Source organism: Phoenix dactylifera, unplaced genomic scaffold (assembly GCF_009389715.1).
Source record: "Phoenix dactylifera cultivar Barhee BC4 unplaced genomic scaffold, palm_55x_up_171113_PBpolish2nd_filt_p 000139F, whole genome shotgun sequence".
Classification (NCBI taxonomy): Eukaryota; Viridiplantae; Streptophyta; class Magnoliopsida; order Arecales; family Arecaceae; genus Phoenix; species Phoenix dactylifera.
The window spans coordinates 1,078,689-1,222,867 of record NW_024067695.1 but is presented as its reverse complement, the minus strand read 5'-3'; the positions used below and the strand labels follow the sequence as shown (position 1 = coordinate 1,222,867).

The 144,179-nt window shown below is 41.4% G+C and overlaps 5 protein-coding genes and 1 pseudogene across 6 annotated transcripts; 4 read left to right on the top strand and 2 right to left on the bottom strand.

Moving 5' to 3' along the window:
* The first annotated feature begins 9,391 nt into the window (after positions 1–9,391).
* On the top strand, positions 9,392–45,946 carry LOC120104011 (annotated as a pseudogene).
* A 7,300-nt stretch (positions 45,947–53,246) lies between these two features.
* LOC103723147 (protein trichome birefringence-like 38) lies at positions 53,247–59,174 on the top strand. The gene is made up of 5 exons (XM_039116801.1): positions 53,247–53,684; positions 53,779–53,950; positions 56,017–56,192; positions 56,307–56,465; positions 58,668–59,174. The coding sequence occupies exons 1-5, from the start codon at positions 53,356–53,358 to the stop codon at positions 58,966–58,968; spliced, it is 1,137 nt and encodes a 378-aa protein (XP_038972729.1). The 5' UTR covers positions 53,247–53,355; the 3' UTR covers positions 58,969–59,174.
* A 2,595-nt stretch (positions 59,175–61,769) lies between these two features.
* Positions 61,770–64,111, bottom strand: LOC103723143. The gene is made up of 4 exons (XM_008813964.4): positions 63,802–64,111; positions 63,628–63,704; positions 63,392–63,503; positions 61,770–62,066 (listed from the first exon to the last, which is right to left on the bottom strand). Exons 1-4 carry the CDS (start codon positions 64,092–64,094, stop codon positions 61,937–61,939), a joined length of 612 nt encoding a protein of 203 aa, XP_008812186.1. The 5' UTR covers positions 64,095–64,111; the 3' UTR covers positions 61,770–61,936.
* A 1,125-nt stretch (positions 64,112–65,236) lies between these two features.
* LOC103723142 (protein CHUP1, chloroplastic) lies at positions 65,237–75,188 on the bottom strand. Of its 2 annotated transcripts, XM_039116800.1 has the most exons (7): positions 74,313–75,188; positions 73,860–74,204; positions 73,426–73,557; positions 73,123–73,304; positions 72,880–72,991; positions 65,606–65,740; positions 65,237–65,474 (listed from the first exon to the last, which is right to left on the bottom strand). In XM_039116800.1, exons 1-7 carry the CDS (start codon positions 75,045–75,047, stop codon positions 65,337–65,339), a joined length of 1,779 nt encoding a protein of 592 aa, XP_038972728.1. In that variant the 5' UTR covers positions 75,048–75,188; the 3' UTR covers positions 65,237–65,336. The 2 variants fall into 2 exon arrangements, with proteins under 2 accessions (XP_038972728.1, XP_008812185.2); XM_008813963.3 differs by having other exon boundaries at positions 73,860–75,188.
* A 19,368-nt stretch (positions 75,189–94,556) lies between these two features.
* Positions 94,557–97,197, top strand: LOC103723141 (phospholipase A1-II 1). Its single transcript, XM_008813962.3, has 2 exons — positions 94,557–95,206; positions 96,325–97,197. Exons 1-2 carry the CDS (start codon positions 94,616–94,618, stop codon positions 96,937–96,939), a joined length of 1,206 nt encoding a protein of 401 aa, XP_008812184.1. The 5' UTR covers positions 94,557–94,615; the 3' UTR covers positions 96,940–97,197.
* Positions 97,198–99,898: 2,701 nt separating this feature from the next.
* LOC103723146 (adenylate-forming reductase 06235) lies at positions 99,899–101,569 on the top strand. The gene is made up of 3 exons (XM_026799985.2): positions 99,899–100,718; positions 100,803–101,293; positions 101,348–101,569. The coding sequence occupies exons 1-3, from the start codon at positions 99,899–99,901 to the stop codon at positions 101,567–101,569; spliced, it is 1,533 nt and encodes a 510-aa protein (XP_026655786.2).
* Positions 101,570–144,179: the final 42,610 nt, after the last annotated feature.

The window sequence follows — 144,179 nt, the reverse complement described above, 5'->3', positions numbered from 1 at the left end:
CTGTCTTTTGGCTCGTGCTGTCTCAGAGTCGACTCGAACTGTCTCGGAGTCGACTCGGCCCTCAGTATCCAAAAAACAGTCTTCTGTCTTTTGGGGTCGCGCTGCCTTGGAGTCGACTCGAACTGTCTTGGAGTCGACTCGCCTCTCAAAGACGAAAATGCCGTCTTCTGTCTTTGGGGTTGCGCTGCCTCGGAGTCGACTCGGATTTTGCGGGAGTCGACTCGGCTCTCAATGTCTGAAATTGGCTCTCTGACTTTTTGCCTTGTATTTCTCTGGGAGTCAACTCTTGCTTCCTTAGGAGTCGACCTGCCAACCATTGGAGTCGACTCGAGTTCCTCAGGAGTCGACTCGGCTCTCAGGGTCTGAAATTGCTTCTCTGTGTTTCTGCCTTGTTACTCCCTGGAGTCGACTCGTACTATCCAGGAGTCGACTCGAGGACTATTCTTTTGGATTTTTCTTTGAATTTGCTCTTCCAACTTGAGTCCTTTGAACTTGAAACTTGGGCCAATGAAGTGTAATTTTCTTCCAACTTTTCTTGAGAGCTTTGGAGGCCTTCTTGTGTTCTTCCAGCTTGCTATGTTCCTTGCAAAATGAATATTTTTCTCCTTGCAACACAAACATTAGTATTTATACTTCAAGGTTTTTGTGATCATCAAAATCAATCTTTAAATCAATCTTTGGGTCATCAGATCTCTCCTTATCTATCAAGGTCGATAGATTCCTTATAGGTGCATACCCTACTTCTACAGTGAACCTACTGCAGCCAATCTACACTGCATGGACCCATATGGCTAGAGACTATGTATATGTGCAGTCAAACTACAATAACCTCACTGTGAGTAGCCGAAGCATCGCAGGTCAAAAGACCAGTCACACTACTGCAACATCAAGCAAGTCACTGACGAGTGGATAGACATCCAAGTGACTTCTTATCTTGGTCACGCTCAGTACCCTTGTTCTTAACAAGCACCTGCACTATTACTTCAGTGTCGCCACACTGTGGACTTGAGTCTCGTCCATCCATAAGGAAAGCAATATGTGCACTGATCGGATCGATCACCATCCTTGTGATGATCCATTGATCAGGAGCATTCAGAAATTAATCACCAATGATGCATGGCTCAAATTTTTAACTCTTAAGAATACGCATCATCATCTTATTAATTCTTGGACGATTCATAGACACATAAACAATATGAATAAAAATATGTCTTTTATTTATTCAATAATAAATAGTCAAGTACAAAATTATGTTCCTAGAATTAACAATGTGTCAGCTAGATTGGCTTCTAGGGCATACATCTAACAGTTTCTACTATGGTTGCCATGATCTACTCTAAGACAGTTAAGCCTATAAATAGAGCTCTTGCTCCGATACCAATTGTTGGCCCAACTAGGCAACCCAGGAGGGGGGGATGAATTGGATTTATAAAATTTTGCGGAAATAAAATCAAATCCCCTCAAATGAAATAAACTAGATATAACAAGTATAGCAAGTAATAATCACAAATATACAACTAAGTATGAAAAAGCAAAGAGTAAAGGAAAGAAAAGTGTTACGTGACGATTTATAGTGGTTCGGTCTCCTTGTGAGCCTACATCCACTCTCCGAAACTCCTTCTCGAGATTTAATCCACTATGTTTATCCAAAGCTTTACAAAATGCTTGTCTTCCGAGTGCAAGCAACTTTTATACTTGGTGATATCCGAACTAATCCTTGGTTGATCTACTCCCTTAAACACTTTTTTGTTTATCTAGAGTACGATCCTACCAAGCAATCCTCTCTATCACTCAAGCTAACAAGAGCCCAACAACTCTCTTACAATATTTAATCAAAATAACAAAAATGAAAGCACTACACTCAATTTCTCAACAAGAAAGGCTTTTTACTTGTAAGCACAATACTCTCTTGATTTCTCTTCAAACTCTATAGAACTCTCTTGATGCAATATGAGGTATGAATCTTCTTTTATAAGCTTCAGAAGCCATTTTTCCGTTTGAAACAATTTGAAGCTTTAGAAACTCTTTTTCAACACATTTAATGTAAGCAGATTCGAGTCAGATTTGATTTTCTACTTTGCAGCACCTTTTTGATAAATAAAAAGGCTGAATTTGACTTAGTTGGTTGAAAAGTTATAGCTAAAAGAGTAAACATATGTCAAGCTAAATTACAGCTATAGATAAATAGATTTCAGACCCTATTACTTATGGCTAATATTCCAATTTGAAAATATATTGAATATAAAAGTTGTAGCCCTTTAAGTTATCTTTCCAACCTGATAGGAATTGTCTCAAAAGGACATTTGGTTGAAAAATTACAGCTAAACTAGTAAACATATGTTAGCCTGAATTACAGCTATGGATAGATAGATTGCAGACCCTATTACTCATAACTAACATTCAAATTTAAAAATATATTGAATATAAAAGTTGTATATAAATACGTCTTCGTTCTAGATCATTAAGAATTGAATTAATATTATATTTCAATAAAAAGTTATGCCAAAAATACTAACACATGTTCAAAATTCCAGCATCTGCCTTCAAAAGAAATCTCAATTTCTAATTTTTATTCATTTGCTATAATCATAATAATGAATTAAATTCATTTGTTTGTTATCACCAAAATCAAATAGTAAACCATTGAAATCATGGGGTTAACATTCATATTATAATTTATCTTACGTATCCTCATATTTCTTTTTCTCTCTTGCCACCTGAAATACTTAGACATGTTATCGGTTTCGATTCTCGTATTTGTGTCCATGGAGCACTGCTCATTAGATTCATTTAGAGCCAAATCCTGCCCTGTCACTTTGCCTCGCCAAAGTTGATTTCATGTGACAAGTTTATTAGCATGATTTTTTGTGGTACAAAATTGTATAAAATTTTGATTGAATTTATTGCTCAATACAAGTATTCATTAAACTCAACAGGCCTAAAGCATAGATTTATGACTGTGTAAGTTTTCTATGTTTTAGTATGTGGGATGAGAAATATTGTACTTCTATACTTCTCATGTATGCATCACGAGTGAAGTCATGAAGACTTTGTTCACCCTATCATGAGTGTTGGTCCTAAACATACCTTAAGTGGAATTTGGCTTTTTTATTTAGCTCTAGTTAGTATTTTGAAGATTGAGTTGCCTCGTTTAAACCCATTTGTTCTTAAATCCATTTATTTCGAAAGATTTTTGGACTCTATAAAGTTGATTCCGCTTCAGTTAGCTATTTATTTGCTGGTGCTCCCTGGAAAATCCTAATGTCTATGGAATTCTCTAATATAATTACATGTTCAGATTGTTAAAGCATCATTATGCTACTTGCAGGCAATTAAGTTTACGTCTCCAACAAATTTCTAAGTACAAAATTGAGAACGCAATCCAATGGTTGCTTGAATTGGTTCTTGTGTTTCTTACCAGAGTACATTTGTCGTGGAAAAAAATTGCATCCATTTTGCATGGAATCATGGTTTAGATCATAATGGAACAGAGTTTTTGCATGTGCTTTCTCATTTTTTATATTGGCCAGCTCTACTATATGATTGCTGCAGGTATAATTTAATATTTTTGCATGTGATGCTTTAACTTACTCTTTGATATCATTGCACGTCACTAAAAACTTTATACATGTTCCTAAGGTGGGCACCATATTTGACCCCTAATCTTTAATTAGAGCTCTGACTGATTTGATATATGAGCATAGGGATTCCTTCATGGTGCACTCTAAAGCTATGGCATAGAATCCGTAACAAAGTTTAAAGCTTCTGCTGAAAGTTGTATATTTATCCTACATTTACTCCATATTGTAGAATTAGCTCTGTAAAGTAATTCACCTCATCTCCCCATATAATGTATTATTTTTTTATTATCTTGTTTGATGCATGCTGTTTGTTCTTGCCTGATGTTGTTTTATTTTTGTCCTGCTGCATTGACAGTTCCATATGTACCTTTGTACCTCTGTTTGTCTTCAAATATTATATACATTTATTTACAAAAAGAAAATTACATGCAAATCATGCTTACAACAAATTTGAGATGGATTCCACTTTTTCATTTTTTTTGGTACATTGAGTGATGAAAGATTCTTCAACCAACATTCCTTCTGGATGGATTCATCATATTTTTGTCTTATATCATTGTTCGTTATCTCTTGTTTTAGTAGTATGTCAGTATCTACATTCTATAGTGCTCAAGCTAGTATTCCACATTCTTCCCTTGCGCTTGAGTGAGATCATCACGGCTTGGCAGATCATTTGTGATTCTTTGAAAAATGTAGGAATGCCAACTATTGAATTTCTCAACGAGATAGTCTACAACCACCGAACGACCTTGATCAGAAAAAATTGGAAGCATCACAATTATTGTCGCAAATAGGGGAAGGGCTTCAGCCACTATTGGAATGTAGGTGCGAATCTAGGAGACAAAGCAGATTCTATGTGATTTTGATCTTTATCCACGAAGACATTCCCATTCCAAGAAACAAAGTGTGCATGATATTTTGCATTCATATAAAATTTTAAATTAGTGTAAATGATTGGATCTAATCTTGAACTTCTTTGGGGTCATGGAGTTCTGCACAATTTTATTTCATTTCATTTATATTTTGAGAAAATAGGGGAGTGGAATGGGAAACCTCCCGTACTTTAATTATATCAAGTTCAATTTTTTGAGGATGCATCCCTTAAAAATGGGATCCAAAATCTTTTTTGGTTGATTTGTATGCACTTTATATCATGTGTTAAACTCCTAATAGAGTTCTTGAGCTCTACATTTTCTTAAAAATAAGCAAAAAATTGAAAATTCTAACAACTCTAGCCAAGATGCTCCACAATACACACATAAAAAGTCAAATTGGTTGTTGTCTAGACGGTTAATATTTATGGGTCATAAAGTATTTGGTGGTTTACTGTCACGACCCCCGCCCCGTTCCGGCGGGCGGCCGTGACGGTCCTAGGGTGCGGGTAGGCAAAAGGCCACCAGCCACCACGTAGAGCCCTACTACCTATCAATCATCAATAAATTCTGAAAAAAAATTGGCATGATACATGCACAAAATGATCACCTTTCCTATGGTGACCTGTCAGGATTATCTCAATACATACAATAACACTACCTGTCAGAGCAGCAATCATATAATCTGTCACATAATGAACCTGGACAATATATATCAATACATCATCACAGGCATATAACTCATCTGTATAAAAATCTGGTTCCCATTCCATCCATAGTCAAACCCATATCCACAACAGGATCCATGACTGTAACTATACACTATATACAACAGAAGGTTTATAATACACCAAAAGGTATTAACCTCTATCTACATTATACTATGGAGCGGCACAATTAGCAGGCAATCTCTAACCCTGCTCCTCTCTATACAACACCTGCCCTGCAATCAAAAACACCAAACTGGGGAGTGAGTATATGAATACTCAGTGAGTGGAGTAGAGAGTACTATGCACATGAGACAAGATATAATCATGGCTCGAGGTGAAATCTCAAGAGCATATGAGCAGTCATCAAGAACAGGATACACATAACTCAACATAAGAAATATGGAGTAAATCATCACAATCTCAATCAACTCATCTGGAACATATATAGTATAATCAAATAAACATGAATGATACATCATAAATATGCTCAATAGATCATAACACTGAAATGTATAAATCAGGGTGTCAATATGCGAAGTCATCACTAGACAGTTGTCAGAAGGTGGGTCTTACGCCCCAAGCGAACCACAACAACTTCCTACTGTCACATGCATATGCAGGATAAGACACCATACCGATAATGTAAATGCTGGCCAGTATCCAGAACAGAAATCCATAAAAACATCTCACATCTGTATACTAAACAGCACCTCGCGAAAATTCTACATCCGCGGAAAGCCATACTGCACCTCGCGGGGTCTTACTATACCGATAATATGCATCACTATCGGCGGCCGATTGACCCCTTAAATAATTCACCAAAATTGGGACTTCGACACAGATTTTCCGCAGTGCCGGAAAACTTGTCGAAATCCAATTCTTCCTCTTTTAACTACCTCTACAACCCCTATCCGACCCCTCTAGACTACATCCACCCTTTGTATAGCCTAATTTCATCAAAAGACTAGGTAGGGATGGGTATTTACCTTTTTCTCTTCGGAAAATCGAGGTCTTTGCGTAGAGGGGAAGGAGATCTACGCTTTTTCCTTCAGTTGGCAGCGCAACCGGGGCTCCCTTCCCTTCTTCTTTCTTCTTCTTCTTTCTCTTATTTTCTTCCTTTCTTTTCTTCTTCTTCTTTTCCTTCTCTCTGTCACACCTGTGACTCCCCCCTCTCCTCTCTATTTCATTCCACATCTGAGCCACTAAACCCATTAATTAAGTCACATCAAATGCTAAATTTTTCATTTTGCCCCTAACACTTCAACATATTTACTGTTATGCCATTAACTTTTGATTCCTTCTAATTTTACCCTTACTACTTCAACGCATCTACAACTATGCCATTATCTTTTGATTCCTTCCAATTTTACCCCTTATATTAATTTTAAAGGACTATTATATCTTTTTTATATATAAAAAATTTTTGGGGTTATTACATTTACTCAATAACTAGTTATGTTTTTTTTTTTTGAGAATTCTCTTTTTTTTAGAATAGTAGGAAGACTGATATTTTTTTCATGTTAAAGTGTAGAGGCCTGAGTATCATAATGTGCCATGCATAGCAATGAAGATTGTTCAAGCGCGAGATAGCTGATATAGGAGATTTTTTTTTTAATGATTCTTTGCTTGCACTAATTCAAGGGATGAAATGTCAAATATGATTGTTAAGATATTGGTAAAAATGTGATGATTTATCAACAACCAAAGCAAATGCTCATTAGCCAAGCTATGTCTAGTTAGATAGAGGTTTATCACTGTTGTATATTTTTGTTTAGGCAATGTTTAACAAATGTCAACCAAACCTAGTAAACGATGAGTAGTGATACATCAGCTAAGATTTCTTTAAATTAGATTGATTAATTTATTTCTTCAATTAACCATCTAATTTTTTTTTGGACAAGCAAGAATTTCTCAAGGTGGGAATTATTTGCATCCATAACTCAAAATGTTCTTGCTAGAAATAATTGTAGATTTGATGATTAAAAGCAACAATAAAGATTCATTAGGAACTGCGTCAATTTTTAGAATAACTACAATAATACTTATACTAAATGGGTTCTCTTAGCCTTTTATCATGTAATTAGATTTCTTCTCTACAATGAAGGTTTGACCAACTCTAATGATCATTTTGCCTTCTTTAATCATTGTATTTTAATATTTTCAATTATGTCCAACATACATCAAGAATCTATGAATCAAATTGCATGGAGGTTGATTTAGTTCCATTCTTTCTATCTAATTCATGTCTTTGGTACTTCTTTTACTCTTTTTTGCCTCCTATGTCGCCCACAAATTAGTCCTTTTATCATAGGTAAAAATATAGAAACCCTCTATAATCAATCTCTTGATTGAGATAAAATGTGTAAATTGCATCCACCAACATTTGAATTATTGGCTAATTAACCAAATTATACACAACCATGCATTTTATAACAATTCTAAGCAAATTGTTTTTCAATTCATTCTAATTTGGGGTGGTGTTTAGTGTCTATGTTTTGACCATATATCGAGATCATATATAAGTTTCTAGTATAGGACTCACACTTGGGTCAATATCAGTTATTACATTACATGTGTACCACACTAAAGACTTGATAATATAGTATGGTTCTGGTAGTCTCTTTTATTTTTTTTCCCCCTAAAACCACCTACTTGAGATGCTGCATCACCTTCCATCTTCCTTGCATGCACGCTGTGGACTCCTTTCCTTTAAGGCTTGTTCTTTGGGGGCTAAAACACTTACTCAGATATCTATATTTTCCTAAGTAAGTATTTTTCAGGCAATATTTAGATGAAAAAATAACTTACGCATATTCTTTTATGCATTGGAATGTGGCTCCTTAATATGTTACCTATGTTCTTTTGCATTACTACTTTCTCAACTAAGTTGCCAAGATCTTTCCATATTTTCTACAATACCTTTTATTGTATAAATACTATTATGTATAATATAATATATCATACTGTATTATACATATTATATTATATTATTATTATTATTATTCTACTATCGTAGGGTTATCGATATTTTAAGAACAAAATAAAAAGATTATTTTACCAACTTGTGGGAAAATAATTTAGTTATCTCCCTATTGGGTTAAGTCTTTCTGTCCAATTTATAGGTAAATGGTGTCCACAAAAAAATATCTTAACAACTTAGAGAAACGAAGAGCATAGATATGTTGGTCAATGAAAAAGTTGGTCAACTTTCTAATAATATTGTTTTACCAAAGATCGGGCCCATGATTATGATTTTAGGTGTGAGTATCCATTCGTAGAAGCCTCTAAAATATTACACTATGACCCAACGCACGTCTTCTTGGATGACCGGAGTTTTGCAGAAGGTCTTAATCAATTGCAAGCCCGATAAATCCAAAAATAAAGCTGAAATAGATAAAAGAAAGAAAACCAAGCTTTTTATTTGACAAGAATTGTGTAAGATCATTAACATCGTCATCTTCTTCTTCTTTTTCCTTTTGTTTTAGCCAATCATCACTAGCTAGCCTAAGGTATTTTTATCAGGAAAAAGAGCGAAGACGAGAAAGAAAACCCAAATTATTGATCATGGTGGCCAGACGCATGAAGAGTCGTTCGCATGCAACAAGATGCGTTGTACAGAAACAAATTAAGATGCGACTGATAGCAACCCAGGCCGAAATTGGGTGCGCAATGCTAGTTTGGGTCCGTTATATTGTGGCCCACCAGGCGAGCCGTCTCTTCCGAAGCGCACGACACGTTTTCTAGAGAGCATCACGCGCTTCACACAACAATAGCCGTCAATGCTCGAACAAATCAGCTACCGCTCATCACGCTCTGCAAGACGTGTGATGCGAGTTAAGAGCACACGTAAAGTTTCAGGATTCTTCTGCTAAGCCAAACCTCCGTGTAAACCCGAGCTCACCGCCCGCACCCTCCCCAGTGCTAAATGGGCACTTAGTTGCACCATTCCCGAAGTCTTTCCACATGTCGTTTTGCGGCATTGAAGCGTGATGAACGGCCCAAACTGCAGAATCCAGCAAACAATTAAACAAGAGTCCGTCCAAACAGGCCGCTCATCACTCTTTGGAAAACGTGCGATACCCGTCGCGATGCCGTCCGTCAGGATCCAAACCTCCTTCCAAGCCAACAACCTCTATATAATCCCGGCTCGACACCTATTGTTTGCATCAAGCAAACACCATAATATACCACAAGACCATGGCTTCTACCACCACCAATGCCTATGGCTTATACTTGCCTTGTTCTTCATGGGCTTTTCCCCAAGAGATGCGTCCCGCACCATCGGCGACAGTCTGATGGCCGCGAGGCACGAGCGATGGATGGTGCAGTATGGGCGCGTGTACAAAGATGCAGCAGAGAAGGAGCACCGCTTCCAGATCTTCAAAGCCAACGTCGATTACATTGAATCCACGAACCAAGCTGGGCATCGCAAATACAAGCTCAACATCAACCAATTTGCCGATCTCACCACCGAGGAGTTCAGGGCTTCTTACACTGGATTTAAGCCCAAGCCGATGCGTGCACCGGACAGAACTTCAGATATGCAACGTGACCGACGTGCCTCCTAGCGTGGACTGGAGGAGTTAAAGGAGCAGTAACTCCCATCAAGGATCAAGGCCAATGTGGGTAAGATACATGCACGTACGATTGTAGTTCTTTCGAAGAATGAATTGATGTACGTACGTACTTAAGTGCTTGACTAACAAATCATACTAATCAATAAAATAAATAGGATGTTGCTGGGCATTTTCTGCCGTCGCGGCTACTGAAGGATCGCTCAGATCAGCACTGGCAAATTGACCTCCTTATCAGAGCAACAACTTGTGGATGCGACAAGGTGAATGGAGGATGCGGTGGGGCATAATGGATGATGCATTTAAGTACATCATCAGCAACAAAGGGATAACGACCGGAAGCTAATTATCCTTACGTGGCGAAGGAAGGAACCTGCGACACCAATAAAAGTTCATCCGTTGCAGCCACTATCAGCGGCTACGAAGACGTGCTAGGAACAGCGAGTCATCGCTCTTACAAGCAGTCGCAAAACAGCCCGTTTCCGTTGCCATCGAGGGCAGTGGGAAAGACTTCCAGTTTTACTCCGGCGAACGTCTTCATGGGTAATTGCGGAACTGATCTGGACCATGCTGTCACTGTCGTGGCTATGGACAGCAACTGATGGAACCAAATATTGGTGCTCAAGAATTCATGGGTACCACTTGGGGCGAAAAAGGATATATGAGTTGCTCCGGGGCATCGACGACGCAGAACACTACAACAATTAAGGGCTGTCGCGACTCTATATTGCCGACGCTAAATGAAAGCGTCGGCATTTTTTTTTTTTTCCCGACGGTAACCCCCGACGCTTGTAAAGAGGGTCGGGGAAAAAAAAACCATTACCGACGCTTATAAGCGTCGCATAGAAAAATACGATGACGCTTATAAGCGTCGTCGGACTTCACTCCTCCCACCACAAGACCTAATCGATCCCCTCCCCCCACAGGCCACAGCCCTAAATCCTCAGCCCTTCCGTCCCCTTCCGGCGACCGACCCCTTCCGTCCTCAGCCCTTTTCACCGATCTCCCGCCGCATCTCCTTCCCCTCCTCCCCTCTTCGTTGGCCTCCTCTTTGTGGACGACTTCCTCCTCCTCCGCCGCAGAGCACTCACACGGCGTTTGAAGTTTGGAGCCGGCAAGGATTATCTTCTTCTCTTGCTTCGATCATAGGATCATAGGATTATCTTCTTCTTTTTCAGAAGGAGAGAGCTCTGCCTGGAGATATTTATATATCTTTCTCTTTCTGTCTCCTTATTTTAGGAATGTTCATTCATTACTGTATTAGGTACTTGAGATCTACTGCTCTTCAGATCTAGATCTACTGCTCTTCAGATCTCTTCGTTGGCTTAGAAATTTGGGAAAGTTATCAAAGGAAGACTTGCTCTCTTATCAGGTACTTGAGAACTCGTTTCCCTCTTTCCCTTTTTTAATCTCCGGTTTATGCTTTAGAATTCTCTGTAAATGTACAGATTCTGGCATTTCCTTTGCTTTGTTAGCTTATTTTCTAAGTTTTGAGGTGGTAGTCTTGGAAATATATGGTTTCGTTTGCTCTCTTACTCACTGAGTTTGTCCGATTAGATTATGCATTTGTTTTGCTATTTTGTAACTATTTATTAACTTTTATTAGGCACTATTTTATGCATACTGCTTGTTAATTTTGCTCTCTCATCTTGATAGCTATTTATTAAAAAGAACATAGCAAGAAGATACAACTAGCAACAATCATTAAAAAGAATCATGAGATGGAATGTTTCTCTCTCGCACTTCATGTTAAGGCTTGATAAATATTAGTTACAGTCTTGTAGTTAGCTAATATGCTATTCGAATATTTCTCTGTCTATTGAACAATTCAATGCATATTGGTTCAAAGAAAGCAGAAATGAGTTTGTTCATGTATGGATACAGTGTCATATGACTGTAAATGTGATACACAATGTAATAGTCGTCACTTTATTTTGTGATAAACAAAGAAAAATGTGCATTGAATTGATTGTATTGGAACTGTATTTGTTTAGGCTAACAGATATGAGTCTGTTCATCCATGGAACTGAATTTGTTTAGTGAAAGCAGAAATAAAAGCATATTGGTTCTATTAGTAGATGTGTAAAGTGATTCTTATATGCAGCCATTAGCTGGATTGATTTTCATGTATGGAACTGAGTAATGGTAGCTAGATTGAACAGCAAGCTATTTACAATCAGCAAACTGTAATGCCTTGAACTAATTAGTAGGTCTTGAAAGCTGTTTTTAATCAGCTGTGGCTTGTAATGATAGATATTCAGTTAACAGATTGCCTTTTAAGCATCAATCCAACAATGAAAGGGTGTTTATATGCCCTTTTAGCCTCAACATGGATTGTTGTCCTTTGTAACAGATTGTCTCAACATGGATTTATATGCTTTGTGTTAACAGATTGTCCTTTGTAACAGACTGGCTTTGCAATAAATTGGCTTTGTAACAGACTGGCTTTGTAATAAATTGGCATTGTAACAAGCTGACTTTATAAATAGACATCAGTCTAATTACAATATAGGAAGAACATGATTACAATTTAAACACCAGCAACAAATCCATTGTCATTAACAGGTTTCACAATAAGTCAATACATTCTCATGGTAAGTAAGGTTGAGAAACAGATGCATTAGGCTTATATGGTAAGAAAATCACAATAATAGTGATCATCCAAGATAAGGCTACAAATCCAAGATAAGGATTATAAGTAAGGTTGGAGCGTACCGTACCATACCGATTCAATACCGGTATCTAATACGGATCACATATTGTAATACATATATATAGCTCTTAAATGTAGGCTATGCAACCATTGAATTAATTGATTAAGTGCTATTTGTTTAACTTAATTTTGCTTGAGTTAGTGTACGCATGCATATTTTTGACTGTATCATTTACCTTGTTTTTTCTTAGAATGGACGAAAGTTGGATGAATAAGCCGAGATACAGTGACGAATATTTGAATGGAGTTCAGAATTTCATTAAATTTGCTTTTCAGAAATCTAATATGAATGGGAAGATTTTATGTCCATGTCGAAAATGTGTAAATGCTTCTTCTCTTGCTCCAAAAACTGTTGAAGAACATTTAGTGTGGAATGGTTTTACAAGAGATTATACTGAATGGGTATTTCATGGAGAGTTGATATTGTCATCTCCATGTAACCAACCCTCGTATATAGAAGACACCTCTAGTTTTGCATCCAGTAATACAGAAAAAAAACCTGTAGGAGAAGATGATATAAGGGGCTTACTCAGAGATGCTCTTGGACATAGTATTAGAAATTTAACAGATATTAGTGGAGGACAAGAAGCAACTGAAATAGGTGATGAGCGTTACAACAACTGATTTTATGCATGTTGAAGAACATATACCTCTGATGATGACACAGCTCGGTATCATAACTTGCTGAAATCTTGTGATGAAGAACTATATCCGAGTTGTAAGAATTTTATAAGATTTCTTTTCTTGTGATTTATTCCATTTGAGTATTTGAATGGGTGGTCTAGCAGTCTTTTACTATGCTTCTCCAATTATTAAATGATGCATTTCCGGAAGGCGTTACTTTGCCATCATCTTCTTATGAAGCCAAATTAGTAAAAGAATTGGATCTTGGATACGAGAAGATACACAGTTGTCCGAATGACTGTATTTTATTCCGTGGTGGAAATATTACGAAGAGTCGTGCCAATATGTGGATCTTCACGATGGGAGAATCTAAAGATGAGCATGATTTTTTGAATGAAGTGGATGCTGCACAGACTAAGAAAGACCGGCTAAAGTGTTGAGATATTTTTCTCTCATACCTAGATTGAAAAGAATGTTCATCATCAAAGACGGCTTCCTCTATTGAGATGGCATGCGAAGGCCGTACAAAAGATGGAATGTTACGACACCCAGCAGATAGTTTAGCATGGAAAGCATTTGATGATAGGCATCACGAATTTGCTTCTGATGCTCGCAGTGTCAGACTGGGTTTGGTACTAATGGGTTTAATCCTTTCGAACTATGGTTCTACATACAGCACTGGCCGGTTATTTTTGGTTCCATATAATTTACCACCATGGATGTGTATGAACAGTCTTCCTATTTTGTCAATGGTTTATTCAGGTGATAAGGCCCAGGTATGTATTGATGTTTTTTTGCAGCCTTTAATAGAGGAATTGAACAGTTATGGGAGGTATTGATGATTTGATGCTTTTACTGGTCAATATTCAAATTGCGTGCAGCTCTTATATGGACTATTAATGATTTTCCTGCATATGCTAATTTATCCGGTTGGAGCACTAAGGGGTGTATTGCATGTCCTTCTTGTGGAGATTCAACCCATTCATATTGGTTAAAAAATGGAGGAAAGTTCTGTTATATGGGCCATCGTCGATGGTTAGAACCAAACCATCCATTTCAATTTCAGAATGATCTGTTTGATAGTACCAGAGTTGCGTTCTGCCACTATTCCACCAACTGGTACTGAAGTTCTTAGACAATGCATGGCACAAATTACATACCTGGTAAGGTCTCCAAATGTTTAAAGAAGAGGGGAAGGAGGATGTTGGTAGCTCATTAAATGAAGGGTTAATATCAGAGATTTTAGAGGATGCTAATTTTTTGAGAATGATGACAATGCATATGGACAGGAAATGATGATGAACATTGGTTGCTTCTACACAGAACAGTTATGGAAAAAGGAGTTTTTTTTTGATTTACCTTATTGGGAGTATAATTTTCTTCGACATAATCTTGATGTCATGCACATAGAAAGAATGTTTGATAACTTGATTGGAACATTGTTAAATCTTGATGGAAAGACCAAGACAACTTGAAAGCGCGTCTTGATTTGAAAGATATGGGCATTACGACAGAGCTTCATCCGAAAGAGTCTTTCTAATAATAAATTTTTATACCTCCTGCATGTTACACAATGTCTACTCAAAATAAGGATCTTTTTCTAATGGTTCTGAAAATATGAAGGTTCCTGATGGGTATGCATCGAATATTTCACGGTGCGTAAATCTTAAAGAGCGAAGACTTTCAAATCTTAAAAGTCACGATTGTCATATTTTGATGCAAGATATACTTCCATTGGCTTTAAGATCATCAACGGCGAATCAAGTTCTTGTAATTGTTTCTCAGTTGTCATCATTTTTTAAAGCATTGTGTTCAAAAGTTCTTGATCCTAGGGTGCTTGATCAATTGGAGTCTAATGTTGCCCTTACATTATGCCATAGGAAAAGATCTTTCCTCGGATTTTTTACTATTATGGTTCATCTACTCATTCACTTAGCGGCGGAAGCTAAACTTGGTGGACCGGTTCAATACGATGGATGTATCCTATTGAGAGGTGATTTTGCTAAACTCTAATATCTATATTTATAAATCATATCGTGTTGATATTGATTTAAAAATTTTCGTTGAAGGTTTCTGATGCGCTTAAAGGATTATGTACGCAATCGAGCCTATCCCGAGGGCTCGATTGCTGAAGGATATATTTCTGAGGAGTGTTTGAATTTTGCTCAAGATATCTCGAAGGTGTTGAAATGCTCTCAATCGACCTCCAAGGAATTTGATATTGTAGAGAATGCAGAATTTACAAGTTTCATCTGCGGAAGAGTTTTGGGAAGTTAAAAGTGTTGTTCTTGACCAAAAATTATTAGCACAAGCACATCGCTATGTGTTACTTCACAGTGATAATATCCGAGTATCGCAGGTTAGTATGATTGTATCTTCTTATCTGTCATATCAGATATAAATGCTTAGCTAAAGAGTTTTTGATCGTGCAGAGATTTTTAGTAACTCAGCGAGCATCAACATACATTCGTCCTACCCCAAGGATTGAGCAAGATGGTTGTTGAGTTATTTCCTGAATGGCTATTCAAACAGGTTAGACATTTAATACATTAGGTATTTTCACAATTTTTTAATACATTGTCATTGAATAATTAATCATTGCTTCTATAATTTTTTAGGTGCCACGATGATGGAGGAAAATTGTTCCGATGAATTAATAGTCATTGCTCGAGGTCCGAATAATATTATCAACAGATATGATGGGTTAATTATAAATGGTTTCAAATTTCATACTAAGAACGTGAGAAATTTAGAAAACCCAAAACAGTGGGGTTATGGTTGATGCGGAGGGAAAAACTTATTACGGTGCACTGAAGGATATTTATGAGCTGGATTATTATGGAAACTTTAGTAGTACTATTTCGATGTGATTGGGTGGATATAACTCATCTAGAGTTTGAGACAAGACATAAATCGTTTCACACTTGTAAATTTTTCAAAGTTGATACATACCGGTGTGCTATTGAAAGATGACCCATTATTTTTCATCTCAAGCTCGACAAGTGTTTTGTACAAGACTCAAAAGATAAAGATTGGTCTGTTGTCATAAAGACTAAACCTAGGGACTTGTATGATTAGAAAAAAGTTTGGAAGAGGAGGATAATGAGACTTATACTCAGTGTATGCCTTTAATATTATGCCGACTGGATGGACAATGAAAGAGTATAGTTTCGTAATGGTAAGAAAAATTTTCTAGTCTGTTTCTATATTACCGATACTGACTTTTCTACTAGTAGCGTATGAATTTGTTTATTGCTTACTTTTGGTACTGGCAAATTGTTTAACCATAAGTAAAATATTTGGAATATACTTCAGTGCTATCAGGGGGCTTAGGAATAGTCTATTAAGCAAATCTCATGCATCTCGTGGAGCAAGAAGAACTATTGTAATCATCATTCCCTTAGCTTTGCAGTATGTTATTTTGGATTCTCTCCTTTCATAATTACAAGATATTATGTTGTCATGTGTAATGAATGATCCAGTGTTATTTTCACATGCAATAGGTTGCTAGACAGAACTTTATTTAAAGCTCGCTAAAAAAAGTGAGTCAAACCTTGATTCAGAATTTCTCTTTGCATATTGTACCAGTTTGCTTTATTTCTAAGTCATTCTTTCCGATGCTCTGCATGCGTACGAGGGTGAGGTAATTGTTGTATGACTCTTCCTTTTTAGTAGAAAACTTACTAGATATTCCATTCACTGTGCAAGAAGATTACCACATCCTTGTTAATAGTTGGTACCATAATTTCCTTCATGACACTTTGTTCTCACAATCTGTTTCTTTATTAGAAACCAGCCAGACTCAGCAAAACAATTTTTGGTCCATGTTTGAAACCATGCTTAATTTTTCAAGTAATGCTACTTGGAAATTCTAATGCTCAGATCATTTTAGAATATGATCATTTAATTGTAGTAACACTGGTGCATGGTCCCTGCTGCACTATGGCTCTGCTGATGTCATGATGTGCTTCAAAATACTAATCATCGGCTTCTTCAAAATTTGTATGAATGTAGTATGTTTGTATGCATTTATGTAGGACTGGACGATGTCAATCTTTCTCTCAAAGGTATGTATATGTCTATTTGTTTGTATTTACATGTATATGGTGGTTTTTGTGAGTGGTGGACGCTAAATACATAATTAAGATATGCTCAATTTATTTAAAACATATTAGAAACTTGATGTTTGTGGATTATAAAGAACAACAAAGTATAATCTGCTGTTTGGCATATATTATATCAATAATTGGTCTGTCTAATAAAAATGACACGGGTATACTTTGTTTCGCCAAATGTATGCATGCATTTATGTTCATAACTCACATGGATGTCTCAGTAAGCATATAGAGGTGCCATGCGTTAAAACAATTTTTTTTTATCTATACCAGTAAAGTGGCATTATATACTTTGTTACGCCATAATGTATGCATGCATTTATGTTCATAAACTCACATGGATGCTCTCAATAAGCATATAGAGGTACCATGCACTAAAACAACTTTCTTTTATCTATAGTAAAGTGGCATAGGCTTTGCATGCGAGCATTTTGGGGCAAACAGAAACCATTAAGCATTAGGCAGCTGGACCTGGAGTATGATCATACCATAACTGACATGCCTTGTCCAATTGTTTGGGGTTATAAGTTGTTGTTATCATTTGGCTTTTATTATGTACTGTGTTCTTGTTATCATTTGCCTTTTATTACGTACTGTGTTCTTGTTATCGTTTGCCTTTTATTATGTACTGTTAGTTCCCAAGCAATGGTGCAGTGCTAGACAGGTACTTGCTCCTCTATTTTCCAATTTTTGCGGCACAAGGAGATAATTGATCAGTACTTGTTGGTGTTTGTAAACAATATGGAGTTTAGTGGTGGATTTGGATGGTTGAATATTTTGAACCAATCCCATCATTTTGCAGGTTCTTGAACGGCTACATACAATTTAAATTAACATGGATCTGGAAATTCACCACGTATATTGAAAGGTTATGCTTAACTGTTCATGTTGATATGATTTTGTCTTCTACAACTCTATTCAGATGAAAATTTGAGATTGCTCAAAAATTCAGCCGGTGTCCATCTAATTGTATATAATCATTCCTTTGTTCTCCCAAAGTTTATTCTGCTTATTAGGTTTATCACAAGTTTACAAGCACATATAAATGTATCTAATATTATCTATCATGGAAGAAGCGAATGGTATATAATTACGTTTGGGATGAATTTACTTGGTGTTAATTGTCTCCATCTGTATTAGTTCCTTTTGGCAAGCCCATCCTTCCCATCAGGAAACAAGATGGAAATCTTGAAACTCTTGATTGAATCTTGGGTGAAAATATTTTGTATTTTAATCTCGTTTATAATTTAGATAGTCCTGCTAATTATTTAGTTGTAGATTCCTGTTGAAATAGAAGCTCCTGCTGACTTGTTATTCTTCTGCTCAGATTGGTAGATGAGCTTGTTCTTTGTACAAAGAATCTGCAGTAAGAAAGAGCCGTGAAGTTATCCGCATCACATTTCACAATTACTGTTGTTGATTCAGAAGTAGAAAAAAATGCCCTATTTATTAATTGCATTTTTTAACTTCTTGCATTTTAAACAGATTTCAATTGCTTAAGTATTGCTTAGCTAACAAAATGCACCGAGGAAAATGATTCAGAGATGTGGAGTTCCAGCAGTCTCGGGTGGGATCTTCTTCTGCTTCAGTCCATGCGATCCCAGCAGCCCCAGCAGCACGAGTTCGAGTCTCAGCATGAGTTCCAGTCTCAGCAACATCCAGGCCAGGAGGTTATGGATGACTTGCATATCCAAGGTAATTTGATTTAAAGTGCATATATTAAGTTCATTTACAATCTAATTATTTTAATTAATTTGCCTCCAATGTTTTAATTATTATTTTTTATAGATGAACAAGGGAGAGTGAGGTTGACACGGGGTTCCTCTCGAGCACGGGATGTGTGGCAGCTTCGTGAGGCATGAGAAGATGGTCGTCGAATGCAACGAACTAGGGCAGCCCATCAAGAGGGCTGGAAGCCTTTTATCAAGTTTCTTAGGATCAGTTGCGCGTAGGGGTCAGTTGTGTCCGCTCAACTATCATAAGTAGAATGATATGCTTCCTTCTTATAAAGTTGAGCTTCTTAAATTTGTACAGATAAAGAATTGAATTTAATATTGTTAATTTGATAGCTACTGTATGTTAATTTGCTTACTATTATAAATTTAATTTTTTCGATTTAATATTATTATAACATTCTTTATTTTGGTGTAGAAAAAGTTTGTGCTCCCTCCAGAGAGCCATGATTGGGTGCTAAAGTCCCTCAACCGCAAATGGAAAGAATATAAGTCAAAGTTGAAGGCCGACTGGAAGCGCGAGGGTATGACAGAGGAGGAGGTTGCTCGTGTTTGTCCTCCTGAAGTATACCATCATCAGTGGAGGGAGCTTGTTCACTATTGGTTTTCCGAGAGAGGACAGGTTGTGTATTCTCTCTCAATACCTTATATAATGTTTAATATATTTAATATATTACAATGTTTACTTTTTTCGTGGTAGACATATTCTGACATTGGTCGAGCCGCACGAGCATCTCAGACAATTCCTCACACTTCAGGCTCGAAGAGTTATGCGAGGCTCAGAGCTGAATTCGTAAGTTTTTTTGAAACTTTTTGAAACTCTTGTATCATATAGCATGTATCATGATATAGTTCTATAAGATGAAACTCTTCCAATATACTTTTTGTTGTAGATGGAAGACCATGGGAGGAAACCTGGTGAGGTGGAGTTCTATAAGATGACTCACATCCACCGAGATGGCTGCTTTGTCCGAGAGGAGTCGAGAGATATAGTTGTATGTACTTATTAATAATTTCTGCAATGATTTTTTATATATTTTAATTTTTCAAAAATTAATTTGATTGTTTTTGAGAGATATAGGACAGAGCTACATCCCTTATTTCAGAGCGTATCGGAGAGTCATCTTCAATCGGGCAACACCAGAGGTGTCGAAGCTTAGGTGTTTACCGAATTGATGGGCTCGGAGCATTATGGTCGAGTGAGGGGTTATGGCGTTGGAGTTACCCCCACTCAGTTGTCTGCAGTAGATAGATATACTCAAGATGTTAGACAGAGTAGTAGCACTGCAGAGGTTAATGATCTGAAGGCAGAGATAAAAGAGTCGAAGCAGAGCCACCAGACAGAGATGCAATCTTTGAGGGCTCAGATTAATCAGATTACATCTTTGTTGCATCAGTTTGTCCCTGTTGGGAACCCGCCCATGCCGTTGATATTTCAAAAATAAATCAGATGGCAGCGGAAAGGGGGCATGTGCGGGATCGACGTTCATCGCATGAACGTTGTTTCGAGACCTTTCGTAATTAGGTAAGAATTAAAACTTTTAAAACTAATAGGAAGATCAAATCTTCACCTTGCGCGGGTAGATAATCACCGCAAATCTGAATTCGTGGTTTTGGAAGAGGGTTCGCTTGAAGCCGTTCAAACGTCCGGCCTCTACGGGTATCCACACGAAGCAGGATCCGATCCAAGCTCTCTATCTCACCGGGGTGCTAGCTCCCTTGCAGAGATAGCTTTGATGGCTGATGTCCTCTCTTTCAATCAACTCTTGATTGCACTTGAGAGGAGGAAGAAGAAGGATGAAGAAGAGGAAGAAGATCAAATCCCTTCGCAGCCTTCTTCTCTTCGTACGCGCTGAAGCCAAGGATGAAGACCAAGAGGAGGGAGACGCCTCCTCTTCTTTTCCCTTTGCTGATGGCGGCTGAACCAAGGGAGGAGTGGGAGAGGGTGGCCACGGCTTGGAGGAAGAGGAGAGAGCTTCTTACTTGGGGCCGGCCCTAGTCCTCTTTTTATAAGGAGTGGAGCTCCTAACAATTAGGAGCTCCAAGACAATTTTCCAAAGAGGGAAGGGGGGCGCCGGCCCCTCTCTTCATGCCACACACAAGGAGAGGAGGAGGGGCGTGATCCCTCCTCCTTGTGTTGCCCTAATCCTCTTCCAAAGAGGATTGGGTGCCTCTCTTATGGTTAAGTCCTAATCTAATTAGGATTGACCATATTGGGTTCAATCTACGCTAGTCCTAATCCAATTAGGACTTGAATGAACCATGACTCAATTGAACTCTTCAATCCTAATCCAATTAGGAGTCATGTTGATTCATTAGATTATTAATTAATTTAGACTTAAGGAATCCTAATCCAATTAGGATTTGTTTAATTTTAGTCCTAATCCAATTAGGACTCCATTTGAATCCGAAGTCCTAATCCAATTAGGATTTCTAGGAATCCTACTCCAAGTAGGAATCCAATTCAAAATTCCTAATCTCATTAGGATTGTAGGAATCCTATTCCAAATAAGAATCCCAGTCCTACTCCAACTAGGATTCCTAGTCCTAATCCAATTAGGACTCTAGGAATCCTACCCGAAGTAGGATTTGTGTTTAAGTCCAATTAATTAATTCCCTTTGTTCCTTCTTCAACTTCTTATCAATCAAATTGATTTCTTGTGATTCCTAATCACGATTTCAACCATCGGATCGGTCAATACTTCTAGTGTGTGTGACCCCATAGGTTCTATTCTGATTGGTAGTGAGATATATTGTGATCTCTATCTCAATATCATTGAAAACTCCTTTCAATGGGTTGGAACGATTCCAACTCAACTCATTAGGGTTTATCGATCATCAAGATAATCCCTATGAGTCCCACCATCCACCAGTGACACCTAGCAGTATGTAGTGGCTACCCAGCAGAATGGAATGATGAACCTCTAGGTGCAGTTAACGTGTGATACAGTCCTACTATCGTGGATCCCTACAGGACGGAGGTCATGGACAACTCGTCAAACCCCATCGTCTGTCATATGTCAAGATTTATTCGACTTGAGTTCGATAGTGGAAAGCTCTTTTTCCACTTTATATTACTGCCCTGGCCAAGGTCTTAGAACTCAGTCTAACAAATCACATAGGATCACTCCTCTTCTATCAAGGTCGATAGATTCCTTATAGGTGCATACCCTACTCCTACAGTGAACCTACTGCAGCCAATCTACACTGCATGGACCCATATGGCTAGAGACCATGTATGTGTGCAGTCAAACTACAATAACCTCACTGTGAGTAGCCGAAGCACCGCAGGTCAAAGGACCAGTCACACTACTGCAACATCAAGCAAGTCACTGACGAGTGGATAGACATCCAAGTGACTTCTTGTCTTGGTCACGCTCAGTACCCTTGTTCTCTAACAAGCACCTGCACTATCACTTCAGTGTCCCTACACTGTGGACTCAAGTCTCGTCCATCCAGAAGGAAAGTGATCTGTGCACTGATCGGATCGATCACCGTCCTCGCGATGATCCTTTGATCAGGAGCATTTAGAAATTAATCACCAATGATACATGGCTCAAATTCTCAAATCTTGAGAATATGTATCATCATCTTATTAATTCCTTGGACGATTCATAGACACATAAATAATATGAATGAAAAGATGCCTTTTATTTATTCAATAATAAACAGTCAAGTACAAAATTATGTCCCTAGAATCAACAATGTGTCAGCCAAATTGGCTTCTAGGGCATACATCTAACAATCTCCCACTTGCACTAAAGCCAATTGGTCATATATCTTAGGCCCATCTTCTCAAGGTGGGCTTCAGTCTTTTGCTGACTCAGCTGCTTAGTGAACGGGTCTGCCACGTTATCCGCGGAGTCTACTCTCTGCACCTCTACATAATAGTCGCGTATGAAATGGAAGCGCCGCTCTATGTGCTTGGACTTCTGATGAGACCATGGCTCCATAGCTTGTGCTATGGTGCCAATGTTATCGCAGTAAAGTGTTATGGCATCTAATGACATTACACCTATCTCTGCAATTAACTTTTAATCAGAAGGTTTCCACTGCACCCTTAGATACGGCTTAACATTCAACTTCTAAGGTAGAATCTATAATGATCGGTTGTTTGGAACTCTTCCAATTTACTGAACCACAATTGCACATATTCTGATGTAGACTTTCTATCATCAATATGTGTGCATCCTTCTACCTTCAACTCTGATCTTCTCCCAAAGACCAAGAACATGTCCTTAGTTCTTCTCAAGTACTTAAGACTGTTCTTTCACAGCTATCCAGTGCTTTTTGCCTGGATTCGACTGATATCTGCTTGTGACACTCACAGCAAGAGCTATATCAGGTTGTGTACACAGCATGGCATACATGAGGCTTCCCATTGTCGATGCATAGGGAATCTTGCTCATGTGTTGAATCTCTTCAGCACCTCCTCTATGTACATCTTCTGTGAAAGGCCAAGCATTCTTTTAGATCTATCTCTATAGACCTTTATTTCCAAAATATAGGATGCTTCCCCAAAGTCTTTCATGGAGAATTCTTTTTGACAACCAGACCTTGACCGAGGTTAGGATGGGAATATCATTTCCAATCAGGAGAATGTCATCTACGTACAGTACGAGAAAAACTACAGCACTCCCACTAACCTTTTTGTAAACACATGGTTCCTCTTCGTTTTTGATGAAATCAAACGTTTTGATTGCGTCATCGAAACGAGTGTTCCAACTCCGAGATGCTTGCTTTAGTCCATAGATGGACCTTTGCAGCTTGCAGACCTTGTGATCTCCATCACTGGAAGTGAAACCCAAAGGCTGTTCCATATAGATATCTTCATCAAGATATCCATTCAGGAAAGCAGTTTTCACATCCATCTGCCAGATTTCATAATCATGAAATGCTGCAATGGCAAGCAATGTTCGGATGGATTTTAGCATGGCTACAGGTGAAAAGGTCTCCTGATAGTCAATGCCTTCGCGCTGACTATACCCTTTCGCCACAAGCCTTGCCTTATAGGTCTCTACCTCTCCATCCGAACCTATCTTCCTTTTGTAGATCCATTTGCATCCAATAGGTACAATACCTTCTGGTGGGTCTACTAAGGTCCAGACTTGGTTGGAACGCATGGAGTCTAACTCTGACTTCATTGCTTCCAGCCATTTCTCGGAATCGATATCAGATATCGCCTCGTTGTAGGTTTTGGGATCCTGTATGTGATCCCTATCTCCCACTAGGAACATTTCCTCGGTATCCTCTTCTAGTATACCTAAGTATCTATCGGGAGGATGGGAGACCCTACTAGATCTACGAGGTGGTCGAGGGACATTGTGTACTGGCTCTGTATGAATGGGTTCAATAGGATCCATGACTCGTTGCTTTTCAGAGACTTTCTCTTCAAGCTCAATTTTTCTCCCACTGCCTCTATCAAGGATAAACTGATTTTCCAAGAAGATGGCATGACGACTCACAAACACATTGTGATCCTCTGAGCTGTAGAAATTGTATCCTAATGACTCTTTAGGATATCCTATAAAACGAGCACTTATGGTCCTAGCCTCTAACTTGTCCGCCTGTAGTCTCTTGACATGGGCCGGACATCCCCAAATCTTGAGATGACCCAGACTTGGTTTCTTACCATGCCATATCTCATACGGTGTGGTAGGAACGGATTTAGAGGGAACTCTATTCAATAAATAAATCGCTGTGAGTAAGGCATCTCCCCAAAGGAACATAGGTAAATCAGTGAAGCTCATCATGGACCTGACCATATCCAATAGGGTCCGATTTCTCCTCTCTGACACCCCGTTGAGTTGAGGTGTACCCGGAGGTGTCCATTGTGAGACTATGCCGTTTTCTTTGAGATAGTCCCGGAATTCCCCACTAAGGTATTCTCCTCCTCGATCTGATCGAAGAGCCTTAAGAGGTTTTCCAGTTTGTTTTTCTACTTCATTCTTGAACTCTTTGAACTTTTCAAAAGATTCAGACTTGTGTCTCATAAGATACACATACCCATACCGTGAATAATCATCGGTGAAGGTAATGAAGTAAGAATAACGTCCCCTGGCTAGCACATCGAATGGGCCACATACATCTGTATGTACTAGGGTAAGTATTTCAGTGGTCCTCTCCCCATGTCCTACAAAGGGCAGTCTTGCCATTTTTCCTTGAAGACAGGACTCGCAAACTGGATATGACTCGGAAGTCAATGAGCCTAAAAGCCCATCTTTATCCATTTTGTCCATTCTGTCCTCTCCAATATGGCCAAGCCTGAGGTGCCACAAATACCTTTGGTTTATCTCATCTCTGGATCTTTTGGATCCTTTGGCATTCACTTCTTGCTCGGTAACATTCACAGATACATCCATATGTAAATAATAGAGACTGTCAATCATAAAACCACGTGCGACTATTTTATTTCTTAAATAAATAGAACAACAGTCTTTGTCAAATGTAAAAACATGACCTTCCTGTGCTAGACATGAAACAGAAATCAAATTTCTGCTAGCAACAGGTACATAATAGCAGTCTCTAAGTATTAAACTAAATCCAGACGGTAGTCGCAGATGGTAGGTGCAACAGCCACAGCAGCAACTTTTGCCCCGTTGCCAACCCGAAGGGTTACTGCACCTTCCGCCAGCCTTCTACTTTTCTTTAGACCCTGCATGGTAGTGCACAAATGAGCACTAGAACCAGAATCTATAACCCAACTAGAAGTAGAAGAAATCGTTAGATTAGTTTCAATTATGAGCAAGTCTATACCTTCTGAAGGTGTGTCACCTTTCTTGTTCTTTAGGCTCTCGAGGTATGAAGGACAGTTTCTCTTCCAGTGGCCTTCGACATTGCAGTGGAAACATTTTCCTTTGTCGTTAGCCTTTTTCTTTGGAACTTCCTTCTTTGGCTTCTTGTCTTTCTTCTGCTTCTTTGCAGGCTTCTTTTTCTTCCAAGTAGACTTTCTCTTGGAACCAGAAGTCAACTCAGCAGCAAGGACATTGCCCCTTGAACCTTTCAAGGCTCCCTCAGCAGTTACCAACATGTTGATTAGTTCAGTCTTAGTGCATTCAATCTTATTCATGTGGTAGTTTACTATAAACTGACCAAATGAATCAGGAAGTGACTGTAGGATCAAATCCACTTGTAATTCCTTGTGCATGTCCATACCGAGCTTCTCAAGCTCCTCTAGGTCCTTGATCATGGTCAGACCGTGATCATGGACAGACTGCCCTTCGCGCATCTTCGCTTTGAAAAGCCTCTTGGACACTTCAAAACGAGCTGTGCGACTCTGCTCACCATACAACTCTTGCAGGTGTGCCAGTATTTCCCTAGCAGTCTTCACACTTTCATGCTGGCATTGGAGTTCATTAGACATGGATGCCATCATATAGCATTTTACTCTAATGTCATCATCCAACCACTTTTTATGCAACTCACGCTGAACATCAGTGGGACGTGCTGGTAGTGTGGGGATATCTGAATCGAGTATGTAGCCTATCTTCTCACAGTCCAAAACTATTTTGAGATTTCTAAGCCAGTCTTTATAATTGGTTCCGGTCAGTCGGTTGGTCTCAAGAATACGGGTCAGAGGGTTTGAAGCCGACATTGTATCTGCAGAGAGTAGGGATTCTAGTTAGACTTTTGTACTTGATCCTAATCTGTTCTAAGGTCTTTTAGAACAAATGTAACTCCCACTATTTTCTCGAATCCCTCACACTCCCCTGGTAGGAAAACGGAAATCCCACACGACTAGGGTTTCTAGTGGGTACTGTGGTCCCACCAATTTACATGCCACCTCACCTAACAGTTATTGGTGACACATAGATGGATGAGTGTACAACTCTTGTACAATGCTTCTCAAGCATGTTGCAGTGTAACTTGGTCTCTAAGCCATGAAGACCTCACCTAACAGTTATTGGCCCCATCGCTTAGTTAAGTCAGACCCACCGTATAACCGTAGGAATAAAGTCGTCATTGGGTCCTCACCTAACAGTTATTGGTGCCCAACCCCACCTTTACCCTACAACATCTCATGTCTATAGAGAGGTCCAGCCCCCCGATGCAACTTGACCACTGTGTCCAGCCGAGACAAATCAACATCAGAAAGGCCTTAGCAGCTCTACTACAGTGGAAGACCTATTGACTTAATATTGGTTAATCAGGTCTTAGTGTTTGCAACTTGAGCCCTTCATAAGAGGTAATCGAACAATTGGCCAGGTAAGCAGGTGGGAGGCTCCCCTTACTCAGAGAGTAAGGTCCTAATTAAGTAACCACCTTTCATGCTTTTCTAGACACCAATTAAATCAATTAATCTAATATGACTTGCTCATGTCGGTTCACTCTCGACTTGATTGAGGAGGTTTTGATTTAGGTCTCAATTGGGTTTGCTACATCACATGTAAACCTATCTACCCGACTCGCATTCACATCACATGCAAACGGTACATCACAGGCAGTTATAATCGCAGCATCAAATTAATGCTAAACTTTAACTAGGTGATGATCATGGATTCTAATTAGGTCGTATTACAAGCACATGCACATCAATCGATCAAGTGGTCTTCAACTCTTGAATTGGTTCCAAGCCTCCTTGATTCGATCCTTGATCAACTCTTGATCCCATCGCCATCAACCGCTTAGATCACCTTTCATCTCATGCCTTTGCTTCAACTTGATCGTTGATGTACATCACATCACAGAAATACAACCAGATGTAAAATAAAAATAAAAATAATTTACATCTCCTTTTAGGAGGCACGCAGGCCTCTCAAAACATCAAACAAGATGCATGCAAGCATCTGAAAAATTACATGACATCGCAGATCACATCGCAGGTCATTACATTTGATACCAAAAGGGTTTGAATCCTATGATCATCACCGTATGCAACAATTATAATTTTCAGATCTGAAAACTAACTGATTGTATCATGACATAGGTCGCTGATCATGCTAATCATGATTCTAAACTTTGTAATCCCATTAACAATGCATTTAGAATCATCTTTTTATCACATAAAAATCAGCATGCAAAAAAAAAAAAAAAAATCAGCACCCCTGAAAAATCTGCATGCAGAATTTTTCAGCATGCATGATCATTCAATTTTCAGATCTAATATGCCTTTAGATATTTAATTCTTACCTTAATCTACGAAGCCTAGGCTCTGATAACACTGTTGGGAACCTGCCCATGCCGCTGATATTTCAAAAATTTTTCAGATGGCAGCGGAATCAGCATGCACGGGTTCGACGTTCATCGCATGAACGTTGTTTCGAGACCTTTCGTAATTAGGTAAGAATTAAAACTTTTTAAAACTAATAGGAAGATCAAATCTTCACCTTGCGCGGGTAGATGATCACCGCAAATCTGAATTCGTGGTTTTGGAAGAGGGTTCGCTTGAAGCCGTTCAAACGTCCGGCCTCTACGGGTATCCACACGAAGCAGGATCCGATCCAAGCTCTCTATCTCACCGGGGTGCTAGCTCCCTTGCAGAGATAGCTTTGATGGCTGATGTCCTCTCTTTCAATCAACTCTTGATTGCACTTGAGAGGAGGAAGAAGAAGGATGAAGAAGAGGAAGAAGATCAAATCCCTTCGCAGCCTTCTTCTCTTCGTACGCGCTGAAGCCAAGGATGAAGACCAAGAGGAGGGAGACGCCTCCTCTTCTTTTCCCTTTGCTGATGGCGGCTGAACCAAGGGAGGAGTGGGAGAGGGTGGCCACGGCTTGGAGGAAGAGGAGAGAGCTTCTTACTTGGGGCCGGCCCTAGTCCTCTTTTTATAAGGAGTGGAGCTCCTAACAATTAGGAGCTCCAAGACAATTTTCCAAAGAGGGAAGGGGGGCGCCGGCCCCTCTCTTCATGCCACACACAAGGAGAGGAGGAGGGGCGTGATCCCTCCTCCTTGTGTTGCCCTAATCCTCTTCCAAAGAGGATTGGGTGCCTCTCTTATGGTTAAGTCCTAATCTAATTAGGATTGACCATATTGGGTTCAATCTACGCTAGTCCTAATCCAATTAGGACTTGAATGAACCATGACTCAATTGAACTCTTCAATCCTAATCCAATTAGGAGTCATGTTGATTCATTAGATTATTAATTAATTTAGACTTAAGGAATCCTAATCCAATTAGGATTTGTTTAATTTTAGTCCTAATCCAATTAGGACTCCATTTGAATCCGAAGTCCTAATCCAATTAGGATTTCTAGGAATCCTACTCCAAGTAGGAATCCAAATCAAAATTCCTAATCTCATTAGGATTGTAGGAATCCTATTCCAAATAGGAATCCCAGTCCTACTCCAACTAGGATTCCTAGTCCTAATCCAATTAGGACTCTAGGAATCCTACCCGAAGTAGGATTTGTGTTTAAGTCCAATTAATTAATTCCCTTTGTTCCTTCTTCAACTTCTTATCAATCAAATTGATTTCTTGTGATTCCTAATCACGATTTCAACCATCGGATCGGTCAATACTTCTAGTGTGTGTGACCCCATAGGTTCTATTCTGACTGGTAGTGAGATATATTGTGATCTCTATCTCAATATCATTGAAAACTCCTTTCAATGGGTTGGAACGATTCCAACTCAACTCATTAGGGTTTATCGATCATCAAGATAATCCCTATGAGTCCCACCATCCACCAGTGACACCTAGCAGTATGTAGTGGCTACCCAGCAGAATGGAATGATGAACCTCTAGGTGCAGTTAACGTGTGATACAGTCCTACTATCGTGGATCCCTACAGGACGGAGGTCATGGACAACTCGTCAAACCCCATCGTCTGTCATATGTCAAGATTTATTCGACTTGAGTTCGATAGTGGAAAACTCTTTTTCCACTTTATATTACTGCCCTGGCCAAGGTCTTAGAACTCAGTCTAACAAATCACATAGGATCACTCCTCTTCTATCAAGGTCGATAGATTCCTTATAGGTGCATACCCTACTCCTACAGTGAACCTACTGCAGCCAATCTACACTGCATGGACCCATATGGCTAGAGACCATGTATGTGTGCAGTCAAACTACAATAACCTCACTGTGAGTAGCCGAAGCACCGCAGGTCAAAGGACCAGTCACACTACTGCAACATCAAGCAAGTCACTGACGAGTGGATAGACATCCAAGTGACTTCTTGTCTTGGTCACGCTCAGTACCCTTGTTCTCTAACAAGCACCTGCACTATCACTTCAGTGTCCCTACACTGTGGACTCAAGTCTCGTCCATCCAGAAGGAAAGTGATCTGTGCACTGATCGGATCAATCACCGTCCTCGCGATGATCCTTTGATCAGGAGCATTTAGAAATTAATCACCAATGATACATGGCTCAAATTCTCAACTCTTGAGAATATGTATCATCATCTTATTAATTCCTTGGACGATTCATAGACACATAAATAATATGAATGAAAAGATGCCTTTTATTTATTCAATAATAAACAGTCAAGTACAAAATTATGTCCCTAGAATCAACAATGTGTCAGCCAAATTGGCTTCTAGGGCATACATCTAACAGTCCCTCCTCAGGTAAATTACTACATCTACTTGAACATTTTGCATAAGTATCATATTTTTCTTAAAGAGCTTAATAATTTTCGTATTCTTAACTGCTTAAGTTTTTTACCTACAGGTTCCTGATACTTCATCTGCACGTAGAGATGGTGATGCTAGCGACCCCTGAAGCATTTATTTTGGAGTTTATATGTATTTTTTTTATGCTTTTTGAAGTACATTATAAACGTAAATTGATAGTATGAATGTAATTTGACAATATAAATGTTTAGATAAATATGTTTGATTTTGTGTATATCTTGCTTAGTGTGTGGCTTTGATATTGTAAACAGGGTTTAAAAATTTTTTAAATTTTTTTTAAAAAAATTAATATTCTAACGACGCTTTAAAGCGTCGTTAAAATTTCGACGAGAAATCAATTAGCGACGCTTTAAAGCGTCGGTAAGTTTGAATTAACGACGCTTTAAAGAGTCGGTAAATTGAACATTTACCGACGCTTTATAGCGTCATTAAATTGCAAATAGCGACGCTTTAAAGCGTCACTAAGTTTGCAATTACCGACGCTAAAAAGCGTCGGTAAAGCGTTGCTACGTTTCGACGCTTTTCGACGCGTCGGAAAATATTTTCTCCACTGTAGCATAGGCGACGCTTTGCCGACGCTTTGGAAAGCATCGGGATGTTTTTTAGCGACGCTTAAAAGCGTCGTTAAAGGCCAAAAAATGCGTCGCTAATGACCATTATTCTTGTAGTGGAAGGTCTCTGTGGCATTGCCATGCAACCTTCTTATCCAACCGCATGAATTGCGAAGGACGACATCTCATTAACGTACTACATGGTTGGTTATAATCTTGGCCTGCAATGATTTTTCTAGTTCTGTCTAAAATCGTAGCGCCAGCCTACTTTGCTTTGCATCAATGTCTGTCGTATTAGCCATCATATCTAGTGGCTGTTAATGTATTGAAAGTTCAAATACTATGCTTGGTTTTATTTTTTTGTTGTATCCGTATGCCATTTAGACATGGATGATATATCCTGGACAGGGCCACCCAAACCTTATGTCATGCTCCGAATCCAGTACCCGGGTTCGGTACACGACCGGCCGCATGAGTCCTAAAGCAGTGTCCTAAAGATCATGCAAGGTCTAAAATGAACAAAAATCTGATAATTCTATATTAATTAAGTAATTCAAATAGACAAATCCGACATATCTAATAATCAAATTGGTTCAATTACAAGAGCTTTCAATATTCGTCAGTATCAAAATAAACTAACTGATGACTCTGATACTCGCGCTCTGTGCCCAACCTATCTAATTCTATGTATCCTGCGACTCTGAAAAAGAGAAGAAATAGGGGGTGAGCTTTACAGCGCAGTAAGAATCCCCACACATCCATACCAGCACAATAATAATATGATTTTAAAAACCATAAAAAATTGATGCACATATCATGAAATCATAAAACCGGCTATCAATAATGTTCGAATAATCAATATATACATATGAACATCAAATATCAATAGAATCCATCAACTTAAGAGTGATATAGCATATGATATTTACATAAATCTTCATTAATGATTCTAATGCTTTTCTTTCCATTCTTTTTAACTTGATCCGAATCAATTATATTTTTGACTTTAGGTCAAATTTCGGTCACATTTCTTAGCCTGTAGGGGGACTACCAAGGTATCACATTTTCAGCATATGGCGGGGCTTGCACATTATAGTTCCACATTTCTAGCTTGGGATCGGGCTTGCCAAATTATGACATTTTCAGCCTGTGGCGGGGCCTGCACATTATAGTTTCACATTTCTAGCCTGTGATGGGGCCTGCCAAAGTACCACATTTTCAGCCTATAACGGGGCCTGCGATATTAACGAGATAAACCCAAAGACCATGTTTATTCAATGCAGTTCACATCCACATATCAATTTCTTTTTTTATTTATTTTCAGTTTTTAGACTAACCATAGTCACGTTTTCAGCCCGTGATAGGGCAATCGACAGAGTATGGTTAGTCTAGAGCACCACATTCATAAATCCAATTATGCAAGTGTAGGTTATACGCATGCATGCATCCATCATGATACCACCCACTAGCGAATACGATCAAAATACAATTTAATATAATACTATTCCTGCTTCTTACTTATCTGGATTATAGAACATCATACATAAATAGGTGCTAATATTTATATCATGCAGGATTAGCGTACAAGGATTCTTACCCTTTATTTAAAAACTCAGGCAAACTAATCACCCGCCCTCACGGTGATCTAGGAACTGAGATGCACAGAACTCCGCTCATCGTTCTCTCGTCTAACAGATTGTTCCCCTACAGAACTAAGTCATCATTAAAAATTATCCAAGATATATGACAATCTAGAACCCTCAAAACAATGATCTCCGCTGATCCAAGTTGAGAGAGAGAACCCCAACTAGAGAGAAAAGAGAGAAGGGCAAGAAAAGAGGAGAGAACCGAGTGGCTCTCCCTCCCTCTCTCTCCTTCTTTCTATCTTCTCCCCATGGGCATGCTCGGCGGCAGTAGCTGCCCATGGCCGACGACCCTAGCGGTCGACGGCCCCAACGTGGTGCCATCCACATGCCACACCCGGCTATGGTCGGCCCTGTGACGTCGACCAAACGGATGGAAGAAAGAAAAAAAAAACAAACCGAAATAGGGAAGTTCGGTTCACATCAATCCGGCGGAATAGTAGCCCACAGCCAAGAGAGAGGAAAGAGAGGGATCTCACCTCACCTCCGGCAAGCTCCTTCGGTAAGCCCGACGGTGAACAACCCAAGCTTCTCACGAATCCTTTTTTTTTTCTTGAGGAGCTCTCTCCGTTGGTGCCCTAGGAAGAGACGGAGGAGGTCATTTGTGGAAGAGGATTGGCCCAAATATAGTACGGTTTGATCACACTAAATCTCTCCTTCTGGTGGATTTGGAAGGGGGAAAAATTTTGAAACTGGGGAGGGAGATGACTCCAATCGGGAGTCTCCCTCCCCCTTTTTCATGTGTTGGGCCGGCGCCCTTGTTCAAAGGCCGGCGCAAGCCCAATATGTGGGCCTTTACATTCTCCCCCACTAAAAGAAAAATTTCATCCTCGAAATTGACATACCTGAGGTTTCAAATAGCTGCGGATACCTGACCTTCATCTCTTCTTCGAGCTTCCAAGTAGCCTCTCTTTCCGTATGATTATTTTATTGTACCTTCGCAATAGGAATGGTTCGATGTCGTAGTACTTGATCTTTTCTGTCCACAATTAGTATCGGAAACTCCTCGTAGGTCAAATCCTCATAAAGATATAATGGCTCATATGCTACCACATGACTCGGATCTGGAACGTATTTCTTCAACATTGACACATGAAATACATTGTGCACACTGGATAAAGCCGGCGGTAAATCCAGTCGGTATGCCACCTCTCCAACCTTGTCCAAAATCTCAAACATGGCAACTATAAAGAACAAGAAGGGTGACATGCCTTCTGAAGGTATGTCTAATATGCTCATTATTGAAACTAATCTAACGGTTTCTTCTATTTTCAGTCGGGTTATAGCCTCTGGTTCTAGTGTTCATTTGTGCACTGCTATGCAGGATCTAAAGAAAAGTAGAAGGCTTACGGAAGGTGCGGTAACCCTACGGGTTGGCAATGGAGCAAGAGTTGCTGTTGTTGCTATGGGCATATTCTCTTTGCGATTACCGTCAGGATTTAGTTTGATACTCAGAGATTGTTATTTTGTTCCTAGTGCTAGTAGAAATTTGATTTCTGTATCTTGTCTAGCACAGGAGCATTTTGAATTCAATTTCAATAAAGACTATGTTTTCATTTATTTGCGAAATAAACTGTTTGGATGTGGTTTTATGATTGACGGTCTCTATCACTTACATATGGATGTATCTGTGAACATATCTGAGCATATAGTGAGTACCATAGGATCAAAAATATCTAGAGATGAGATTAATCAAAAGTATTTATGGCACCTCAGGCTTGGCCATATAGGAGAAGAAAGAATTAACAAATTGAAGAAACATGAACTTTTGAGTTCATTGACTTCTGGGTCATATCCGACTTGTGAGTCCTGCCTTCAAGTAAAGATAGCCAAATTACCCTTTGTAGGACACGGGGAGAGGTCCACTAAGATACTTGCCCTAGTACACACTGATGTGTGTGGCCCATTCGATGTGCAGGTTAGGGATCAATTTTTCTAATTTATTACTTTTACTGATGATTATTTACGGTATGATTATGTCTATCTTATGAGATATAAATCTGAAGTATTTGAAAGGTTCAAAGAATTCAGATTTGAAGTAAAAAAACAGACAGAAAAACTCATTAAGATTCTTCGATCAGATCGAGGAGGTAAATATCTTAGTGGAAAGTTTCACGATTATCTCAAATAAAATGGTATAGTTTCACAATGGACACTTCCTGATACACCTCAACTTAACGGAGTATCCGAAAGAAGAAATCGGATCCTATTGGATATGGTCAGGCCCATGATGAGCTTCACTGACTTACCCTTATTCTTGTGGGGAGATACCCTATTTACAGCTATCTATATATTGAATAGAGTTCCCTCTAAGTCCATTCCTACCACACCATATGAGATATGGTATGGTAAAAAAACCAAGTTTTAGTTATCTCAAGATTTGGGGATGTCCGGCCCAAGTCAAGCGACAACAGGCAGACAAGTTAGAGGCTATGACAATTGGTGCTCGTTTCATTGTATATCGTAAAGAGTCGTTAGGATATAATTTTTACATCCCAGAGGATCACAAAGTGTTTGTGAGCTAACATGGCATCTTCTTAGAAAAACAGTTTATCCTTGATAGAGGCAGTGGGAGGAAAATTAAGCTTGAAGAGCAAGTCTCTGAAGAGCAACGAGCAATTGAGCCTAGTGAACCTATTCACATTGAGCCAATACATGAAGAATCTCGTTCACTTCATAGATCCAGTAGGATCTTCCATCCTCCTGAAAGATACTTAGGTATACTTACAGATGAAGTAGAGGAAGAGTTCCCCATGGGAGAAAGGGAACATACTGATGATCCCAAGACTTACAACGAAGCGATGCTAGACATCGACTCCGAGAAATGGATGGATGCAATGAAGTCAGAGATAGACTCCATACATTCCAACCAAGTATGGACCTTAGTAGATCCACCTGAAGGTATTGTACCTATTGGGTGTAAATGGATCTACAAAAGAAAATTAGGTTTGGATGGCAAGGTAGAGACCTATAAAGCAAGCTTAGTGGCAAAAGGTTATAGTCAGCGCGAAGACATTGACTATCAGGATACCTTTTCACCGGTAGCCATGCTAAAGTCCATTCGAACATTGCTTACTATTGCAGCTTATCATGATTATGAGATATAGCAGATAGATGTGAAAACTGCATTCCTTAATGGATTTCTTGAGGAACATATCTATATGGAGCAGCCTCTGGGTTTCACTTCTAGTGATAGTGATCACAAGATCTGCAAGCTATAAAGATCCATTTATGGACTGAAGCAAGTATCTCGAAGTTGGAATACTCGTTTCAACAATGTAATCAAATCGTTTGATTTCATCAAGAATGAAGAAGAACCATATGTGTACAAGAAGATCAGTGAAAGGGCTATAGTATTTCTCGTATTGTATACTCCTGATTGGGAATGATATTCCCATGCTCACATCGATCAAGTTATGGGTGTCTAAGAAGTTTTCCATGAAAGACCTAGGAGAAGCATCCTATATTTTGGAGATTAAGGTTTATAGAGATAGATCTAAAAGGATGCTAAGCCTTTCACAGAAATTGTACATAGAGGAAGTGCTGAAGAGGTTCAGCATGGAAAACTCTAAAAGGGGATTGTCATCACTAAGGCATGGGATAAATCTCTCCAAGAAGATGTGCTCCAAAACATCTGAAGAGATTCAGCACATGAGCAGGATTCCTTATGCTTCGGCAATAGGGAGCCTCATGTATGCCATGTTATGTACTCGACCTGATATAGCACATGCTGTGAGTGTCACGAGCAGATATCAGTCAAATCCAGAAAAGGAGCATTGGATAGCTGTGAAAAATATTCTTAAGTACTTGAGAAGGACTAAGAATATATTTTTCGTCTTTGGAGGAGGGTCTGAGTTAAAGGTAGAAGGATACACCGATTCAGACTTTATGACTGATTTTGATGATAGAAAGTCTATCTCAGGATATGTATTCTTATGCAATGGAGGATCAGTAAGTTGAAAGAGTTCCAAACAACCGATTATTGCAGATTCTACCATGGAAGCAGAGTACATTACCACATCGGATGCTGCAAAGGAAGCATTCTGGTACAAGAAGTTTGTCGAGGAGCTAGGTGTCATGTCATCAGATGCTATAATCCTTTTCTGCGACAATAACGGCACTATAGCACTGGCTAAGGAGCCAAGGTCTCACCAGAAGTCCAAGCACATAGAGCGGCGATTCCATCTAATTAGTGACTACCTCGAAAAGAAGTATGTAGAGGTGCAGAGAGTAGACTCCACTGACAACGTAGCGGACCCATTCACTAAACAGCTAAGTCAGCGAAAGTTAAAAGTTCATCTTGAGAAGATGAGACTAAGACACATGTTTGATTGGCTTTAATGCAAGTGGGAGATTGTTAGAAATATATCCTAAAAGCCAATGTGGTTGACGCATATTTGTAATATAGGGCATAAATTTGTAATTTGACTCTTATTAATAAATAAGATTGGACAATTTATTTTTCATTCATGTTTGTATGTGTCCATGAATTATCCAAGAAATTAATAGATGATGACACATATTCTCAAGGAGTTGAGAATTTGAGGCATGTGTCATTAGGGATTAATTTTTAAATGCTCCTGATCGATGGATCCATCACGAAGGATGGTGATCGACCTGTTGAGATTAGTGCACACATCACTTAGTCAGATGGACGAGTCTCGAGTCCACAGTGTAGAGACACTGGAGTGATTATGCAAGTGCTTGTTAGAGAATAAGGTACTGAGCGTGACCAAAGAAAGTAATCACATGAATGTCTATCCACTCATCAGTGACTACTTATACTGCAGTTGTATGACTGGTCCTTTGACCTGCGATGCTTCAGCTATTCACTGTGAGGTTACTGTAGTTTGACGAACATGTGAACTTGGGCCCTAGCCATTTAGATCCTTGTGGTGCGGATTGGCTGCAGTAGGTTCATTTTGGAATAGGATTGTATTTAGATGGGATCTATCAACCTTGATAGATTAGGAGTGATCCTATGTGATTTATGAGACTGAGTTCGACAAATTTCTGATCAGGTATTTTGAAAAATGAGTTTTTCATAACTCGAACTGGAAGTCGAATAAATTATATATATAACGGACGAAGGGGTTTGACGAATTATCCATAATCTCCGTCCTGTCCGGATCCATAATAGAGGACTATATCATACGCTAACTGCACCAAGAGATTCAGATATTCCATTCTGCTGGGTTGCCACTGCATACTGTTAGGTGTCACTAGTGGATTGTGAGACTCAAAAGCATTCACTTGGTGATCAGTGAACCCTAAGAGAAGAACTAAAATTATTTTAGTTTACTAAAAGGAGTTTCAGTGATATTGAGATGGAGATCTCAATATGTCTCACTACCAGTCAGAATAGAAACTGCGGGATCACACACAGAGAAGATTTAATTAGTCAGACTATTATAATTATGATTTGGAATCACAATAGAAATCAATCATCAATATGATTGGTGATTGAATTAACCCACTAAGTGTTAGTGAGTTAATGGAAGAAAAATTAAGTGGAATTGATTGCAATTGGATTGCAATTGGGCTGTTTAAATGAGCCAAATTAAATTGGGTTCGACCTAAATTGATTTGGATTCATGATTGGGTCAATTTGATTAAACCAGAATTTTTGCAGATTTTAAAGTTCACATGTCGTCATAGGATGAATATGACTTAAGTCGTGTTCATACTATGCGGACTTTAAAGTCCACATGGCGTCGTTGGATGCATGCTCCCAATTAATTCTCCTAATGTGATTAGGAGTTAGCCTGAATCCTAATGTGATTAGGAATTGGGAATTAATCAAGTTCTAATGTGATTAGAAATTGGAGATTAATCAAGTCCTAATGTGATTAGGAATTGGAAAACCCTAGAAACCTCATCTATAAATAGGAGGCGTGTGAGAGCCCTAAGTATGCAAGCAAGAATTGAAGCAATTCATCTCTTCTCCACGCCTCCTCTCTCCATCTCTTTCTTCCTTCTTCACGGTAGCAAGGGGAGCCATCCTCCTCTTGTCTCATGGCAGCAAGGAAGCCCTTCTTCCTCTTCTTCCAAGGCGTTGGAAATTGAAGAAGAAGATCTAAAGGAAGAGAGTCTACGCGGCAAGTGTTAGGGATTCAACCCTACGATTGCGGAATATAAGAAATAGTAGGAGAAAAAGGACACGGCAAGAAACAATAACAGACGCACAAGACACCCAAGTTTATGTGGTTCGGAGTCCCTTGCTCCTACGTCCACAGCCGCACAGATCAATACTTCACTATATAATCAAAGAAAGTTACAGAGATTCAAGAGAAGAGAACAAACTCTCTTTCTTACAGCAAAACAATCTCTCTCAAGACGAGCAACGCGTCGTCTTCCTGATGCACACAAAGGATCTCCTTTTGGAAACTTCTCGTTGATGAGTTCTAGGGTTTCTCAAGGTTGCCACACACCTCTCGTGTCCCACAAGAAGTCTATATATACCTCCCAATCTCTTACTTTGATTAGGGCTTCAAAAAACCTTGGCTTGAACCCGGTTCATAACTCAGCCTCGCGTGAAAATCGTGCTCGAGTCGACTCCCGCAATTCTGCGAGTCGACTCGGCCACAGTCCACAGAAAAAGCCTCTCTGTCTGCCTGTGGGAGTCGACTCCTGGAGTTCTCGAGTCGACTCCAACACTGAGGAGTCGACTCCTATGGATCTGGAGTCGACTCCAAGACTGTGCCAAGTCTGCCTGCGTGCCAGAGTCGACTCCAAGTCTGCTGGAGTCGACTCCGGACCTTGCTGAAATTTTTTTTCTTTGCTGATTCAACTCTGAATCTTTTCGAACTCTTTCCGGCTTGTCTTCCCTTGATCCTCCACCACCATAGTGCACATAGGGGTCTTGAAAAAGGGAATGGATCAGGCTCCACAACCCAACAACTCTCCCACTTGGAGACTGATACATCCAATTGTGCATCTATCTGAAAAATAAACAAACTTCTATATCTTGATCTGTATTCTCTGTGCGGCACCTCCATTCAACTAGCTTTGGAGGCCAATTGAGGCCATGCATAGCCTCAATTTCTCTGTAGTGACTGTCTTAGTCAACATATCCGCTGAATTCTTTGCTCCTTGAATCTTCTCAAGTAACAAACTGCCATCTTCTAGCAACTTCCTGATGAAGTGATATCTCAGCTGTATGTGCTTCGTTCTCGCATGAAACATTGGGTTCTTAGCTAAGTGAATAGCACTCTGACTGTCGCAGAATAGTACACTACAGTTCTGTTCTCTGCCCAGCTCTTTCAGAAGGTTTTGTAGCCAAATCATCTCCTTGCTGGCTTCTGTAATGGCAACATATTCTGCCTCAGTTGTCGAAAGAGCAACGATCTTTTGCAGTTGTGAGAACCAGCTCACTGCTGTCCCGCCTACGGTATAAACATACCCTGTGGTGCTTCTTCTAGTGTCAGTATCACCTCCTAGGTCTGCATCCACAAAACCTTGTAGTGTTTGACTGCCTTTTCTATAACACAAGCCTACATTTCTGGTACCTTTCAAATATCTTAGGATCCACTTGACAGCCTCCCAATGTTGTCTACCCGGATTGGCCATGTATCTGCTCACAGCTCCCACTGCATGTGCAATGTCGGGTCTCGTGCATATCATAGCATACATCAAGCTGCCTACAGCTGAAGCATATGGTACCCTTGACATCTTCTTCAACTCCTCATCATCCTTGGGTGATTGCTCTTTTGAAAGTTTGAAGTGGCTTCCCAAAGGTGTCTTCACAGGATCTGCATCTGTCATATTGAATCTATTCAGCACCTTATCAATGTAGTTAGCTTGAGAAAGCTTCAGTGTTCCAGCCACCTTATCCCTTTCAATCCTTAGCCCAAGCATCTGTTTTGCTGCACCCATGTCTTTCATTGCAAACTTCCTTGATAGCTCTTTCTTCCATCTTTCAATTTCTTGTAGGTTCGGTCCGGCTATCAACATGTTGTCAACATACAAAAGTAAGATGATAAAACTGCCATCAAGTACCTTAAGATAACAGCAATGATCTTCTTGACATCTTACAAAACCATTGTTGATCATGAATCCATCGAACTTTTTGTACCACAACCTCGGGGCCTGTTTCAAACCATACAAACTTCTCTTCAGCTTGCATACAAGGTTCTCCTTGCTAGGGACTGCAAAGCCGATAGGTTGCTGCATGTAGATGTCTTCATCAATCTCTCCATGGAGAAATGCAGTCGTAACATCCAACTGCTCCAAATATAGATTTTCTGCTGCCACAATACTCAGAATCACTCTGATTGTTGAATATTTGACTACCGGAGAGAAAATCTCAGTGTAGTCGATACCTTCCTTCTGTTGGAAGCCTTTCACAACCAACCTTGCTTTGTACCTTTTGCTGCCATCATGTTCCTCTTTAACTTTGTAGACCCACTTGTTCTGTAAAGCCTTCTTGCCTTCTGGTAGTGAACTGAGTTCCCAAGTTTGATTTCTATCCAAGGACTTCATCTCGTCCTTCATGGCTAACTCCCACTTCACCGAATCTTCACTTTCCATTGCTTCTTCATAACACTCGGGTTCACCTCCATCTGTCAATAGCAGATAATGTAAAGAGGATGAATATCTATCCGGTTGTCTCGAGATTCTTGTTGATCTTCTCAGCTGTGGTATACTTGGTTGAGGTTGTGCCACAACAGTTTCTGAATTTTCAGGATTTTTCTGAAAACTTTTGGCAACATCTTCTTCTGTAATCTCTTGCAGCTCAACTTGCTGTTTTTCCTTGCTTTGCTCCCCTGCACTCTCAAGATCTGAAGTATTCTTGTCCTTATAGAGAACTCGCTCATTGAATATCACATCCTTGCTTCTGATGACCTTCTGGTTCTGTGCATCCCAGAACTTGTAACCAAAATCATCTGTACCATATCCAATGAAGAAACACTTTCTGGACTTTGCATCTAGCTTGTCCCTTTTCTCTGCATTAATGTGCACAAAGGAGATACACCCAAAGACCCTCAAGTGTGACAAATTTACTATTTTTCCTGTCCACTCTTCTTCAGGCAATTTGCAATCTAGGGGAACCGACGGGCCTCTGTTTATTAGATACGCTGCGGTGTTGACTGCCTCAGCCCAAAACATCTTGGGCAAACCAGCATGGATCCTCATACTGTTGGCTCTCTCATTCAGGGTTCTGTTCATTCGCTCAGCCACCCCATTTTGCTGCGGTGTGCTCGGTATTGTCTTCTCCATTCGGATTCCATTCACTGCGCAGAATTCCTTGAACTCACTGCTGTCATACTCACCGCCATTGTCAGACCTTAGTCGTTTTATCTTTGCACCAGATTCATTCTCCACCAGACTTTTCCACCTTTTGAAGGTGACAAATACCTCTGATTTGTGCTTCATGAAATAAATCCAAACCTTTCTGGTAGAGTCGTCAATGAACGTGACATAATAGTGTGAGCCTCCAAGAGATGCAACCGGTGAAGGCCCCCACACATCTGTGTGTACAAGCTCTAGCTTTTCTGTCTTCGGTGTTCTTCCACCCTTTGAGAAACTAACCTTTTTCTGCTTCCCAAATATGCAGTCTTCACAGAGACCTACATCAACAGTTTTCAGATCTGCTAGCTTGTTCTTCTTCACCATCATCTTCATACCTTTCTCACTCATATGTCCAAGTCTGCGATGCCAAAGACAACTATCTGCACCTGTTTCTGTTAATGCCACCGTATCCTTGGTGTCATTGGTCATGTAGAGAGTCCCCAACTTGTTCCCACGTGCTATCACCATAGCTCCTTTGGTGATTTTCCATGAACCACCTACGAAGGTAGTAACATACCCTTCGCTGTCAAGCTGCCCAACAGAAATCAAGTTTCTCTTCAAGCCTGGGATATGCCTCACATTCTTCAGTTTCCACACTGACTGATTCATCATCCTGATATGAACTTCACCTGTCCCCACAATATCTAAAGGCTCATCATCAGCGAGATAAACCTTTCCGAAGTCTCCTGCAGTGTAGTTTAGCATACACTCCTTCCGTGAGGTAGAATGAAACGAAGCTCCAGAGTCTAGTATCCACGATTCCATAGGGCTGTCCACGCTGAGAATCAAAGCATCGTTGGCTTCATCTGTGGTTGCATTCACGGACACCTCGTTCTGCCCCCTGCTTGGATTCTTCTTTCTAAGCCAACAATTCTTCCTCGTGTGGCCCATCTTGCCACAATGCCAGCAGCCATCGCCTTTCGATCTAGACTTGCTCCTCCTCTTAGACTTCGATCTGCCACGGTTTTCACTGCGTTGCACAGTTCTTCCTCTGCCTTCAGATGTGTTCAGAATCGAACCAGATTTCACACCAGACTCCCTCCTTCTGATATCTTCACTGAGTATCAGATTTCGGACCTCCTCAAACTTCAGTTTGTTTGAGCCGCAGGAACTGCTTACAGCTGTCACCGTTGCACCCCAACTTTCTGGCAGGGAGGATAGAAGAATTAGGGCACGAACTTCATCTTCAAAACTGATTTCCACCGAACTCAACTGGCTCGTAATCAGATTGAACTCATTGATGTGATCAGTAACAGAGGAACCTTCACTCATCTTCAGATTGAATAAACGGCGCATCAGGTACACCTTGTTGGAGGCCGAGGGTTTTTCATACATATTCGACAATGCTCTCAGCAAACCTGCTGTTGTCTTCTCTTCCAAAACGTTGAACGCAACGTTTCGAGCCAACGTCAAGCGAACAACTCCCAAAGCCTGACGATCCATTAAATCCCAGTCGGCCTGTGACATATCTGTCGGTTTCATACCTTCAAGAGGTAGATGAAGTTTCTTCTGATATAAATAATCTTCGATCTGCATCTTCCAGAAACCAAAGTCTTTGCCGTCGAATCTGTCAATCTTGACCTTGCCTTCTTCAGCCGCCATTGCTCCCACTTATTTCCTTCGAACCAGATGGCTCTGATACCAGTTGTTAGGGATTCAACCCTACGATTGCGGAATATAAGAAATAGTAGGAGAAAAAGGACACGGCAAGAAACAATAACAGACGCACAAGACACCCAAGTTTATGTGGTTCGGAGTCCCTTGCTCCTACGTCCACAGCCGCACAGATCAATACTTCACTATATAATCAAAGAAAGTTACAGAGATTCAAGAGAAGAGAACAAACTCTCTTTCTTACAGCAAAACAATCTCTCTCAAGACGAGCAACGCGTCGTCTTCCTGATGCACACAAAGGATCTCCTTTTGGAAACTTCTCGTTGATGAGTTCTAGGGTTTCTCAAGGTTGCCACACACCTCTCGTGTCCCACAAGAAGTCTATATATACCTCCCAATCTCTTACTTTGATTAGGGCTTCAAAAAACCTTGGCTTGAACCCGGTTCATAACTCAGCCTCGCGTGAAAATCGTGCTCGAGTCGACTCCCGCAATTCTGCGAGTCGACTCGGCCACAGTCCACAGAAAAAGCCTCTCTGTCTGCCTGTGGGAGTCGACTCCTGGAGTTCTCGAGTCGACTCCAACACTGGGGAGTCGACTCCTATGGATCTGGAGTCGACTCCAAGACTGTGCCAAGTCTGCCTGCGTGCCAGAGTCGACTCCAAGTCTGCTGGAGTCGACTCCGGACCTTGCTGAAATTTTTTTTCTTTGCTGATTCAACTCTGAATCTTTTCGAACTCTTTCCGGCTTGTCTTCCCTTGATCCTCCACCACCATAGTGCACATAGGGGTCTTGAAAAAGGGAATGGATCAGGCTCCACAACCCAACAGCAAGGAAGGAGTTCTTCCTCATGCCTTGAGCCCCACTTCTTCCTCCTTATCCATGACAGCAAGAGGGGTCTTCATCCTCTTCCTCCATGGCAGCAAGGCAAGGAAGTTCCACGGTAAAAACATCATCCTTCTCTTCCTCCATCACGAGCAAGATTGAAGTAGAAAGGGTTCTTCTTCAAAGAGGTATGCTACAGATTTTTATCTTCCAATCTATTTGATAGTCATGGATGGCTTTTGCAAGGAGCTAGCACTCTGGTAAGACCCTATTCTTAGATGATTAGATCCTCGTGTGGATACCTGTAGAGACCGGATAATTGTGCGGCTCAAACAAGAACCTAGAATAGATCATCAAGTTGCGGTGTTCATAAAACTGCACAAGGTTTGAAGATGGAATCTTCAAATCGTTATCTCTGAATTTGTTTCTATTTACATGAATGTTAATCAACCTCCTTCAGATCCTAATCTCCCTCCCTCTTGAGTTCAAGGATCTTCTGGATTTGGATCCAGAAAAAATTTTGAACTCTACGATTCTTGGCACGTTCATACGATGAACGACGCCCCGTGTGGTATTCTGCTGCGATCGTCGCATCGCGCAGGGCGTATCTCAGCATGGGCCACACACATCAGTGTGTACTGGGTAAGTATTTTAGTGGACCTCTCTCCATGTCCTACAAAGGATAATTTGACCATCTTTTCTTGAAGGCAGGATTCACAAATCGGATATGACTCGGAAGCCCATATTTCTCCAATTTGTTTATTCTGCCTTTTATATAACCAAGCCTGAGGTGCCATAAATACTTTTGATTTATCTCATCTCTAGATCTTTTGGATCCTATGGTACTCACTGGTTGCTTAGATACATTCACAGATACATCCAAATGTAAGTGATAGAGACTGTCAATCATAAAACGACGTGCAACCATTTTATTTCTCAAATAAATAGAACAATAGTCTTTATTGAAATTGAATTCAAAATTTTCTATACTTGACAATATGCAGAAATCAAATTTCTGCTAGTAGCAGGTACAAAATAACAGTCCCTAAGTATATATATAATATATATATCGAAGATTCTAAAGGATAACCATCTTTGATAATAGAGGTTTAACAACTGAGAGTAACCATCTTTGCTAGGCACTAGATGGCACTTGCAACACCAACAAGGCATCCACTAGCGCAGCGACAATTAGTGGCTTTGAAGATATCCCTGCAAATAGCGAGTCAGCCCGCTTGAAGGCTGTGGCCAGCTGGCCAGTCTCAGTTGCTATCAATGCCGGCGACTTGGACTTTCAATTCTATAAAAGTCGTGTATTCAGTGGTGACTGTGGAAATGAATTGGACCATGGTGTTACTAATGTTAGCTACAAAAAGATTGCCGATGGGACTTAAGTATCGGCTGGTGAAGAACTTATGAGTTAAGTCATGGGGTGTGAGTGGATACATAAGGATGGAATGAGATGTTGATGCGTCTGAAGGGCTCTGTGGCATTGCGATGCTGGCTTCTTACCAAACTACCTGAATTCGAAAACTTTCTCCTATTTCTACATGATATTGGCTATTAGGATCGGCTTGTGTTTATGGATCAATCTTAATTTCAATCATGCTGGCATTTCTACTATGTAAATTTGAAGCATAAAATTGTGCTCATATTTAATTTAAGTAATTCATGATATGATCTTGTATATCTATACAAATCTAGAATTAAACTTTATAGCATAGTTATATCTGGTATTTTGGTTTGCTTATTGAGGTTTGGATTGATTATTCACATTATGATCTCTTAATGAAGTGGGTTTGCTTGGATAAAATACAAAAAGAAATTATTTTTTTTTTTTGCTTTTTGTGTATGAAATGTTAAATTCTGATTTGATCCGTTGACAATCTTATTATAAATTACATATCAGTTAAGAGCATAGATCTAACAAATTAGGTTTGCCATTTCCAAAGTGGCTCCTACATTGCTCGTCATTTTTTAAAAGAAATGCCACTAGGAATGTCCCTAGAAATGTGGCTCCACTACAACTAAAGTGAGTTTTCCCAACACTTTCCTGTCGACACTTGAAAGAAGCTTCAGTAATTTGGGCACCGTGCCAAAATTTGCCGACGCATTTTGATAGCGTCGGGAGAAATTCAGATTAAACGACATTTATAAGCGTCGTCACAATTCTACGATGCTTAAAAGCATCGTCGGAGGCCTAATTATCTCCCGAGTCTTCTTTTCCCAAAACTACGCTTTATAAAGCATCGTCGAAGGCCTAATGATCCGCTAATCTCCCCCAAAGACGACGCTTTAAAGCATCGTCGGAGGCCTAATAGACCAAACCTGCCTTTTTTCTCTCCGAACCCAACCCCCTCTCTTTCTTGGCGCGCGTGGAGAACAAGCCCTAACCCCTTCACCTAGCCGCCATCATCCCAGCGCCCTCTTCCCCTTCATGCCCTTCCTCCCTTGATGGGGATGACTCTGCGCCATCCAGAAGGGCGCTCCATTGATCCATGTCGTCTTCTTGGTTCCGATCTTCATCTTCTTTCTTTTGGTCTCGGTTTTAATGGCGGAGGAACCCATGAAGATCCCTGACCAGGCCTCCGGCGAGGTGCCGGAGGAGGAGGCTAAGGCCTTCCACATTCGGACTCTCGCCGCAGTCGTCAGCAGGTTTCGATCCGTGCCCTTCTCCCTCTTTCGATTTCTAGGGTTAGGGTTTTGGATTCGCAGTGTCGAGATCTTTTTTGTGTTTTTGTCGTGATCCTCAGTGAGAAGAAGGCGAAGGATGCGGTGATCTAGCACTACACACATGCTGCCAGCAGGTTCTCCGCCAAGCTCACTCCGAAGCAAGTCGAGGAATTGTCGAGTGAGTTATCTTCTTTCTTTCATCTCTACCTGCAGTTTCTTCTTTTTTTTCTATTTGGATTTCGATGTTTGTTAGATCTATTTCGTGTTCGATCGAATTGTTACCTGTTTGCATGGATCTAGCAAGTGATTTCAATTCCAGAGGCTTCCGATCTAGAATGACTCGAGAATTTGGGGGGTTTTTTTTCTTGGATCAGTGTAGAGAAGGTTGGTCGCCGGGTTTTTCTTCTTGCCCTTTTTGCTGGCAGCTGGGTTTTTAGATATTCGAAAAGGAAGAAGATGAAGATGAAGGCCTTTTCGCTGGCAGCTGGGTTTGCATTTCTACTGTAATTTGTAATTATGCTTTCTATTCCTATTGTAATAGATTTTCTATTGTAATTCGTAAAAAAAATCAATAAATTGAGCATTTGTTGTTGTTTCTATGTTGTTGTTCCTGTGTTGTTATTCCTGTGCTATTAGAAGAAGCAGAATCATGTTGTTGTAATGGAGAATGAATTTCTTGTTAATCACTATCTGCAGATTTTTTTCCCAAAAAAATTAATTAGGTTTTTTTTTTTAAAAAAAATAATTCTAACAACACTTTAAAGCGTCGGCAAAGCTTTCCATATTTGTCGATGCTTTTGAAAAGCGTCGGCAATTTAGTTCTCCACTTTAACTTAAGCGACGCTTTGGCGACGCTTTTAAAAGCGTCGGAAAGAAAAATATCGATGCTTATAAGCGTCGGTAAAGATCATATAAAGCGTCGCCAAAGCCCCTTTTTGCTGTAGACTGTAGTGCTCCTTCTGTCTTTAGATTAAGTACATTTTAAAAAAGATTGGTTAGATCTAATTTGCAGCCTACTTCTAACTTAATGAATTAAGTAATTATAGACTGGAGTAGTTGATACTGATAGGACGTGGGCAAGGTCCATTTTTTTCAGTTGAAAAGTATGCCTTTCATTTTACCTGAAAGGATAGGCTTAGTCCTAGTTCAATGCGTGGCATAGGCCAAGGCAAGGTTTGGGCCCAGGAAGGTCCACTTGATAAGACTGGCCAGCCCGCCCCTGCATAACATTGTGCAAACCCTAAATTTACTTCGTAACTAGTATGCAAATCCTAGCCCAGGCCCAATCGAGTCTTTAGCCTGGCCCTAGGTCCGGGCTAGGCCTAATTTGGATCACATGTTGAGACCCAGCATCAGCTTGGGCCCTGAGAAAAAAAAAAGAGTGGCTTGACCCATCAGCTATGATATCTTATAAATTTTTCGTAAGTTGTAAGCTAGTTATATATATTTATATATATTCTTTTTTTATCAATAAAGAGCTATTTCTTTCTAATCACTCAATAAACATGGCCATCGTAATGTTTCGCAAATAAAAGAGAACAAACCATGAAAAGGAAGTCACAAAAGTTGCTTCTTTGGTAAGCGAATATATTGCCAAGGGAATCTAGCAGCTTATTTGTTCTCCCTTGAAAAGGGACGGTATAGTTTTAATTTTGTTATCCGCTAATGCTATAGGAAGACACTCGGGTTTGTGAGGTAAAGCTTGTGATTCGGACTTCGAGAACAAGCAAAGCAGGTCACAACCAAATTGTTTAGTAACCGTAGGATGGCGACTCGTTCCCATCAGAAACAACAACATATGCATTTCCATGTTCCTCATCAGCATATCAAATTCACTTTTAATGATCACTTCCATGAACAGGAAATCTCACTTTAAAAACAAATCAAATCATGTTGCTTGGCATGTAAGCTTATATATGCAACTTCTGATAAAGGAATCAAAAGAAAACATTAATTCTCTGTTTTGATAAACAAGATGGTTGTATCTCAAATCAACGTAGAATAAAACCAAACAATCCTTTGGATTCTTCTAATAATCAAAAAAAAAAAAAAATCTTGTGATAATCGCAATGTTGCCATCAGCGTCGGTAGCCTCTCCCTTTCCCGTCAATTTCTATCGCAAGCAATCGAAGCGTGCGGCCAAGGGGATCTCAACGTCCGATAAAGCCTCGCTGCATGGCCCGGTTTGCCTCCAACTGCCGCTCGAGCAGAGAGTCCAGGGCTAACTAATTGCTTCTTTCCCCTTTTCCCTCGGCGGTGGCTGTCATCATGATCTGGACCCTCCAACTGAAATTAGCTATTAGTGGACGCAGCACCACTCGTGCCATGCGCGACAATACCACCAGTTGGTTCGCATTTGGCCACCACGTACGAGACCCATAAATGGGAAGGCAAGTGGCTATCAAACAGTACGAAGAAAATTCGGTGCTCCATCAGATCACTGCCCACTCATATGGAATTTTGCAGCATTATAGCTTGGATTGTAGCCGGAGTTCTGCGGTCCCGTGCCATGTGACCGTAAGGCATTGTCCCAATCAAGCTTGGTGAACCAAACGAAAATTTCTCCTTGAAATAAAAAAAGGATAGTAAGATAGAACTAAGGTGAATTTTTAAGGGGAAGCAGCTAGGGCTTTTGTTGTGGTGGTGTGCAAACAGCCAGATTGGTTAACCTTGGCATGATGCATCGAAAGCGGAAATTAACCTCATCTTTATATGCGTGAAGTAGTTGCAAATTGTAAAAACTCTTAGTTGGGCAATTGTCTTAGAGAGCTGAGTCTTATGTGGCATATTTAGCCAAAGGGGAAGAAAACACTAAAAGGCATTCTAAGAAAGCATCTTTTAAAAAAAAGAATTACAAAAAAGTATTCAATTAGCTAGATAATACAATAAAATTGATAAAAATGTTGTGAGTTGTTCAATTGTCTTAATGAGCAAGACCCATTAATCAGAGGTTCTAGAATTGGGTCTTGATGAGCTGTATATTTGCCCGACCCATAAAGAGCGAAGAAAACACTAAAACATTCTAGGGAAGCGTATTTAAAAATTATTATGAAAAGCATTGGATCAGGTAGATTGAACAAAATAAATTGGTAAATGATGTTACTTTATTCCATCTTCACTATAATCAGTGTTATCTGTAAAGATAGATTGCAATGTTTTTGATAATAGTAATTGTGATGCCACCATGCTTTCAGTTCAAAAAATCAATGTAAACATTTTTTGCCTTACATATTTGAAGAAACATCTCCTGAGATTCCATTGTAGAAAAAAAAAATTTGGTAAAAAACGGCATTCAAATTGCTCTTACATGAGTACAACCTGTCAAGTTAGAAGTAACCAAATGATACAAGAGAGGAGGAACTAAATTGTAGAACCCTTTTCAACCGCTGAACTACAACCTAGTTTGAAATAAATGGTTAGAGCAGAGAAGGAACAACAGACATTTAAGAAACGGACAGGTTTCCAGATATCCATTCTGTGTATCTAATTTTGAAAGTTTCTTCCAAATGTACTTTAGTGAACTTAGAGTCTTAGAAAAAGGAGTCAAAGGTTTTTTTTGTGTGTGTGTTTCTTAAAGGCTGAGCCAAAGGTTCCAATGCCATAAATGGCGGCTACGTGACACGATGTCTTACTTCCTCTTTCCAGAATTTTCCTAGCAAAAAGGAAGAAGCTTTAAATCCATCATTCCAAAGCTATTTCTTACTCAGCAGGATGCCTTCCCGTGGATAACTCCAATGATAGTAAGACATCCTCTTTGTGCATACTAGGTTCCTTTGAGTTACACCTATTTCCTCCACCTATATATATATATATTGTTTAGCAAGACAGGTAAATTATACCTAACGAGTGTAAATATATTCAAATGAATCAGGGTACAAAAATTTCGAGAGCAACTAGAGACAAGTTGAGATCCTACGAAGTAACTCCTGCGTGATTGGCATACATGATATACCCTAGAACATACGTCATATCTTCTTTGTCACATACGAAGCAGCATGCATCATATACTTAATGTCTTTTACGACAAAATCTCATATGTTAAAAGAAAATTCGCAGTTAAAATACGGATTTTCTATGACCGGTTAAAAACGATGCTAGGGCCCAGTCCAAAGGCATAGACCTGACCACACTGATTTCCCTGTAGAATGGAATGACAAGCCCAAATTCCAAAGATATCTACGGCCTGGTCTGACAGCGACGAAGATCAAGGATTCTTCCAGCTACACTATCAGTGGATTTTTTTGCCACCATTATATTTTCTCAGAAAGACAGGCCTTTCTGTCTTTTTCTGCTGCAGTTCTCGTTGTATTTTGTGTGCGCAGGGACAGCTAAACTTGGTTTCCACTCCAGCTCTTTCTATCCTAAATTCCTAATATTATGTGAATTATAATAGTTCGCAAACGCCGTTTTCCCTTGCTCATTCTCAATAAATTTAGGTGGTTTTGGCTGCCTTTCAATTAAAAAGAAACAAGAATTGCGTGCCATTACTCTTTCATGGCAATCAACAGCAGATGTTGACCATATAAAATCCGTTTCTTCTCCCCACAAATCTTGATTTGATCGTCTGCTGCAACCTCCCCCATCCGAAGCACAAAAGCAAGCGACAAATGAGTAGATACAAAGCATGTGAATGACGCCTTCAGAAATCCTGTTAAAAGACCAAAGCACGCGACAACCTTCACTGACTCCGTAGAAAAACATCTCTTGTTTGCTAAGAGATTCCGCAGTGATGGTTTCCATCATCGATAGATACATACTTTTAAATATCTTGGGTACCACCCGTCTATTTGCAGCATCTAATCATCATTAGGTAGGTGGCAAAACTAACGGAACAGGTTCGAAATGGGCCACCTAGGACAAGTTAAGCTTTAAATGGAGATTAGTGCAGGTTAAGTAGAAAGAAAGCAGACAAAATTAAAGAAGAAATTCTATTGTGGGCAGCTCACCAAGCACCAATAGGCTTTGCTTCGAGTGAGGATTTTGTTATTTTGGTGAAGGAAAGAAAGCAGCGGAAGTAATATAATAACACGAGCGAGCCTTATCGATCCCATGCTTCTCTTCTCACTCTAAAGAAGTCAAACCAACCCCACCTTGCGTTATCCCTCTCCCCTTGCCCCTGATTCCTCCCACGTAGTGCCGTCGCTGCGGATATAAAATTCCTGTAGATAAACGCCCGTGATGCGAGGTTGGTTCTTGGCCCCACTGTCACGGGAGGAGATGGTCTAATTTTTTTAGTAGCTAGTACTGTTAGGAGCACCACTTTCATTTCTCAAAAGAAAGAAGCACCACCATGAAAAAAAAAAGAAAACAAATAATGGAGCATGTATTATAGTTGGTAATGCTTTTAATATAACATTCAAAAAATTTAAACGTTAATTGTCATCACAATGATAATAAAGGTATGCAACAATAAGTGACTATATATTTGAAGGGAATAAACTCCAATAGATATGATCACTAATTTTTTACCCCCCAAAAAAAAAGTTCATTAATTAGTTTTACAATTTACAAATTATTTCTTTTTTTATGAAGAGAGAGGCAAAGCTATCCGATCTTCATTAGAAAAAGTGAAGTTTAGAAAAACTATTTCTTAAAGAATTTGCAAAACAAAATAATATTTTTTTTTATAATTTACAAATTATCACATTGAAATGTTTTCGCGATCAAATTCTTTCTAACTTGGTAAATAGAATATCAAATTAAAAAGAGAATCACTTTAGGACAACCAACAAGTCCAAAATATATATATATATATAAAAAAAAAAAACAAGTCCAAAATTGAACCACCAGCTCGCATCAACGTGTGGCCAACCGACAATACCACCCCAGCCTTGGTCACCACCGGAACAACTTCGACCGACTGGACCCGATAATATCAGTAAAAAAAAAAAGTAAACGGGCCCCCCTCGCATAGCTCTCAAGGACCCCACTCTCTTTGCTTTTAGCCACCACCAGAAAGGGAAAAGACCCCCCAAGCGTTAACCAAATCCATCCGAGAGTAGTTCCATTTAAATTACCAACCAGCTTGTATGGAATGAAAAAAACTGGACAAAAACAGTAACCTTCTCGTAGGCACTAAGCCCGCTAAATCTACCATAACGTAGTAAATTTACCGTATCATCCTGCAAATAGACCTTTATATATTAAATCCTTAGGCCTCCTCCCCAACACTGCGCAGCCCAGCCGCCCCCCCTTCTCTCTCTCTTCTCTTTTCTCTGTGCTTGTCATCCTCTTATCCCATCCCCTTCCTCCCTCTCACTATGGGGTCCAAAACCCATCTGAGTTTTGGGCTTCTTTGTGCTTGTTTGGCGCTTCTTGTTGCGTCCTTGCATGGGATTACAACAGAGAGGTTTCACCATGCGAATAAAAACAAGCAGCACAACAACGGGACGGCGGGCCGGAGGGATCAAAGCAAGAGGATTAGCTGTGACTTCTTCCAAGGGAGCTGGGTCTATGATGATACATATCCTCTCTATGACTCATCGAGCTGCCCGTTCGTCGAGCCCGAGTTCGACTGCCAGAAGCATGGCCGGCCCGACAAGCTCTACCTCAAGTACAGGTGGATGCCCAATGCCTGCGACCTCCCAAGGTTGCTAACTATCTATCCTTACAACCTATAAGCTTTTGTTTGCACAGAGAGAAGTGTATTTGTTTTGAAGAATCAATGGAATTTTTTTGTGAAGGTTTAATGGGAAGGATTTCTTGGAGCGATGGAGGGGAAAGAAGATTATGTTTGTGGGCGACTCCATAAGCCAGAATCAGTGGGAGTCGCTTGCTTGCATGCTCCATGCGTCGGTGCCCTACGCCCGGACCAGCTTCACCAGGTCTAAGACTCCCTGGACTCTCACATTTGAGGTGCCATTCCCACATCTCTCTCTCTCTCTCTCTCTCTCTCTCTCTCTCTCTCTCTCTCTCTCTATCTATCTATCTATCTATCTATCTATCTATCTATCTATCTATCTATCTTTATCTCTCTATTTTATTTTTGAAGTAATATATGATTGATTATTTGTGGCCACCCTGAACCGGGACCCTTCCAATGCAATGAAGAGCGGAGCACCAACCAACTTAGCTAATAGACAGATGCTCCCTCATCTTATCTCCTATTATATTTTCAACTAGAGATTAGTTCATTTACTTAATGAATTAGGTTTTTAGATAGTTAAATTTAACAGGCTTGTGGAGCCTAGCTATTGGAGAATCTCCAATGTCACCTCTACTACACATGGATGTGTGAATTTGTTTATGTAGGGCTGTATCATCAATCATGAGAGACAAAAGAGCCCTTTTTTTATAAAATTTGTATTTATATTCATTGTCATCATTACTTATTCTTTCCTCCTTGGTCGAGCCTAGGGCCTATCAAAATAGAACCAAAAGCCAAGCACTGTAAAGCAGCCTCTTATGATTTTAGTTTTCCTTTTTTTCAAATGATAAAATTGATCTTATACTTATAGTCCTGATTTTTGAAGAAAATAAGACTTTTGTTTCATTTGAGGCCCTGTCAATGATGTTGAGCATGTTCGTATGCAAGGGGAATACCTAGTTTAACACTTTTGGAGACGAGCACAAAAATAACACTCCGTATCTTTACAATCATAACATATGTTAGCCGAATTGCTTGGGAAAAGGTACCAAGGCGGACTGCTTAAATTTCCCTCTCTCTCTTATTTTCCAAGGTTCTAACTCTCCACATGTGACTTCGGCTACGTTTTCCAATATGGCATGCATCTGCGTGCCAGGAGGGCATCACAATACTGCGTTACGTGTCCGAACGAGCATTTTTCCAATTCAAATCAGTGTCTGCCCGATGATTGGGCGCCTCCAAAAATACCATCAGAGCGAGCACTTGGCACCTGGACAATTTACATCCACCTTCCAATCTCAATTCATCTCTCTCTCTCTCTCTCTTTCTGTGGAGTAAATATTAACATCGTATTGCCCTTGTTTGGGGTTTTAATCTGATGTTCCCCTTTGCCCTATTTCTTTCTCATATAATCGTCATATCCCATCCGATAGCTTGTTCTGGCCAGAAACCCCATAATACAAAAATAGACTCCAAACATTGGCATTGCAAAAGCCACATCAATAGCGAGCCCTACCAAAGTAGAGGGTGAAGTACACAATGAGTGGCTAACACTTCATCATATGATGATCTCCCCTATTTTATCCTGAAAGAAAGCTACCTTTTTTTGTTGTGAAAAGATTAGAAAGATTCCTTCAGCATGAAATTTAAGCAGATAAAGAATATAATAAATAAACCGCCAGCCATAGTCCTATCCTCGGAACAGTGCAGGGAAAGCTGGGAAAGCGGCTCTTCTTTCGTACTCAGACAAGGCTGCGCTCGAAAAGGCCCAATTTCTCTGGCCCGCTTCTGAACAAAGCCCAAAGCAAGAGAGAAACCCAAGCTCGGTAACTCTGTTTCCCTCGTCCCCCTCTCCTCTTTTTCTCTCTCCTTTCTCAAGTACCCTCACGTTTTCACTGTCATAAAAAGGCTCGTCCACCTTTAACCTTTGTCGGTCAATGTGCCTCTTTTTTTAAAAACAAAAAGAGAAGAAAACACAGTCACATAGGCAAGCTTCATGTAGTAGGCCAATCGAATGGCGGTCACGGAGTGATGGGAGGTATCACCATAGAGCCTTCTTGTGACCCCTAAAATGGAACCTAAAAATAAATGACTTCATGTGAGGTCTTATCCGTGCACAACCACAAGGAAGAAAGGGCCAAAGCTAGCTGCAAACTATCACGGGGAAGTTTCGTACTCCATAGCAGCGGTGGTCTCCCACAGCGTATGGCCTCCATGCCCTGCTCAATCAGTGGAGAGAGAGATCTGAGATCTGCACCCTGTCCTAAATCCAAACAAACACACGAATGCAAACAAAAAAATGGCCGTTTCCATCTAATGTGATTACTATTGGCAGGACTATGGAGTGTCGGTGTTGTTCTACCGCTCGACGTACCTGGTCGACATTATCAGCGGACCAAGGGGGCGTGTCCTCAAGCTCGACTCCATCGAGGGCGGCAAAGAGTGGCTCGGCTACGATGTCTTAATCTTCAACACATGGCATTGGTGGACTCACACAGGCAAAAGCCAACCGTGTGAGAGCTTTCCTTGCTCAAGTTTCCTAGTTTTATTAGAAAGATCAGTGTTCCATTTTTCTTTTTTTCAGCTTTCCTTCATCATCCAGCAGTATTGCTTTCCATGGTGCAGATGGGACTATGTTCAGGATGGAGGCCAGGTACTCAAGGACATGGATAGGTTGCAGGCCTTCTCCAAGGGGTTGACCACATGGGCCAAATGGATCAACTACAACATCAACCCAGCGGCGACCAAAGTCTTCTTTCAAGGAATCTCCCCAACCCATTACCGGTAAGAATTTTGCGACCATGACCTTCTAAATAAGAGCTGTGCTGTTTTGCCGGAAACAATAATAAGAGCAATAATTCTATCTTTTATTGGAGTAATTTTTTCTTTGCCAAATTGCCCTAATCTTCGCCAGGTATGATCCACCCGCCCTAGCAAAAAAAAAAAAATCCAACTATAGATGTTATGCCTGTATGTTATGCCTGTCGTACCTATACTTTTTTTCTCTTTTAGCCTTTGTGTGGCAAGCTGCTGTAAGTTTTCGACATGAGAGCAATATCACATGCTAGTCGTACAATGTATTCTCCTGCTTGCAGATATATCTAACAAGCATCCGCATGCCAATTGTCAGTTTTTTGGAGTCTACTTTGCTGGTTAAGCACCAATGGGGTGACAATGCATGCCTTTCAGATCCTCTGTCATTAGCCTAGATTCTGATGTCCTCTTATCCATGGTCCCACAGTTGGGTATATTATCTCAATTGATTTTCCTCTTGATCTTACCATTTTGTAACCCAAGCAATCACTACTGACCTATTTGATTTGTAATACGCTGTTTCACATTGATCCAACTCCTTTGCATTTCTTCCTATACCCAGAATGTAACTAGCGACTACCCAGACATTTTGAGCCTTGTAATATGCCAGAAATATGGTTTAGCATTCGCTTTAAGCTATTGTAGCCCATCTTTTATTGGCTAAAGATTCATTTTCATTTTGCCATAACTATGATATGTCATACCATATCACACCGTATTGGTTCGGTACCGGTACATAGTATAAAAGACGTACCGACATTCGATATATCGAACCAGCCTCCATACCGGACGTATCGATACAGTGATAAGATAGCACCGAAATGGAGCCTGGTACCGAAATGACGTGCCTTAGCCATAAAGAATTTTCAGGACATTTTCCTTAAAACAATCCCTCATACTACAACATTAGCATTAATTTCCACTGATCCATTAAAACTGCATCCACAGGTAACATACACTGAATGAAAACCATGGTATCATCTGGGACAAGTACATCAATGTCACACAAAGCTAATTGTCCCATGGAAACACTCAAAGCCAATTTTTTCTCACTATAATAACGAAATTGGCATTGGTCAATCAAACAAGTATATATATTCTTTTGGTTTCAGACAGTATTTAGGCCTCTCATCATCCAGAAAAAAAGGTTCATAGTTCAGTACTAACATTATTCTCCACTTACAAATAGAGTATATATGCATCAACAATCTGTCATCTCCACTTATAGGAACCCACTCCTAACTGGAACATTCTTGCTAGCATAACAAACAAATATTAGATAACATTTTTTTTAGGTCTATCCCATCAATTCCAAATTGCTTTCTGCAAGCTATTGAATTCCATCTCCATCCATGTTCCTTAGCTAGAAGTTCATCAATTGCATAAATAAAAATACAACTTTGAGTAATGAGCTATAAACAGCATTAAATTCCATATAGTGTTATTTTTACTTGTTTCCCGGCCTGTGTCATAAATAATATAATGTAGCCACCATCCTAACTTCCATCAAGTTTCAAAGGTGAGCTCCATAAGTCTAAATTGGTATAACGGCCCATATTTCTTAGAGAGTTGTATCATGTCTGAGTATTTCTTAGTGAGCATGGTAAACAACCATATACCTTTCCCATAATTTTACATAGATGATTATCTGAGCATAATACATTATTCCGCATTCTTTTTGACAATTTCTCTACTCCTGTACTACGGGATGTGAAAATTTATCATATGCGCTCTCATTCTTGTGGCCCTGTTGGTTAATGTCAGATCTATTTCAAATTACTTACCATGTGACCCAACATCGATCTTTAAGATCTCCCCTATTGAACATTATATTTCGCAAGGATGCCACATTATTCCCTTCAGGATTCTTAACAATGTTCAACATCCTCCAGTCTCATTTCTCTTTCTCTTGCTCCCATTATACACAGTCATAAAAACTGCTCATCCTGACATCAGTCAAAAATGAAGAACATTCTCATTTCTTTCCTTTTCTTCTTCTTTTTTTTTCCTTTTGATACAGCCAAGACAAAGACATTACTGGAAAAGGAAAAAAAATGATGCTATCATACACACTAAATTCTTTCTTTCCTGAAGCTGATGTAATATTCAGACATTTGTGGATTAAATTTCTCTAACACTATTCCATTTTCATGTAAATTTTGTGGAAACCAGAGGATCGGATTGGGGTGAGCCTACTGCAGGGGATTGTTCTAAACAGACACAGCCAGTCAGCGGATCAACATACTCAGGAGGTCCAGTTCCAGGACAAGGCATAGTTAAGAACGTCCTAAGTACCATATCAAAACCAGTCTATCTGCTAGACATAACCTTACTCTCGCAGCTCAGGAAAGATGCGCATCCATCTAAATACAGTGGAGATCATCCAGGCATGGACTGCAGCCACTGGTGCCTTGCTGGCCTTCCAGATACATGGAATCAGATCCTATACGCAGCACTCTTTAACAAAAAGTGAGATGAAACATGATTTATGCAAGAAAACAGAAAAGAACCCAATTCCCATTACTGATTAATGATTGAAAGCATTCTTTTCAATGTAGTTTGCTTGTTTATTTAGTTGTTAATAATGGACAGTGCTGTACAAGGCATCCATCAATCCTTTTTGATGCCTTGAAAGGTGAGAAATAAACTCTGTTTTTTGTGAAGAAATTTTAATTTTCACCAACAGCCCAAAGGGTGATTGGTCCATTCAGAGAAACTTGTGTAACAATAATTGGGTGTCAACAAATTTCCTGGCCCCTAATGACATCATTAAGTGGAAGATACCCATGTATTTGAAAAACTATTTGATATTGATGAAGAATTAAATACTCCAAGAGATAGACAACACTACAATTATGTAGAGTTGTTGCGAGTCATTCTTGAGTAGGGATGTGGATCATGGATGGTACCATTGATTATTCTTGAGCTTGTATAATTATTTTATTCAATTTTATAGCGAAGTATAGTAGATGAGACTCTGTAGTCATCCTCCTTTAATGTTCTCAGTTTAGCTTTATCCATATAGAATGCACAACCACTACCAATTTTTTCATCTTTGCAACACTCCTCTATATTCCCATTCTATTATATGATATAATCAAATTTAAATATCCGGGCTCGTTTAGTTTGCAGAAATATTTTTCATAGAAAACTGATGCCTAGGTATCATATACCTAGGCAAATGGTTTTCACATGTTTGATTGACCATAGAAAAGTGACATAGAAAACACTCTTTAGAATGACTTACTGAAAAAGCTGTGTAAAATACCTGTTATGCCTTTAATAAAGGGACTACAAGAAAAAACATCATATGCATCATTTTTAGAATCAGATGCTTGGAACCCCAAGGTCTAAAGGTTTTGAAGAATCAACACCAAAAAGAACAGAATATATTTTTAATAGCTATTTCTAAATATTTTTAACCATTAAAATTAACAATTAATAATATATTTGGATACTTGTCTAACTATTAAAATTACCACAATTCATAATAAATTTTTGATAGCTATATTTAAATATTTTGTAATCTAAAAATATCTTAAATTTTTTAAAAAAAATAAAAATAGCTATTAAAAAAATTTATTGGGTTGAGCTTTTAGTTAATAGTTAGACAATTTCTTTATATTGTAATAATTTAGATAGTTATTAATATATTATGGTATTAAAATTACCACAACTACTTTATATTGTGGTAATTTTTAATAGTTTAACATTAACCATTAAAAATAGCTATTAAGAACATCATGATGGTTTAAGGGCATTTTTGAAAAAAAATCTACAACATTTTTCATCTTATGAAAAAGTAGCTTTTCCATGTCCCACATAAGTTTTTCTTTTCCATAAAATTTGGAAAACTTATTTCCATGAAAAAGCTACTTTTCTATTTCTCTTCTTCGAAAACTCCAACCAAATATGAGGCATTTTTTTATCTTCTCGATTGACCACACTTTCCTACGAACCAAATGAAGTCCTAAGATAATTTATAGTGGATATTTCTTGGTTATTGCATCACTTTCCATTTGCATATGACATAAAAATCCCTTTAACTTCCGTGTTGGTACTCATTTGACCCTAATCCTCTAAAGTTTCCTTCCAAATGTAACCATTGTCCTTGTTCTAATTCATTGGCTTCAATTACATGCTACATAAATAACCACACAACACCATAGATTAGTTGTTTATCTTACAGTTGGTTGTCTGCAAAACATGATCACACTTTTTCTTTTGGGGGCTTAAGACAGACACTAGTAATGCTCCCAAGGTATTAATTTAGATTATACATTTCATTGGATCCATGGAATCACCAAGCATATCATTATTAACTGATTCCTCCAGCTTTGGTCCTCTTTTTAGTGAGATACATCCAGAAATAGATGTGATTGTAAGTTTATAGACATTTCCTTTGTTTCACAAAAAAATAAATAAATAAATAAATAAATAAATAAACTTTGCTTAATAACTTCTCCTGACCCTAGATGACTGCTACAGATGAAGAGAATTATTGATGAATTTATTGTGTATTTTCAGGTCATCAGGTGGTGCGACAGCACAAACTAAACCTTCGTGGTCACAGTTCTTTCTCATTATTCTACTCACAATTTCACAATAAGCACTAGCAGATCACTAATATGTTTAATTGTAGAGAAACCAAGTTCCCAGATAAAAATTCTTAAAAACTAGAGAAGGAAAAATCTCATGACTAGCAGAGCTAGCAGGTGGTGCATGGATATACCTAATTGTATAACTGCAAGGACAAAGAAAAGGTTGGTGTAGGATGTAACAATTTACCTCTACATAGGCAGAACATCCCAAAGTTTCCTTCTCCCTGCATTGAATAATTGACCTCAATTTTTTGTTGGAGGAAATATTGGTTGTTCATTTTGTCAATCCTCATTGTGGGGCTTCATTGAATTTTCTACCATGGAAAGAACAGCTTCTGGTAGTAACAGGCAGATCTTGCAAAAGAAATCTATAGAACAATCACATGCGCTTCACCATTTCAAACATCTCTCTGATTAAAAATCTGTTAGTTGTAGATTGCAAGATACACATCTTTGCTCATAGTTAAGTCATATTAAAGCATTTCTTCTAATAATGGGAATAATCAGATTGATAAAGGAACGACATTTTAATATGAACTACTCGGTTGTGTTTGTAAGCATTGTGAACTCAAAGAAGAGGAAAGGGTCCAAAAGAAAATGTATCATAAAGATTATACTAATGATTAATCACAGAATCATACATTTGATGAAAGTACAAATTTGCCACAGACACTGGAATAAAAAAGAAGATTAACATTATTGATAATCACTCTATTAGCTCTTAATAGTGTATCATAACATGAAAATGCAAAAGCTTCCAATGAGGAAAGGACGGTATTAAGAACAAAACAATAAATGTTTTCAGAAGAAAAGATATATCGAGATATCAATAACCTACATTCAATAACCTACATACACTGCAGCATTGACAACATAGCAGTCATCATTTTTATCTCCCATTGCTTCGAGACAGACACCACTTGAGCATATCATCCCTCCATCAACGACCTCAAAATTAATAATTTGACCACTACAGCAACAAAATAGTGGAACATAAAAATAGGCATTAGAAGTGCAGTGAGTGGTTGCACTTTTATCAATCACAATATGAATCAATATATTTTATGCTGCAAAAATGAACCCTAAAATGCATGAGTACCAGAGTTTCAGCCCTATCTACATTCAAACCCCAGCTGTCTAGCATAGCACTTAAAAGTTTTATTATAAGTTATCAATATATGAACCTGTAGCTCCTAAAAACAAAAAATCAGTGCTGAAAATTCACATTAAGATTTGTTAACATATGATCATAAGCAGCTTTGAAAAAGATCAAAATTGAACTTTGCCTGGTATTCACAACATGCAACCACCCACTTTTCTCTTTAATATTATATTGACACAATATGCTGCATAAAAGAAAGTCGGCATGGGTTTTTCTTCATTCTCATTGGCTCCTCATCAACCCCCATTGCAGTATTGTCAATTTTAAGAAGAATATAGTTTGCCAACATAGTTAGCATATACACTGGACGAAACCAAGGAGATGCGCACATTCATACATATGAGACAATGCTCCAATGAGATTACAGTAGGTGATGAGGTTTCATAGAGCCAACTCAGAACAGTGAAACAAGATTCTGATTTTTTTTTTTCATAGTTATTGTCATGTTTTTCCACCAATGAATAGAAAATTCACATATCAAGGTCAGAGAGAAAGAGAGCTTCCATGATCTTAAAACAAGTTGACATAGGTTATGATCTCTCAACCACTTCATCTAAATATGTGCACATGATCTTATGTGTCAGGATTTACTAAATCATTGTCCAAAAGGAAATTCAGGGTCAGTTCAAGAAGATGTCTTTGGATGATGTCATTAAAATGCCTATCGTGAAGGATGGGAAGATGCAACTGGTTAGATCTAGATGAGGCATTGTTTCAAAGTATATAGGCCGCAGGTACAAGAAAGACACAAGCGCGTTACATAGTTATACAACTAATTGCATTATTTACTTTAGACCTTACACTGATCTTTGTGCACTTCATGTGCCAGAGGAAATAGTGCGGTTGCTATCAGAAAAAACTCAACAGTAAGTTTCATCATAAATTTTGGAGTTCCAATGCTAATTTCAATAAATTATCAGATTCTATGTAAATATTAATAAATTAGCAGATTTCTCAGTCTGTCTCTTGATCTCATCCATTATCCATGCATAGAAAAGCAAATTCCAAGCAGATGGATACTTCTGAAGTTGTGAACAATTTATCTGGGAAATAATACCATATAACATACTCATAGAATTCTTCTAAATCAAATAAGAACTCCAAATGATAGACTACAGGGATGAGATGCTCACTAAGGAAAGACAGATTTCACTCGCTCTATATCAAGCAAATGCTGGGTGGATCGAGGCACCCCTAACTTGATCTGAAGCTTCATCTGATCAGAATTGACTCCCGGTATCGACCCTGCACCATCCCAGTTCCAAAAAAAAAAAAATATCCCAACAAAAGGCACAACACAAAGTGCAAAAAAAGATCAAGACACTAAACACTCCCAATCTTTAAGGTAAAAATCTTAATAAGAACAAACCTCGTCGAAAGGCTGGAATGGAGTTGGAGGAGATGGCGTCCCTGCAAGCCCGCATAGCCGCGGCGGTGACGTCTTGCCTGTTTGAAAATAGAAAGGTTAAAAAAGAGATTCGTTAAGAGGAGAGCGGGAATTACAAGGGGGCGATGGGTATGTGATGAGAGAAAGAGGGTATACCCGTGCTGATCGTAGCCGACTCCCATCTCGACGAAGAGGAGCTTCATGGCGGCGGCCGCTTCCTTCTCGCCCCTCTCTTTGCCGTCCATGGCCGTTGGTGATGCGGCGAAAGATCGGAAGGGACGGCCGAAGTGGGTAAGAGAGCAAGGGAGGGTTCTTCTGTTGAAGAGGCCGTTGCTCGAAGGCAGCCGGTGGTGGTGATTGGTGTTTCTTATACTCAGGAGATTAATGGAGTGAGGAGGGGAAGGGAGGGGAAGGATCGGAGAGCCAGAGCCAGGACAGCCAACAAGCATCCTGGTACCGCTCGGTCCGCTCCAAGGTTCGCCTCGCGTCCACTTGGGCTATACTTCCTGGGTGACGCGATGCACGTAGGCCTTTGGGATTCGGATAGAACAGTTCTACGAATCTCAGAATCTAGTGGTGGACATTGGGTCAGCCTCAACCCGACCTGAAATCAGCCAGGCTTGGACAAGGTTTGGATTGAAAATTTCGGCCCAGCCAAACCATAACTTGAACCTATATAAATATTACCATACACATATGGTACATGCGGATCCATTTTGCGAAGATACCGCTAGCGTTTATTTAACGATCAGAAAGTAGAACCAACAGTACACTCACATGTTACCATCCATGAATCATTTTATTCTCCTCTTGATTTGTATACATATAGGATGAAGGTATTTGCATAACTTGGTAATATTGATCCGATCAATTGAACCGGATCCAATCCAACCCAGTCCAACCTAAACCAACCGGATTTTGAACCTGAGTTGAAAGAATTAAGGTCAAGTTAGGTTTGGGCTGAGGAGCTCAGGTCAAAAACCGGGTAGGATCTGGACATACCCCAATAATATTTGCTCTCTACATATAATCCCAAATTTCATTTTGCCTTGCATTCTACCTGTTCTCGGTATCACTCCCACTACAAAACGTCATTTTTCCTGCAAAGGGTTCAGCCATCCAGTGGTAGAATAAGCAAAATGCATGTTGATCATGAGACATGGCAATACCATCGCTTGGCCCCCGTTCAAACATCATTTCAGAACATATGAATGTTAAAACAAAGAAAATTATGGTAATCAATATGATTCTGTTTTTAAGTTACAGGAACCAGATGACTTAAATGTTCCATCTTCTTAGTTGGGCATGGTTAGACCATTATTGGCACGCTGATGTCCATTTTTTACCTGAATTTAGGATATGTACGACCAGTTTTTGTGCGATCTAAAACCTAAACTCGGACAAAATACATCTAGGTTTGAAGCTAACCAAACCCAAGTATATCAAAACCAATTGATCCCACGAGCAACCTTCTCAGACTGGTTGCCAGCAAATTTTCAACCACAAAATGTGCAGCCCTGGACATTATTATCATGGCCTTTTGCAGGCCATCTTAACAAATACTTTAATTTGTGTGAATGGAGATGCATGGTAACCGTTCTCCATCGAGAGCAAACGTCCATTTGAAGAAAAAAATAATCGAGACTTCACAATGTCAAGGAAAATGTTTTACAAGATGATTACTTGTTAATCTAACATGACGTAGTCTTGCAAAAGAGCTTTTGCTGTTGCTGCTGGTTCTGGTTGTGGCTTTGGATATGGAACGAACAAGCTTTGTCCTTGAGCTCCTGAAATGCTCGCATTGTTTCAATGTCAAAACCTCCTGCAAACTGGATTAAATGAAGATACCGAAAAAATTAGAAGACTCTTTAAAACTAAACATAATGAACTGCATATTTTGTCCAAAATTTTTACTTTTTTTCACATGAATAGAGACATCATTTAAAGAATTATTAATTACCTGGTGCACTCTAAAGGCAAATCTAACACCCTGAAGTATAAGCTCTTCTTCTTCAAAGCTACCACCTATGGCCTCAAGCTCAGAAGAGACTCTTTTCATGTATTTCATTGCTAGCTTTACCGATGATAGTTTCATCTGCATGACATACATGGTTAGCTACAAGAATAGATACTTTGCCCTGGAATATAAAGCTGAAAATTCTCTCAAATCAAATTGTAGTTGTGATCTAAATTGCCATTCTGTCATTGCCATTGTAACCTGAAAAAATACTATTCATCACAATAGACTTGGAAACTAGGGAGGGAGCTGCTTCCTCGAAGGAAAATTGTTGAAAATCCGTGAGACAACTGGATTCAAATTAATTACAGATCCCATTACTTGTTTGATAACTTAAACCATAATGATTATCATCTTCAATGTACAAGTAATGTATAGATACATGACATATTGTGAAATTCATTACGTCTTTTATGTTATTAAAGAGTCTTATTATAAAAACGTAAAGTATTGGTCATTTAGTTTTTATGGATGTACACCTAGGAATACTGCTAACAACAATAATGATTTAATTGTTTTTCTTCTATCAGATGCCATGAACGCTACATCTGGACACGTATTCTCCCTGCCCCCTTGGTTAACCCAGTGAATGAAATGCTTCTGTCCAAAAGTTTATCAACAACAAAGAGATGGTCAGTTATGACACTGAGCCTATAGTGCTGGTTTTGATACTACATGTGAATAATTCTGCATTAAGCATAACCTCTTATTATGCTTTTCCTTTGATACATCATATGTGCCAGATGGATTTACTCTAACATGTAACACGAGTAATATGAATTATTCTGGCATTTTATGTAGCTGAAAATATCCAAAATCTCAACTATTAACAAGGTTTAATGCAACAACAGGTCATGTTTAATGATAAAGAACCATGAAGCTTGGTTAAGAATGAAAAACATTCATTAGTTGACAATTATAATTTCATCTTCACTTCAATTTTTTTCTCCAGGTAAATTGCACAAAGACACATTTCGTCTTTGCCTCTTCCTTCTTTGAAGCTAACCTCACGGAATCAGGGGGGAGAGATTCCCCGTAACAGGTGAGTAACATTACAAAAACAGCTCAAAAAAATGATCATGTGCTTTGTGCCTAAATCAATACATGCATTGAGAAATGTGTGCTTCAAACTATAGCCAAATGACCAGCAAATTGGCACAATTCACTAGAAAAGAGTAACATGGCTAATTTATAACAAACCATTCCCTTGATCTAACATAACAAGGTCATATTTTGATTATATTAGCCCATAATAGCATTTGGCTACATGAGGAGTAGTACGGATGTTGTTCCATAGATCGCCAGTGTGCTCGGTTGTTAGGAAAGACCTCTTTACCAGACAAACAACTTTTCTATCTTTGTGTGAGTAGAATGAAAATGCCATAACAATTAATCAATGCAAGAACTACCAAAAATCAAACCACAAGAAACCACAAGCAAGAGACAACAATTTTTAGGTGGAAAACTCTCCAATGTGAGAGAAAAATCACCGAACCTAAGTCTACCTCAAATCTTTACTATCTACAATAATGGGCTTACAAAGTATCTTCTCTAGGCTAAGCTAGAGGATCGCATACATCAAAGATCTCCTTCTTGTATCACAAATAAAGAGTTGACATGACAAAGAGTGTAGGCATCAATAATAAAATGAGAACAATCTCACCGAGTGTAGGTTTGCACAAGGTTCTTCTTCCTCTTGAGATGCTTTGAATAAGATCTTCACCTCCTCCTTGAGATGGATTCCACAAGCACTTCACCAAGAGAGCCCTTCTTTTTTTTCTCATCCTCTCTAATAGAATAAACCCTAACCCCTCTTTTTCCTCTTTTGTTTCTCTTTTTTTTTTCTTTTCTTTTCTTCCTTCTTTTCACATAAGGTGGGACTCAGCCAACAATTCTCTCCCCCTCACCTTATGTGAGAGGCTCCACCAAGCTTACCTTAAGCCTATAAATATCATGTTTCTTTTTAGGCAAAATTTTAGTCATCATATTTGACCTGTTCTCATCGGTATGGATTTTCTCTAGATGCAAAAGCTTTTCTTCCAACACATCCCAAATCCAATGATATGCTTCGACCTTGAATGAAAGCTAGGACTCTTGCTAAAATGAATTGTACTTTGATTATCACAAAAGAGAGTATACCTTCCTTGTTTCATCCACAGCATTTTCTTATATGCTTCTGTCACCGCAATGTATTTGGCCTCTATAGTGGACAAAGCAACACATTTTTGCAATTTAGACTGGTATAAAACAGCTCCCCTTGCAAAAGTCATCATGTATCCTGATGTAGACTTTCTATTATCAATATCACTAGCCATATCTGCATATGTGAATCCCTCTAGTATAGTTTTTCCATTTTCAAAGCATAAGCAAGCTTTCAAAGTACCTTTGAGAAGTATCCATTTGACTGCAGCCTCATGTTCTTTGCCAGAATTTGAGAGAAATCTGCTCACAACATTAACTGTATAGGCTATGTTTGGTCCTGCACACACCATGGCATATATTAAACTGCCTACTGCTGAAGCATAGGAAAACTTTTACATCTCCTTTTTCTCCCTTTTACTTATAGAACTTTGCTTGTTTGTGAGTTTGAAATGACTTGCAAGTGGACAGAAAATCGGATAAGCCTTTTCTATATTAAACCGCTCAAGCATGCTTTCAATATACTTCTCTTATGATGGTCAAAGCTTCTTGTTCTTTCTATCATAAGAAATTTTCATGCCAAGCATTTGCTTTACGGGCTCCATATCTTTTATGGCAAAAGACTTGCTTAAGTCTATCAATTTTGTTAGTATTACAGACAATAATCAACATATCATCTACATAAAGCAATAGAATGATAAAATCACCATATCTAAACCTTTGCATATAAATGCAATGATCGGATTTTGTCCTCTTGTAGCCGTGGCCCATCATGAAAGAATCAAACTTTTTATACCATTACCTTGGTGCTTGTTTAAGCCCATATAAGCTTTTCTTCAACTTGCAAACAAGATGGTTTTTGCCTTTAATTTTGAACCCCTCAGGTTGCTCCATATAAATTTCTTTCTCTAGGTCTCCATGCAAGAAGGTTGTCTTCCTATCAAGCTGCTCAATCTCAAGGTCCATACTAGCTGCCAAACCTAATACAATTCGAAGAGATGATATTTTTACAACCGGAGCAAAAATTTCATCAAAATCTATACCTTTCTTCTGACCAAAGCCCTTGACAACTAGTCTTGCTTTGTATTTGGGTTTTCAACCACTCTATTCCTCCTTTAATCTGCATACCCATTTGTTCTTGAGTGTTTTCTTGCCCTTAGGAAGCTTCACCAAATCAAAAGTATGGTTTTCATACAAGGATTTCATTTTCTCTTTCATAGCTTGAAACCATTTATCCTTGTTCTTATGATTCTGCACTTTTTGGACGCATTCTGGCTCCTCCTTATCTATGAGAAGAACATACTTTGAAGCAGGATATCTAGATGATGCTCTGTGTTGTCTAGTAGACCTTCTGACCTATGATTCTATCATTTCAGACTGACTTGATAGCTCATCATGTTTTGAAACTTCACTGTGACTATTATCACCTGTAGAACCCTCACTAGCACATGTATCACCATGTTCACTATCATTCGGCACATCTCCCCTATTATCATCATGTACCATAGGTGGAGGAACTGGATCAAGATTAATTGGAGAATTGTTCAAATACTTTGGCTTCTCTTGCTTTCTAAAGTTTTCAATAAACTGATCTTCAAAGAAAACAACATCTCTACTCCTGATCACCTTTTTGTCTTTTGGATCCCACAACCTGTATCCAAATTCTTCATGGCCATAACCTAAGAAAATACATTCTTTAGACTTTTCATCAAGCTTAGACCTTTCATCTCTTGGAATATGAACAAATGTCTTACATCCAAATACCTTCAAATGACTGTAGGATACATCTATTCATGTCCAAACTCTTTCAGGCATATCACCATCCAAAAGAGCCGACGGAGAAAGGTTAATCAAATCCACCGCAGTCCTCATAGCTTCACCCCAAAATGATTTTGACAGCTTTGCATTAGAGAGCATACATCTGATTCTTTTTACAATTGTTTTAGTTATTCTCTCTACAACTCCATTTTCTTGCGGTATTTTAGAAACTGTCTTTGGAGCTTGATGTCATAGTCTTTGCAATATTTCTCAAATGTCCCCTATACTCACCTCCATTATCTGTCCTGATGCACTTTAGCTTCATGCCCGTCTCTCTTTCAACCATGACATGAAAGTGTAAGACTTGATCCTTGGATTTCAAAGCAAAAGCCCATACATTTCTAAAATGATCATCAATAAAGGTAACAAAATAAAGTGCACCACCAAGATTTCTACTATCCATCATGCATGCATTACTATATATCAAATTTAAAATGTTAATTTTTCGAGATATAGGTATTGTATGAAATGCCACTCTATTTTGTTTTTCGGCTAAACAATCAACACAAATTTTTAAGGACACACCTTTGGTATTTGGTAGCAACTCCTTAGCTAGAATTTGAAGTCCTTTCTTACTCATGTGCCCAAGTCTTTTGTGCCCAAGCTTCGTAGAGAAATTATCATCAATTGCATTCACATCTCCTTTCATTTAGCTTTGCTTGCATTATGTAGAGAGTATTATTTTTCTTTCCTCTTGCTATCAACAAAGAGCTTTTGGTGAGCTTCCATTTTTTTTCACCAAAATGATTACTATAACCTTCATCATCAAGCTTGCTGGTGGAGATTAAATTGAGGCGGATGTCTGAAATATGTCTAATATTTTTGAGCTTTTGGTGAGCTTCCATTTTTTTTCACCAAAATGATTACTATAACCTTCATCATCAAGCTTGCTGGTGGAGATTAAACTGAGGCGGATGTCTGGAATATGTCTAATATTTTTGAGTAGCAACTTGTAACTTGTGTTGGTCTCTAAACATACACTCCCCACGCCAACAATTTTGGATAAACCATCATTTTTCCATCCTAACACAACCAAAATCACTGTAAGTATAGGATGTGAAGAAACCACCATGTGGAGTGACATAAAAAGAAGCACCAGAATCTATCACCCAGTTACTGTCTTCATATGCAAGGTTGACACTACCATCACTAACAACAATAACATCTGCATCAACTGCAACTGCTGTAAACATCCTTTTGCTCTGTCTTTTCTTAACTTTTTTTTTAGTGCTCTGCTCTCTTTTCAATGCTTTGCATTCTCTTTTCATATGTCCTAGATTGCCACAATGATAGCATTTTATGCCTTTTCTTGACTTTGACCTATCCTTGGATTTATCTCTGTTGTAAGGATGCTTTACTTTTGCTTCTGCCTCTTTTTTTGTCATAAGAGACTCAACTTTAAGAGATATTTTCTGTTCATTTCTTTTAACCTCTTTATTTAGCATGCTATTCTTTACCATATCTAAAGTGACCTTGCCGTCAGGTGCAGAATTGCTTAAAGACACCACAAGAGTCTCCTAACTGTCTGGCAAAGAACTAAGAAGTAACAAAGCCTGCAACTCCTCATCTAGGACAAGCTTCATAGTAGTCAACTAATTCACCAAGCCTTGGAAATCATTCAAGTATTCTGTCATACTTCTTCCATATTTGTACTTCAAGTTGACAAGCCTCCTAATCAAAGAGGCTTTATTCTGTGCAATCTTTCTCTCACATATGGCCTCTAATTTCTTCCATAAAGAGAAGGCATTGGTTTCTTGAGCAACATGATGGAACCCGGTTTGATCAACCCATTGTCTAATTTGTGCAACTATCTTTCAATTCATTATCTCTCATTTCTTATCGGTATTCTCTTTTGGCCTAGCCTCATCTCTATGGATAGGTTCATACAAATCCTTACAATAAAGGATATCTTTCATTCTAGGTTTCCAAATGGCATAGTTAGAAAATGTCAGTTTAATCATGTCTCCCATAGAATCCTCCATTCTAGTCACATAAGAATTTTATCAAACATCTTATAAGCACAAAACCTTGCTCTAATGTCACTTGTTAGGAAAGACCCTTTTACTAGACAAACAATTTTTCTATCTTTGTGTGAGTAGAATGAGAATACCACAACAACTAATCAATGCAAGAATTACCAAAAATCAAACCATAAGAAACCACAAACAAAAGATAATAATTTTTAGGTAAAAAATCCTCCAATGTGAGGAAAAAACTACCGAACCCAAGTCCACCTCAAACCTCTACTATCAACAATAATTGGCTTACAAAGTATCTTCTCTAGGCTAAACTAGAGAATCACATACATCAAGAATTTCTTTCTTGGATTACAAATAAAGAGTTGACATGAAAAAGAGTGTAGGCACCAATAATAAAATGAGAACAATCATACCAAGCGTAGGTTTGCACAAGATTCTTCTTCTTCTTGAGATGCCTTGAATAAGATCTTCACCTCCTCCTAGAGATGGATTCTACAAGCACTTCACCAAGAGAGCTCCTCTTTTTATTCTCACCCTCTCTAATAGAATGAGCCCTACCCCCTTTTTTTCCTCTTTTTGTTTCTCTTTTTTTTTCTTTTTGTTTCTTTTTTTTCACTTAAGTTGTTGGGTCTCACCTCACATAAGGTGGAATTCAGCCAACATTGGTAGCATTATAATATTACAAAAGAAAGATTTTTAAACTTCTAAATTACGGCCCAATATGTCCCATCTGAAGTTTATTATGTATTTCATCATAAGTTCCATAGCCATCTAGAGTTTTCACCATCCTTTTCATGCAGAGGCAACAACTAATCTTGATGATCGAGGAACCAATTGTAATTTTTTTTTTTGGTAAGATAAGCAATTGTAATTTGTGTTATAATATTTTTGTGTAATTTGGTTACAGCTATAAGCCTTTTAAGTGAGCAGAAAAATTTCTCTCCATGATAACTTTAATCAGCAAATGCTATTAAAAAGAAAAAGAAATGAAAAAACAAAAAAACAAAAACAAAAACAAACATTCACGCGACCCCATGCTCACGTGCATCGAGATCTCCAAATCGTTCGTCCTAATTCCTATTGTTACTAACTTCATTACTTGCCAGGCCTCCTTCCGAGATCCCTTCGTAATTAATGGCAAATTTATTATCAGAGACAGAAAAATTGCCCTCCAAAACCGCATACCGGATTCCCGAAAACCACAGAATATGTGTACTGGAAAAGGAAAGAAATCGAGTTGGCATTGAAATAGAAGGAAACAGAGGGAATTGCCTGACGTACCTGATTAACAATTCCATTATCCAGCATCCATTCCCAAGGGATCTGAAAGCCTCTGTATCGCTTCATTGCACCCTCTCGCATACGTGCCAAAGTATACATCCCATGCTCCAGTCTGTCACAGATTCACAACAGCAATAACACCTAGTAATCAGATAAAACTCTACCTCTTCCTTGCAGCCATTGGGATTTATAAGTTACGCAACAAATAAAAGGCAAAACTAAAGAGTGCATTGCTGCGCATACTTCTCAAACAGGGCCTGCATCTTTTTGAGAGCAGGAGCACATGGCTGGCGAGTGTCGTCGCGGAAGGTCAATGCCTGTGATTCTAGTTTTCTGAGATCACAGAACCCGAACGCGGCTTCTCGCAGAGCATCAGCTTTGTGCTCCGGCCAGTCGAAATGCTTTAGCACCGCCCTCTCGTCCACCTGCCGAAGGCCAACATCACCAAATAGCTGTGGAATTAATTGAAGGGCCGGCTAAAGGGGCAAGGAAATATATATATATATATATATATATATATATATATATATGAGAGAGAGAGAATACCAGGCAGGAGAGCTCGTCGTCAAGCCATTTGACGAAGGCCACCACGTCTTCAATGTTGGTGAAAGCGGCGTTCTCCACTTGCTTAATGAGGTACCGGATGAAATCGCCATGTGTTTCTACGTCCATCTTTATCTGTAAGGGTTTGGAAGAAGATGAAAATCGGACGTCTAGATTCGTGCAATGATATGACATCGGTATCTTGTGAGGACAAGTTGGTCAAAAAAATTACAACGGCTACTGAGCCGCCGCACGACCCCACGCTGACCTACGATGGATTGCGGCACGAACTATTAGGCCAACAAGGGTAGTTCAGTCATTTTACAGCACTACGTTTCAGTTAGGCCGTTGAACGATCCATGACTGACCTCAGAATAGTGGCAATTTCGTAAATTCGGAAACGGCCGACGGGAGGGAAGGCAGGCGACGGGACTTACCGCGAGGAGGTGAGCGGACCGGTTCTCGATTTCGCCGATCATGTCCCGCGCGTTCGCAGAGCTAGGTGTTTCCGGTACTCCACCGCCGACGCCGCCGACGCCGGAATCCCTCTTTGAGTCCCTCCGCATCAGCGAATGGTAGAACTCCACCACCTCCGGCACGCGCCTCACGCACGCCGCCGCCATGGCCGATCTCGCCCCTTTCGCCGGCGGCGGGGGCGGTGGTGGAGGAGGCGGACCAGGCCGGGCTCCGCCGCCTGGACCGACACCTCCCGCTGGTACCGGAGGCGGGATTGGCGGCAGTCCCGTTAGATTCAGAGCTCCACTTCCAGACCCGGCGGTCGACTCCGAGGAAGAAGACGAAGAAGTAGTATAAGTGAAAGAAGAGTTGGAAGAAAAAGAGGGCAAAGGTGGAGGATTCGGAATTTTAGGTGTTTGAGGTTTTGAAATCACTTCTTTATGGCAGCGAGATTGTTGCGCCCTTTCACTTTCCCCATTAGTGAAACCTGGCTTCTTGACCTCCGGATTCGGAGCAATGTCGGCGGATTTGGGGCGTTTTCTAACATTTTTGACGAGACTCGATCTCGACGAGGCGTCGACCAGCCCCCGAAACCTCTGGGAGAGAGAAGACGAGCACTCGTCCATCTCCTCTGTTCCGCGGCCAAGCCTCCTCCCGTCTTCCGCGATCGCCCTCCTCAAGTTCTCGATCTCGGCTGCCATTTCTTGAACCCTCTTTTCCTTCCGCCGCCGCTCCTCTTCCTCCGCGCGGATCTTGGACTGCGAGACCTCGAGCTCGATCCTAAGCCCCCTGTTCTCCGCCTCCAATCTCTCGATGGTTTTCCTACAGAGGCCGAGCTCGTTGTTCTTGGAGGTGATCTCGCTCTCGAGGAAGGGGACGACGGCGACGGTCTCTTTGAGTAGTTTTTGTTCAAGGAGCTCGGTTAGGAGGCGGGACTCCCTCTCCTGGAGCTCCTCTACGAGGCGGAGGAGCTCCGCCACGTGCGGCGGCCGCGGCTGGACCTGGGCGGAGGAGCGAGGGAAATAAACCCCAAACGACCGGGAGAAGACTGTCGACTTCGAGTTCGTCGATGGCGCGGGGGAGCTGGAAGAGCGCCTCGGGGTCTCGGGCTTCGGTGTCGCAGGGCTCTTCTGGAGCCCCATCGCTGCCTTCACGCGTCCGGCCACCATTGCCGGCTTCGGTGTTCTTGCTCTCCCTCACTTCTTTTTAGTCGTCCGCCGCCGTTAATAGGAAACGAACGACTGGGAGAAATCCAAGATCATTTGCTTTGAAACTTTGAGGAAGGGGTTTGGGGGGGTGGGGCTGGACCCTGAAGCCGACGAAACGGTCTCTTCAGCTTCGATCCCACAGTTCAAAAGATTTGGGACTATATGAGGCAAGGAAAAGGAGAACAGTTTTAATGTTCCTCGGGTGGAATGCAGGTTAAAGGAGTCCGCAGATAAAGTCCAAATATGGGCTGGTTAAACAGGTCCGTACAAGTCGTTTGCGCGGACATGAACGAATGGGGCGAGGGAATTTGAAAACAGCAAAGAGGTGCTGTTTTGTTTTTGCAGCAACGGCTAGTTTCGCAGGAGGTCCGTCTGGGCCCTAAATGTGTGGAAGGTGAATCTGGACCGTCCAATTGGGAGACACGCCCATTGATCTTTACCGGGTCCATGATTGAGCACACCTTTCAGGGACTGTAGCTTCTCTTTGGGGAAGATCGCCTTATCATGAGGGAGAGCCGGAGATGGCTCTGGAGTCTGGAACTGAGCCTAGGGACCATGACATCAAGATTGCTATTACAGTCAGGACTTTATTAAAAGAAAATAAAAAAACAGCCACCAGTGGATCAGTTGTTGGGCTCTTAAACAGGCATGGAACTACTCATGCTTTCTCGTGATCGTTGTGCTGATGCCGTGAGAATATAACCCAAAATTATGAAGTCGTGTAGGCGTTTTGTTCCGAGCTAGCATGGGTAGCAGTGTTCTAGAGATTATAAAAAGTTTGTTATTATCATAGATTATGGTGCGGCAAAAACTAACATCATCACCACCAGATTCATTCAGTTTATAGCTAACATGGCAACTCGGATATACGCTACAACTTCTTGATGTAACATGGCCAGATCTAAAGTCACATATCACCCAATATCTTTGAGTCCTGCAGCTCGATCAGACAACTATTCAGCTCAACAATCGTCTCAGGCAATCCTGAGCCCTCCTACCTAAGACAACAGCTTTACCGTCTTAAGAAGGTTAATGTGTAATTATGAACAGTTCTGCATGTCTCTTAGAGGTGATCATACGATCATAATCCGTTACAGCACAATTATCAGAGGATTCCGAACCTCATGGCTATCTATATACACCTAAAACCTTCACTTTAAGAGTAAGACAACCACAAGTTTCTCCAATTTCTTTACTATTGCTAATTTCCTTTTTTTCTCCCACCATATATTTCTTCTCTGACTTAAGCATCTAGAATTCAGTTCGAGCAAGATTTTTTTTTTTTTCTTTTTGCTAATGTGGGTGGATGATACCTGATGGGAATGGATATACCCAATAAAGTCAAAAAATAGGATACCTCGGAGTGCCAAAGGCAACTCCCCATCACCAATCTCCGGAGTGACAAGCTACATATGCAGCTACCCAATCCGCAGCACCATTACCTTCACGGTAAATATGCTTGGCCTGAAAGGCCCATCCATCTCTCGCCATAGCCCAAATGTCACGGAGCAAGGGATGGTCACTACCGCCACCCCTTGGACCCTCTCGGATCCAACTGATGAAGGTGGCTGAATCACCCTCCAAAATGATGGACCTAGCCTATAAGACACACTAGGCATGGCGAAGGCCCGCCTAGGCTGCTCTCAACTTCGCACTCGGAACCGAAGTGTCAAATAATTGACTGCCACCGGCAGCCACAACCCTAGCAGACGGGTCCCGAATAACAAAACCCGCGCCTCCCCACGTGCCACCATCCAGGACAGACCATCAAAGTTGACCTTGAGGAAACTCGGAGGTGGGGGCTCCCAGGTGAAAAACACCGTACGGGATACTGCCGAAGCAGAGTAGGAACCCCAGATGTCCCGAGCTATCAAGGTCCCTCCAACAGGGATGGTGTAACACAGCTCTGCCGCCTGAACACGGGCACTCTCGACCACAAATCGCGGCGACATACGTCGTTCGCCGAAAGTGCGAACATTCCTGGCCAGCCAGATCTGGTAGGCAGTGCAGCTCGCTCGAACAGCCTCCTGACGAAGCACCGGGGACTCCGAGCCCTGACGCATGGCCTGTAAGAACAGGTCCCTATAGCGCCATACCACCTGTGGGACCCTTGCCAGACGCCAAATACCTCTAGCCCATGTGCACCGAAACAGGGCATGATCCACCGTCTCGGCCACGCCACAAGCCCCATACACTAATGGGATCCTCACACCTCGACCTCCAAGTACAGCTCTCGTAGGAAGACGGTCCCAAACCACCTTCCAGAGGAACAACGCTACCCTCGGGTGGAGCCCCAATCGCCAGATTCAGGCACAATCCGGGCCAGGCTCGTACTTCTGCCTAAGGATGCGGGAGAGATCGCCCATCCTGATCCTGGATCTGGTCGAAGAACTCCACACACGTACATCTAGTCCACCACTCTGTGGTAAAGAGAGTGAGCGGACCCGCTCCGCCAAATACTGCCTGAAGAAACGGGCCAACCGAATCTCATCCCAGCCAGCCGCTCCGGAGGTCATGAGATCACAGACCTGTAGACCCTCCCCAGCCTCGACACTAACCGTAGTCGGCCAAAGCTACAGAGGAAGGCCATCGACCCATAGGTCCCCGGCCACATCGATGCTAAGTCCGTCGCCTAGCAGCCATCGGGTGTGACTCAACACCAATGGCAAGTACCTAGTTGTCTCACGCCATAGGAAGGAGCATCTCCGCCCTCCTCGGGCCCAGCTGATGAGAGCACAAAAGTGCGACCTATATATCACTAAAATTAGTATTGTTGCTAACCGATAATAATAAATTCACTAGATTAATATTATATTTAGGTTTGACATAGATTATAATAAATTAGAGATAAAATGCACATTGAGTACAAATTTGACTTCAGAAGGATCCCTTCCCAGATCCGACCCGGTTGAAGATCGGGTCGGGTCCGAGTCGAGTTCGGGTCCGAATTGGGTCCAATTTCTTTGTGCTTTTGGGAAAGAATTTTGGGCAAATCTAATTTGACCATATCATAACTATGAGGTGCTGGGTGACCCATGACTTGAAAGACTTGCAATTGACCTCCAGTCAGAACAGATGACTCGTGACGAACTAAGTCTGTCCGTCTATAAGCCAAATTTCATATCACACTATTTTTTATCTATATGACTAATTGGATGGAACTTGGTGTCTCCCAGCTCCCCTCTCAGGAGGGCAAAGAAAGTCCCAGACCTTCTTCCAAAATCCAATTCCATTGCAGAAACTGGCACATGACCCATATTCAGTCAAGCGAGATCCCAAGCGCCCGTCCGCATTCATCACGGATCCCGCATCCGTCCGTGGGCCAAAGAAGAAGATGGATCTTCTTCCATCCATGAAGCATTCCTCCCGGCGATCCCGCAGGCCTTCATCTCTCCCATATGCGCCGATTCAAGAAGCTGTTTCAGCCGCCCGTGATTCTCCCCACCTTCCGCATGCGTTCCCCTCTTCCGTGATCCGGCAATCCCGCACCGCGTCCCCCTCTTCCGGATTCGAGAGCCCCTGCATCGCGTCCCCTCCTAGCTCAGCCTCCTTCGCATGATCCGCTCGTCCGCGTCACTGCCAGCAGCCCAAGTTCCCATCCGTACTCATCTTCCACGGATCAAGCCTCCACATCCAAGCAATCCCACAAATCAAGCTCCCGAGTCCGCCTCCTTTGAAGCCGGTGATGCATCCCACGCTTCAAGCCTCCGCGTCTGCAAGCACCATGATCCAAGCACCCAGCGGCTCATCCAAGATCGGCTCCTCCTTTCGTTTCCAAATCCCAGCCCCCAAGCAATCGGATCCCCATTGATCAAGCATCCGTTACCCCTCCATCAAAGGATTCGTCGCTGTCCATCAGGGGGTGGGCGACCTATTTAAGGAGAGGAAGAGGGAAGGAGAAGGGAGCTCGGAGTGGTGGTGGCCGGCGGGTCCAAGGAGGAGCCGGGAGCGTGAAGAAGAAAGGCTCTGTTTGGGGAGAGAAGTGAGAAAGAAAAAAAACAGAGGAAGCTCTATTTTTGGGGAAGAAAATAATAAAAAATATATATATTATGTTCTAACGAGAGGGAGAAGCTTTTTGTTTTATTTTTTTATGTTATTTGTAAAAGAGAAGAAACATTAGGTTTCCAATCTCCACTTTTATTGGTAATGAATTTTCTTTTTATCAAATCTATCATTTCTTTTTCATGCAATTCTTGTTCTAGGTTCAAGTTAATTTTTATTTTTTTTTAATGCAATCTTTTAATTCTTCTTTGATGCAATACATTAAATTTTCTTTTATGCAATTTATGTTCTAGGCTTTTGATCTTCTTAGCACTTGTTTTCATCCATTTTAATTTATGCCAAAATTTTTCTTTGAATAGTTAAATATTTCATGAATTTATAAATGCTCTTTGACTTCTAAGTACTTGTCTTTTTAGTATTTTTAAATAAAGAAGATTCTCTGATAGACTAGAGAATCTATCATCATCCCCGACATAATGTTTTTCTTTTGTTATTCAAAAATCAATTTTAAATCTGAGTGAATGTTCTAATTTTTATGCAACTCCAATCGCCTTCCTGTGGATCGACCTCTTACAACCACTATTCTTCGAGTAGAACAGGTAAGAGTAAAATTAATTTAAACTTTGTTTGTCAATTCTAACAACGATCTGTTTAGCATATTTTTAGGTGAACAGAAATCGGACACTAGCCCTCTGGGCCTACCCCCCATAACGGATAGTCATGATCCGGCTCCAAAACCCCTGCGGCTCCAGGATGAAGCAGGAAGCATGCCGGGCAAGGAGCAGCTCTCCTCTCTCCAAGAGAGACACCATCCTCCCTGAGGGGGAGGCAGATACTCTTCCATGCCACCAGGTGCACCCCATGGCCTCCTCCATGGGAGCCTCATAAGAAGCTCCGAAGAAGTCGCTCAATCTTCAGTAGAACAGACCTTAGCACCACCGTATTTGCCATAAGATAGATGGGCATGGAGCCCAATACAGATCGAATCAGCGTAACTCTGCCCATCATAGATAGGGACGCTGCCCACCAACCCTCTAGTCTACTTTGGACCCGTTGCACCGGCCCGGTGCACTCGAAAACTCAAAATCTCCTACCCGAGATCGGAACACCCAGATAGGTCCAGGTCCCGTCCTGCTCGGGCATCTCCAGAATCCTCCGAATCCCCCGTCGAACCCCAAGTGACGTACTTAGGCTGAAGGAGATGAAGGATTTCTGGGCATTCACTCTCTGATCGGATACAGTGCAGTAGACAGCCAAAACCCTCCTGATAGCCTGAGCATCCGCTACGCGAGCCTGAGTCAGGAGGAGGCAGTTATCGGCAAAGAGTACATGTGATATCGGCTAGGCCCCTAGAGCTGGGACATAAGCCCCCAGCTCTCCGGCGGCGCACGCAGCCCGTAACGACCGAGACAAGACATCAGAACAAATGATAAACAAGTACGGAGATAACGGGCATCCCTGCCGAAGCCCCATAGTAGAACTAAAAATGGAGATGGAGAGTCGTTGACCAAGATAGAAAACCTCGATCCCCGAACACACCCCAGAACCCACCCAATCCATATCTCATGGAACCCCAGATTCTCAAAACTTTTTCCCGATCTGCCGGGGTGGTGTCCTCCCATGACTTTGGAATGCCGGGCAGGGGAAGCAAACTAAAGCCAGCCTAAGAAAGCTCCACCTGATTCTATCATAAGCTCGTTCCATATCCAGCTTGACAGCCATCAGGCTTCGCCGCTTCGAGGCCCGTCCAACATTCCACATCATCTGTTGGGCCACCATGACGTTATTAGAAATACTCCTACCTCTCACAAAAGCATCCTGCTCCTGACAGATGATGCCAGGGAGGAAGGGCTTCATACGATCCATCAGTATTCTTGCCACAACTTTGTATAAAGTTGTGCACAAACTGATCGGCCTACAGTGGCTCGGCTTGGCTGCGTCCTAACGCTTTGATATAAGCGTGACAAATATGGCCTTCCAATTGTCAGGCATCCTTGCCCGACTGAAAAAACACAAGACGGCTTCCACCACTGCAGTCCGGATGATACCCCAGTATCTCCGGAAGAAGAAAGGTGGGAAGCCATCTGGACCAGGAGCCCTATCCTCATCCAGTGCCCAGATAGCCTCACGCACCTCCCCGTCCATCACTGGTCGAAACAACATAGCATTCTCAGTCATATCAATTTGGGAATCAGCCCCCGGGAGCTGGCTGGCAGGATTAGACCCACTATCCTCCGTCCAACGAGAGCAAAAGAATCGAGCAGGATATGGCTGATGGCCGAATCGCCCTCCACTCGGTGGCCCTGCTCACCCCGCAAGGATCGAATCATATTCCTCTGCCTTCTGATAACCGTAGAGCGGTGAAAGAAACTAGTGTTTCGATCACCCTCTCTGACCCACTGAATTCTGGATTTTTGTCTCCAGAAGATCTCATGTTAACGCAGGATTGAGTGGTGAGTGGCGAGAAGTCCCCGGAGGCTCACTATATCAGCCTCGGGGAGCACGCCCACCTGATCTTCTCTTCTTTGGAGGTCAGCAATCGTGGCCTCCACATCCTCCAACTTCCTAAAGATATCGCCCACTACCTCATGGTTCCAACGCCGTAGCCATCGCTTAGTCAATTCCAATTTACGTGAGACCCTCTGCATGGCATCACCGCGAACTGGCAGACTCCAAGCTCCTTGGACAATGTCTCAGGATTGAGGGAGAGACAGCCAAACCTTCTCGAAGCGGAAGGGGCACTGGTGACTAGAACCTGATATCGTCGAAATCAATTAAGGACAGTGGTCTGAAGCAATCCGGGGTAGATGACTAACCCTGTAGGAAGGAAATCTGATGAGCCAGTCAGTGGAAGCAACAGCCCTATCAAGCCGCTCCCACATCCTGGCTCGACCGAACTGGTTATTACACCAAGTGAACTGCGGGCCGGAGAAACCTAGATCTACTAGGCTATTACGCGAGAGAAAATCGCGGAACTCCCTCCTATCCACAGTGTCAATGAAAGCCCAACCTCCTCGTTTCTCACTCCCCTCCAAGATGCAATTGAAATCACCCACTATCGCCGTCGGAAGACCCTGAGCGATTAAGTGGGTGAGCTCATCCCACAAAACCCTCCTAGTCCGATGGTCAGTACTAGCATACACACCGCTCAAGACCCATGGTGCAACATTAGGTTCCAAAATAATCATCAGGACCTGTTGGGAGCAGTTATGGAATACATCGACTGTGGCCACACCCCGCTTCCACAGAGCCACAATGACCCCGGACAACCTTTGGGATTCAACTACATATGACTTTCAATCAACCTCAAACCGCCGTAATACACGACCCAGTCCTCTACCGGATAGTCATATTTCATAGAGAAGGCAGATCTCTGGGGTATGGATCTGAACCAACCTCCTAAAGGATGACATGAAGGCCGGCTTAGCCGGCCCTCTACAATTCCATGCAAGAATCCTCATAGGGAAAAATCCGAGAGGTCGGCCACAGGCACATCCACCCTCTAGGCCGCAGGATCCATCACCACCTCGTGATAAGGATCGTCCCACTGACCCTCATCCACACTAGCCCCGGACACGACTCGCAACACTGTCGCCTTCACCCGTTGAACGACCGTCGAGTGGTCCGCGGACCTGCTAACCGCCCCCTCAAAACCACTCGAGTCACCTACCCCGGGCTCCACAAGTGCAGGCGCGTCCCGCCCCACCAGAGGGTCCCTTATAGGGCAGTCTACGCAAACAGGGAACCCACTAGCCATAGTCGCGTCGCCCAAATCGAGCCCGCTCGAGGCACCATCCTCCTATCCCACATCCACCTCTAGAGGGCCTAGAGTAGTAGGGATCTCGGACGGCGGAACCACCCCCGGGGCCTGGGCCCTAAACTGGAAACCAGACGCACTGGGTCCCACCAGCTCGGCCAGCGGATCAGGCCCAATGGTAGGCCCCGTAGAGCCCAAATGGGCCGTGAACAGTGGAAGGCCCCCACCCACAGGGGCCTTCCCAGAGGCCTCCGCGCGTGGCCCAGCCAAATTGGGGCCCGCGCTGACCACGGCGCGACGGGCCTGGGAACCCGTCGCGCGGTTCACCGCATGCACCACGCGGGGCTCACGTGCCTTGCGGGCTCCCTTGTGGCCCGCCCGTCCCCGGCCTAGGAGGCGGCCCACATCCAATAGCGGCCCAGCGTTTCTGGGCCGCTTCTTGGACTGGTCCGTGTGCTGGCCCACCAACCCAGCACTCGGCTTGGCCTGATCCAACTGGCCGGCCCGAACCCCAGGCGGCCCAGTCCTACCCCCCCAGTCTCCGAGTCAACACATCCCACGAGTGTGTCGCCGACCGTGTCAACTCGGAAACCCTCTTCCTGCCCACTGGAAGACAGGGCCCCTACCACCACCAGCGGGGAGTGGCGACGGGCCACTTTGGTTGGCTTTTGCCAACCCTCTAGGTCCGGCGGGGACATCGGAGGGCTGGGCGAAGCAACCGGCGAGGACGGCCGAGAAGGGGGCAACCCAACTGAGGGCTCAGCTACCTTCCCCGGTTGCGGCGGCCCTTTCTCCCGCGGCTGCCAGGCACGGGATGTCACCAACCACGGAACATAGATCGGCCCGGGAACCTCCTCCCCCGGTGCGCTCACTTCCGTCTGTGCCGGAACCCCGAACCGGCACCCTAGCTTGAGGTGTCCGATTTTACCGCACCGAATGCAGAGATCCGAGATGCTCTCAAAGACAAACGGCTACCAGAGAGCTTTTGTCCTCCCGAGTATCCGAATTCCTGGGAGGAGAGGATCGGAGGCATCAATCGCCACCTTAACACGCGCGAAGCCCATAGCTCGGTGCCCCTCTATGACTCCGTCCACTACCAATGGCCGCCCTGCCTTGGCAGCGATTTCCAGAATGGTCGAGGTCGACCAATACTCTGGAGGAAGCCCGGGTAGCCGGAGCCAGACCACCACCGTCTTTACCGGAGTTTCCCTAGGTAGAAATTCCGGCCTCCACGGCTCCATGGCTAAAAGTTGCCCCGCCACCACCCAAGGCCCCTCCAACAGGGCGTGGTCCCGGACCTCCGGCGACCGGAACCGCAGCGCAAAGTGGTCTTCAGCTAGGGTAACCGCCACCACCTCCCCTATTTTCTTCAGCCGGGCAGCCACATCCTTGGCCACCCACTCGACCGACACCCGCTAGCCGAGGCTCCGATTGACCAACGCTAGTCCTTCCTACTCCCAGCGGGCAGCCTCGATGGGCTTCTCTGGGAGCTCGAAGACCGACGAGAAGTGTTGGCTCAAACGAGCCACCTCCATCTCCGTCAGCCAGTGAGTAACCCAAGGGCCAGGTTGCACCCGGCCAATGGGTCGCTCCCCTTTCCACCCCGAATTCATACCTTTTTCTTGAGCTGCAACCTCCGCCCACATCCTCGTCATCAGCACCGCCGGCAGCTCCATCGAATCCTTGCCTTCCACCATCGACGACCCCGACGCTGCTCCCCTACTGAGCCCGTCGACCCAACCATCGACTGCTTCCCCTTCTTTCGGGCCATTGGATTTCCTGAAACAACAAACAAACACAAGAGCCAGCAAACACGAAACCCGCCTCGATCTCCGCCAAACACCAGGCAACAGCAGAGCTTTCACCGACCACCGATGAAGAGAGCCGTTAGGTTTGACAGACCTTTCTCTCTCCTCAAAGTTTCTCACTCTAAAGAGCCGTTCGAGCAAGCTTTAGCGAGTTCTTGGATCCATTATTGTCTTTCAGATTGATGGAGGTGCTCTATGTCAGCAATTTGGAGAATGGTAGCAACATATTAGATTGGGATAAAATGTACCTTGTGATAGATTTTTTTAAGGGGAGTTAGAATTTAAGTTTTATGATAATAATGTTTCTATACAAAGATGTGCTTCGGTCACATCGATAAATACTCGATAACTTCCACTACATACCTCAGCCTCTCTCTTTCTTGCCATGCTATCGACTTATATTTGCTTATATTTTTTTTCCTTTTGGTACATCGGCTACTCACACTGCTCTTAAAGCAAGAAGCTACATAAAGCAAAAGGAACAAAGGACTGCTGAATTCAAAGGAATTCTCCAGAATGATGAACAGCAAATGAGGACTGCTGGTCCAGAGAAATTCTCCGGTATCATTTTTTTTTTCTTTTACTAACCCATCATTGCCCAGCATAAATCTAACACGGCCTGGGCTCCATGTTGAGTTCCTGATGCGAAGCTAAGCTGTGATGGTGAAGTTCCGCGTACGGTCTCACAAGTATGTATCAGAGCCTTGTGAGAAGAAGGGCTCAAGCTTGCGAGCTTGAGGATTTTAGCCACTTTAGATGGGTTGGTTGGGCGACCAATCTGAAACCATAGATCGAGCGCATCACACCATGAAGAACGCCCTGGCATTCAAGAACGGCATTCTACGATCGCAAATGCCGAGGTCAGTTTACAAGTGGTTCATGGAGGTTTGGAACCGATCAAAAAGAGCGTGATACTCTCACTCAAGCACGGGAGGAGGACGTGCTCAAAGAGAACCGGAGTGTAATCTCTTAAATGTGGGGCAATTACAAGAAAAGGGGCATGTTTTGCATATTGAAAATGGCATCTACGATCTCAAAGATGATATGAACCGGTAAATTGCTCTGACCGGAAAACATACAGTTTATCTTTGAAAATCAATATTAGTGTTCTGCCTTGTCTTAAAACTACTGTTCATGATGATTCACGCTTATGGCATCTTCAATTTGGTCATTAGAATATCTCGAAAAGTTATATGATCTGAATATGATGAAATCAGTCCTCTTAAAAAATTAGATCATCCTGATCCTTATTTTATTACATCTGTTCTTGCCTATAAATACAATTCATACAAATGTTTGCAAAGCTATGAAGCTATGAAATTTGTGCTGAAAACAAAGTAAATTTTACCATCTGAGAGTCATCTTAAATCCAAACTTTATATATTTCCAAGAAGTTGGATACATGAGGGATTTCGATAGACTGAAGAAGCTGTTACCATCTGCTCAAGGGTAGCTAATGAAAGATTGTCATATGTTTAGTGTTAGAATCTATTGATTGTGCCATATTTAGTCAGCTTACCAAACCTCACCTTGATTAATTTGTGATTGATTGTGCTAAACTTAGTCGGCCTTATCAAACTTCGTCAGCCTCCTAGTCTATATAAAGACTGCTCCTGTACATTGATGAGAGCACAAAAGTGCAATCGTCGTACCATCTTAATTAGTATTATAGTTAATCTTTAATGATAAAATTAATTAATTAACGTTGTATTTGTGTTTGAGTGTAAGGAATCCAAGAGACCCAATAACATTGGGTTTGAGCCCAATGCCGGGCAGCCCGAGCTCAACAAATTCCCCAGCTGCCATGCAAGCATGAAATCCTGCGCCGTCCATCAGATCACCTTCCAAATCAGTCCCGCATCAAGGCCCCGCGATCATTTCCTTCTCAGCCATCCAGCCAATCATCAACATCCCAAATAAATCCATTCCTCCCAGCCTCCCGCAGTCCATCACGGTCGTCCATCCTCCCCAGCTCCAAGCTTCCAGATCCTCACAGCATCCCGCAAACCCAGTTCATCCCACGCGCGCCCCATTCCGTGCGATCACGGGAGACCCCAGCTCATCCCACGCGCGTCTCCTCCCTTCTAATTTCAAGCCGTAATCCCAGCTCTTCCCGTGATCAAGATCCAGTGCCCGGATCCACGGCATCTTCCATTCCGGATCAGCATCCTCCACGATCGGCCGCCTGTTTCAAAGATCCATAGCTCATCCCGTGATCTCATTCCACTCCAGCCTCCTCCGCCTCAGCCCGCGCCTCCTTCCTTCAGCATCGCGCCCGATTGCAGCACCGTCCCCGTGTCTTCAGCACGTCCCAACCATGTCCCCGTGGCCTTTCATCCCGGAATCCCAGCGGCATTCAACCTCCAGCCCGTGATCCCACGGATTGACGCCCTCTCCAAGCCGTGATCCATGTCCCAGCAATCGGATCTCCCAAGACCAGCCATCCGTGATCAGCACCCATCGATCCCGCAACCGTTTTGATCCATTGCCGGTTTCAAGGCTCGGGCAATCTATAAGAAGGGGAGGACGAGAGGAGGAAGGGGGAGCTCTCGGCTTGGTGGTCGGTTCCAAAGAACAGAGGAAGGAGAAGACGAGCGGGTCGGGAGAGGAGGAGTGTTCATGCTCTGTTTTCAAATAGAGCACAGTGCTTTGTTTTGTTTTTTTTTTCTTTTTCTTTTCATGTTTAGTTTTATTTTAATTAAGAGCAATGTATTGTTTTTAGTTTTATTTTAATTAAGAGCAATGTGTTGTTTTTAGTCTGAATTATAATTGAGAGCAATGTGTTTTGAGTTTGAGTTTTAATTGAGAACAATGTTTTAAGTTTTAACTTTAGAGAATTTTATTTTGGTGGAGAGTTTTACTTTTAAAATTTTATTTATGCTGAAATTTTAATTTCTTTTATGCAATACATTAAATCTTCTTTTATGAAATTTATGTTTGCTTCAATCCTCTTAGTTTCATCTATTTTAATTTATGCCAAAGCTCTTCTTTGATTAGTTAAATATATAAATGCTCTTTGAATCTAAGTACATGTCTTCTAGTTAATTTCAATTAAAAAATATTCTCCGGTAGACTAGAAAATATGTCAATATCTCCGAAGTAATGTTTTTCTTTTGTTATTCAAAAATCGATTTTGAATCCGAGTGAATGTTGTTATTTTTAAGCAACTCCAATCAATTTTGACCCGTTCACTCTCTCTCTTCCATTAAATTATATTCTCTATATTAAAACTATATAGAACTCTTCCCCTCTCTCCTTCACGAACTCTTCCGTCCTCTTTATATTAAAACCATATGTCCGCTTCCTTACCAACCCTTGACCTAGCCGGAATCCGTCTCCTCCACTCCTCTTCATGCTCCTTCCTTTTCCTCGAGGAAAACAAGTGGTGGCGCCTTTCCAGTCGACATCTACTCCTCTTCGACGCCTCCTATGACAGATCCCCATGTTCTCGATCTCTCTTTTTTTTCCTTTTCCCTTTCCCTTTTTGGGGCTATTTTGGGGTTTCTTTGATTCAGATTTAGGATTTCTTGATGTGGGTTTGGGGTTGGGGTGGTTATAATGACTATCTAATCTTGATCCAGTTGTTAAGAATAAAGGAAGATAGATGCAAATCTTGAAGATAGATTCCGGCGTCATCAGCTAGCAGATCCTGTTCCTACCAAAGATGAGGGAGTCAAGCTCCCTGAGCATCATGCTTCTGGTGCTCCTGTTCCTCTATGGAGGCGGCGGCGATGCGCACCAAATCGTACCTTCAGAAGTTTTGCGGGTAAACTTAGCAAGTGCAGTCTCACTCTAAACCCTAGCAACAGCACGTCAAAGTACCGTCAGAAGCTTGGCTAGTAAACTTGACAGGCATGGTCTCGCTCCAAACCCTAGAAGCAGCGCGTCAAACCGTACCGTCAGAAGCTTGGCAGGTAAACTTAGCAGGCACGGTCTCGCTCCAAAGTCCAGCTGCAGCGCGTCAAACCGTACCGTCAAAAGCTTGGCGAAGATCTGCTTGGTAGGCGTGGTCTCGTTCCAAATTCTCACAGCTTCTATTCCTACTCTTAATCTAGCATAGTTGTTTTTCGGTATATTTGTAATCCAGTTTTCACGACTGATCAGCTTGCAGACGACTTCATCAAAGCTCATCTCTTGGCATCTTTCGATCTCTTGTTTCCAAACTCAAGTTGGTGTAAGTCGGTATGCCAACCGACTAGGGCAGGGGCTGGGTATCCAGTCTCTGCTGATCAGGAGGGAGGTGCTGATTACTCGGCATGCTGCCAGAGTTATCTTGGAGCCACAGTCTGTTTGGAGTCAGTTGATGGTTGCCTGGTATGGCCCTGTTGGAAGTAGTGGGACCCCACCTGGGGGTCAGAGGGTGTCTCCAGTTTGGCATGAGATCTGCAGGTGCATGCCTTTAGTCTTATCGAGATGTAGGCGGTTGATCAGTGATGGTCAGAGGGTGGATGTGGTGGGGGATGCTTGGGTGGAGGAGCTCCCGTTGATGCGGTGGCCGACTTTAGTCGGTGTTGAGGTCGTGGAGGGACTCCGGGTGTGTGACCTTCTCCTTCCAGGCGGTGCGGGCTGGGATACCCACCAGATTGATCAATTGTTTGGGAAGCCACTTGCGGAGCGGATTCGGTCGCTCCCAATTCCGAGGCACCCCTGTCCCAATGTCGGTGTGTGGAGCTCGTCCTGCAGGGCTAGAGTCAGGGTGACGGACGTTTTCTATGCTGACCAAGGTGAGGACAGTCGGGGTGGATTTCGGTTGGATCTGGTGATTTGGGCTGCACCCCAGAGTGGCCTTATTCTTCTGAAAGGTCGCCTGAGGCAGACTACTGACGAAATTTCTGTTGTGCGAGAGGGGGATGGGTATCCACCCTCAGTGCCCGGAGTGTCAGACTGATGAGTTGCTGGACCATGCTATCTTCCAGTGCCACCGGGCCAGGAGGATCTGGATGATGGCAAGTTTCTCCACGGACTTATGGCACCATGCGGCGGCCTTTCTTCAAATTCTTCGACGCTTAGCCGCGGCCTCGCAGTCCAGACCGGAGGCGATGCGGGCAACGTATACTGCCTATCAGATCTGGCTAGCGAGGAATGCATGGACCTTTGGTGAGAGGAGCCCCACACCCGAGGTGGCGGTGGAGAGGGTGCGGATGCTAGCAGTAAAGGCCTCTCAGACGATCTGCTCGGATAAACCTTTGACAGCTCGGGACATCTGGAGCTCTACATCTACTCGTGGAGCGCCCCGTATGGTGTTTTTCACCTAAAAGCCCCCACCCCCTAGTTTCTCAAGTCAATTTCGATGGATGTGTCTTGTAAAGCGGCAAGTGTGGAGGTGCGGTTTTCGTTGTTAGGGGCTCGAATTCTAGGTGATCGTGGCTGGGGGCTGCCACTTGTTCGACACATCGGTGCCAGCGGCGAAGTTGAGAGTGGCTTGGTCGGGATTGAGCTATGTTCAACGTGCTTTACTGGGGCGAGAGGTCCTCTTGGAGGGCGACACTGCGACGGTCATTGGGTGGATCCTACAAGCATCGGGTGGGATTGGCGATTACCACCCACTACTGAGAGACATCCGGGCTATAGTTTGTGATGGGTTGGTGATCCAGGCGAGGCATATGTTCAGAGACGCCAATGGGGCTGCGGATTAGGTGGTTTCCTTTGTTACCAACCACTTTGGGGGCCATCTATGGGTGGACGAGACGAAGTTGCCTAGTGCTCTCCATGATATATTACTTCTTGATTTTCTTTAGTGTATCTGTACACGTTATGTATGATACCTCCATTTCAGCAAAAATAAAATTAAAAAAAAAAAATCAAGTTGGTGCCTACTTTACCACCTTGAATTTGAGGGGGGATGTTAGACTCCATTGATTGATTGATTGTGCCAAACTTAGTCGGCCTTACTAATCTTCACCTTGATTAATTTGTGATTGATTGTGCCAAACTTAGTCGGCGTTACCAAACTTCGTCAATCTCCTAGTCTATATAAAGGCTGCTCTTGTACATTGTAACAGATAGACAAAAATACAATTCTTTTTCTTTATTCTTCTGTTTTCAACATCTAGATTGTAGGATTTTTATAAAATCAGAGTTTTGGTAGCCCATAGGCGGTTCTGAATAGGGAGAAGAAGATATTGGCTTCCTGATATATGCTTATATCAGTGACAAAAGGAAGGCAAGCAATGGTTCCGCTCCAGCCAGCCAACTACCCAACCAGGAACAAGGTTACGAGATTCAAGGATGTGAAATAGAGGAGCTAGCCTGCTTTCATTTGTTTCGGAGTTGACATAGCTCAAAAATCTCAACTTCTTGCTTACTGGAAACCCGACATAGTTCAGAGTGCGTTCGGTTTTGTCCAGACGGACCACGTTCCTTCGAACAGGCTAAATATAGGCCACAGCATTATTCAGGTATTAGATGTTGGGCCCATCAACTTTTCAATTCTACCAACTATTCAAACACTTCTCAACCATCCGTCAGAGCCCGGCATGATTAATTCAAGTATGGTTTCAGCATGCATGATCTAGACCTGCTTAAATTTTAAATATGTGCTCTAGGATGAAGAGTTTCTCCGATCGGAGTCGTGTCGGAGAAACTTCCTTCCCTATCTCTATAGTTTATAGTTCATTACCCCCTTCGGTCTTGAGTTGGCCTGATTTCCAATTGCCATCTTGTACCTTGTCTACTTAGGTTGGATATGTTAGCTAAGGGCAGGGTTTGCCAGAAACAGAGTATATAGGTTGAGAGCCCCAACCTGACCAGTTAGGTTCGAGTTTGGCTCAGGCTAAGGCAAACACTAGGCTGGGTAAGGCCCTTCTCCGTGCGATTCTTATTAGTATAAAATAGAAATTAAGGGTGTGTTTAGTGTACGATCGGAATCAGAATCAAAATTGGATTGAAAATACAATATTCTTCGACGTGTTTGGTTCGTGACTGGAATTGGAATCAAAATTAGAATGATATTTAAATACTAAGGAAGAGTCTAGATTGAATTTTGAGAGATTGAACATTTCTATTCATACTTGGAATTGGTTTAGGAATAAACTTCTCTCAATAAATAGCTGAATTGGAAGTCACTCGTTTCCATTCCTTGTTCAAGTGTCCAACTTTCCCAACCAAAAATGCCCTAAGGCTATTGGGAATGTTCATGCATATTGACATTAGAAACTAGAAATATTAGCCTTGAACGTGCACCAGCTGTGCACAGAGCCTTTCCTTTGTTAGATGTACTTTAATGGGTGGCGGAGTGGTATAACAACGTTTCGACGAAGTTGGATGCAAGTGTTGAGGTAGGGAAATTGCTGGCCAACGTATGGTTCCACGTCCTGGAACTTGGAACCCCATCAGATGCAACCCGTGGGATTTATTTTAATGGGAACCATCATTTTCCATGTCTAGAGTGAAGGCAACTTCACTAGAGATTTGATGGTTAATGAGGCTGCTGTATTTTGTATTATACAAGTAATTTTCTTTTATAGTTTTTGCAAAAAAAAAAACTTAATGCTTGATTTTGTAAGAAAAATGTAGAGATTTTCTTTTTTGACCGTCAAGAGACATATTGAAAGGTCCCCCAATGATTTTGTCCCTAGGTTTAAGCAAGAGGAGAATGGCAGTCCAAACAAATATATATTGTATATTTAAAATATATTTGTTCTACATTTAATAGATATGTATAGGGTAATTTAATTTTTCGTACCAGCCATTTTGTATTTACATGAAACTGACTAAACCATTCAAGAAATTCTAAATCTGTGTTGCCCAATTCTTTTCTACAAAAATGCTACCTAAAAATCAAATCCAACTTCTTTTTTACAAAATCAGTAATTAAGTGAACTTTGTACGCAAAATTCACTTTTTTTTCTTCTTCGTAAGCTTTTTGACCGATTTATTATAAACAAAAAAGAAAAAAAAAAGTAATGTTACCGCGCTAGTCCAAAAATGATTGATATCGTCTTATTAGTCATCGTAGGCTTTCATTCTTTATTAGTCATTAGGCTATATATTGATGTATATATTGTTGTAACGGGAATATAATATACAGAGATTTTATCTTCTTCTCTTGTTATAACATGGTACTGGAAAGAAAAGAAAATGAAAAAAAAAGGGACTCGTGAAATGTTATTTCTAGCCAACCTCACTTTTATCCTCGTTTATAAGAAGTTTTTAATATGCTAGACCATTGTGCTCGTTCATTCAGTAGCTCTGACTATATGGCCGTAAGATAGGGGTGATATGGGCCAGCCTGAAGGTCGGATCACGGATCCAATGCTCTTGAAATTTTTGTAGTAGTTTGCACATTGGGCGCGTCTTGCAGTCGCACTGATGGTAAACTATGCCTTGTCCATGCATCACCAGTGTGGATGTGGCTCGTGCTGTAAACTAATCGGATTACCAAAACCCAAGTGGAAGCAGAAATGCAGATAACCCAATCCGTCAAGGTCTACATCAGAATGCTTGACCCTTTAATTTCCTACGGAAGAAGCCTAGTTGAGAAAATTAGATATAAGATTCTCGATCTGCAAACAAAGAAAAAAGAAGCAACATACACACGTACGCAACTTCTCGCAGAAACTTCGACAAATTTCAACCCTCATTATTAGAAGCAATGCCCGTCTATAGGTGGTCTGGAAATGAAGTGTAGTGTTTAAAGAAAAAAGATTGAATGTTGGAGTATTTCACGCCTTACATAACTTATGCGTCTAAAAATAAATATTTGACCTAATCACGTGCGACTCGTTCCAAATTAAAATTTGGCCTGCCATCTTGACTGAGGACATTCATGTGCTTCTTTTCCATACAGAATTCTTGGATATTTTATCAAGCAAGCTCACCCTTATAGTTAAAAAAAAAAAAAAAAAAAAGGCTCTTGGCACTTTCTTGTGATCAATTTCATCAAAACATCATAATCATCATTATCATCATGCGCTTCCTTCAAGTTATATATAAAACTCACGATCTTATCGGTTCCTTGATTCTATATAAGTATCCATAATTTATCCAGCGAATAACCAATGTGCGACTAAGCATACGCCTGCATGAGTTCTATATATGACACATTTTTTGGTGTGAGCTGGACAATTTTCAATAAATCCACCAAACTGTATTGGGGAATTCCATAACTTTTGTAACCGATCAAGGTTACAATGCAAGGATCAAATAAGCATGGATCTTAATGCATGATTTTTACCGTAGAATGCTGCGTAGCACTTAATAGCCACGATCAAATTGGAGATGGAAGATGATCAAACAAGAATGCCTTATGTGTTACATACGACACGTCATATTTGATAGCCTTATATTTCTTGATGGCAACCATCAAATGCTGCATCACTCCATAGCGCATACAATTAATGAATCATAGTAAATTTTGGTTTAGCGTCAAGCAAATAAAAACTCCCACACCTTTGGGTACCAAAACCTTCAGCTAGTACCTAACGTTTTATTAATAAATTAATAAAGGAGAGAAACTTACTCCTCCATTTTCCTATCAAAGAAATACATGTCGGTAAGCAAATTAATCCTGAATCAGTCCCTTGGGGCGCGCTGCCAATGTATAGCTTGCACGCAATGCCCTTTCCTATTTTCATCACCTGGCCTTAGAAGAAATTTTGCTCTCTCAGAAATCAATCGTTTTAATCCTTAAAAAATGGTGAGTCGATCCGAGTCTTCCGGTTCTTCATATCAAAAAGATGAGCCTATCCTTTCAGATATACTTCTTGAATCGTAGAAGCATCCCCAAAGCATCTCACTGTTCGAAAGTCTATTTCATGGTCAGGTGGCCCACACACCAACTTACAAGGCCAACCAAGTCAGCAAATCCTCCAACAAAATTATAATAATTATCATATAATAAACAAAACAGCCAACTAATGCCAATTCCAAGCACCATTATATAAACATGTGTAGCCGAACTTAGATGGCCTATAACAAAACAACAAATAGTTCCTGTCCATAGGCTAATAAACATATTCACCATGTTGAGAAACATAGCCAAGAGGTGGAGGGAGCTCAATGGCAAGGATAACTGGAAGGACCTCTTGGATCCCCTAGACATCGACCTCCGCCGGAACATCCTCCTCTACGGCGAGATGGCAGAGGCGACCTACGACGCATTCATCACCGAGAAGAAATCCCGGTATGCCGGCGACTGTCGGTATGCCCGGAGGGACTTCTTCGACAAGGTGGCGATATCGACCGGCCAGCATTCTTTGTATCGGGTGACGAAGTTTTTCTATGCGACTTCGAGCATCGACGTCCCCGATGCGTTCTTGATAAGGTCATTGTCGAGGGAGGCGTGGAGCAAGGAGTCGAACTGGATGGGATACGTCGCGGTGGCCACCGACGAGGGGAAGAAGGTGCTGGGCCGGAGGGACGTGGTGGTGGCTTGGAGGGGGACGGTGCAGGCGCTGGAGTGGATCAACGATCTTGACTTCACGTTGGTTTCGGCTTCTGGGATACTGGGCAAGGGGTATTCAGGTGATCCGCAGGTGCACAGAGGCTGGTTGTCCATCTACACCTCCGACGATCCCAGGTCGCCGTATAATAAGGATAGTGCGAGGAACCAGGTATATTTTTTAATCTGCCTAAATGGGTCGAGATCTCTAAATGATCACAAGTTAAGTTTGATCCGAATGCCTGCTGCAGCATGACACGGATGACTTATTTTGCTAAGAAGTAGAGGTTATAATAATCACATGAAATCGCATATACTAGAGATCCATAATTTTTTTCAAAAGTTTATGTTACTGTAAATCCTGATATCGAAAAATAAGGTGAAGAAAAGTCTTACTTCTAAATGTTGAGCTCAAATCCAACTTGTGTTTTAATATAAGTTTAGCACTTATATATTCATTCCTTTATTTATTTGATATAATAAGAGAGGGTTATTAATTTTTATTCAATTTATTAAGATAATAAATTTTAAAATAATACAACGAGGAATTAAATTAATTGGGATTGCTTGAAACGACTTTCAATAACTTTATCAATTAAACTGATCGACATCCACCGAAAATTTAGCTATATTACTTATGTTGTTGTAACAGCCATATTCAGAAATAATCTGTTTCAAGCTTTAATGGAAGTATTGGATTATCAATAGTGACTGTAACATATCACTTTTGACACTATTAGAAACCCTAAGTGGGAACCAGTGGATGATCATCATCCTACCACCAACTTACCTGTTTGTTAATTCTACCTGGTATTAGCATCCAGTCATATTACACGCCATGCTTTAAAGGCTAATGTATAGTTTTCTCAGTCGGCACCCACTACACATGCTTTACATATGTCCCGTTTTGTTCGACAACTAATTATATACTTCCAATGGAGGCACGGACCGTGGACTATAGGCTTTCTTTTTTCTTTTTTCTTTTTGGTAATAAAGATGGACTCAAGATCTAATTGACTCTCCAATTGTGTCATGAACCAACGATGATCTAAATTCTTATCTCCAAAGTAAACTTTATGAGTTTACCGAAAACGTAAACTTTATTCTTCTCTGAAAAAAAACAGAAGAGTAAAGGCAGGGCAGTTTTTCACAACACTATCAACATTGCTGAGTTTTAACGTAGGAATCTTTTGTTTACCCCCATCACACAAAAAAGTAAAAGAAAGCTAGATATCCTTTCGTTCTAAGAGGCACACTCCTCATTTACGTAACTCCAAATATTTTTTGCAGGTTCTGAGGGAGATTGGAAGGCTGATGGACGAGTACAACAAGGAGGAGACCAGCATCACCGTAACTGGCCACAGTCTGGGCGCTGCACTCGCCACTCTCAATGCTGCAGATATCGCTTCCAATGGCCTTAACAAATCCAACGCTCGTCCAAATAAGAGCTCCCCGGTCGCTGCCTTTGTCTTCGCCAGCCCTCGAGTTGGAGACTCCGACTTCCGGGAGGCCTTCTCCAATATCCCAGAGCTGAGACTGCTCCGAATTCGCAACGTCCCCGACCTAGTCCCGAACTATCCCCTCTTGGGCTACGATGATATAGGCGTCGAGCTCACGATAGACACTCGAAAGTCCCAGTACTTGAAGAGCCCCGGAAACTTGTCCTCATGGCACAACTTGGAGGCGTATCTCCATGGGGTCGCCGGAACGAATGGGGGCAAGGGCAGGTTCAAGTTGGAGGTTGACCGCGACGTGGCTTTGGTGAACAAGGGCTTGGATGCATTGAAGGATGAGTACCTGGTCCCAGCTTCGTGGTGGGTGGAGAAGAACAAGGGCATGGTGAAGGGTGCTGATGGGCATTGGAGGTTGATGGACCATGAGGAGGACAGTGTACGTGACGGTTAGGACTTCAAACCCAAGGGTGATACATGTATATACGATGCCACTAACCAAGATGTTGAAAACAGAGAACCAAATGAATTAATAATAATGTGCATGTCAGGCCTATCCCATTTTCTTAATAGTCGTAAGACTCATGGCATTACAGAGTTCATGAAGCCATTTCAAATTTGTTTTTCATTATTGGTTTTTAATTCACTGGATTATTTGTCTTTGTGAACTTCGTCAAGCCCCAATTATAAATAATAATTAATGGTTACTGTACGTGCAACTGCATGATGCTTTGATTTTACTTTTTAGTACATTAACGATCAAAATTATTTGTACAGGAGGCGGGGGAGAGCGAGAGGAATCGTATTTTATGACCAAGATGAATACCTAGTGGACTGCAAATTTTGGATTAGCTTAATTTTGCTAGAACAAGCACTAACATCGAATACGGAAAAGTCTTAAGAAAAAGTCTTTAATGAATCACACTGCACAACTGACATCTGGAAAAAAGATACCTTGATTTCAAAACCCTGCACTGCTTAACAATAGAACACAACCTGTAAATAAAGATGACAAGATGAAACCAAACAAAGCATCGGGTCAACAGCTACACCACCAAAAAATAATCAGCCCATGAGGTCGCGCTGCGGCATGGGCTTCTTCTTCTAGTAGGAGTCTTCTTTTTTATTCAATTTCCAATAAATCAAAAATATTTAGGCAATCCGATTTTGATTAGAACTCTAGGATTTTGTCTATTTAACTCCTCCTCCTTCTTCTTTAAAGACCATCCATGGTAAGTCTAAGAATCACCTTCAATCTCGACGTTCGTTCGCCGAATCTTTTTCCTCAATTCGTCTCTAAAAGGAGCCCTCAAAACCTCGCTAGACCGAGGTAAGATTTTCTAACTTCTCTCTCTCCTCTTTTCTTTTGCTTTAGGCCATTTATTCCTTTGATTTGAGCTGGATAATCACCGGAATTCAATCCAAAATATGGTGCCCTATTTCGGCGTCTCCTTTCTCCCATGTGCACTGCCACTGGCCGCCGTAATAGGCTGAGCTTCGCCACCTCCCGAAATCTATGAGATCATGTGGCTATCGGTCGGAGAGATTGGCTATGATCTAGGCCAATTTCTCCCATGATTCATCTTGTCTTCCTCCTTTCTTTCTCATGCTGGCCGGCCACTATCATCGGCAAAGCTGTGGCCGAAGGATCCTATGGCCTTGTCATGTGGACAATCTGGATGATGAGTTTGGGGCGTGACCAGAAGATTTTTTGCCAATAAAGATGCGACATATCTCGGGTGAGTCAAAGAGGCCTAACAAAACATCTTAGGAGTAGGTACACAGGAGTCTCATCCAGAGCACACAATGTTGCTCGTCCCCAGCACCGTTTCTGAAGGTTATCCACAGTTGACAAATTGTTGTACAGCAAGAGCCAAAAGAGAGGAGCTTTGGCCTTCAATGGCATAACTCTCTACCAAAGAAATAATTTTTGATTTTTTAAAAAAGTATATATATACGATGTTGCTACCCAGAGAAGCGCGCGTTTTGGTCGATCAACATACGAATACAACATATGGGGTAGAATCAACATACGAATGTGTCATACATGCTTATCTCACACATTGGAGAGATATAACATATGTCTTATGCTGCAGTGGTCGATCAAATTATCCGAGGAGCATAAGATGCACCAATATCCCTGCTAGAAAAGGCCTCACGGAATGTACAGAGAAAACAGCATATTATCAGCTAAAAGTTGGCATACACTGACTGAGAATTGGTCAGTTTAATTATCAACATCTCAGATGCGAACGATGGGATTTACGATGCTAACTGTGGAAAGAAAATTACTGAACAAATGGAACGAATGCCGGCTTGTGCATGGATGGATCACATCCAGAACATAACTGGCATAACTTATGTAAATTACAATGATAATAAATATACTGGTGGGGCGGCTCGTGATCTTTCATCGCACGATACCGTTTCACGATAAAATTCCCATTTTCCCCAATCAAGAGAAATCCTAAGCAATTTATTTTTTTCTGAGAATCCAAAAGGACGGCTATTCTTGATATACAGGATTTATTTATTAACTCTGCTGAGGCAAGAGCAAGAGACCTATATTCACCCTCGGTACTTGACCGAAAAACCACAGATTGTTTCTTGGCAGACCATGAAACTAAGTAGGGACCAAAAAAAACACCATAGTTGGAAGTAGATCGCCGATCATCGGGATTGCCAGCCCAATCCGAATCACAAAATGCCTGAAGATGAAGAGAATCCTTTGAAAACCAGAGACCGAGTTATTCGTATCTCCAGATACATTAACACCCAATTAGGTTTCATGCTCGAACCTAAGCTCAGGTTGGATTTGAATCTATATTTTTTAAAAAAAATTCAGATCTAAGCTCGACTCAAAACTTCAAAAAAATTTAGAACCCCTTTGGGTAAAGGCATGGCCCGACCCGGTTGCAGCTATAAATATTATATAAAATACCAAATTTTATTTTTATATTTTTTATTTAATTAATTTATATAAAAAAATTATTTTTATCGTTTTATCCGCTCGGATCCGTCCCAACCTACCTTCTCCCTTGCCCCGACCGCCCAGCCACAGGCGGACATGTGCAGGCGAGTATAGGCTTATGGTTCCTACTTGCGGAGGTGTCACCGGAAACCCATACTGGCCTGCCGCCCTAGTCAAATTTCTAAAATAATTAACTGCAAAGGCCGGAATGTCATCTTTTATGCGCTCGAAACTGTTATCGTTAGTAGGTGGACTAAGTCATACTTAATATACTATTCCAAGGGCCGCGCGTTCACGTCTATATATGACACCACCCCGCTCGACTTCCTCCCTCAAGGCAAACTTGCATCCTTCAATCCCGCCATCCTTTCCACTCCTTGCTTCCAGGCTATCTCTCACTCTCTCTCCCCCTCTCCTTCCCGCCCTCCCCAACTCTTTGGCCATGGAAGATCTTAACAAGGTGCCTAGGTTTTCTAGCTGCAGATGGGTTTCATTCGAAGTTAAACCCCGACAAGGCAGCCCATTTGACATGGAGCCTCCAAGCCAAGAGAACTGCAGCGACCGGCCTGTCTGGCTCCCATGGACTCAACGAAGCTCATTTAAAGTCTTCCCCACTTTATCTGAGTTCGGAAGGACCGCAAGCCGATCCAGTAGCCATTTCTGTGATCTCGATGACGACGACGTAGAAGAAGGCGACGCCTTCCCATCGAATGATGCACTACAAGTCGCCAACGATATCGAGAAACAACAAGCCAAGGAAGCTGAGCAACCCATACAAGCAACCAAAAGAAACCCTTCTGTGAGGAAGAGCAAGCCATCAGAGTCGCGCCTCTCTATTATTCTGCTTGACCAGGGACTTTTCACGGTGTACAAGCGCCTCTTCGCCGTCTGTTTCACCCTCAACATGATTGGGGTGGCTCTCGCCATCACCGGCCACTTCCCCTATGCCAAGAAAAGAGCAGCAGCCTTCGCTATTTATAACATCTTAGCCCTCACTCTTTGCCGTAGCGAGGCCTTTCTCCGTATCGTCTTCTGGCTCGCTGTTAAGGTGCTAGGGAGGCCTTGGGTTCCTCTCTTCATCAAGACCGCCGCCACTTCCTTCCTCCAATCCATCGGTGGAATCCACAGCAGCTGCGGCATCTCATCCGTCGCATGGCTCATCTATGCTCTCGTCCTCACCCTGAATCACCGCGAAAACACCTCTGACGAGATCATCGCAGTCGCTTCCACCATTCTATCACTACTGTGTTTTTCCTGCATGGCCGCGTTCCCGCTTGTCCGCCACCTCCACCACAACGTCTTCGAGCGGACTCACAGGTTTGCTGGGTGGACGGCTCTCGCGCTCCTCTGGGTGTACGTCGTCCTCACGGTTGGCTATGATCCAGCCACCAAATCTTACGACAATCTTAAAGGCTCCAGGCTCGCGAAGCGACAAGAGCTCTGGCTCACTGTGGCCATCACCATCTTCACCATCCTCCCGTGGCTGACGGTGAGACGAGTCCCGGTCTCGGTCACTGCTCCATCCGGCCATGCGTCCATTATAAAGTTCGCCGGAGGAATCAAAGCCGGCATACTGGGGAGGATTAGTAGGTTGCCCTTATCGGAGTGGCACGCTTTCGGCATCATATCTGACGGCAAGGATGGGCACATGATGCTGGCGGGCGCCGTCGGGGACTTCACCAGGTGTTTGGTCTCGGACCCACCGAACCATCTTTGGGTCCGAGGAGTTCGCTTCGCTGGCCTTCCCTATCTGGTGAACATGTACAGCAGAGCGGTGTTGGTCGCAACTGGGTCCGGAATTTGTGTGTTCCTATCGTTCTTGCTGCAGCCGTGTGCTGCGGACGTGTGCGTGGTGTGGGTGACCAAGGGGGTTGAGCAAAACTTTGGGAAGGAGATCAAGGAGATGATGAGTGGTCATCCAAAGGAGAAGGTGATAGTACATGATACTGCCGTGTCCGGTCGGCCAAATGTTGCACAGATGACCATTGATGCCGCCAGGAATTGGAAGGCAGAGGTGGTGGTGGTGACCAGCAATCCCCAGGGCAGTAGGGATGTCGTTGATGCTTGCAAGGCTGTTGGTATACCCGCATTCGGACCCATATGGGACTCGTAGGTTCTACGGTCACATGATTTGCTCTCTTAGACGTTTTCCATATGTTTGGCCGTTGTTTATTATGTGTGACTGAGTCAGTTGAAATCATTAGTTCATAGGGTAGCCTCCATAGTGTCATCAACTTTGGTTCGTTGTTGAGCGAATAAATCAGGACTGTTGACATGTGGTTGTCGAGAGTATGACGTGTTACAACTGCTATCTATAAATTGCATTATTGAGGTAACTTGTAAAAGCTGTAACTTGTGCTTGATAAGCAAGTATATATGCATGCTGAGCTATGAGCTATGTGATTTTTTAATATGGACACTGATTTATCTCCAACAGTTTGCTATTTTCAGATGTATTTTTCATCACCATGGCCTATATTTTGGAGCTATCACGTTCTTTAAAGAATTTTTGTTTTTATGTACTGGTTCGTATGAACTTAGATTAAGCCTTAGGCTCAATATACAAATTTTTTTAATTCCACTGGCGTGATGTTTTTTTTTTTTTTTTAATATAATGCTTTTACTCACTTCTAAATTCCTCTTAGCATCTTTTTCTTGCTACTGTTTCTTTTTCTTTCGGTATTTATTCTATATTTTAGGCCACCATATTTGATTTACTCCCACTAGCGTGGCATTCTACAGCTAGGCGCTTTCTTCCGATAAAAACAAGTTCATGATATCCATGAGGGATAGTGGCACTTCCACTGTATTTCTACTAAAATAAGAGTGTAGAACCATTCTTAAAGTATAAAAAAATGATTGAAACTATACTGACAAGTAAGTTCCTCCAGATCGGGAGCAAATGACGACTTTTGAAGTTTGACACAGGTTGTTGCGGCCAAATTAGACGTTGGTGTTTTAACGGCATTGATATATAATGAAGGAAAAAGGCGAGTTCCTTTGATAATGTCCTAAAGTTAGCTATGGGTTGACCGAAACGTTCCAAGATTTGGTCAATGCTGTATTTAATTTATATCTTATGATAGTATAGCGTATAGGTCTTCGATTCCCTTCCAAATAAAAAGCGTTCCGATTACGCTGCAATATGACCCCAGCATCTGAAATTGCTATTTGCGGAATAAAAATTTGCTTTTCAACAGGTTTAAAAGGAGTTGGATTTTAAAAACATTTTTCTTATTAGACATATATTAAACAATGTACATATTACGTAATGGATGTTACGGAAATGTGCGCGGGGTATTATATAACATTTCATTATGAATATATCAATCATAGTGCACTCCCTCTGAAAACTTCCGTGACTGGTCAATATATACGAAATATGTTAAAGTTAATAAGAATCAAACTAGGTCCAATCTAATAGAAAATTTGTCACGAGGCTTCGCTTAAGTATACAAAGAAATAAAACACCATTTTGTTCATCGGTGGTTGGCTGAGCACTGGCAGGGTCGACGGATACCACTAACCCCGCCCGTGCTTGTCACCAGATTGCCACATATTGGGTGAATTAAGCTGTGATTATTAGCAAATGACTGGTTGTAGCTCTCTTGTATAAAGAAACGCTATGCTGTATTAAAGCTAGGGCTGTCAACAGGCCAAGCTGCTCGGGCTCGGCTCAGGCCCGGCTCGGTAAAAGCCCGGTTCGAGCTCGGCTCATTAATCAAACGAGCTCGAACCCGAGCCCAAAATGAGGCTCGTTTAAATCCGAGCCCGAGCAGCTCACGAGCCCAAATTAGGGCTCAGTCCAATTACAATTTAATTGGATCCCAATTAAATTTGAACTCAACCCAATTAAATTTTATTTGGCTTAATCAATTTAAATCCCAATCTGATTGAACCCAATTGGATTTAGATCAGACCCAACCCGGGCTAACCCAAATCCATTTAATTTCTTTAAATTGAATTAGATTAGTTCGGATTCGGACTCATCCCGTTAACCCGAACCAACCCGTTAATCAATTTAAATCTCCTTTCTTCTCGGTTTCTCTAGAGCATTCCCAACTAGCCAACCCCACCTCCACTGCTCCACGGCTCCACCCCCACCCATGACTCTGTTCTCCTCGCCCCTAAACCCAAACCCGATGCCCCCCTCTCGGCCCTTCCCTCCGACAATAGCTACGACGACGAGAACGACGATGACAACGACGCCGTACACCCGAATCCCGATCCCAGCTCTCCGAGGACGAGAACGACGAGGACGACGACGACACCCTCCCCTCCACCTCTGCACCCGTCTCTGGTACCCTTCCTACGCCTCCTCCTCTCCCTTCTCTGCCCCCGATGCTGTTGCCCCCGGCGGGGGCGGCAACAAGCGCCGCCACCCCAACCCCCGTGCCCCATCCGGCCGTTCCCGCGGCGAGGTTCCCCCTACCCCCCAGCTTTCACTCCCTCCCCTGCGGCCGAGCTCGCGGCGCCGGCGGCCATGCCCGCGGCCGATGCCTGTGTCGGCGGTGCTCACGGCCGTCCCCTTCTTTCTTCTCTCCTTCTTCTTTTCTTTCTTTCTTTCTTTTCTTTGTTCCTCTCCTCTGACGAACCGCTAATGGGGATGGGGATGGGGCGGGCTTCATCTAGGATGGGGCAGGCTCGGGCTGGGATGGGGCGGGCTCGAGCAAACGAGCCTTACGAGCTCAAGCCCGAGCCAGGCTGTGTCAAGCGAGCCCGAGCCCAATACAGAGCTTGGTACCAAGCCTAAGCCTGAATTTTTATGGAACGAGCCGAACTGAGCCCGCAGAGACTTGGCTCGGCTCGTTAACAACCCTAATTAAAGCCCCGATTTCATGCCATACGTGCTAAGGCTGCACGTTTGACAAGAGGAAAGCGCGCAACATAATGTATGTTGGTCAAATCTTGTCACATGCAGCACATTTATCCTGCATCCCGCTGAAAATAGCAAGAATGGTTGGGTTAGGACTTGCCCAATTCCATCATCCATAAATAGCATGAGTCCTCACAACGGGCCGGGAAATGGTCTACCCGTCCACAGGTGTACGACAAGCATCATACCCCAGCAAATCAAGAGATTCGCAGAGATTCCTTCTGGTGACGGAGTCTCCGTCAGTTCGTAACAACGATGATGATCTACATTGTTTTTTTTTTGGTACATCGGCTACTCACACCAATCTTATATGAACACAGCTAGCTGAATCACTAGAAAGTAGACTACACAGTGATGAAGAAACAGAAGCATGCCCAGTCCAGAGCATCTCTCCAGAATGGGGGACAGCAAAAAAGGCGACCTATTAGTTTTTGGAGTCGGGTCGATCCGCCCATGATGGGTCGACCCGATCCATTTTATTTGAAGGAAAACAACCCTTCAATGACACATGTTGGATATCTCATAACTACCAAAGGCCGTTATTTTCTGTCTCTATATATACTGATAGTTGCAAAACAGAAAAAATTAAGAAGAGAGAAGGGAAAACAACGTACAAAGAAAAACCAAAAAGCAGAGTAATCTTTTTCCATATTTTTTTCTGGCAAAAAGGGTTTTTGAGTTGTGATCAGCAAGTGTTTTTCAATTCTATAATTACGCTTACGACTTGTGATTCGATTGAAAACTGGTGATACAATCCGATCTACAACAAATAAGTTTATTTCGATCTATTTTGATTATGATAAATTTTCAACATGATCCAATCAGCAGCTCTGATTGCCTTATGAAACACGTGCACGGTTTGGAAGGCACAACACTCCCTTTGCAATCACCGGATGCCGTGCAGAAGTGGATGCTCAGCCCCCCGCCCCGTCTCCAGGATGTACTCAATCACCTCGGATGAGTCATCCTCAAGGATGATACGCTTCGCCTCAAGCACTTGTCTCGCGTAGGAGAGTCCCTCCCACACTGCCCTTATCTCCGCCCCAAAAACTAACACCTGCACCACCCCCCGCCCCACCCCCACCCCACCCCCCTTGCAGCGACCAATCTGGAATCCTGGTTTTTGATTACGAACGCCATTCCAGCTCTGTCTCCACCCATAGGCAAGCTACTGTTGAAATTTACCTTGAGTTGGCCAGGGGTGGGGGCACCCAAGAAACAAGGACATACCTGGGTGCTACTATAGCGGAGAAGGGGTCCTAGATGTCCCTAACCATCCCAAAAGAAACCACACGGTAGCCTTAGTAACCTCTGCAGGCTAACGGAGAGCCCTCCTCACGACGGACCTCTAGGATGATCCTCGAAGACTCTCTCATTTCTGTCCAGTTCGATATGATAAGCCAAGTAGACGGCAGCAAAATCTCACCCAGTAGTGCTCGAGGACTATGTAGCAGACCTCACGAGCCGAATAAGATCTCCAATTGACACGGCGGGCCCCCGTAAGGGGAACAAGGCCCTCCTTCAGATCCATGCGGCCTGTGGGCACTCAATTAGAGCATGGCTGACAGTCTCCACCGACTTCGGACATTCCACGCACATCGGAGAGACCTTGAGTCTCCTTCTAGCTAGCAGACTCCTGGTCAGCAGATAATCGCAGGCCACCTTTCAAGTGAACAAAGCCACTCGGGGGTATACCGCATCCTCCAGATCCATCCACCATCAAATCATCTAGAGGCCTCGCCAACCATCACCGCACATAGGTCCACAGAGCGCACCCTGGACCTTCCTGTGGCTGCCCAAATACGCCTGTCCATCGAAGCACCCTAAGGTAGTGGGATAGCTATGAACCTCTCGGCAAGCTGCATCCTAAATGCCTTCCTGATCGGCACCTCATCCCACCGGCCCTCTCCAGGGATGAGCAGATCGCTGACTCTGAGCCCGGCCACCCTCGCCGCATCGACCATCATTGGCATCCGACCTAGTGGTAGCTCCGTCACCCACCTATCCTCCAAGACATCAATGGACTGTACATCCCCGATCGCCCACTTGATCTCTGATAGCACTAAAGGGGCATGAGAAGAGATCTCCCTCCAAATGAAGGAGTAGTGACGCCCGGCCCGAAACTGTTGCCCAAGAAGACAACCCAAGAGGGGGGGTTAATTGGGTTTGGATTAATTCTCGACCAATTAAAAACTATGATTAGTAATTAACTAAATCTATTGCAAGCAAATTAGTTAAGTTACTAGATGAAGTGAATGAAGAGAGAGAGAGAGGACAGCAGCCAACACAAACGCAAACCAATTTATAGTGGTTCGGAGCTAACCCTTGCTCCTACATCCACTCTCCAAGCTTCACTTGGGAGTTCACTATAATTCCTTGGATTACAGCTGGTTGTTTTACAAGTTCACAACCCAACTTGTTGTTTTTACGAGATCACAACGAACTCGGTCGGTTTTCACAGGCTCACCGACTAGAACCACCCGATTGTTTTTCCGGGATCACAATCGAACCCTTACACCGTTGGTTTTAACTTCGGCTCACCAACAAACCTTACAACCCTTGATTCAATCCCCTGATTGAATCAAGTAAGAAAACAGTTTGAAAAAAGTTACAAGGAAAGCTTCTTAATAAGCAAATATTAATCAATATGAATAGAGTAGAGTTAGAAGCCCTCAAACAGATTTTGGAAGAGGAAGAAAGGGGCTTCTCGAACTCTGAGTCTCCTCTTTGAGTGCACTGAAGATCTGATGTCAGAGGAAGAGCCTTGAATGCGAAGGGAAGACTTCTAGGAATGTATTGAATGCGTTTCTTCCTTCTTTTGCTTGTGTTTTCTCTCAATAGACTCTTAGAAGTTGGAAAACACTTAATGCATAGATGGAGTAACTCTCTTGATGTCTACTACTGTTCACTCTGGCCATTTAATGCCAACCTTTTCGCCAACACTTTTACGCGTCGGTTACGTCCGCCTTGAACGACGCTTAAAAGCGTCGGCATAGGTCGACGACGCTTTCTTGACGCGTTGGCCTAAACCGAGCCCACGCCCACCTGCCCGACGTCTTACCCACGCTTTGGGGAGCGTGGCCAGGAGATCTACCAACGCTTATAATGTTGGGAACCCGCCCATGCCGCAGAAAATTAAAAATTTTTCAGATGCAGCGGAAGAGGCATGCACGGGGTCATACGTTCATCTCATGAACGTTATTTCAAAAACCGTTCGTAGATGGATTAGGATTAAAACTTTTTAAACAATTAGGAAGATCAGATCTTCACCTTGTGCGGGTAGATGATCACCGCAAACTGAAGTTCGTGGTTTAGGATGAAGGTTCGCTTGAAGCCGTTCAAGTGCCCGGCCTCTACGGGTATCCACACGAAGCAGAAAACCGATCCAAGCTTTCTATCTCCCCGGGGTGCTAGCTCCCTTGCAGAGATAACTTTGATGGCTGATATCCTCCCTTTCAATCAATCCTTGATTGTGCTTGGGAGGAGGAAGAAGAAGGATGAAGAGAGGAAGAAGATCAAAGCCCTTGGCAGCCTTCTTCTCTTCTCATGCGTTGAAGCCAAGGAAGAAGCCCAAGAGGAGGGATACGCCTCCTCTTCTTTTCTCTTGCTGTTGGCGGCTGAAACAAAGAGGGAAAAGGGTGGCCACGGCTGGAGAGGAGAGGGCTTTCACATGCCCTAGGGCGCCTCCCTTCACCTCCTTTTAAAGGGATCTAGGGCTCCTACAAATTAGGAGCCCTTGATGCCCAATCATGAGGGCGCCGGCCCTCCTTCTTGCCGCACCCAAGAAGAGAAGGAGGAGGGCCGTGATCCCCTCCTTCTTGTGATGCCCTAATCCTCCTCTAAGGAGGATTAGGTGTCCCTCTTATGGCTAAGTCCTAATCCAATTAGGTCTTAACCAAATCATGAATCAATTGGGTTCAATCTATGCTAGTCCTAATCCAATTAGAACTTGAATGAACCATGACTTAATTGAACTCTTCAATCCTAACCCAATTAGGAGTCATGTTGATTTATTAGATTAATAATTAATTAGGACTTAAGAAACCCTAATCCAATTAGGACTTATTTAATTTTAGTCCTAATCCAATTAGGACTCTAATTTGAATTCGAAGTCCTAATCCGATTAGGACTCTAGGAATCCTACTCCAAGTAGGAATCCAAATTTAATTCAAAACTCCTAATCTAATTAGGATTGTAGGAATCCTACTCCATGTAGGAATCCTAGTCCTACTCCAAATAGGATTCCCAGTCCAAGTAGGAATCCCAGTCCAAGTAGGAATCTCAGTCCAAGTAGGATTCCTAGTTCAATTAATTAATTCCCTTTGTTCCTTCTTCAACTTATTATCAATCGAATTGATTACTTGTGATTCCTAATCACGATTCAACCATCGGATCGGTCAATGCCTCTAGTGTGTGTGACCCCATAGGTTCTACTCTGACTGGTAGTGAGATATATTGTGATCTCTATCACAATATCATTGAAAACTCCTTTCAATGGGTCGGAACGATTCCAACTCTACTCATTAGGGCTTATCAATCATCGAGATAATCCCTATGAGTCCCACCATCCACCAGTGACACCTAGCAGCATGTAGTGGCTACCCAGCAGAATAGAATGATGAACCTCTAGGTGCAGTTATCGTGTGATACAGTCCTACTATCGTGGATTCCTACAGGACGGAGGTCATGGATAACTCGTCAAACCCCTTCGTCTGTCATATGTCAAGATTTATTTGACTCGAGTTCGATAGTGGAAAACTCTTTCTCCACTTCTATTACTGCCCTGGCCAAGGTCTTAGAACTCAGTCTAACAAATCACATAGGATCACTCCTCTTCTATCAAGGTCGATAGATTCCATGTAAGTGCATACCCTACTCCTACAGTGAACTTACTGCAGCCAATCTACACTACAAGGACCCATATGACTAGAGACCATGTATACGTGTAGTCAAACTACAATAACCTCACTGTGAGTAGCTGAAGCACCGCAGGTCAAAGGACCAGTCATACTACTGCAACATCAAGCAAGTCACTGACGAGTGGATAGACATCCAAGTGACTTCTTGTCTTGGTCACGCTATACCCTTGTTCTGTAACAAGCACATGCACTATCACTTCAGTGTCCCTACACTGTGGACTCAAGTCTCGTCCATCCAGAAGGAAAGTGATCTGTGCACTGATCGGATCGATCACCGTCCTCGTGATGATCCATTGATCAGGAGCATTTAGAAATTAATCACCAATGATACATGGCTCAAATTCTCAACTCTTGAGAATATGCATCATCATCTTATTAATTTCTTGGACGATTCATAGACACATAAACAATATGAATGAAAAGAATGCCCATTTATTAATCAATAATAATAAAGTCAAGTACCAAATTATGTCCTAGAATTAATAATGTGTCAGCCAGATTGGCTTCTAGGGCATACTTCTAACAATCTCCCACTTGCACTAAAGCCAATCAGCCATAAACCTAAGCCCCATCTTCTCAAGATGCGCTTCAGTTTTCTGCCGACTTAGCTGCTTAGTGAATGGGTCCGCCACATTTTCTGTGGTGTCGACTCTCTGATCCTCTACTTATTTCGTTTCGATGTAGTCACTTATTAGGTTAAATTGCCGCTCTATGTGCTTCGTTTTCTGGTGAGACCTTTGGCTCCTTAGCTAGTGCTATGGTGCCTTTGTTATCGCAGTAGAGTGTTATGACATCTGATGACATTACACCTAACTCTGCAATGAACTTCTTAAACCAAAAGATTTCCACTGCACCCTTAGAGACGGCTTAACATTCAGCTTCTAAGGTAGAATCTACAATGATTGGTTATTTGGAACTCTTCCAATTTACTGTACCACCATTGCACATATTCTGATGTAGACTTTCTATCATCAATATGTGTGCATCCTTCAACTCTTATCTTCTCCCAAAGACCAAGAACATGTCCTTAGTTCTTCTCAAGTACTTAAGACTGTTCTTCACAGCTATCTTGCACTTCTTGCCTGGATTTGACTGATATATGCTCGTGACACTCACAGCATGTACTATATCAAATCACGTATATTGCATGGTATATGTGAGGCTCCCTATAGCCGAAGCATAAGGGATCTTGCTCATCCGTTGAATCTCTTCAGATGTGTTGGGGCACATCGTCTTGGAGTGATTTATCCCATGCCTAAGGGGTAATAATCCCCTTTTAAAGGTTTTTCATGCCGAACCTCTTCAGCACTCCCTCTATGTACATATGCTGTGATAGGACAAGCATCCTCTTAGATCTATCTTTATAGACCTTAATTTAAAATATAGGATGCTTTTCCAAGGTCTATCATGGAGAATTCCTTACACAACCAAAACTTGACCTAAGTTAGCATGGAAATATCATTGCCAATTTGAAGAATATCATCCACGTACAATACGAAGAATGCAATAGTCCTCCCACTAACTTTCTTATAGACACATGGTTCCTCTTCGTTCTTGATGAAATCAAACGATTTGATTGTATCGTTGAAACGAGTGTTCCAACTCCGAGATACTTGTTTTTGTCCATAGATGAACCTTTGCAGCTTACAGACCTTGTGATCACCATCATTGTATCATGATATGCTGCAACAACAAGCAATATTCGAATGGACTTTTGCAATGCTACAGGTGAAAAGTATCCTTATAATCAGTGCCTTCGCACTGACTATAACCTTTCGCCACTAGCCTTGCTTTATAGGTCTCTACCTAGCCATCCAAACTTAATGTTCTCTTGTAGATCCATTTACACCCAATAGGTACTATACCTTCTGGTGGATCCACTAAGATCCAGATTTGGCTGGAATGCATGGAGTCCATCACTGACTTCATCGCTTCCAGCCATCTCTCGGAATTGATGTCTAACATCGCCTCGTTGTAGGTTTTAAGATCCTTACCTTGATCCCTATCTCTCATGAGAAACGCTTCCTCTACATCCTCTGTAAGCATACCTAAGTACCTTTCAGACGGACGGGAGATCCTACTATATTTTCGAGGTGGAGGAGGTACTACGTGTACTGGCTTAAATAGGTTCTATAGGCACAATGGCTCGTTGCTGTTTAGAGACTTTCTCTTCAAGCTCAAATTTTCCTCCCACTGTCTCTGTCAATGATAAACTATTTCCATGAAGATAGCATCTAGGTTCACAAACACTTTGTGATCCTTTGGGACGAAAAGTCGTATCCTAATGACTCTTTAGGATATCCAATAAAACGAGCATTAATTGTCCTATCCTCTAACTTGTCCGCCTGTTGTCGCTTGACGTGGGCCGGACATCCCCAAATCTTGAGATGACCAAGACTCGGCTTCTTACCATGTCATATCTCATATGGTGTGGTAGGAACGGACTTTAGAGGGAATTCTATTCAATAAGTAAATAGCTGAAAATAGGGCATCTATCTAAAGAAACAAGGGTAAATCAGTGAAGCTCATCATGGATCGGACCATATCCAATAGAGTCCGATTCCTTCTCTCCGACACTCCGTTGAACTAAGGTGTACCAGGAGGAGTCCATTATAAAACTATACCATTCTCCTTGAGATAATCACGGAACTCTCCACTAAGGTATTTACCTTTTCGATCTGATCGAAGAACCTTAGTGAGTTTTTCTGTATGTTTTTCTACTTCATATTTAAAACCTTTGAACCTTTCAAAAGTTTCAAATTTGTGTATCATACACATATCCATATCGTGAGTAATCATCGGTAAATGAAGTAAAAAATTATAACCCCTAGCCTGCACATCGAATGGGCCACACACATTAGTGTGTACTAGGATAAGTATTTCAGTGGACCTCCCTGTGTCCTACAAAGGATAACTTGGCCATCTTTCCTTGAAGGCAGAATTCACAAATCAAATATGACTCGAAAGTCAATGAGCCCAAAAGCTCATGTTTCTCCAATTTGTTTATTCTGTCTTCTCCTATATGGCCAAGCCTGAGGTGCCACAAATACTTTAGTTTTATCTCATTTTTTGGATCTATTAGATCCTATGGTATTCACTGTTTGCTCAGATATATTCACAGATACATCCATATGTATGTGATAGAGACTGTCAATCATAAAACCACATTGAACCTAATTTATTTCTCAAATAAATGGAATAGTAGTCTTAAAAAGATCTTTTTGTGCTAAGATACAGAAATCAAATTTCTGCTAGCAACAGGTAATAGTTCCTAAGTATCCTGAGCATATCTGACATACCTTCTGAAGGTCTGTCACCCTTTATGTTCTTTATGCTTTTCCATGTATGTAGGACAGTTCCTCTTCCAATGGCCGTCCATGATGCAATGGAAACATTTTTCCTTGCAACTGGCCTTTTCTTGGAACTTCCTTATTTGGCATTTTCTCGGTCTTCTGTTTCTTCGCAGGCTTTTTCTTCTTCCAAATAGACTCTCTCTTGGAAGTAGAAACCAACTCAACAGTGAGAACGATGCCCTTTGAACTCTTCAACATCCCTAAGGTAGTTACCATTTTTTTAACAATTCTGTTTTGGTGCATACAATCTTGTTCATATGGTAATTTACTATAAATTGTTCATATGAAGCTAGAAGGGATTACGCGATCAAATCCGTTTGCAGTTTCTTGTGCATGGTCATGCCGAGCTTCTCAAGCTTCTTTAAGTCCTTTATCATGGTCAAACCATGAACATGGACAGACTGCCCATCGCGCATCTTTGCCTTGAAGAGCCTCTTGGACACTTCAAAACATGCTGCGCGACTCTGATCGCCATACAACTCTTGCAGGTGACTTAATATGTCCCTGGCAGTCTTCATGTTCTCATGCTGGCATTGTAATTCATTGGACATGGATGCCATTGTGCAGTACCTAACCTCATTGTCATTGTTCGTCCACTTTAGCATGCGTCTTACGCTGATCAGTGATCGGACAAATTGGTAACACGGGGATTCCATGGTCTAGCACATACCCTAATTTCTCATAATTCAAAATTATTTTTTTGAAATTTGCTGAGCCAGTCTTTATAATTGGGTTTGGTCAAACGGTTGTTCTATAGAATATGAGTTAAAAGTCTAGAAGCTGACTTTATAATCCTCAGAGAGTAAAGATTCTAGTTAGAATTTTGTACTTGATCCTAATTTGTTCTAGGGTCTTTTAGAAAAAATGTTTCTCCCACTATTTTTTCGAATCCCTCACACTCTCCTGGTAGGGAAACGGAAATCCTACGCGACTAGGGTTTCTAGTGGGTACTGCGGTCCCACCGATTTACATGCCACCTCACCTAACAGTTATTGGTGACACATAAATTGATGAATGTACAACTCTTGTACAATGCTTCTCAAGCATGTTGCAGTGCTACTTGGTCTCTAAGCCATGAAGACCTCACCTAACAGTTATTGGTCCCATTTCTTAGTTAAGTCAGACCCACCGTATAACCGTAGAAATAAAGTCGTCATTGGGTCCTCACCTAACAGTTATTGGTGCCCAACCCCACCTTTACCCTACAACATCTCATGTCTATAGAGAGGTCCAGCCCCCCGATGCAACTTGCCCACTGTGTCCAGCCGAGACAAATCAACATCAGAAAGACCTTAGCAGCTCTACTACAGTGGAAGACCTATTGACTTAATATTGGTTAATCAGGTCTTAGTGTTTGCAACTTGAGCTCTTCATAAGAGGTAATCGAACAATTGGCCAGGTAAGCAGGTGGGAGGCTCCCCTTACTTAGAGAGTAAGGTCCTAATTAAGTAACCACCTTTCATGCTTTCCTAGACACCAATTAAATCAATTAATCTAATATGACCCGCTCATGTTGGTTCACTCTCGACTTGATTGAGGAGGTTTTAGTTTAGGTCTCTTTCGATTGGCAACTCGCATCTTATGCACACTTCCATCTACCCGCTATGCATAGGCATAAATATTAAACATCCAGGCATATATATAAGAAAGTAAATGTAACTGGTGATGATCATGGATCCAGGATGGGTCATAGTACAAGCACATGCATGTCAATTGGTTTGATCATCTTCAACTCTTGACTCGATCTTGATCCCTTAGGTTCAATTGTAATCAACTCCTTGATCCATCTTCAATCAACCTATGATCTGAATCCGCGCAAGGCTTGCTTGTAGGAGGCATACATCGATCAACCATCGACGTGCAACATACATCACAGATTACATCCCAGATAAAATTCAAAATAAAAGAATAATTACAACCCTTTTTCGATGAGACACGCAGGTCTCTAATACATGAATTTAAGATGCTCGCAGGCATCTGAAAAAATGATTTACATGTTATCACATAACATCACAGAACATTTCAGGCATTGCAGAACATTTCAGCACATTCACAAAAGGGTCATCCATGATCATCACCATTTGCATCACATGCATAATTTTAATTTACAGATCTGAAACTTAATTGATTACCTCATCTCGTGAGTCGCTGATCATGCAAGGGATGATTCTTAAATAATTGTAATCATATTAATTACATAACAGAATCATTAATCAATGCATACCAAAATTCAGCATGCAGAAAAATTCTGCAACCTGAAATTCTGCATGCATAAATATCAGCAGGCATAATCCTTTAATTTTCAGATCTAATATGCCTTGATCCTTTTAATCCTAATCATAATCTACGAATTCTAGGCTCTGATACCACTGTTGGAAACCCGCCCATGCCGCAGAAAATTAAAAATTTTTCAGATGCAGCGGAAGAGGCATGCACGGGGTCATACGTTCATCTCATGAACGTTATTTCAAAAACCGTTCGTAGATGGATTAGGATTAAAACTTTTTAAACAATTAGGAAGATCAGATCTTCACCTTGTGCGGGTAGATGATCACCGCAAACTGAAGTTCGTGGTTTAGGATGAAGGTTCGCTTGAAGCCGTTCAAGTGCCCGGCCTCTACGGGTATCCATACGAAGCAGAAAACCGATCCAAGCTTTCTATCTCCCCGGGGTGCTAGCTCCCTTGCAGAGATAACTTTGATGGCTGATATCCTCCCTTTCAATCAATCCTTGATTGTGCTTGGGAGGAGGAAGAAGAAGGATGAAGAGAGGAATAAGATCAAAGCCCTTGGCAGCCTTCTTCTCTTCTCATGCGTTGAAGCCAAGGAAGAAGCCCAAGAGGAGGGATACGCCTCCTCTTCTTTTCTCTTGCTATTGGCGGTTGAAACAAAGAGGGAAAAGGGTGGCCACGGCTGGAGAGGAGAGGGCTTTCACATGCCCTAGGGCGCCTCCCTTCACCTCCTTTTAAAGGGATCTAGGGTGTTGGGAACCCACCCATGCCGCTGATATTTCAAAAATTTTTCAGATGGCAGCGGAATCGGCATGCACGGGTTCGACGTTCATCGCATGAACGTTGTTTCGAGACCTTTCGTAATTAGGTAAGAATTAAAACTTTTAAAACTATTAGGAAGATCAAATCTTCACCTTGCGCGGGTAGATGATCACCGCAAATCTGAATTCGTGGTTTTGGAAGAGGGTTCGCTTGAAGCCGTTCAAACGTCCGGCCTCTACGGGTATCCACACGAAGCAGGATCCGATCCAAGCTTTCTATCTCACCGGGGTGCTAGCTCCCTTGCAGAGATAGCTTTGATGGCTGATCTCCTCTCTTTCTTTCAACTCTTGAAAGTGCTTGAGAGGAGGAAGAAGAAGGATGAAGAAGAGGAAGAAGATGAGCCCCTACGCAGCCTTCTTCTGTTGCTTGCGTTGGATGAAGAAAGGGAAGAGGAGGAGGCCGCCAACACTTGGAGAGCTTCTACCCTTGCTTGCGGCTGCAACTAAAGAGAGGAAGAGGGTGGCCACGGCACAAGAGGAAGAGGATTCCAATGCCCTAGGGCGCCGGCCTCATGGTGCCTTTTATAGCCATCAAGGGCTCCTCCAAAGTAGGAGCCCTAGATGGTTTTCCAAAGAGAGAAGGGGGGCGCCGGCCCCTCTCTTCATGCCGCACACAAGGAGAGGAGGAGGGGCGTGATCCCTCCTTCTTGTGATGCCCTAATCCTCTTCCAAAGAGGATTAGGTGCCTCTCTTATGGTTTAATCCCAATCCAATTAGGATTAGCCAAATTTGGGTTCAATATATGCTAGTCCTAATCCAATTAGGACTTGAATGAACCATGACTCAATTGAACTCTTCAATCCTAATCCAATTAGGAGTCATGTTGATTCATTAGATTAATAATTAATTAGGACTTAAGGAATCCTAATCCAATTAGGATTTGTTTAATTCTAGTCCTAATCCAATTAGGACTCTAATTTGAATCCAAAGTCCCAATCCGATTAGGACTCTAGGAATCCTACTCCAAGTAGGAATCCAATTTTGATTTAAAACTCCTAATCTCATTAGGATTGAGGAATCCTATTCCAAGTAGGAATCCCAGTCCTACTCCAACTAGGATTTCCAGTCCTAATCCAATTAGGACTCTAGGTATCCTACTCGAAGTAGGACTCTTGTTTCAAGTCCAATTAATTAATTCCCTTTCCTTCTTCAACTTCTTATCAATCAAATTGATTACTTGTGATTCCTAATCATGATTTCAACCATCGGATCGGTCAATACTTCTAGTGTGTGTGACCCCATAGGTTCTATTCTGACTGGTAGTGAGATATATTGTGATATCTATCACTATATTATTGAAAACTCCTTTCAATGGGTTGGAACGATTCCAACTCAACTCATTAGGGTTTATCGATCATCAAGATAATCCCTATGAGTCCCACCATCCACCAGTGATACCTAGCAGCATGTAGTGGCTACCCAGCAGAATGGAATGATGAACCTCTAGGTGCAGTTAACGTGTGATACAGTCCTACTATCGTGGATCCCTACAGGACGGAGGTCACGGACAACTCGTCAAACCCCATCGTCTGTCATATGTCAAGATTTATTCGACTCGAGTTCGATAGTGGAAAACTCTTTCTCCACTTTATATTACTGCCCTGGCCAAGGTCTTAGAACTCAGTCTAACAAATCACATAGGATCTCTCCTCTTCTATCAAGGTCGATAGATTCCTTGTAGGTGCATACCCTACTCCTACAGTGAACCTACTGCAGCCAATCTACACTGCATGGACCCATATGGCTAGAGACCATGTATGTGTGCAGTCAAACTACAATAACCTCACTGTGAGTAGCCGAAGCACCGCAGGTCAAAGGACCAGTCACACTACTGCAACATCAAGCAAGTCACTGACGAGTGGATAGACATCCAAGTGACTTCTTGTCTTGGTCACGCTCAGTACCCTTGTTCTCTAACAAGCACCTGCACTATCACTTCAGTGTCACTACACTGCGGACTCAAGTCTCGTCCATCCAGAGGAAAAGTGATCTGTGCACTGATCAGATCGATCACCGTCCTCGTGATGATCCATTGATCAGGAGCATTTAGAAATTAATCACCAATGATACATGGCTCAAATTCTCAACTCTTGAGAATATGTATCATCATCTTATTAATTCCTTGGACGATTCATAGTCACATAAACAATATGAATGAAAAGATGCCTTTTATTTATTCAATAATAAATAGTCAAGTACAAAATTATGTCCCTAGAATTAATAATGTGTCAGCCAGATTGGCTTCTAGGGCATACATCTAACAATCTTCCACTTGCACTAAAGCCAATTGGTCATATATCTTAGGCCCATCTTCTCAAGGTGGGCTTCAGTCTTTTGCTGACTCAGCTGCTTAGTGAACGGGTCCGCCACGTTATCCGTGGAGTCTACTCTCTGCACCTCTACATATTTCTTCTCCACATAGTCGCGTATGAGGTGAAAGCGCCGCTCTATATGCTTAGACTTCTGATGAGACCTTGGCTCCTTAGCAAGGGCTATGGCGCCATTATTATCGCAGTAGAGTGTTATGGCATCTGATGTCATCACGTCCAACTCTGCAATGAATTTCTTGAATCAAAAGCCTTCCTTAGCAGCTTCAGAGGCGGCGATGTATTCAGCTTCCATAGTAGAATCAGCAATGATCGGTTGTTTAGAACTCTTCCAATTTACCGTACCACCATTGCACAAGAACACATATCCAGATGTTGACTTTCTGTCATCGACATCAGTCATGAAGTCTGAATCTGTGTACCCTTCTACCTTTAACTCTGATGATCCTCCAAAAACCAAGAATAAATCTTTAGTTCTTCTCAAGTACTTAAGAATATTCTTCACAGCTGTTCAGTGTTCTTCACCTGGATTCGACTGATATCTGCTTGTGACACTCACAGCAAGAGCTATATCAGGTCGTGTACATAGCATGGCATACATGAGGCTTCCTATTGCCGATGCATAAGGAATCTTGCTCATGCGTTGAATCTCTTCAGATGTGTTGGGGCACATCTTCTTGGAGAGATGAATTCCATGCCTTAGGGGTAAGAGACCCCTCTTGGAGTTTTCCATGCTGAACCTCTTCAGCACCTCCTCTATGTACATCTTCTGTGAAAGGCCAAGCATCCTTTTAGATCTATCTCTATAGACCTTTATTCCCAAAATATAGGATGCTTCCCCAAGGTCTTTCATGGAGAATTCTTTTGACAACCAGACCTTGACCGAGGTTAGCATGGGAATATCATTCCCAATCAGGAGAATGTCATCTACGTACAGTACGAGAAAAACGACAGCACTCCCACTAACCTTTTTGTAAACACACGGTTCCTCTTCGTTTTTGATGAAATCAAACGTTTTGATTGCATCATCGAAACGAGTGTTCCAACTCCGAGATGCTTGCTTTAGTCCATAGATGGACCTTTGCAGCTTACAGACCTTGTGATCTCCATCACTGGAAGTGAAACCCAAAGGCTGTTCCATATAGATATCTTCATCAAGATATCCATTCAGGAAAGCAGTTTTCACATCCATCTGCCAGATTTCATAATCATGAAATGCTGCAATGGCAAGCAATATTCGGATGGATTTTAGCATGGCTACAGGTGAAAAGGTCTCCTGATAGTCAATGCCTTCGCGCTGACTATACCCTTTCGCCACAAGCCTTGCCTTATAGGTCTCTACCTCTCCATCCGAACCTATCTTCCTTTTGTAGATCCATTTGCATCCAATAGGTACAATACCTTCTGGTGGGTCTACTAAGGTCCAGACTTGGTTGGAATGCATGGAGTCTAACTCTGACTTCATAGCTTCCAGCCATTTCTCGGAATCGATATCAGATATCGCCTCGTTGTAGGTTTTGAGATCCTGTATGTGATCCCTATCTCCCACTAGGAACATTTTCTCGGTATCCTCTTCTAGTATACCTAAGTATCTATCGGGAGGATGGGAGACCCTACTAGATCTACGAGGTGGTCGAGGGACATCGTGTACTGGCTCTTTATGAATGGGTTCAATAGGATCCATGACTCGTTGCTTTTCAGAGACTTTCTCTTCAAGCTCAATTTTCCTCCCACTGCCTTTATCAAGGATAAACTGATTTTCCAAGAAGATGGCATGACGGCTCACAAACACATTGTGATCCTCTGAGATGTAAAAATTGTATCCTAATGACTCTTTAGGATATCCTATAAAACGAGCACTTATGGTCCTAGCCTCTAACTTGTCTGCCTGTAGTCGCTTGACGTGGGCCGGACATCCCCAAATCTTGAGATGACCAAGACTTGGTTTCTTACCATGCCATATCTCATACGGTGTGGTAGGAACGGATTTAGAGGGAACTCTATTCAACAAATAAATCGCTGTGAGTAAGGCTTCTCCCCAAAGGAACATAGGTAGATCAGTGAAGCTCATATGGACCTGACCATATCCAATAGGGTCCGATTCCTCCTCTCTGACACCCCGTTGAGTTGAGGTGTACCCGGAGGTGTCCATTGTGAGACTATGCCGTTTTCTTTGAGATAGTCCCGAAATTCCCCACTAAGGTATTCTCCTCCTCGATCTGATCGAAGAGCCTTAAGAGATTTTCCAGTTTGTTTTTCTACTTCATTCTTGAACTCTTTGAACTTTTCAAAAGACTCAGACTTGTGTCTCATAAGATACACATACCCATACCGCGAATAATCATCGGTAAAGGTAATAAAGTAAGAATAACGTCCCCTGGCTAGCACATCGAATGGGCCACATACATCTGTATGTACTAGAGCAAGTAATTCAGTGGTCCTCTCCCCATGTCCTACAAAGGGCAGTCTAGCCATTTTTTCTTGAAGACAGGACTCGCAAACTGGATATGACTCGGAAGTCAATGAGCCGAGAAGCCCATCTTTATCCATTTTGTTCATTCTATCCTCTCCAATATGGCCAAGTCTGAGGTGCCACAAATATCTTTGGTTTATCTCATCTCTGGATCTTTTGGATCCTTTGGCACTCACATCTTGCTCGGTAACATTCACAGATACATCCATATGTAAATGATAGAGACTGTCAATCATGAAACCACGTGCGACTATTTTATTTCTTAAATAAATAGAACAGCAGTCTTTGTCAAATGTAAAAACATGACCTTCCTGTGCTAGACATGAAACAGAAATTAAATTTCTGCTAGCAACAGGTACATAATAGCAGTCTCTAAGTATTAAACTAAATCCAGACGGTAGTCGCAGATAGTAGGTGCCCACAGCCACAGCAGCAACTTTTGCCCCGTTGCCAACCCGAAGGGTTACCGCACCTTCCGCCAGCCTTCTACTTTCCTTTAGACCCTGCATGGTAGTGCACAAATGAGCACTAGAACCAGAATCTATAATCCAACTAGAAGTAGAAGAAACCGTTAGATTAGTTTCAATTATGAGCAAGTCTATACCTTCTGAAGGTGTGTCACCTTTCTTGTTCTTCAGGCTCTCGAGGTATGAAGGACAGTTTCTCTTCCAGTGGCCTTCGACATTGCAGTGGAAACATTTTCCTTTGTCGTTAGCCTTTTTCTTTTGAACTTCCTTCTTTGGCTTCTTGTCTTTCTTCTGCTTCTTTGCAGGCTTCTTTTTCTTCCAAGTAGACTTTCTCTTGGAACCAGAAGTCAACTCAGCAGCAAGGACATTGCCCCTTGAACCTTTCAAGGCTCCCTCAGTAGTTACCAACATGTTGATTAGTTCAGTCTTAGTGCATTCAATCTTATTCATGTGGTAGTTTACTATAAACTGACCAAATGAATCAGGAAGTGACTGTAGGATCAAATCCACTTGTAATTCCTTGTGCATGTCCATACCGAGCTTCTCAAGCTCCTCTAGGTCCTTGATCATGGTCAGACCGTGATCATGGACAGACTGCCCCTCGCGCATCTTCGCTTTGAAAAGCCTCTTGGACACTTCAAAACGAGCTGTGCGACTCTGCTCACCATACAACTCTTGCAGGTGTGCCAGTATGTCCCTAGCAGTCTTTATATTTTCATGCTGGCATTGGAGTTCATTAGACATGGATGCCATCATATAGCATTTTACTCTAATGTCATCATCCAACCACTTTTTATGCATTTCACGCTGAACATCAGTAGGACGTGCTGGTAGTGTGGGGATATCTGAATCGAGTATGTAGCCTATCTTCTCACAGTCCAAAACTATTTTGAGATTTCTAAGCCAGTCTTTGTAATTGGTTCCCGTCAGTCGGTTGGTCTCAAGAATACGGATCAAAGGGTTTGAAGCCGACATTGTATCTGCAGAGAGTAAAGATTCTAGTTAGACTTTTGTACTTGATCCTAATCTGTTCTAAGGTCTTTTAGGACAAATGTAACTCCCACTATTTTCTCGAATCCCTCACACTCCCCTGGTAGGGAAACAGAAATTTCACACGACTAGGGTTTCTAGTGGTACTGCGGTCCCACCAATTTACATGCCACCTCACCTAACAGTTATTGGTGACACATAGATGGATGAGTGTACAACTCTTGTACAATGCTTCTCAAGCATGTTGCAGTGTAACTTGGTCTCTAAGCCATGAAGACCTCACCTAACAGTTATTGGTCCCATTTCTTAGTTAAGTCAGACCCACCGTATAACCGTAGGAATAAAGTCGTCATTGGGTCCTCACCTAACAATTATTGGTGCCCAACCCCACCTTTACCCTACAACATCTCATGTCTATAGAGAGGTCCAGCCCCCCGATGCAACTTGACCACTGTGTCCAGCCGAGACAAATCAACATCAGAAAGGCCTTAGCAGCTCTACTACAGTGGAAGACCTATTGACTTAATATTGGTTAATCAGGTCTTAGTGTTTGCAACTTGAGCCCTTCATAAGAGGTAATCGAACAATTGGCCAGGTAAGCAGGTGGGAGGCTCTCCTTACTCAGAGAGTAAGGTCCTAATTAAGTAACCACCTTTCATGCTTTCCTAGACACCAATTAGATCAATTAATCTAATATGACTTGCTCATGTCGGTTCACTCTCGACTTGATTGAGGAGGTTTTGATTTAGGTCTCAATTGGGTTTGATACATCATATGTAAACCTATCTACCCGACTCGCATTCACATCACATGCAAACGGCTCATCACAGGCAGTTATAATCGCAGCATCAAATTAAAGCTAAACTTTAAATAGGTGATGATCATGGATTCTAATTAGGTCGTATTACAAGCACATGCACATCAATCGATCAAGTGGTCTTCAACTCTTGAATTGGTTCCAAGCCTCCTTGATTCGATCCTTGATCAACTCTTGATCCCATCGCCATCAACCGCTTAGATCACCTTTCATCTCATGCCTTTGCTTCAACTTGACCGTTGATGTACATCACATCACAGAAATACAACCAGATGTAAAATAAAAATAAAAATAAATTACATCTCCTTTTAGGAGGCACGCAGGCCTCTCAAAACATCAAATAAGATGCATGCAAGCATCTGAAAAAATTACATGACATCGCAGATCACATCGCAGGTCATTACATTTGATACCAAAAGGGGTTGAATCCTATGATCATCACCGTATGCAACAATTATAATTTTCAGATCTGAAAACTAACTGATTATATCATGACATAGGTCGCTGATCATGCTAATCATGATTCTATACTCTGTAATCCCATTAACAATGCAATTAGAATCATCTTTTTATCACATAAAAATCAGCATGCAAAAAATCAGCACCCCTGAAAAATCTACATGCAGAATTTTTCAGCATGCATGATCATTCAATTTTCAGATCTAATATGCCTTTAGATATTTAATTCTTACCTTAATCTACGAAGCCTAGGCTCTGATACCACTGTTGGGAACCCGCCCATGCCGCTGATATTTCAAAAATTTTTCAGATGGCAGCGGAATCGGCATGCACGGGTTCGACGTTCATCGCATGAACGTTGTTTCGAGACCTTTCGTAATTAGGTAAGAATTAAAACTTTTAAAACTATTAGGAAGATCAAATCTTCACCTTGCGCGGGTAGATGATCACCGCAAATCTGAATTCGTGGTTTTGGAAGAGGGTTCGCTTGAAGCCGTTCAAACGTCCGGCCTCTACGGGTATCCACACGAAGCAGGATCCGATCCAAGCTTTCTATCTCACCGGGGTGCTAGCTCCCTTGCAGAGATAGCTTTGATGGCTGATCTCCTCTCTTTCTTTCAACTCTTGAAAGTGCTTGAGAGGAGGAAGAAGAAGGATGAAGAAGAGGAAGAAGATGAGCCCCTACGCAGCCTTCTTCTGTTGCTTGCGTTGGATGAAGAAAGGGAAGAGGAGGAGGCCGCCAACACTTGGAGAGCTTCTACCCTTGCTTGCGGCTGCAACTAAAGAGAGGAAGAGGGTGGCCACGGCACAAGAGGAAGAGGATTCCAATGCCCTAGGGCGCCGGCCTCATGGTGCCTTTTATAGCCATCAAGGGCTCCTCCAAAGTAGGAGCCCTAGATGGTTTTCCAAAGAGAGAAGGGGGGCGCCGGCCCCTCTCTTCATGCCGCACACAAGGAGAGGAGGAGGGGCGTGATCCCTCCTTCTTGTGATGCCCTAATCCTCTTCCAAAGAGGATTAGATGCCTCTCTTATGGTTTAATCCCAATCCAATTAGGATTAGCCAAATTTGGGTTCAATCTATGCTAGTCCTAATCCAATTAGGACTTGAATGAACCATGACTCAATTGAACTCTTCAATCCTAATCCAATTAGGAGTCATGTTGATTCATTAGATTAATAATTAATTAGGACTTAAGGAATCCTAATCCAATTAGGATTTGTTTAATTCTAGTCCTAATCCAATTAGGACTCTAATTTGAATCCAAAGTCCCAATCCGATTAGGACTCTAGGAATTCTACTCCAAGTAGGAATCCAATTTTGATTCAAAACTCCTAATCTCATTAGGATTGAGGAATCCTATTCCAAGTAGGAATCCCAGTCCTACTCCAACTAGGATTTCCAGTCCTAATCCAATTAGGACTCTAGGTATCCTACTCGAAGTAGGACTCTTGTTTCAAGTCCAATTAATTAATTCCCTTTCCTTCTTCAACTTCTTATCAATCAAATTGATTACTTGTGATTCCTAATCATGATTTCAACCATCGGATCGGTCAATACTTCTAGTGTGTGTGACCCCATAGGTTCTATTCTGACTGGTAGTGAGATATATTGTGATCTCTATCACTATATCATTGAAAACTCCTTTTAATGGGTTGGAACGATTCCAACTCAACTCATTAGGGTTTATCGATCATCAAGATAATCCCTATGAGTCCCACCATCCACCAGTGACACCTAGCAGCATGTAGTGGCTACCCAGCAGAATGGAATGATGAACCTCTAGGTGCAGTTAACGTGTGATACAGTCCTACTATCGTGGATCCCTACAGGACGGAGGTCATGGACAACTCGTCAAACCCCATCGTCTGTCATATGTCAAGATTTATTCGACTCGAGTTCGATAGTGGAAAACTCTTTCTCCACTTTATATTACTGCCCTGGCCAAGGTCTTAGAACTCAGTCTAACAAATCACATAGGATCTCTCCTCTTCTATCAAGGTCGATAGATTCCTTGTAGGTGCATACCCTACTCCTACAGTGAACCTACCGCAGCCAATCTACACTGCATGGACCCATATGGCTAGAGACCATGTATGTATGCAGTCAAACTACAATAACCTCACTGTGAGTAGCCGAAGCACCGCAGGTCAAAGGACCAGTCACACTACTGCAACATCAAGCAAGTCACTGACGAGTGGATAGACATCTAAGTGACTTCTTGTCTTGGTCACGCTCAGTACCCTTGTTCTCTAACAAGCACCTGCACTATCACTTCAGTGTCACTACACTGTGGACTCAAGTCTCGTCCATCCAGAGGGAAAGTGATCTGTGCACTGATCGGATCGATCACCGTCCTCGTGATGATCCATTGATCAGGAGCATTTAGAAATTAATCACCAATGATACATGGCTCAAATTCTCAACTCTTGAGAATATGTATCATCATCTTATTAATTCCTTGGACGATTCATAGACACATAAACAATATGAATGAAAAGATGCCTTTTATTTATTCAATAATAAATAGTCAAGTACAAAATTATGTCCCTAGAATTAATAATGTGTCAGCCAGATTGGCTTCTAGGGCATACATCTAACATAGGGCTCCTACAAATTAGGAGCCCTTGATGCCCAATCATGAGGGCGCCGGCCCTCCTTCTTGCCGCACCCAAGAAGAGAAGGAGGAGGGGCGTGATCCCCTCCTTCTTGTGATGCCCTAATCCTCCTCTAAGGAGGATTAGGTGTCCCTCTTATGGCTAAGTCCTAATCCAATTAGGTCTTAACCAAATCATGAATCAATTGGGTTCAATCTATGCTAGTCCTAATCCAATTAGAACTTGAATGAACCATGACTTAATTGAACTCTTCAATCCTAACCCAATTAGGAGTCATGTTGATTTATTAGATTAATAATTAATTAGGACTTAAGAAACCCTAATCCAATTAGGACTTATTTAATTTTAGTCCTAATCCAATTAGGACTCTAATTTGAATTCGAAGTCCTAATCCGATTAGGACTCTAGGAATCCTACTCCAAGTAGGAATCCAAATTTAATTCAAAACTCCTAATCTAATTAGGATTGTAGGAATCCTACTCCAAGTAGGAATCCTAGTCCTACTCCAAATAGAATTCCCAGTCCAAGTAGGAATCCCAGTCCAAGTAGGAATCTCAGTCCAAGTAGGATTCCTAGTCCAATTAATTAAGTCCCTTTGTTCCTTCTTCAACTTATTATCAATCGAATTGATTACTTGTGATTCCTAATCACGATTCAACCATCGGATCGGTCAATGCCTCTAGTGTGTGTGACCCCATAGGTTCTACTCTGACTGGTAGTGAGATATATTGTGATCTCTATCACAATATCATTGAAAACTCCTTTCAATGGGTCGGAACGATTCCAACTCTACTCATTAGGGCTTATCAATCATCGAGATAATCCCTATGAGTCCCACCATCCACCAGTGACACCTAGCAGCATGTAGTGGCTACCCAGCAGAATAGAATGATGAACCTCTAGGTGTAGTTATCGTATGATACAGTCCTACTATCGTGGATCCCTACAGGACGGAGGTCATGGATAACTCGTCAAACTCCTTCGTCTGTCATATGTCAAGATTTATTTGACTGGAGTTCGATAGTGGAAAACTCTTTCTCCACTTCTATTACTGCCCTGGCCAAGGTCTTAGAACTCAGTCTAACAAATCACATAGGATCACTCCTCTTCTATCAAGGTCGATAGATTTCATGTAAGTGCATACCCTACTCCTACAGTGAACTTACTGCAGCCAAACTACACTACAAGGACCCATATGACTAGAGACCATGTATACGTGTAGTCAAACTACAATAACTTCACTGTGAGTAGCTGAAGCACCGCAGGTCAAAGGACCAGTCATACTACTGCAACATCAAGCAAGTCACTGACGAGTGGATAGACATCCAAGTGACTTCTTGTCTTGGTCACGCTCAGTACCCTTGTTCTGTAACAAGCACCTGCACTATCACTTCAGTGTCCCTACACTGTGGACTCAAGTCTCGTCCATCCAGATGGAAAGTGATCTGTGCACTGATCGGATCGATCACCGTCCTCGTGATGATCCATTGATCAGGAGCATTTAGAAATTAATCACCAATGATACATGGCTCAAATTCTCAACTCTTGAGAGTATGCATCATCATCTTATTAATTTCTTGGACGATTCATAGACACATAAACAATATGAATGAAAAGAATGCCCATTTATTAATCAATAATAATAAAGTCAAGTACCAAATTATGTCCTAGAATTAATAATGTGTCAGCCAGATTGGCTTCTAGGGCATACTTCTAACATATAAGCGTCGGTAAAGACCCAAGAAAGCGCCGGGAGATGTCCATTCTTTTGTAGTGTAAGCAGTCCCCTTTGAAAAATAGCCATTAGACACTGATTTGTGGTCGTTCTGTACAGTCTGCACTTCCTGACAATGTATCCGTTGAGGTCGGAGTCGACTCGCTCGATCTGGAGTCGACTCGGCTGTTGCTGGAGTCGACTCATGCTTTACTGGAGACGACTCGCCCACTGTTCAGGATTTGAATTAAAGTGTTGTCCCGTCCTGGAGTCGACTCGGGCCAGACCTGGAGTCGACTCGCCAATATCCGGAGATGACTCGGCACTTTTGGAGACGGCTCGTTCTCAGGATTCCAGAGATCTATTTTTCTGCATTTCTCTCTCGAGTCGACTCGGATCATCTTGGAGTCGACTCGGCTCTCAGAGCCCGAAAACTGATCCTCTGTCTTTTGAGTTGAACTGTCTCGGAGTCGACTCGGATTATCTTGGAGTCGACTCGGCTTTCAGAGCCCAAAAACTGATCCTCTGTCTTTTGAGTTGAACTGCCTCGGAGTCGACTCGCACTTTGTTGGGGTCGACTCGGCTGACTTGGGGTCGACTCTCGTATTCTCGGAGTCGACTCATTCACAGAGTCACTTTGTTTGGTTTTCGGCCTTTCAGTCTGCTTTCCTCTGAGAGTCGACTCTTGCATATTTAGGAGTCGACTCGCCAAACGTTAGAGTCGACTCGCATCCTTCTGGAGTCGACTCGGTAATAGGGTCTGGAAAACACTTCTCTGTCTTTCTGTCTGTTACTCCTTGGAGTCGACCCGAAATCGTCGGGAGTCGACTCAGCAAGCATCGGAGTCGACTCAAAATTGTCGGAGTCGACTCGGTGACAGGGTCTGAAATTCATCTTTCTGTCCTTCTGTCTGTTCTCAGTCGAAGTCGACTCGTAGTGTACCGGAGTCGACTCGAGCTTGTGCCAAAACCTCTGAAACACTTAGAGTCGACTCGCAATCTTCCGGAGTCGACTCGAGCTTCAGACTTTGGCTTAATTGAGTTCAACACTTAGCCAAATGACCTTGAACAAAAGCTCGATGCTCTTAAATATAAATTCACATATATTTGCCTGAGACACTAGATTGAATTCATTAGTACAACATGAAATATACTCAAATGCTTTGAGCTCATCAAAATCAAATAGGGGTATAATCAATCACTCCACAATCTTTTCCTTTTTGATGATGACAAAACATTGAGTATTTGTAAAGTGAATTGCTCAACCAAAAAGTGATTTATATTAAAGTTTTGAAATGAATTCAAATGTCTAGTCATTTAATTTATCCAAAATTGAAAGGTATGAATCAGTAAATCCTGAAATTAGAGCTCCTTCTTTCATTTGGAATTATATAAGCCTTCATATCATGCAATCAATTGTTTGGCTTATATGTGTTTAATCAATTGTTTTGTTCTCTGAATTTTTTTTTAATGTCTTGAAGCTTTTGAGCTTAAATTCTTACTTTCAGAGGAAAAATCTGACAATTTGTTCTTGAGTATGATTCAACTAATCTCCGAATATTTCTTGAATGGATTCTGGAGATTACTCCTTGAGGAGCCCCAATAGAGAGATAATGAGCCTCGAGGTATCGAATCCACTAAGAACAAATTACTTTTTGCTTTAAGGATTTTTTTTTAATTCAGTGATTCCCTTTACATTTCAATTCAACATATTTTCTCCCCCTTTTTTTCATCATAGCAAAAAGGCACAAAACACAAAAAAGTATAAGAACTCAAATTGCACAATTTTGAAAGAAAATTTCTAGTCATTGTATTAAAGTCAAATTTGAGTACAAGTGTGATTACATAACAGAAAAAATCCTCAAGGAACTGTATATCATAAAAAAAATACACTAGGGTTTCTTTGTAGCGGAGGATGTGGCTCCCGTACTCAGTCTAGTATGTTTGATGACCAAGCTTATCTCCTCTGAGACGTTCCCTAGTTGTTCGATGATCTCCGAGGTGGCCCTAGACCGTATCGAAGTGAGCTGGGTCACACTTTCTTGGAGGGTGTCAAGTTTAGAGATCAAGGCATTTGCTAGCCTTTCTGCACCCTGACTCTGGCTACCTAGCTCGTTTCTGATGCTATCTCGCATCTTTCTCGTGTCATCCTTTACATCGCTAATATTCCAGTATTGAGCTTGGACTAGGCTCCTTATGTTGTAGATTTCCTCCTTCATGTCTGCTACCATCTTGGACACAGCTGCTAAGGAGGAAACGACGTCAGTGGAGGGAGCACTCAGTGGACCTCGGAGCTCTCTCAGTAGATCATCTCTCAGCTCCCTCACAATCTCCTATCTCATCTCCCGGAGCTGCTCAGTGCTGATCCGGACTTCTAAAGGTTGCTGAGGTGGTGGAACTATAGATGGTCCAGCAGAAGTAGATGGGAATGAAGGACCAGAAGTGGAAGAAAAAGTGGGAGGAGCTGTGTAGTGGTCCTGGTCATGATCAGGACTAGGTGAGTGATGAGTGGTAGGGTCGGATGGTGTGGATGAAGATGTTTTTCTAACCCAGATATTTTCGACTTTATGGAACCCCATTCTGTGGAAAGTCCCCTCACCTATGTGATCAGTATTTCGAAGTGAACGAGAGGGTTCCCCCTCAGGGATAGGGACCTCTAACTCCCTAAAGAAGAGTGTGAATATCATGCCATAAGGGAGACTCAACCTAGGTTTATCTAGGGGTTCACAGATATATTTGTAGATGAGTTTGGAAAAGTTGATGGGAGTGTCTTGGAGAATGTGGAACATCAATGCTAGGTCTCTCTCAGAGATGAAGTCAAACCTACCAGTTTTGGGAAAGAGAGTCCTAGAAATGATACTTAGGAGAAGCCGCATTTCAGTTGAAAGCTGATTTGCAAACACCTCCTCGATAGGGGATTGAGGTGGGCTCCCTAAGATGGCCATAAGGGCCTCAGTCCTATCATGGGGATGAGTGGAAAAAATCTCCTCTCGGGAGAGATGGAGGATTCGAGCAATGAAGTCCTCCGAGATAAAAACAGGGACACCCACTATAGTTCCCTGGATACCACCACTACCTCGGGCTACAGTCCCATAAAATTCCCTAACTAACCCTGGGTAGGTAGAGGTCTAAAGAACAGAAGAACTCTAACCCTTGAGCCCTAAGATGATGCCCTAGGGTGAACCCTTCCCGGGAGAGGAAGTCAAAGTTGACTTTCCTCCCAGTAGAGACTGCCCTCCCGGCGCACGGACGCGAGGGAACCGGCCTAGGCGGGGAAGGAACCGGAGGTGGTGGCCTTACGGGTTCGTTCCGTGCCTTGGACCGTCGCTCGGCGCCGCTCGCGGAGAGAGGTCTCTTCCGGCTCGGGACAACGGCTTTCCTAGGTATTTTGATCTAAAACCCGAGGGATGGACAAGAAAAATGGAAGAAAACTCGAGAGAATAGGCCAAAACTAGGTTGGGGATGAGGTAGGAGACGACTCTAGGGCTTTTGAACAGTGGCGGCTGAAAATAGAAGTGAAGAGAAAAATATTTTGCTTAGGGTTAAAAGTCGAATTTCCGACCTCGAGTCGACTCTGGTAAATCGCGAGTCGACTCGACCTCGAGTCGACTCCTAAATATGCGCGAGTCGACTCGCCCACGAGCCGACTCTAAAATCTATTCGAGTCGACTCGAACTCTGGCACATAACCAAAGATCAGTTAATTCCGTGCCAAAGGAGGGAGATATGGGAATCTCTATAACTTAAGGAATGATTTGATGACTATAGTCGTAAAATCCTATATCCAATATAAGCTAATCATCAAAATCAATGAATTATAGAGGAGTATCACAAGAATGGATCAATCACTCCTAACCCTCTTCTAAGAATACAAAATCGATCTTCACTTAAGGGTTTTGTGAAGATATCAGCAAGTTGATCATCAGTGCAAACAAATTCAAGCATTACATCACCATTTAACACATGATCTCTTATGAAGTGATGTCTTATCTCAATATATTTAGTTCTTGAGTGTTGAATTGGATTTTTAGTTAGATTTATGGCACTTGTATTATCACAATTTATGGAAATCTTATTTTGTTTAATGCCATAATCTTCAAGTTGTTGCTTGATCCATAAAATTTGAGCACAACAACTCCCAGCAGCAACATATTCAGCTTCAGCCGTAGATAGTGCAACCGAGTTTTGTTTCTTGCTAAACCATGAAATTAGATTTTCTCCTAAAAATTGACAAGACCCGCTGGTGCTTTTTCTATCAAGTTTACAACCAGCGAAGTCTGAATCAGTGTACCCTATTAAATTTATGCTTGATTTTTTAGAGTACCAAAGACCTATGGTTTTTGTTCCTATTAGATATTTAAATATTCTCTTTACTGCAATTAGGTGTAATTCCTTAGGATTAGATTGATACCTAGCACACATGCATACACTAAACATAATATCAGGTCTATTTGCGGTAAGATATAGTAAAGATCCTATCATACCTCTATACAGCTTTTGATCTACTGATTTACCTGATTCATCTTTGTCTAGTTTGCATGATGAGCTCATGGGAGTGCCAATTGACTTGTTTCCATCCATATCAAACTTCTTTAGCATTTTCTTGATGTATTTAGCTTGATTGATGAAAATCCCTTCCTTGGATTGTTTGATTTGAAGTCCGAGAAAATAATTCAGCTCTCCCATCATTCTCATTTCAAATTCACTCTGCATTAACTCAGCAAACTCTTCGCAAAGGCGATTGTTAGTGGCACCAAAAACAATATCATCTACATAAATCTGCACTACCAACATATTTTTGTTTTTCTTTTTCAAAAATAGAGTTGTATCAACATTTCCTCTAGAAAATTCATAGTCTAATAGAAATTTGCTAAATCTTTCATACCATGCTCTAGGGGCTTGTTTTAGACCATAAAGTGTTTTGTTTAGTTTATAAACATGATTGGGGTATTGATGATTCTCAAAACCAGGAGGTTGTTCTACATAAACCTCCTTATTAATATACCCATTCAAGAAGGCACTTTTTACATCCATTTGGAGTAATTTGAAATCTTTATTGCATGCAAATGCTAGTAACAATATAATTGCCTCAAGTCTAGCTACAGGAGCAAAAGTCTCATCAAAATCTATACCTTCTTCTTGATTATAGCCCTTTGCTACTAGTCTAGCCTTGTTCCTAATCACAATTCCATTTTCATCAAGTTTATTTTTGTATATCCATTTAGTTTCTATTATTGAGTATTCAGTGGATCTTTCAACTAAGTCCCATACTTTATTTCTTGTAAATTGGTTAAGTTCCTCTTGCATAGCATTTATCCAATTTACATTACTTTCAGCTTCTTCTATGTTTTTAGGTTCTAAGTGTGAAACAAATGCAAGATGATTATTTAAGTTCCTAAGAGAGGCTCTAGTTCTAACAGGTTGAGATGGATCATCTAAGATTAATTCTTTAGGGTGACCATGAGCATATCTCCAAGCCTTTGTAAGCTCATGATCAACAATTACCTCTTGGTTTATTGATGTATCTCCAATCTGCTTCGGTTCATTTTCTTGTAATGTCATGTCATTCATCTTTTTCTCAAGTATCCCTGCATCATCATCAAGAGCTACTCTCTTACTAGAAGAGACATCATTAGTATCATCAAAAACAACATTTATAGACTCTTCAATAACAAGGGTTCTTTTGTTGAAGACTCTATAAGCTTTACTTGATGTAGAATATCCCAAAAAGATACCTTCATCAGATTTGGAATCAAATTTGCCTAAGTTATCTTTGCCATTATTATGAATGAAACACCTACACCCAAAAACATGAAAGTAGTTTACTTTGGGCTTTCTATCTCTCCAAAGTTCGTAAGGTGTTTTCTTTATAATTGGTCTTAATAGAACTCTATTTAATATATGACATGATGTGTTAATGGCTTCTCCCCAAAAATACTTTGGGAGGTTACTTTCATACAACATGGTCCTAGCCATTTTCTCTATGATTCTATTCTTTCTTTCTACCACTCCATTTTGTTGTGGTGTCCTAGGTGTAGAGAAATTATAAGTTATTTCCTTTTTACTACAAAATTCATCAAATAGATGATTTTCAAATTCCGTTCCATGATCACTCCTAATAGCTATAACTGAAACATTTCTTGAGTTAGTTACTTTCTTATGAAATTTCTTAAATACTGAAAATGCTTCATCTTTATGAGCTAAAAATATGACCCATGTGTATCTAGAAAAATCATGTACAATGACAAGACCATACTTGTTTCCACCAAGGCTTGTGGTTCTAGTTGGTCCAAAAAGATCCATGTGAAGTAGTTCAAGGGGTCTAGCAGTAGAGACACAATTTATGGATTTAAAGGAACTTCTAGATTGTTTGCCATATTGACATGCTTCACAAATTTTATTTTTCTCAAATTTTAGCTTTGGCAAACCAATCACAGAATCTCTTTTAACTAATTTTGATATTGTATCCATACTTGCATGACCTAATTTACGGTGCCATAACCAACTTGCATCATTGACTTTAGAATCACTAGCTACTAGGCAACGGCTATTATTGGCGAGATCTTCAAGATCTACTACATAAACATTGCCACGTCTTATTCCTTTGAATACTAAGCTATTGTCAATTGAGTTGGTTATGATGCATAGAGATGGCTTAAATAGAACATCAAAACTCTATCACATAATTGACTAACGCTAAGTAAGTTATGCTTAAGACCATCTACAAATCGTACATTATCAATGAAGGTTGAAGAGGTAATTTGTACTTTACCTATGCCAACGATATGATCTTGGTTATCGTCTCCAAAAGTCACAGCACCTCCCTTTTTTGGTTCTAGGATGAAGAATTGCTCCTTGTCACCCGTCATGTGTCTTGAGCAGCCACTATCCAAGTACCAACAGTTTTTGTCGACCTTGGCTGCAAGACACTCCTACACAAGAAAATCATACAATTTTAGGTACCCAAGTTTTCTTGGGTCCTTCAAGGTTAGCTATGTTGGTTCCTTTTGGAACCCAAACCTTTTTAATTTTTCTTTTAGCTTCTATTTTCCTATGGTCACACACATTAACTTTATGTCCTACTTTTCCACAGCAAAAATAGGTTATATTTTTAGTTTTACTTTTTCTAGCTTTTACAAAAAAGTTTTTAAGAAACTTTTGCTTATTCTTAGGCTTATATCCTAAACCAGCTCTATTAAACACAGCTCGTTGACTATTAAGAATCATCTCTAATTTTTCAGAACTATATGTAAACTTTTCTACAGTAGGTTTGTATTTTTCAAGTTCTTTTGTTAACTTCAGTTTTTCTGTTTTTAGTAAGTTTAAGTCTTTTGTAAGATTATCTTTTATAGTTTGGTTACTGTTTTTAAGTTCTAAAACTTTCTTAGTTAGTCTTTCGTTATCTTTAATTAAGGTATTATTTTTTTGAGTTAGCAATTGGTTGCTTGTTTTAAGTTCTAAGTTTTCTTTGATGATAGAGTCCTTGTCCTTAATTAATTTATCGTACTTATGAGTGTAAGATTGATTAGTTAGTTTCAATTCTTTATTTTTAAGATTTATTGTCTTATATTCATCCATTAGTTCATTAAAAACATTATATAATTCATCAAAGGTAAAATCTAGATGTATTTCAGATATTACATCATTATCATTTGCCATGAAGCAAAAATTTGCTTTTTCCTCTTATTCCTCATCCGATGATGATGATGATTGATCGGAGTCTGTCAAGGTGAAGACAAGAGCTTTTTTCTTCTTGTATTTGCTGCCCTTCTTCAGCAAGGGGCAGTCGATTCTGAAATGTTCCAGCTTCTTGCATTCATAGCAACCGATTCCCTCACTTTCTCTTTCCTTACCTTTGTCCTTGTTGTAGGAACTTGAGGAACCTCTCCTCTGATGAAAGGACTTCTTCCGGTTGATGAATTTTCTGAACTTTCACACGAGAAAAGCCTCATCTTCATCTCCCTCATTATCTTCTTCTTCACTGCAGCTACTGCAAAAGGGATCCTTGTTAGAAGAAGTAGACTTAAGAACAATTACCTTTTTCTTGTAGGAGGACTCTACTTCACTGTGTTGCTTCATTGTGAGCTCATGTTGTTAAAACCATCTGTAAATAGGATCATAATAGAACCAATCATGAAAAGGGAAGCATACCTGGATCCATGAGTAATCTGATGAATGATCAAGCTTGGTTTGTTTCTCCCACTTGGCCCTACATTAATGACACCCACGATGGCTGGTTCTGTGTCGATCAATCGGCAGAGGGTGAGACCCATAAACTTTATCCTTCCATCAAGGATAAGGGAGTTTCCACTTCTCTAGGAGTCAGTTACGGTATTCATTCTGTAACTGACCACGTTGTGGTCATGTGGGTCAAAACCCAACATTCTCCCACTTGGCCCATATGACCATACTTTGGTTAGAATGATATAAACATTAGGCGCGCATCATTCTAATCCACAGTCAGTTGGGTCAACATAATACCATAATTAAACAACTTACTAATGCGAGTCAAGGCGGTTCCACATCAACATAATGACATAGTTCCTTCCAAGTACTACAACACTAGCAAATTATTTAACCACAGTCCATAAATGAGAAGTATCTTTAATGGTCAAACATTATGTCTTTGTCAGAGACAATTTCTGTAATCATACATTCAAACCCATACATGTACATATATTTGAAGAACAGGAAAAACAGAAACATAATCAATTATATCTAAGTGTCAAAGAAATAAACATAATACAATCCTCAATTAATATCATGGATTACAACTAAGACCCATTCTTTCAACATGCTCTTTAAAAGTCTTCGGTTGTAAACCTTTTGTCAAAGGATCGGCAATCATGAGCTCTGTCCTCATATTTTCTATAGACACATTTTGTTTCCGAACTTCCTCCTTGACAACAAAATATTTAAGTTCAATGTGCTTGGCACCATTAGAATATTTGTCGTTTTTGGAGAAATGGACGGCTGCAGTATTGTCACAAAAGATCCTTAGCGGCCTAGCAATAGAGTCGACAATCCCAAGTCCCGAGATGAAGTTACGCAGCCACAAACTATGAACCGTGGCCTCAAAGCATGCCACAAATTCTGCTTCCGGTGGACGAAGCAGTGCTTGTCTGTTTGGCACTTTTTCACGAGATTGCTCCTCCAGCTAATAGGAGCAAAAAACCAAACGTTGACTTTCTACTATCCACACATCCAGTAAAGTCTGAATCCGAATAGCCAATCACCTTAAGGCTATCTGACTTTCTATATGTAAGCATGTAATTCTTTGTTCCTTGCAAGTATCTCATCACCTTCTTTGCAGCTTTCCAGTGATCCATCCCTGGATTACTTTGGTATCTTCCTAGCATTCCAACTGCAAAACTGATGTCCGGTCTGGTACAGGTCTGAGCGTACATCAAGCTACCAACTGCAGAAGCATAAGGTATATTTTCCATCTGCTTACGTTCCAATTCATTCTGTGGGCATTGCATGAGACTAAATTTATCCCCTTCTGAATTGGAACAACACCGACTGAACAGTTCTCCATACCAAATCTCTCTAGAACTCTGTCTATATATGCCTTTTGAGACAACCCTAACAATCTACGTGATCGATCACGAAATATTTCAATGCCTATCACGTAGGTTGCCTCATTCATATCTTTCATTTCAAAGTTCTTTGAGAGAAAAACCTTAGTTTCATACAATAAGCCAAGATCACTACTGGCAAGCAATATATCATCAACATATAGGACCAAAAAGATAAACTTGCTCCCACTGACCTTCAGGTATATACACCGATCAACAGTGTTTTTCTTAAAACCGAAGGAAGTGATGGTATCATTGAACTTGCGATACCATTGTCGGGAAGCTTGTTTAAGACCATATATTGACTTCTTTAATTTGCAAACCATGTGTTCTTTTTCCTTTAATGGAAAACCTTCGGGCTGGTCCATATAGACTTCTTCATCTAAACTCCCATTCAGAAAAGCAGTTTTTACATCCATTTGGTGCAACTCTAAATCATAATGTGCAACCAAAGCCATAATAATTCTAAATGAGTCCTTTTTAGATACAGGAGAAAAGGTCTCTTTATAATCAATGCCTCCTTTCTGAGTGAAACCCTTGGCCACCAGTCTGGCTTTATGTCGTTCAACATTACCCTTTGAGTCGAGCTTGGTCTTAAAGACCCACTTACACCCAACTGTCTTACAACCTTCGGGCAAATCAACGACATCCCAGACTTCATTCTGATCCATTGATTTTAACTCATCTTTCATGGCATCAATCCATTTGGTAGAATCAATACTTTCTATGGCTTGTTTAAAAGAAACCGGATCTTTTCTTGTCCCTATATCAAAATCAAATTCTTGTAGATAAACCATATAATCATTTGGAATGGCAGATCTTCTTTCTCTTTGAGATCTCCTTAATGTCATTCCTTGTGGTTCTTCTACAACTTGTTCAGTGATGATAACTTCATTATGGAGTGTTTGATCATTAATTTGTTGTTCATTGTTATTAAACTGTGTGACGACTGTAGGAACAACAATTTTCTTAGAAGTCATGGGTAAAGGGACTTGCACCCTAACTTCTTGAATTTTCACATTTTGTGGTTTATCACTCCCACTGGTTTCACCATTCTCAATGAATTTGACATTACCAGTCTCTATAATTCTTGTACTATGGTTAGGACAGTAAATCCTATACCCTTTGGATTTTTCGGGATAACCTATAAAGTATCCACTAATCGTTCTAAAATCTAATTTCTTTTCATGTGGATTATAAATTCTGGCCTCCGCCGGACAACCCCAAACATGCAGGTGTCTTAAACTCGGTTTTCTTCCTGTCCATAACTCAAAAGGAGTTTTTGGAACTGCCTTACTAGGAACCCGGTTTAATATGTATACAGCGGTCTTAAGGGCTTCCATCCACAACGATATGGGTAACGGAAAATTACTTAACATACTCCTAACCATATCCATAAGTGTACGATTACGCCTTTCAGCTACTCCATTCTGCTGTGGCATTTCCGGCATAGTGTATTGAGCACGTATGCCATGCTTTTCTAAGAGTTTAGCAAATGGGCCAGGGTGTTGTCCTGTTTCATCATACCTACCATAATATTCACCACCTCTATCAGACCTGACAATTTTTACCTTTCTATCTAATTATTTTTCAACCTCAGTAATGTATACCTCTAGGACATCCACTGCCTGAGATTTTTCATGCAACAAATAGACATAACCATAACGTAAAAAATCATCAATAAAGGTGATAAAATACTTCTCTCCACCAAATAATGGGGAGTCAAAAGGCCCACAAATGTCTGTATGGATAATTTCAAGAAGTTCTTCACTTCTTGTGGCAACTTTCTTTGTGTGTTTGGTTTGCTTTCCCTTAATGCAGTCTACACACATACCGAGATCAGTAAAGTCTAAGTTTGACAAAATCCCATCCTTTACTAATCTCTCTAATCTTTCTTTGGATATATGACCCAATCTTTTATGCCACAAGTTAGAAGATCTTTCATTTATCATGTTTCGTTTAATTCCAATATTACGATGCAAGGTCATAAGTGTTTCAGCAAAATGATTATCAAGATTTACTTTATATAAGCCATCACACAAAACACCAGAACCAAGGAAGACATTGTCTTTGAAAAGACGCAAACTACCATTTCCAATTTTAAAGAAATATCCTTCAACATCAAGTTTAGAAACAGAAATTAAATTTTTAGAAATAGAAGGAACATAAAGAGTCTGAAGCAAATCTAAATGACAACCAGTATTTAAAAATAAACGATAGGTTCCAACAGCTGTTACAGGAACTCTAACCCCATTTTCCAAAACGATAAAACTCTCATTTGGATCTTGCATCTGGGTTGTAAGGAATCCCTGCATCGTATTTGAAACATGAACATTAGAACCTGAGTCAAACCACCAAGTATTAGAAGGAACTTCAGTAAGGTTTGATTCAAAACATACATAAGCCAAAGGCTTACCTTTCTTTTCAAACCATGCCTTGCATTTATGGCAGTCCTTCTGATAGTGTCCCAATTTCTTGCAAAAATGGCATCTATCTTTGTTTTGTTTCTTCTTATGAACCTCGGTATCATGATGAGGCTCTTTACCTTTGGATGGTCCACTCTTCATGCCCTTTCTTGGCTTCTTCCATTTCTTCTTGGCTCCATGACTTACAAGATTGACAGAATGATGTCCTTGTTGCTTAAGTCTTGTCTCCTCTTGAACAAGCATACTGGTCAATTCATTCACATTCCACTTATCCTTAATAGTGTTATAGTGAATTTGAAATGATCCAAATTGAGGAGGCAAGGAGTTCAAAATAAATTGAACTAAAAAGGATTCATTCACATCCATCCCAAGAGCCTTCAGCTTAGCAGCTATATTTGTCATTTCAAGGATATGCTCATGCATCCCACAAGTACCATCAAATTTCATGGTGGTAAGTTTAGCCATTAATGTCCCAGCCAGAGACTTATCAGCAGATCGGAAATGTTCTTCCACAGTTTTCAATAATGCTTGAGCACTGTCACATTCAGGAAGCGTTGACTTGATATTATTCGCTATACTCATCCGCATAAACATAATACTCAATCTGTTCGATCTTTCCCAAGTTTTATAAAAAGACCTTTCTTCCGAGCTGCTCAAATTAGTAATGTCAGCCGGTTTTTCAGATCGGAGTGCTAAATCAAGATCCAGAACACCTAGGTGAAACTGGACTTGTTCATTCCACTCTGAGAAATTAGTTCCATTAAAGATCGTAACAGATGAAGCTTGCGAATGAAGCGAAACAGGAATAGATACTGCAATAAGAAAATTAACAATAAGAAAATGCTTACAACATTAACACTTTGAGTTAGCAATAATGATGAATAACATAAACAGTTTTACCATAATACACCTTTGGGTAGTAATTATGAAACACTAAATTACTATTATGGTGATTCCCAATTCACCTAGGAATAATTAATGATATAGGTCCAAAATTCAAATAGGTCTGTTGCCTTTGAGCATCTAATACCTATTAAATCAAGGATACTCATTAATTATCCTAACTCAGCAAATCAATCATTTGAAAGTGGTGCACCTTTGGGCCAATCCATAATATCTCATGATTGAAAAACTGTAAGTCATAATTTGCAAAGTCATTATCTTAATACCTGGGATTAGAGTATTTGATGACTTGATGTCTATTAAACATTCTAGTTGGGTTACTTTGGCAACTACCAAACTATTTCATAATATAGACATCAAATTAAAATAATGACATTGCACATAATTGACAATTCATAATATGACAAATTAAAATAAAACATGTATTTAATATTTTACTAATCTACACAATCAGTACATGTGTCATATCATGCTATCAAGTATACTAAAATGTAAAATAAATGACAATTTTTTTTTATCACATTACCCTACAAGGACCTCTGCATAAATAATATGTTTTACAGGGACTAAATTAACATATTTTGAGGACCTCTGCATAAATGATATGCTTTCAGGGACTACATCAAAATATTTTGTTTCTTGTAGCCCTGGAAGGATGTCAGCATAAATAAAATATTTTACAGGGGCTTAACAGAAACAATTTCATCTTTTAACAGCCGAGGATTTCAGTATAAATAAAATATTTAACAGGGACTTAATAGAAATATTTTCATCTTTTAACAGCCCTCTAAGACTTCAGTATAAATAGAATGTTTCACAGGGACTTAACAGAAACATTTTCATTCTTTTTAATATCCCGGAAGGGCTGTATGCATAAATAAAATGTTCCATAGGGGCTTAACTGAAAATTCCTCTTTTATTTGCCAAACGAATTTGGGTTTCGGATCGAAACCCAAAAATCCGAACCTGTTATGCCCTTTTAAATGCAGACGGGTTACCGATTCCGGGTTCGGGTTGAAACCCAAACCCGAAACCCGTTATTGCATAAAATATTTTTTTTTTTTAAAAGAACTGAAGACGGGTCGGGACCCGTCTTCCTCCTCTTTTAGCGGCGGGCTAGGGTTCCGCCGAACCCAGCCTGCCTGCCTCCGGTCGCCGGGCGACGAGCGCGCCGCCTCCCTCCGGTAGACTCGCCGCCCGATGGCGAGGCCACCGGCGGTCGCACGCCAGCAGGGGCAACGTCGGCGAGCTGGGGTTCCGCCGAACCCAGCCCGTCGGCCCTTAGGAGCGGCGGCGGCGATCATGCCGCCGGACGAAGTGCCACCCGACGGCGCCACCGGGATGGGCCTGACGCCGGACGAAACGCCGCCCGACGGCGTCACCCGCAGGAATACGCCGACCGACGGCGATCATCCGGTAAGTTTTCCCCTTTTTTTCCCTTTTGTTGGCTCTCGGCGCCATATGCCGGCTAGATCCGGCATTGGGATGGGATGGAAACCATGGCCGAGAGTCGACGCGGATCCGGCATTGGCATTGGTATTGATGGACTGTCAAAAAGGGGCTTTTTTTTTTTACCATGATCTTGTTCTACCCTATACTGTGATCTGGTTCTAGAATGAACCAGGCTCTGATACCACATTGTTAAAACCATCTGTAAATAGGATCATAATAGAACCAATCATGAAAAGGGAAGCATACCTGGATCCATGAGTAATCTGATGAATGATCAAGCTTGGTTTGTTTCTCCCTCTTGGCCCTACGTTAATGACACCCACGATGGCTGGTTCTGTGTCGATCAATCGGTAGAGGATGAGACCCATAAGCTTATCCTTCCATCAAGGATAAGGGAGTTTCCACTTCTCTAGGAGTCAGTTATGGTATTCATTCTGTAACTGACCACGTTGTGGTCATGTGGGTCAAAACCCAACACATGTGTCATCAAGGATCCAAGGAGCTCCTCGAGTGCCAGCTTGTTCAAGTCTTTAGCTTCTTGGATCGCCGTTACCTTGGCTTTCCATGACCTTGGTAAAGATCGAAGAACTTTCCTGACAAGGTCACTGTTAGTATAACTTTTGCCAAGGCTTTTTAGGCCATTGATAATATCAGTAAATCTAGTAAACATGCAAGTGATAGTTTCATTAGATTCCATTTTAAATAGTTTATACTTGTGAACTAGCATGTTTATTTTGGATTCCTTGACTTGATTCGTACCCTCGTGGGTCACTTCAAGTATGTCCCATATCTCTTTTGCAGAATTGCAAGTAGAGATTCTATTGAATTGATTATGGTCTAAGGCACAATAAAGTACATTCATTGCTTTGGCATTTAGTTGTGCCTTCCTTCTATCATTGTCATCCCAATCTTTTTCAAGCTTGGGTATAGTAATGTTATCTACATAAATAGAAGGAATGTATGATCCATTAACTATGATGCTCCAAACTTCATAGTCTTGAGCTTGGATAAATATCCTCATCCTAGTCTTCCAATAGGTGTAGTTGGTTCCATTGAAGAATGGAGGCCTATTAGAGGATTGCCCCTCACTAAGAGAAGATCCAAAAGGGGTTGTCATTTTGATCTTTTACTCTTTTAATATAAGAGCTCCGGCTCTGATACCACCTGTTGCCCAAGAAGACAACCCAAGAGAGGGGGTGAATTGGGTTTGGATTAATTCTCGACCAATTAAAAACTATGATTAGTAATTAACTAAATCTATTGCAAACAAATTAGTTAAGTTACTAGATGAAGTGAATGAAGAGAGAGAGAGAACAGCAGCCAATACAAACACAAACCAATTTATAGTGGTTCGGAGCTAACCCTTGCTCCTACGTCCACTTCCCAAGCTTCACTTGGGAGTTCACTATAATTCCTTAGATTACAGCCGGTTCTTTTACAAGTTCACAACCCAACTTGTTATTTTTGCGAAATCACAACGAACTCGATCGGTTTTCACAGGCTCACCGACTAGAACCATCCGATTATTTTTCTGGGATCACAATCGAACCCTTACACCATTGGTTTTAACTTCGGCTCACCAACAAACCTTACAACCCTTGATTCAATCCCCTGATTGAATCAAGTAAGAAAACAGTTTGGGAAAAGTTACAAGAAAAGCTTCTTAATAAGCAAATATTAATCAATATGAATATAGTAGAGTTAGAAGCCCTCAAACAGATTTTGAAAGAGGAAGAAAGGAGCTTCTCGAACTCTGAGTCTCCTCTTTGAGTGCACTGAAGATCTGATGTCAGAGGAAGAGCCTTGAATGCGAAGGGACGACTTCTAGGAATGTATTGAATGCGTTTCTTCCTTCTTTTGTTTGTCTTTTCTCTCAATAGACTCTTGGAAATTGGAAAACACTTAATGCACAGATGGAGTAACTCTCTTGATGTCTACTACTGTTCACTCTGGCTATTTAAGCAGTCCTCTTTGAAAAATAGCTGTTAGACACTGATTTGTGGCCGTTCCGTACAGTCTGCACTTTCTGACAATGTATCCGTTGGGGTCGGAGTCGACTCGCTCGATCTGGAGTCGACTCGGCTGTTGCTGGAGTCGACTCATGCTTTACTGGAGACGACTCACCCACTGTTCAAAATTTGAATTAAAGTGTTGTCCCGTCCTGGAGTCGACTCGCCAATATCCGGAGATGACTCGGCACTTTTGGAGACGGCTCGTTCTCAGAATTTCAGAGATCTATTTTTCTGCATTTCTCTCTCAAATCGACTCGGATCATCTTGGAGTCGACTCGGCTCTCAGAGCCCGA

Coding starts and splice junctions, on each gene's coding strand:
- LOC103723143 (XM_008813964.4), bottom strand. CDS start 64,094: ATGCTTGTTGGCTGTCCTGGCTCTGGCTCTCCGATCCTTCCCCTCCCT. Junction 63,504..63,627: donor CATTCCAGCCTTTCGACGAG/GTTTGTTCTTAT, acceptor GGGATGGTGCAG/GGTCGATACCGGGAGTCAAT. Junction 62,067..63,391: donor GTGAAATCTGTCTTTCCTTA/GTGAGCATCTCA, acceptor TTGTTGCTGTAG/TGGTCAAATTATTAATTTTG.
- LOC103723147 (XM_039116801.1), top strand. CDS start 53,356: ATGGGGTCCAAAACCCATCTGAGTTTTGGGCTTCTTTGTGCTTGTTTG. Junction 53,685..53,778: donor AATGCCTGCGACCTCCCAAG/GTTGCTAACTAT, acceptor TTTTTTGTGAAG/GTTTAATGGGAAGGATTTCT. Junction 56,466..58,667: donor ATCTCCCCAACCCATTACCG/GTAAGAATTTTG, acceptor TGTGGAAACCAG/AGGATCGGATTGGGGTGAGC.
- LOC103723141 (XM_008813962.3), top strand. CDS start 94,616: ATGTTGAGAAACATAGCCAAGAGGTGGAGGGAGCTCAATGGCAAGGAT. Junction 95,207..96,324: donor AGGATAGTGCGAGGAACCAG/GTATATTTTTTA, acceptor TATTTTTTGCAG/GTTCTGAGGGAGATTGGAAG.
- LOC103723146 (XM_026799985.2), top strand. CDS start 99,899: ATGGAAGATCTTAACAAGGTGCCTAGGTTTTCTAGCTGCAGATGGGTT. Junction 100,719..100,802: donor ACTGTGTTTTTCCTGCATGG/CCGCGTTCCCGC, acceptor CTCTCGCGCTCC/TCTGGGTGTACGTCGTCCTC. Junction 101,294..101,347: donor TCTTGCTGCAGCCGTGTGCT/GCGGACGTGTGC, acceptor AACTTTGGGAAG/GAGATCAAGGAGATGATGAG.
- LOC103723142 (XM_008813963.3), bottom strand. CDS start 75,047: ATGGTGGCCGGACGCGTGAAGGCAGCGATGGGGCTCCAGAAGAGCCCT. Junction 73,305..73,425: donor ACGACGAGCTCTCCTGCCTG/GTATTCTCTCTC, acceptor GGCCTTCGGCAG/GTGGACGAGAGGGCGGTGCT. Junction 65,741..72,879: donor ATAATGGAATTGTTAATCAG/GTACGTCAGGCA, acceptor TATGTCATGCAG/ATGAAACTATCATCGGTAAA.